Below are 124,740 nucleotides of genomic sequence, written 5' to 3'. Positions count from 1 at the left end.
TTGATGGATTTACCCGGGTGTCTTCCCCTCTGGCAGCAGCACCCCACTTCCTCTGAGATGCCTTATTCTGTGAGGCTATCCAGCAGCCTCCTGGCCACAGCGTGTCTTAGTTACTTTCCTTTTGTGATAAGACAGACACCTTGACTAAGGGGATTGACAAGGAAAGATGAATTGGGCTCGCAGTTGCAGAGGCTTGGGGTCCACGCTGGCGGAGGGGAGGCGTGGCAACAGGTGGCTGGAGTTCACATCTCTATCTACAAGCAGGAGGCAGAGAGCCCGCTGGGAATGGCACAAGCCTCTGGAAACCTCAAAGCCTGCACCCAGTGACACACCTCCAGCAAGACCACTTGTCTTAATCCTTCCCAGACATTTCTACTCCCTGGACCAGGCACTCAAACATGAGCCTGTGAAGGCCTTTCTCATCCGGCCACGGCACAGAGCCTTTCGTCTGTCAGTTTAGACCTGGCCTCTACTCCCCCAGCTCATTAAAACGTATCTTCACTCCTTATTTCTATTGCTGTTTCTAAGTCTTGCTTGGAGAGACACTCCTGTCCTCTGCCCCACCTCTTATTGATTGATTACGCCTGGTGGTTTTCATAGTTCCATTTCATTATAATGGAATCCCGCGGGGCACAGCTGAAGTGCCTGTGGAAGGTATGTCCATGCTAGAAGCTCACTGCTTGGATTCATATACATGAAGGTGCCCTCAGGAGCAGGCGTTTGCCAGCTGCTGAGACTCCACATTCCCTTGTGCCTACTGGCACTGGTGGCCAGACTGACCTCCGCTTGCCCTCTCGTCCTCGGCTGCCTCGGCTGAAGCCTCTGAGATGTACACACTGCACATGACTTGAGTGATCCATCTATGAAAATGCGCTATCCACAGGCACTGGGCGGGGAAAAACGCTGTTCTGAGCACTCAGGTTCCTGATGTTCGGTCCACAGGGAAGAGTTTCCAGGGGGTACAGAGTTATCCATCAATGTCTGCAGGAGATTGATTCCAGTACTTCCAGGATAGCAAAATACCCCAGGTTCTGCAGATGCTCATGTCCCTGTGTGAGTGGACTTGGCCCTAGAACCTCCGTGCGACATCTCTCCAGCACTCTGGCCTTGCTTTTGATGCTCAGTGTGAGAAGTCTTCATCCAATCCTAGAGCCTGAGGATTTTCTCTGGTTTTCCTAAAAGGCTTCTGGCCTCATTTCTCCTTTATGCCCACATTCCACTCTGAGCAGCCATGTGAGCTCCGAGCTCTGGACTTTAGACATCCCGTTGTTGGATGGCTTCTGCAGCTCCTGACTTCTTAGATACAGTGATTGGGAGTTTATGGTCATCTCTTTCCTCAGGCTTCACTGCCTCACTTCTGGCCTGTGGGTTTCCTCTCTGCTGACCTTGTTCTTTCAGTGTTCCCTCGGCTCCTGGGCACCCGGCCTGGTCTGTTTTGTTATCCTGGTTTGTTTCTTGCAAGCGCAGTGCTGAGTTCTGCCACTAGGAGGAGCTAGAGGCACGCCCCCGGGATGAGGGGGCTGTGGCTCCCAGGCGCTGCCTTTTCTGGGCTTCTGTGGTATGTGCCTGCATGTGTGGACGTTCAGTGTGTGTCATCCCATGTGGCTAGCCGAGGGCCACATCCACATCTGCTCCCATCTGGCCATATCTACCTCAGTTTGCCCTTTCCCATGTTTAAACCGGTCTGTGTTCCAGTCCCCCAGGGTCAGGTTGCAGGCTGTGTGGGCAGCACGACCTGATAAACACATGCTGTGAGCCACACATGCCAGCCACCATGTGACCGAATGCTCTCCGAACCAGGTTAAACAGCAAAAGCTCAGGAGAAATTCATAACCTTTATAACTAAAGCAACATGGCCAAAGTGCTATCATTCCAATATGTAATCGATATAAAATTTATGAGATATTTTACATTGTATCGTCATACTGAGCATTAAACCTGGTGACTCTTTCTGGGGCCTTGTGTGACACAACAGCCCTGGCCGACTTCACAAAGGAATTGGATGACAGACACATAACTAATGGCGGCACAAAGGTGTGGCTGCACAGTTACACAGAATACAGGACTTAGCACTGCCACGAGAGGACGCGAGAAGACAGGATCTGCAGGCATGGGGTGGCCCTGGGGAAAGAGGGGCTAGATGGCTGGGGTCTTGAGGGACGCCAACCAAGGTCATAGACTTTGCCCATGAGTACTGGTTATGCATAACCTCTTTTTCCCCTAAGTTGCTCTAGGATGGGGTTGTTCTAGCAGAAAAACAGAGTTGAAACCAGAACAAGCACTCATTCCAACTCTTAGGAGCAAATTCAGAGGGGAGGGGGGTTGCTGAAGGCTGGGGAATCCGTGTTTGCCGGCACAGAGCTGTTTGGGAAGATGTTCTGGAAGGCTGGTGATGGCTGCTTGACAGTATAGATGAACTCTTACTGACCTGCTCCTAAAATAGTCAAAATGATAAATGTGTTATGTGTACAGATGTTGACACACACAGGCACACTTCTTCCTACCTGATTGACCTCTAGCTGCAGGTGGCCATTTCTAGAGGACTCGAGGCACTGACAGGGAGGGAGTGGCCAACACGAGGCAATCCTGGTCCTCAGCAGCAGTGGCATCTGGTCTAGAAGCCCCTGGGGACATACCTTTAGTGGGTGCCTAGGGCCTGTAGGAGCCACACGTGTCCTGATCTGTCCCTACTAGGGCAGTACACTTTCACACACTACTAGAACCTGAGCAGAGGGGCCAGTGAGCGCCACCATCCCCGGCCAGGATGGAGCAACCTCTTCGGGAAGTCAAGTCAAACTGGATGGGGTCATTCTGGAGGATAAGAGGGTACCCTACAATGGTGGAGAGAGTCAGGGTGTGGGTAGGAGCTTCAGTTGACCCCAGTGGGGTGGGTCCTGCCACCAACAATCTGTGTCTATGAATCAGCTCATGTGTGCTGAGTTCAGTATTTGAAGCAAGTTGATCCCTGGGGGATCTGCTGAGGTAAGGGAACCTTTTCAGGGGAGATGGACTTCCCTTTCAATCATCTCACAGCAAAAATCTGTCACTCAGCCAGTGATGTCAGTGTTTGGAAACATTTCCCAGTGACATAAGGAACAGATGGGAACCCAGATCCTTGGTACCTGAGGCAGAGTTTGAGCCATTGCCACACGAGCAGGCCTAGGGCATCAGGAAATGGCTGGAGCCCTGCGGATCCCTTTGCCACTGGCCCTCCAAGCATCCCTCCTCACCCATGAGATCCCTTATTTAGTGTCACCTCAAGGGTACGCAAGGAAAGGTGGGTCCCGGCCTCAGACACTCTTCATCTCTTTCCCACATCAAACTCTTTCCTGTCAGCTGCCATCAGATATGATCGCAGGAGGACTGGGGGAGGATGGCTCAGTGGGTAAGCACTTGCTCTGCAAACATGAGGGACCCGAGTTCGATTCCCAGCAGGTAAAAAGGGGCATGGTGGTGCCCGCTTGTAGTCCCAGTGCTGGGGAGGCAGAGGCAGGAGGATGCCTCGGGCTGTCTGTCAGCTAGTCTAACCTTATTGGCTTTAGGTCACTGAGAGACCATCTCAGAGGACATAAATGGAGTTCGCAGGATGACACATGGATTTTTTTTTTTTTTTTTAAAGACAGGGGTGTAGAGCACAGTATCCACTGAGCATGATGACTGTCTGCTTCATCAGAGCAGCCATGACCACTTGCAAGCAACTGTCAGGATCAGGCTTGTTGATTACTGACCTTCCCCATAGGAGGAGGGGTGGGGGGTGACATTGGACCTCCCCTTTACCTCCCAGCCAGCTGTATGTGACTGCCCTCATTGTACACAGCCTCCTGGTCTCCAGAGGGGCCAGAATGCATGAAGAGTGACAGGATAACGGGAGAAAGGGGAAAGGGTCACCCATGCCAGGGGAGACTTTGTGGTGCTGTGGCTGCTTTGGGGTCACCCATGCTCTGTACGAAAGCCCAGCAAGCTCACTGGTACCCAAGTTAGACTTTGGTGGAACTGGACTCTAGTCACTGGTGCCTTGTCTGGGAGGGGAGGGTCAGACGTGTGTTTGTGTTCCCCCAGGGCAAGAGTGCATGAAACAGGGTGGTTCTGGTTTTTTTTGTTGTTGTTCGAGACAGGGTGTCTTAGGGTTTCTATTGCTGTGAAGAGACGTTGTGACCATGGCAACTCTTTTTTTTTCTTCCAAGAAAGGGTTTCTCTGTGTAACAGCCCTAGCTGTCCTGAAACTAGCTCTGTAGACCAGGCTGGCCTCAAACTCAGATCTACCTGCCTCTGACTCCCTAGTGCTGGGATCAAATGTGAATGCCACCTCCACCTGGCTGTGGCAATTTTTTTTTTTTTTTTTTTTTGGTTTTTCAAGACAGGGTTTCTTTGTGTAGTTTTGGTGCCTATTCTGGAGCTCACTCTGTAGACCAGGCTGGCCTCGAACTCAGAGATCGCCTGCCTTTGCCTCCCGAGTGCTGGGATTAAAGGCATTCACCACCACTGCCTGGTGGCAACTCTTATAAAGGAAACCATTTCATTGAGGTGGCAGCTTACAGTTTAGAGGTCCAGTCCATTATCATCATAGCAGAGAGCATGGCAGTGTATAGGCAGACATGTGTTGGCTACATCTTGATCAGAAGGCCACAGGAAGTGAACTCTGTCACACTGAACAAAGCTTGAGCAAAAGAGACCCCAAAGTCCACCCCCACAGTGACATACTTCCTCCAACAAGATCATATCTACTCTAACAAGGCCACACCTACTAATAGTGCCACTCCCTATGAGTTTATAGGGGCCAATTACATTCAAACTACCACCTAGGGTTTCTCTGTGTATCCCTGACTGTCCTGGAACTCACTTCTGTAGCCCAGACTGGCCTTGAACTCAGAGATCCACCTGCCTCTGCCTTCCAAGTGCTGGGATTAAAGGCGAGTACCACCCTCTATCGAAACAAGAGTTTCTCTATGTAGCCCAGGCTGGCCTCTTGCCTCAGTATCCTGGGTGCTGGAATTACAGGCAAGAGCTACCAGGCTTATTGTTTCTCTTTGTAGTTTTTTTTAAACCATCAGAAAATTTCCAGTAATATCATATTCTTCCCCTGAATCACTCCCATCTCTGGTATTCGGTCAGGGAGGGCCATGCAGAGCTTTCTCTCTCCCCTGAGGTTGACTTGCTGTCTCTCAGGAAGCCAGGGCACACTTGGGGGTTTGTGTGTGTAGATTAGAATCGACTGAGCCTCTGTCTTTCCCCTGCTTTACTCTTCAGAAACAGACAGTTCCTTATGGAAAGAAACATGTCTCTGTAAAGGGAGTCAGCTGGAGAGGAAGCCTCTGTTTATTTTACTTATTTTGTCTTGAGACAGAGACTCATGGAACCCAGGCTGGCCTTGAACTTGCTAAGCAATCAAGAAATGAGCCTTAGCATCTGATTCTCCATCTCCTGATTGCTGGGATTCCAGGCATGTGCCACCATGCCCTGTTTATGTGGTGTTAGGGATTGAACCCAGGGCTTTGTGTGTGCTAGGCAGACACTCTACCTACCAATACCCAGTTCATGAATTCTCTCTTCACCCCGTGATCTACTGTGCAATCCTTATGCATGAGGGTGTGTGCTCCCCCTCTCTCTTTCTCTGTCTCTCTCTCTTGTGTGTGTGTGTGTGTGTGTGTGTGTGTGTGTGTGTGTGTGAGAGAGAGAGAGAGAGAGAGAGAGAGAGAGAGAGAGATATTCTGGGTTTTGAACCCAGGGCTTCAGTACAGTGATAGGTACAAAGGTGTTGTCAATTTGACAGCCTAGAATTATCTGGGAGAAGGGCTTTTGGGCATGGCCCATGGGGGAGGGTATCTTGATTATGTTAATTGATGTGGGACGGTCCATCTTTTTGTTGTTGTTCTCATGACAGGGTTTCTCAGTGTAACCCTGGTTGTCCTGGAACTCACTCTGTAGACCAGGCTGGCTTCAAGCGCAGAGCTCCTCCTGCCTCTGCCTTGCAGTGCAGGGATTAAAGGCGTGCGCCGCCACCATGCCTGGCAGGAAGACCCACCTTTATTGTAGGCAGCGCTGCTCCCTTTGCTGGGGATCCTGGACTGCCTGGAGTGGAGAAAATGAGTTGAACAGCAGCAGCATTCATTGCTCTCTCTGACTGCAGGAGTAATCAGACCAGCTGCTCAAGCTTCTGACACCTCGGCTTCCAGGTGATGGACTGTGTGCCCTGAACTGTGAGCCAAAATAAACCCCTTCTCCCTCGGCTTCCAGGGTGATGGACTGTGTGCCCTGAACTGTGAGCCAAAATAAACCCTTTCTCCCTTACGTTGCTTTTCTCAGAGTATTTTATCACAACAGCAGAAAAGAAGCTAAGATACCAGGCAAGTGCTCTACAACCGAGCTGTGCCCCAATCTGCATAATATATATACCAAAATACGCCAGCTTTCACTATAAAACACAGGTTGAGAGCCAGGTGGTGGTGGTGGCAGTGGTGGTGGCGGCGGCGGCGGCAGCAGCAGCCATGGCGGCACACACCTTTAATCCCAGCACTAGGGAGGCAGAGGCAGGCGGATCTCTGCGAGTCTGAGACCAGCCTGTCTACACAGTGAGTTCTCTGTTACACAGAGAAGCCCTGTATCGAAAAACAAACAAACAAACAAACAAACAAAAAAACAGGTTGAAGTAAATTGGTAAGATAAAATGTATTGTGCATATACAAATTGCAAGAGCAAAAAAAAAAAAAAAAAAGACAAAAAATTGCAAGAGCTGCTGGAGTAATCTGGCTGCTCGGGAGGCAGATGTCCTCAAGGTCAGGGACTGCCTGGAAAACTTAGTGTCTCGTCGAATAAATGAATGAACACACAGAACACATCTAGAGTGTACTGTTAGCCTCAGACACAGCTGATGTCCATCCCAGGACAGCACTAGGGACCAAGATGGATACCACCAAAAGGAAAAAGCTGGGCTCATTAATGAACCGGCACAGTCCAGTTAAGTGCAGTTCTAGGAGGCCACAAGTTTGCAGCGACGTTCTGCACTGGGCCCCAGCAAAGCAGCCCAGCCCAGCATGGAGACACACAGCTTGGGTGCCAAGTCATTAACTCAAACTTTGAGATGAGCTGTTCAAAAAAAAAAAAAAAAAAAAAATCTACTAAACCCCAGGAGATTCCAGCCCACCCGAGTCAGTGGCTGTCTGTGCTTAACCTGTGAAGAAAGTTACTTCCCGAAGTAACTTTGTTTCGTAGCTGAGGCTAGCCTTGAACTCCTGATCCTTTTGCATCCACATCCCAGGTGCTGGGATTATAGGTGTGTGCCTCTACACTTAGCCTGATCACTATTAATTTCGGAGGAATTCCTTGTCCTCTTTGTCCTCAGGAGGTGTCTGGTGACCCTGACAAGCCGGAAGCTTGTCAGGTTAACTAGCTAGATCTTCCTTCATGATGTCACCTCATAGTGATTCTCCATCCATCCATCCCCTGCTCCAGGGCTGTAAATCCTCACTCTCTGGCTGCATGGAGAGCCAGTCTCTCCCCCACTACAAAGCTCCCTGCCTGGTCCCTGCACCTGCTGAGTTGCTGAGAAGTGAGTCTGCCTTGTTGAACTTTGACACCCCCCCACCCCACCTCATCATAACTTTTCCTTTCACACTGTGAAGAGGGAACGCCTGTATGTCGCTCGGTTTCTTTGTTCCCTGTGAGTCAACTCTCTGCTGGTTTTGAGGATGATCTGACTCTTCTCATGGTTTGTGTGGGAATGATGTACTTTGAGGCTTTCTAAACTCTAAGAGGAGATAGAAGCCACTTTTATGTGTTTTACTGTAGCTAGATCCTAATGAGCTCCCTCTGTGAGTTCGTCTCCTGAGGGGTCCTGGGCATTGGCAGTACGACACATCATTCGATAAGACCGAGGTAGAAAAGAGACGGTACAGAAACCTGGCCACCCAGGAGGGCTCATGGGTCTAGCTATGAAGATGGGGGAGGTTAGAAAACCCTATATTCTAATGCAAAGGCCAAAGAGGAACTTACTGAGTTCAGAGCATGAGGCTGTGCTGTGGAGAGGACTGACCAGTGTGAGTCATGGCCCTCAGTAAAGGCAAGCTAAGCAAGGATGCAGAGAACCTTAGTGACTACCAGCCAGCCTGGTCTATACAACACCAGACATACCCGTGTCCAGGGCCATGAGATATATACCAAGACAAAGTGTCTCACAATCCATCAAACCAAGCTGAAGGCACTTGAAGGGATTGAAATGTTACCCACGGCACCAGACCCACCCTTTCCAGCGCAGTGAAATGTATACCAAGACAGAGTGTGTCACAATCCATCAAACCAAGCTCAAGGCACTTGAAGGTCGGGACTGAAATGTTACAATGTGGTCTTTGTCCACAGTGAAATCAAACTAGGTATCAATAACCGGAAGACGTCAGGAAACCCTTCAAACAAAGAGGCCAAAGTAACCTAGTTTTAAATGATCCATGGATAAGACAGAGTCTCAAGGGAAATTTAAAAAGACAGTGAACTGAGGGAAAATGAAAATACAATGTATCTAATTTAGCCCTGGGGCACAGCTAAAGCGGCCTGGGAAGGAGATTTACAATGCTAATGCTAGGAGAAAGACAGGAAGACCAAGTCCCTTAACTTCAACCTCAATAAAAAGGGCCAAATAAACCCAAACAAATTGGAAGGGAGAAATAGAAAAGATGAAATTAAAAACAGTGCACAAAGTCAGTCAGCTCTTTGTCACAGGAGAGAACCAACTCCTAACAGTGGGAATGGAAGAGCGGGCGTCACCAGACTCTGTGGCAGCAAGGGTATAACCAAGGGACACTGCAAAGCATCCACACACATAACCCATAACCCTGACAACTTACGTGAGAGGGACCAACTGTTTTTTTTTTGTTTTTTTTTGGTTTTCCGAGACAGGGTTTCTCTGTGTAGCTTTGTGCCTTTCCTGGAACTCACTTGGTAGCCCAGGCTGGCCTGGAACTCACAGAGATCCGCCTGCCTCTGCCTCCGGAGTGCTGGGATTAAAGGCGTGCGCCACCACTGCCCGGCGGGACCAACTGTTTAAACAGCAAACACATCAACCACAAGATACTCATTCGAACAGCTCCACATACTACGAGGGAAATGGGACCAATGATAAAAATGCACTGTCAACAGGAACATGGCTCTTACCTCAAAGGGAAGAGGAGACAATTTGCTCTGGAGCTAAATGTGAATGGCCGAGGTCCAGGAACACAGACTCAGTTTACCCGAATACTATGCTCCGGCACTGTATCAGTTCCATGAGGTTTTTATAGTAACAGAATAAAGAAAGCCATAAATCAAGGCATGTTGAGAACACATTAGTGGGAACATCAGGTAGGCAGGTGGGTTTCTGCAAAGCGGGGAACCTCTGCCACAGCCTGGGATGTGTTGGAGGACACTCTCAGCTGTTGAGTGGATGGAAGGCAGGGGCTGTTTGTACGTTCCAAAAAGATTTACCTAACTTACAGGATGTTACCTCATACAGAAAGGTGGCCAATAAATGACTATGAAGGGCTAAGCTAGCCCAGGGTAATTTGGCTATGGACCAGCAACACTCCAGCTCCCCCAGATCACAGAGGTTCCAGTGAGTGAATCAGCCCTGTAGAACCGTCACATGAGTGTGACTTCCTCTGGGACTCTCAGTTCACAGTACCCCTCTATCCCCCCACCCCCAGCTGCCCATTCTTCAGGAGTTCCACTGAAAATTATTCCAGGCATTTGAAGAGGAATTGACACCAACTTATACCCCCTCTTGCAGAAAACCGAGGAAGCAGAAGTCCTTCTCAATTATTACACGAACTAGTTAGTATTGCTCTGAGACCAAGTCAGAGAGAGACAATAAAGAGGCAGCTGCAGATTAATATCACTTATTAATGCCCATGTAGAAATCCTTAACAAAATACTAACAAGTGGAATTCAGTACATATATATCACAAGAATGGACAATCACGATCAGCTGGAGTTTATTTTGGGACGCAAGAATGGTTCAGTTTTCAAAAACTGACAAGGCAATCCATCACTTTGAAAGCAGGGGTGCCACTAGGAAATTTCCTAGCCAAAGGTTCTATTTTGTGTTCGTGTGTGTATGGGCACCTGTGTGTATGTATAGGTGGAGGTCAGAGGTCAACCTCGGGTGTTATTTTTCAGGTTCTCTCTGCCTTGGTTTTTTGAGACAGGGTCTCCCACTGGCTGAGATTTTTGCCAAGCTGTCTAGGCTGAATGGAGGGAGGGAGCTCCAGGGATCTGCCTGTCTCTGTCTCCACATCACTGGAATTACACGTGTGCCACCAAGCCCACTTTTTATGTGAGTTCTGGGGCTTGACCTCAGCTCCCCATGTTTGTGTGGTTAAAAGGGAAAAAAATCACAGTCATAACAATCAACACAGTAAGAGTGTTTGACACAATATACCCAGTTACGATACAGGTGCCCTGAAAAAAAGCAGTCAAGAGAGACGTCCTTAATTTGATAAAGAACATCTGCAAATCAATCTATGTATAAAGACTGGATCCCCGCCATCACCACTGAGAGGGGAAACACGGCTCTCTCAGCCTTTGCTCACCGTGCTGGGAGGGCCTGTGTGAGAAAGTACAAGCAGGACATGGACATGGAAGGCACACGGGTCAGGGGAGAGGGTCATCTTGACTGCCAGCCTGACAGGGTTGCGAATCACCCAGGAAACAAACGCCGAATGAGTCTTTGAGGGCATTTCCCGGGAGGCTGGACTGAGCTGGGAAGAGTCACCCTGAGCGTGGGCAGCACCGTTTGGAGAGAGAGAGCTGAGCAGCAGCATCCACCTCTCTGCTTCCTGACTCTGGCTGCACTGTGACCAGCCACCTCAGGATCCCGCTGCCCTGCTTCCCTGACGTGACACCGAACCCTCAAACTGCGAGCCCAAGGAAACCCTTCCGTTGTGGGAATTGGTTCCATTCAGCCAATGGCTTTGGGGTACAAAGGGCGTGGCTTTTTGTCTGCTTGTGTGTGTGTGATCCCTTAAGAGGAGAGAGAATGGAGTCCTGTGTGCTCTCTTGGGTGGTTGGAGACCAGGTGGTTGGTTCCCTTCACCCCTGGGCAGAACGGAAGACAACGATGGCTGTTTATTTTGTTCTGTATCCATGAGTGTATTATCCTCATTTTATATCTCAGTACATTCTTGATATCCTTTGACAGACTCTCGTGGGTTCGCATGGCACCCCACCTTCTCTGAGTTGCTTTGCCAGGCTGTTTCATCACAGCAGTGAGACAATAACCAGCACAGCGGCATGCTCGCCTGCATTAGAGTCCCCAAGAATCTGCAAACCCTGTGAAACAAGAGAGCACAACCAAGGCAAACTCCACCCCTCCCAGCAAGTCAGCTCGGGGACGTCACAGGACACCAGACAAACGCACGCACGTCAGTCATGTTCCTAGCAACGAACATGTAGACAACTGCCTTAAAGGTATAATATATCTCATCAGTCGGGGAAAGTAAGTGTTTGAGTGTAAATGAACCAAGCAAGCCTCAAATACTGGAGACCAGAACTATGCACGAAAGAAACAAACATCTAAACAAATGCACACACATACCTTGTTCCTGGGTGGGGAGATCCGGTATTGCAAAGATGTCAGTTCATTCTAAATTGAAATGTACATTCAATTCAATTTCTATGAATGCACAGTGAAATTTAATCAGCACAGGTAAGACGATTCTGAAATATAGGAAGATTGCAATGGTCACATTGACTGTTACCTTGATAGGGTTTAGAATCACCCACGAGACAAGCCTCCGGGTTTGCCTGTGAGGGATCATATTGATTATATTCTTGAGGTGGGAAGACCCACCCTACAAGTGGGTGGTGCTATTCCCTGAGCAGGAGGCCTGGGCTGAGTGACTGCAAGAAAGTGAGCTGAGCAATAGCATCTGTCACTCTCTGCTCTCTGACTGCAGCTGCAGTGTGGCCAGCTGCCTCCTGTTTCTGTTGCTCCGATCTCCTCACTGTGTCATTAGAAAACTCACCATGGAATGGTCAGCACGAAACCTCCAGCTGCTTTTGTCAAAACATTTTGTCACAGAGACAACGGTAAAGAAGCTAAAATAGGGACCGGAGAGCTGGCTCGGAGGTTAAGAGCACTGGCAGCAATTCCGTAGGATCTGGGTTTGATGCCCAGCACCCACCTAGCAGCTCACAACCATCTCTAAGTCCAGTTCTGCCGGATCTAGCACCCTCTTCTGGCCTTCTCAGGTACTGCACTCATATAGTACATGTACATGCAGGCCAAGTTAGGGGCACCACTGCTGCGATGAAACACCGTGACCAAAAGCAATTTGGGGAGGAAAGGGTTTATTTGGCTTACATTTCTATATCACTGGAAGTCAGGACAGGAACTCAAACTAGGCAGGAACCTGAAGGCAGGAGCTGATGCAGGGGCCATGGAGGGACTGTTCCCTGGCTTGTTTCCCATTGCTTGGCTCAGCCTGCTTTCTTTCTTTTTTTTTTTAGATTTATTTATTTATTATGTATACAGCATGTATGACTGCAGGCCAGAAGAGGGCGCCAGATCTCATTACAGATGGTTGTGAGCCACCATGTGGTTGCTGGGAATTGAACTCAGGACCTCTGGAAGAGCAGTCAGTGCTCTTAACCTCTGAGCCATCTCTCCAGCCCTCTACTTGCTTTCTTATAGAAGCCAGGACCACCAGCCCAGGGATGGCACCACCCACAGTGGGCTGAGCCCTCCCACATCAATCACTAATTAAGAAAATGCCTTACAGGATTGCCTACAGCCTGGATCGTATAGAGGCGTTTTCTCCACTGAGGCTCCCTCCTCTCTGATTACTCTAGCTTGTGTCAAGTTGACATAAAACTAGCCAGGACACACCCATACACATAAAATAAAAACTTTTTTTAAAAAAGAGGGCAAAATAGAAAAAATATGTTTTTGAAAAAGTAACATGGGAGGAATTAGGCTGCCTAATTTAAAGAGCTACTGTACTGCTGTAATTAAATAACTAAGGCAGTGTGATACTGGTAGAAGGGTAGACAGATCAACAGAATAGAGCCCAAAGCCCAGAAAAGGACACCACAGGTAGGCTCCACTTGCTTCTGAGAAAGGTATAAAGGCAATTACTGGAGGAAGAGCTTGTCTCCCTCCATCCCCCAACACACACACTCTCTGTGTAGCCCTGGCTGTCCTAGAACTGTCTCTATAGATCAGGCAGGCCTCGAATTCTGAGATCTACTTGCCTCTACAGGGATTAAAGGTTGAAAGATAGCTTTTCTTCCTTCCTTCCTTCCTTCCTTCCTTCCTTCCTTCCTTCCTTCCTTCCTTCCTTCCTTCCTTCCTTCCTTCCTTCCTTTTTTTCTTTCTCTCTTTCTTTCTCTCTCTCTCTTTCTTTCTTTTTTTTTGTTTTTCAAGACAGGATTTCTCTGTGTATCCTTGGCTGTCCTAGAATTAACTGTGTAGACCAGGCTGGCCTCGAACTCCCAGAGATCCACCTGCCTCTGCTTCTGGAGTGCTGGTATTAAAGGCGTGCGCTGCTGCCGCTGCTGCCGCTGCTGCTGCTGCTGCTGCTGCTGCCGCCGCCGCCGCCGCCGCCGCCGCCGCCGCCGCCGCCGCCGCCGCCGCCGCCGCCGCCGCCACCACCACCTGGCCAAGGGCCAAGATAGCTTTTCAAAGAAAGATGCCGGATGACTTGACATCAGACACATGCTGGACCTCGATGTCTATGCACAAACTGACTCCAAAGGATCATAGATTAAAATCTAAAACCATGAAACTCTTAGGAAAAAGACAGAGAAATTCTCAGCATTAAAGGGTAGGCAGACAGTGTTCAAACTTGACAAAAAAAGTAAGCTTGGTGAAAGAAAACCTGATGAAATTGTACTTCATCAAAAATAATCTGCTACTTGAAAAAGACTGCTTAGAAGATCAAAGGAAGGCTGGGACCACCAGCCAGGAAGAAAGGGCCTTGCCCAGCAGTGTATGTGATACCCTGGGTTCCATCCCTGTCCCGTTAGCTTCCTACTGCTGAGATAAAACCTGTGATAACACAGGCAATCTGGGGAGGAAAGGGTTTATGTGGCTTACACTTCCAGGTCACACTCCATCACTGAAGGCAGGATCCTGGAGGCAGGAGCTGAAGGAGAAGCTGTGGAGGAGTGCTGTTTACTGGCTTGTTCCCCATGGCTTGCTCAGCCTGCTTTATTATATAACCCAGGCCCATCTGCCCAGGGGTGGCTCCGCCCACAGTGAGCTGGGCCCTCCTGCATCAGTCATTAATCAAGAAAATGCCCTACAGCCTTGCCCACAGGCCAATCTAATGGATTTTTTTTCTCAATTGAGGGTTCTTCTTCCCAAATGATCCTAGTTTGTGTCAAAGTGACAAAAAAACTGGCCAGCGCAGTCCCCAGCGCCACACAGGACCACACACTGCATCACACACACTCACTCATTTATTTCGAGGTTGGAAGGCAGCTCCAGCCTGCAGAGGTTAAGTGGGACTAAGAACTTTAAAGCTTAACAGCAAAGCAAGGGGAGGGCCCAGTGGAGAAGTGCTTGCCACAGAAGCACAAAGGCCCGAGTTCGATCCCCAGAACACAGAGAAGTTGGGTGTGGAGGCTTGTACTTATAATCCCAGCACCGAGGAGGCAGAGACAGACAGGTCCTCGGGGCTCTCTCTCTAACCTGCTGGCCGGCCTACCTGGAAAGTGCTAGGCCAATGAAAGACACTGTCTCAAAAAACAAGGTGAACAGGCTCCTGAGAAATGACTCCAAGGATCGGTGCATGTCTTAGGTACTATTCCATTGCTGTGTTAAAACACCAGGAACAAGGCAACTTACAAGAAAGCATTTAATTGTGCGCATAGTTTCAGAGGGCGAGAGTCCATGGCTATCATGGCAGGGAGCACGGCAACACGCAGGCAGGATGGCGCTGGGGCAGTAGCTGAGTATATCTTGATCCATGAGGTAGAGAGAGCTAACTGGAAATGGTGTAGGGTTTTTCTGAAACCTCAAAGCCCACCCCCAGTGACATACCTTCTCCAACCTGATCCACTCATCCTAATTATTCTCAAGCTGTTTCACCAAGTATTCAAATAGATGAGTCTTTGGGGGGCATCCCCATTCAAACCATTGAAGTGTACATGTGCATGGGCATACCCCCTGTCCCCACCCTCAAGAAGAAGGAGGAGGAGGAGGAGGAGGAGGAGGAGGAGGAGGAGGAGGAGGAGAAGAAGAAGAAGAAGAAGAAGAAGAAGAAGAAGAAGAAGGAAATCAACTTAACAGAAAGCTCATACTTTTTCCTGGGCATTGATTGCTTCCAGAGAAATCAATTCATAGACATATAAACACCTGCTGGTTAATTACTCACAATTACCCAAACCATGGACCAGTCCAGGTACCTGTTTACTAGTAACCCACTAGTAACCCGGTACACAAACTGGTCAGTCCACACTGTGTACCTGTGCTTGGCAGCGAGGAGGGACACACTTTTGATAAGGCTATGATGGTTAATCTCATTTGTCAACTTGGTGAGATTTAGAGTCTTCAGAGAATAAACCACCCGACAGACGCGTGAGGGATTATCTTGATTAGCTTAATTGGGGTGGGGAAACTCATTCTAAATGAGGGTGCCACCATTTCCTGGGGGCTGGGGTCTCAGACAACATACGAAGGTGAGAGTAGGCTGAGCACCATCATCCTCTTTCTGCTTCTTGGCTGTGGCTGCAAGGTGACCAGCTGCCTTGTGTTCCTGTCACCATCCCTTTGCTGTCATGACAGGCCGCACCCTCAAACTGAGAACTGAAACGTGACCCCTCCTTAAATCGATTTTGTCAAGCATTTTGTCCCAGCAAAAAGAAAAAAGTGACTGCGACAGATTGGATAGCCTTGGCTAACCCCTGGGGTGCGGTGGAGTGGGGTGAGAAGGATACTGAGTGCAGAAGGCTAGACCAAATATTCCCCTGAGTCCCTGGGCATCCTGGAAGCCTGGCAAACCCCAAGGATTCCCAGGAGGCAATGGAGGTGTGTAGAGTTGCACTGGTTCTGGAAATCTTGACTTCTCCCCCAAACTTAGTGTTTGGAGATCTTCCCCCTCCCTGAAGTGTTAATGCTTTTTGGCCTTGGGAGCAAGGAGGCTATCTCAGCCTTCTGTGGTTCCAGGTTGACTAGACTTTGGGCAGAGGAAATCCCACCTCTCATAGAGGAGGATTCAAGGGTTGCCATGTCCTCCTCAAAGGCCCTCTGACTTGAGCCCTGTCTTAGTTAGGCCTTCTCTTGATGTGAAGAGGCACCATGACCACAGCACCTCTTACAAAGGAAGGCATTAAATTGGGGCTGGCTTACAGTTCAGAGGTTTAGTCCATCGTCATCATGGTGGGAAGCATGGTGGCATGCAGGGACACATGGTGCTGAAGGGGTAGCTGAGAGTTCTACATCTGGATCCGCAGGCAGCAGGAAGAGGAAGTGAGCCATTAGGTCTGGCTTGAGCCTCTTAAACTCCAAAGCCCGCCGGGCGGTGGCGGCGCATGCCTTTAATCCCAGCACTCGGGAGGCAGAGGCAGGCGGATCTCTGTGAGTTTGAGGCCAGCCTAGGCTACCAAGTGAGTTCCAGGAAAGGCGCAAAGCTACACAGAGAAACCCTGCCTCAAAAAACCAAAAAAAAAAAAAAACCCAAAACTTCAAAGCCCACCCCTCCAGTGACACACTTCCTCCAATAAGGCCACACCTACTCCAACAAGGCCACACCTCCAACAATGCCACTCCCTATGAGTCTCTGGGGCCATGTTCATGCTATCCCGAGCCCTTATCCCTCCACAGAAGCAGCTGGTCTAGAGCCCTGTGGCCTGGGGTGGGGGGCAGTGGGAAGGGTGAGGTGGCTGGAGATCAAGGTGAGCTAATCCCTCTGGGTTCTGTTTCTTTTCTTTTCTTTTTTAAATTATTTTTTGTTTTTTTTTTTTCTTTTTTCTTTTTTTTCTTCGAGACAGGGTTTCTCTGTGTAGCTTTGCGCCTTTCCTGGGACTCACTTGGTAGTCCAGGCTGGCCTCGAACTCACAGAGATCCACCTGGCTCTGCCTCCCAAGTGCTGGGATTAAAGGCCACCGCCCAGCTGGCATCCTCTTTTTAAATCATTATTGTTACATATACAATCAAAAGGAATAAACATGCAAATTCAAACTGCTGGGTCTGTTTAGTGTTGCCTGGATGTCTGTTTCTTAGTATTGGATAACCCAGGGGCTCATCCCATCTTCCTCTCCCAGCAGTTGTTAATCGCTTGTGGCTCTTCATTTAGGGGTGGGCCCTGTGAGCTTCCCCCATCCACACTATGATGTACATGGATGTTAGTATTTCAGGTCCTGTTTAAGCCGCCATCCTCAGGGTCCTGTTTGTCTGTCCTCTTTATCTGTCCCCCGGGGAACTTGCCATCTTCCCACAGTGCCCGTAGCTATGGAAGCACATCCTCCTTGTTCTGCAGGCATCCCACAGTCCCCTCCCCCTCTCTCCGGCCTTTTATCCGTTCTTAACAGTTGGATGTGTTTTTCCTGAGGACACATGCACAGAGAGCGGCCGCTCACTTCTTATCTGGGAAGATGCTTTTGTGGATGCATCCTGGCATGTGAGGACGCTCACCCAATGACTGATGTCCTTCTAAGTCGAGGGAGGTTAGGACACAGCCACGTCCTGAGGGAATCCAACTTTGCAATGACAGAGATTAACGGAACACTGCCACATGGGGGGGGGGACACACGGACGGACGGGGACGGGGGGGGGGGGGGGGGGGGACGACGACGACGACGACGACGACGACAACGACGGACCTCCAGAAAACGTCCAGGAGCCTCTTCGGAGCTAAAAGATGCTGCATGGATCCTCTCAGTGAAACCTCCAGAGGGAGCAGGCCCTGTAGACCCCGGCCCCCTGGCCCTGAACTTCACAAGCCTCTGAGCAGTGAGAATTCTTTTCTGCTGATGTGAGCCCCCTTGGCATGTGGTCATCTATTAGCACAGTATAGGGCACAAAGCAGGGAGATGAATGCTCCACAGTTTGAGGAGGTTCAAGCCCAGCCCCGTCAGGCTCTTTGTAGAGCACGTGGCCTGTTTTTTTTAGTCACTCTCTGTCCTGAAAACAGGGCTTGCCTGGCTCACAGGGATGAGCAGCACAGTGTGAGTCAGAGGGGAGCCGAGGATGCTCAGGCCCTGTAAACTTCCTGGTGCGGATAGTAGCTTGTGTATGGGCAGCAGGTGGGTGATACACACACTATCCTGTCTGGCTTCTCCCCAGCCGGCACACTCTGCTCAGAACTCTGTCTCCCCTACAAGCAGCAGCCTCCTCAGACGGAGCTGTCTGTCTTTCTGTCTGTCTGGAGTACTTCCTTCCTCCTTAGCGCTGCAGGGCTGGACATCGGCTGGTGACAGGGGTCCCTGAACACTAACCTGTGGCAGCAGCCAGCTCCACAAACTGGTCAGCAGTCAGCTGCTGCTCAACACATCCCCCTTCTGCAGGCTCCCGGGCACATCTGGCACATTTTGGATTTTTGTTGTTAAGTCATCTTAAAGGAGAAAAGCAAACAAACCCAAACAGGAAGCCTTGGATTCTCATGACCACAGATCCTCACCAGACACTGCACAAGGCTTTATGCTCAGCCTCCCTGTTGGCCTCTGCTGTCTCCGCTCCGAACCCGACCCCCTGTTCCTGAAGGAAGTCCAAACCGCCTTTATTGTCACCTGCTGGTTGCCCGGTCTATAAAACGGATGAATGCTGGACACCTTTCGTCCCTTAGCTTCCCTGCTGTCGGCTGGGAGCAAGGCCAGAGGGGTGATGTGTGCACACATTCTCATGAGCGTCCATACATGTGCACCCATGGACATGTTCAATACATACCTACAGGAAGAGTCTCTTCTGCCCAGAGAGATTTGTACTGTGATTTTTGTCTCTTGTGTGAGTGTGTGGGTGAGCGATCTCAAATGTGTTCGTTCATTCATTCATTCATTCATTCAGCCGATGTTTATTGAGCGCCTAAGAAGTCTTTTTTTTTTTTTTTTTTTTTTTTGGTTTGGTTGTTTTTGTTTTTCAAGACAGGGTTTCTTTGTGTAACCGCCCTGGCTCTCCTGGAACTCTCTGTAGACCAGGCTGGCCTTGAACTCACAGAGATCCGCCTGCCTCTGCCTCCCGAGTGCTGGGATTAAAGGCATGGGCCACCACCACCCTGCTAGTGCCTAGGAAATCTTACTCATCAAAATCAGCCCTGCAGTGTTCAGGGTCCTAGGAAGTTTGTTTATTTATTTTAGGACACAGTTTCTCTACGTAGATCTGGCTGTCCTGGAACTCATGCTGTAGACCAGGCTAGCCTCAAACTCAGAGATCCATCTGCCTCTGCCTTCTGAGTGCTGGGAGTAAAGTTGTTTGTTTCTCGGTTTCCTGGGAAGTTGTTTTTGCAGGGCACCTGCCTACATGAGCAATTTGGGCCCCCCACAATCAGGATATCACACTGTGATGAGAGCCCCACATCCTGTGAGTCCAGGAGAGGATGTGTGGGGCAATTGGCATCTGTGCAGCCAGCTGTGGGGGCCCAGGCCTGGAGCTCCTGGCTGACTCAGGTGCGGTCACAGAACAGCTCCAAAGACAGAGGCAGGAAGGAGCCCAGGTAAGACCCTTGCCCAGGGACCTGGCCAACTTGGTGTATCTTTTAGGCATGGCAACGAGACCAAGTACATCCAGGGTGTAGCCCAAGCTGCCCCCACACAGCGTTCATGGGTGGATCCAGTTCCAGGGGAGCAGCAGCAACAGTGAGTGGACCAATCAGTGTTGTTGGTAGTGGGAGATCTTCAGAAGGGCTGGGATGGACAGCTTGGGCAGAAAAATCCCTGGCCTCAGCCCTGGGACAGGAGTTGGCTGGTCACTTTAGAGTGTAAGGAAGGACAATAAAACCTGGAAAGGGAGAGGAGCCCAGTGAGGTGGGATGGGGCTGGGTCAAAGGTCAGGAAACGTCAGACAACAGGTATCGGAGCAGAGTTCAGTCGGAACATCCTCTGGTGGTGATGACTGCGTCCATTGCCCTAGGATGCACTTGTTTATCCAGCCCAGGAGATGGTGTGAGGAGATCCAGGCTAGGACCTTATGATGGGGGTGTCCTGGGTTATTCATGTGACATTGAGTTCCAGTTCCAGGAGGCAGAGGTTGAGGCTTGGGAGAGGGACAGAGAGATGGGGAAGAGAGAAGGGGGGCAGGGGGGGGGGATGGAGGCAGAAGCAGCCCAGGAGAGCCACCCAGAAAAGGCTGAGGTGGAATTGTCATCTGGAACCTTGATGGATGAAACTGAGTCTGGAACTGTGGGGGAGCACTTTCTGGGGGGTGGGGAGGATGGGGGGCTGCAGCTGCAGGGAGGGAGACAAGCCGAGGTGGGAAGGTGAGGGGAACAGTCCCGCTGCCCTTGGCTAGGTGCTCACTGCCCCTACACAGCATGTGGGGGTGGCAAACCACAGACAGGGTTCCTCCCGACTCCCAGGCAGGAAGCCAGAGATCTGGCTGGTCTGGGCTAGCAGGCTCTTTAGGGATAGGACCATCCCCATCCTCCCCTGGGGAGAAGAACGAGCAGGTCTCTGGGTCCCTTTTGCCAGGGCACTAGCCTCAGGCATTGGGCTCCACACCCATGGCCTCTTAGTGCCATGTTCAGGACACCACAGCATCCCAGATCACCGATTATGAAAATACATAATAACGGTGGGGTTCAGAGCATATAAAATAAAAAGAGCATCTGTGGCCGATAAAGATGGTCCCAAGAGAAAAATGGGAAAAGGTTTCATTTCACAGAACAGGAAAGCTGTATGGCCAGTGGGCGAATCAAAAGCTTTCCAACTAAAAAATAAAAATTACAAGAGGCACTGATGGACAGGTGGTGGTACCAGGCGCAGGCAGCACTCAGAAGGCAGAGGCAGGTGGATCTCTGTGAGTTCGAAGCCAGCCTGGTCTATGGAATGAGTTTCAGGGCAGCCAGGGCTATTACACAGAGAAACCCTGTCTTGAAAAAAACAAACAACAGCAACAACAACAAAAAAAAAAGGCACTGACCTCATGGGATAGCCACAATATGCAAATCAAGGGGGAGGGGCATTCTCCTTCATAAGGCATGATGGGAAGCCAGAGCACATGACCAAAGACTATGGGGGAAGGGTGGCCAGGGCCCCGCACCCAATGAACTGGAGACTAATTTATCTGAGAGGTGACTGGGCAGCTTGGAAAGAGCTCTGTTGCTGCCTAGAGTGTGGTGACGTCGGGAGCGTAGTCAGCGTAAGTGTGACAGCTGGGTGGTTTGGGAGCGCTAGTGTGAGCAGTAAACTGCTGAAGCGACACTGGCGGGTTAGAAGTCACTCCCAGGCCTCCTGGGTGGCCCCAACTAAGTCTCCGGTCTCCGGTCCTCCTGTGGATGGGGGAGTATTCATGTTGGTAGCTCTGCTCCCCAGGCTAGGTGAGTGGCTCTGAGGTCTCAGGGGACTCCTAAGTCCTAATGCCCCTCCAAGTACAGAAGCCAGGTGGTCCTGTGTCCAGGCTGGTGCTGGGGTCCCCCAGCCTTCTGCATTCTCCCCACTACGGCAGAGTCTCAGCCAGTCCAGAGCCCAGGCGCTTGTTCAGATGGGGGCCCCCTTCCCCTGTTCCGTCCATTTCCAGCTGCTGACACCAGGTGTCACTGAGGATGACCAGAAATGAGGGCTCAGGAGTCTCCTAGTGCAGGAATCCCAGGACTCAGAACTCAGGATCCCAGGGTAGGGGGCGGGGTAGGGTAGGATCGGGGGTGGGAGGGGGTGGGGGGGTACTTGATGTCGAGATGGGAAGGTTAGATCATCATTGGAGGATCTTTTTCCAGCCAGTGTGGCAGGTGACTGTCCTGTCCTGTGGGTGACAGAGGGCAGAGTCTCAACAACACTAGGGCACCTCTGAAGTTTGGCTGTATTCTGACAGCAGGTTAAGGTGACAAACCAAACTGGAAACAGGTGTAGACGTGAATGCTGTGCCGAGCAGGTCAAATGGGACAGAAGCAGCTGGTGTAGTGGAAATTTAAGGGTTAGCCTGGGCTACATAGAAAGTTTGAGGTAAGCAAAACACACACATACACATACACACACACACACACACATACACACACACAAAGAGACAGAGAGAGAGAGAGACAGACACACAGAGACAGAGACAGAGTCAGAGAGACAGAGACAGAGAGTCACTGCCACCAAATGAATTATCCAAAGATGAGAAGCAACATTCTAGAATTCACCCAGAGGGATTGGTACTCTAAAGAAAGCCAATCCAAGATGGAAAGAGCCCAACAGCAGATCACCTCCTCACATAGTAGCCTTTCCAAGGGGTCCTCTGTCCCTCCAGGGGAGCAGCGCCAGCCCCATGGAGATGGCCTGCACCTTCTCTGTGCTTTTTATAAACTGAGAATTCAGAGGCCAGCCTGGTCTACAGAGTGAGTTCCAGGACAGCCAGGGCTACGCAAAGAAACCCTGTCTCAAAAAACCAAACCAAACCAAAAAAGAATTAAAACATTAAGAGTAAATCGAGAATTCAGAGTCCAGGTGCATGAGAAGACAAGGGTAAGCAGGGTGTTGTGACATGAGGGGGATGGGTTCCCTGGGCAGTTACCACGACATCTGGAATGTACCCACTGCCTGTCCTCCAAAAATGAAGGACAGGACATCTCTTCTTTGGGAAAAGAGTCCCTTGGATACACCGAGGATTCGAGTAGTAGATCCCAATGCCCTGCAATTGTGCAGCAGCAGCAGCAGCAGCAGCAGCAGCAGCAGCAGCAGCAGCAGCAGCTGTCATGGTCCTGGTGGTCAGGAGGGCATCTTTCTCCCTCATCACCTCTTATGCCCGACTCATTCCTCAGCTCCGGTACACACCCCTGCTGCCTCCCCTCTGTTCATAAACACTGGCCATGCGCACGTCCCCAAGTGTCTCCCGCTTTGTTCATAAACACAGGACACGTGCACGCCCCTGCACTCGGGCACCATTCTGATGTTTAATGTGGAATTTACACGGACCCTTGGGTCACATTACTGTTCAACCATTTGAAGACACATCCCAGGGAACAAAAGGGTCCTTGGAAGCCCGAGTGCCAAACCCAAAGAAAAAGTACAGACCCGTTTCTGTATAAGAATATATTATTTAAAAGACAGTTTAAAAATAAAAATTCTGTACAGCATCATGAATTCCTGTTTTTGTATCAGTGAACAAAACAGTTCTTAGAAAACGTGGTCTGTGGCAGGTCATCGGGGGTCGTCTGGGCGTGACCGTCCTTGCGTGGAGGATCCTGTGAAGTCCCCCAGCCCTGTCTGCTCAGAGGCCACAGCTCAGCTGCTTTAACCAGTACAGTCTGCTGGAAAAAGAGGAAGACGGATTGTTGTCTCTGTGGGGACTGGAGATGGCACAGCCACAGGACCACGTGGGAAGTGAGATGGTAACAGAATGCACGTGATGAGAAAGCGGAAAGACCTGGAGTGGTGGAGCCAGCTCTGATCTTGCAGAGGACGCAGGTTCGAATCCCAGGATCCACAACCACCTGTAACTCCAGCTCCAACTGTGTATCCAGTGCCCTTTTTCTGTTCTCTATGGTACCTGCACTCATGTGCATATACATGCATACATACATACATACATACATACACACACACACACACTCACACACATATATGTAATTAAAATTTTTTTAAAAATCTTTTTTTTTTTTTTTTTTTTTTTTTTTTTTTTTTTTTTTTTTAAAGCAGATGTAGGGCTAGAGAGGTAATTCAGTGGTTAGGAACACTGGCTGCTCTTCCAGAGGATCCAGGTTCAATTCCCAGTATCCAGACGGTGGTTCACAACTGTCTATGACTTTAGTTATGATGCCCTCTCCTGGCCTCCACAGGCACCAGACATTCAAGTGGTGCACAGATACACAAGCAGGCAAACACACACACACAGCCAAAGGGGGTGCTAACTGGGGAATAACAGGGGACCAAGCCTGACAGGACAGGTGGATGTGGGGAAGGGCAGGAATGGATGAGAAGCGATAATGACATATATGTATGAAGACACCAGGGTGGTGAAAACCCTTCCTTGTATACTAATCTAAAAATTTAATAAACTATAAAAGAATGAGGTGGGGGCGGGGGAGATGGCTTACTAGTTAAGAACACTGGCTGCTCTTGCAGAGGACATGAGCTCAGTTTCCAGTACCCACATGGAGGCTCACAACCATCTGGAACTCCAATTCCAGAGGGTCTGATGCCCTCTTCTGGCCTCTGTGGACTCTAGCACACATGTGCTGCACCTACTCATGCAGGCAAACACGCAAACACACACACACGCACGCACGCACGCACACACGCATGCACGCAAATAAAATAAATCTAAAAAAAAAATGAGGTTGTCAGCCACACAACACATGCAGCCCGAATTAGACAATGTCAATGCCACTTTCCTCTCAAGACCATGACCTGGCTTCAAGGTTCACTGGCTGCCTCAGTATGGAACAGCAGTTCGCACAACTGCTCAAGTCCCAGTCATGTCACCGTGACCTTGGGCTTACAGACAAGAGGCCTGGGGGTTCCCAGAGGTGGGGACACGTGGCCATCACTTGCAAAGGTTTTACCAAAGGCATGTCTTGGGCTGAAGTCTTCTATGTTTCCCCTTCAAACTCAGCTTCTCCAGCTCCATGCATAACCTTCAGCAAACATGACACTCAACAGCCATGTGCTCAGTTAGAGTTCAGCATGCACCGTATCATGCACGGTAGCATGCACTGTGTGTGGCATTGGCTGGCTGAGTGGCTGTGCTGTGTGAGCCAGAGTCAGGGGACCTGCTCGTCGTGGTGGTGACGAGGGTAAATGCTCTTTAAAAGCTTCTAGTACTCCAGATGCACTTCACAGAATATTTCATCTCATGAGTGGCACACATTTTAATAATTAATCCTTTCTACAACCAATGTGTGAACCTTTCCAAATCAGAGCTCAGATTGTAATTGGGATATGCAGGATTCAAGCTGCACTTTTCGGAAAGCTGGCTGCATGCTGTGGTTTTGACTCTGCTCTCATTCTGTAAGTGCGGCAGGCAAATGATGGTTTGCAAGTGTCCCTGGACTGTTCGGGTGCTGATGTTCAGTCCCCACTGTGAGGTTAAAGGTGAGAACACCTGACTGTGGTGTTTGGGACAGGCTGTGGAGCAATTAGGATAGACAAAGGTGGACATCCCATGACTGAGTTTCTGGTGCTTTATGAGAAGAGGGTAGGGCCGGGCGGTGGTGGCGGTGCACGCCTTTAATCCTAGCACTTGGGAGGCAGAGTCAGGTGGATCTCTGAGTTCGAGGCCAGCCTGATCTACAGAGCGAGATCCAGGACAGGCACCAAAACTACAAAGAAACCCTGTCTCAAAAAAAAAAAAAAAAAAATGAGGGTAGGGGACCAAACACACACACACACACACACACACACACACACACACACGCACGCACGCACGCACGCACGCACGCACGCACGCACGCACGCACGCACGCACTTTGCCCTCCCCACATACAGTACTCCAGAGTCCGCCCACTTACTGTACACATTGAGATATCAGTTTGGAGGAGAGTGGCCTTCACTCTTTTTCGTATCTCTGTTCTTCTCTGTGGTGTTTTCGGGGCCCCCAGTTGTCAAGCTGTCTGTCTTCTTCTGTAACTAAAGAGAGCAAAGACCAAAGTCAGTCCTGGAGGTAGCAGGCCAGCTCAAGCAGCCTCTTGTCTCAGGGGGCGTCGGCTGCCTGAAGACACTCAGACACTCTCCAATGCAAAAGATGGCTGCCCACACATACATGTGCTTTCCAGATTTTCCAGATACAGCCTGGGTGCTTGTGACCTGCTTACAACCCACGACATCATCCTGGTCAGCAATGTCTGGACAAGCCGGCCATGGCCCATAGTCCCAGGCCTGGGGGTCGAGTTCCTGTTTCAGGCTCAGTGCTAGCACATCTTTTTCACGCCTCCTTCTCTAGGGCCAGGATGGCATCCTGGAGAGACCTGGCATTCCCATTCGGCAGTGGAATGTTGGACTGAAGACTCAGGTCCTCCAGAGCGATGGCTAATGGGATGGCCAGGGTGGCAGAGGCCTTTGCAGCCTTCCCATTGGAGTGTGGACTGGGAATGCCCTTCGGTGTGTACAGGTTCACCCTTAGCCTTTTAGATTTTCAGAGCCAGCATCTTGTGACTTCCTGGCAGGGGACTCAGGATTGCTGGTCTGTGCTTTCAGTCAACTTATATGCTTTTGCCATATATTTGTGACTGTGACATGTATACTGGGGGGTGTGCATTGGAAGATGTGGCTGAGGGAGATGTGACCAGTACCAGGCCACATCTGGGAAAGAAGGCAGAAAAGATGGATACAGGCCCCTCTATTACCGGGAAGCTTGGATGGATGGGTACTGAGCAGGAAATGAGAGCATGGCGGGCATCTTGGGTGGTGAGGTCACAGTGGCCAAGGAGAGGTCTGGAGTGTATAAGGAGTAGGAAAGCTTTTCTGGGTGCATGGGTGTCCTGGGAGGAGCAGGGGGTATTGTGGGTAGAGAAAGACTGCACCCGGCAGCCACATCAAGCAGGAGACATGGACTGAGTTCTTAGTGTCAGCGCTTCTGGAAGAAGAGATGTTCACACGGGCTCCAACAACAACAACAACAACAACAACAACAAAAATGCTGAATTGCTCATAGGAATCTGTGCCAAGAGTAGAGAGGCTCCTACTCTCCCCTGAGATCCTGCATCCCCAGGGTCCTAGAACCTCTCCATCCCCTGGACCACAGGAGTAGCTGAGCTGCCCTGTGTGCTCTGAGTCTGAAAGCATGGACCTGGGCGCTTGCTTTGTTCTTATGTCTTTTTCAATGAGGCCATCACTGAACAGGCATCCAGGCCTGGAGGAGGACAGGGGCCAGGGAGGTGCTAAGAGACACTGTAGAGGCTGTGATGCACAGTGGTTTGTTCTCCAGGCTCACACAGCTGTGTGCTGGCTCTCATCGGCCAGCACAGGAAAGCACTGCCCTTCTCTGGGAAGAGACTGCTTTTCGAGAGCATAGCATCTAGACCCCTTGTCTCACTGAGCTTGGCTCTGGTGCCCGCCCTTTGTACAGCCTGGCTGCAAGTCCCCGATTCGCCTGCCTGTGTCCTCTGCACTGCCTTTACCTCCTTCATGGCGTCGTCCATCTGCTTCAGCTCCTCATAGTGTTCTCGAGACTCCCAGAGTGGCCGTAGCATGGTCTCCTCGACAATGGGGAAGAGCTGGGGAGGGGAGGGTCCAAGGTCAGCCCGCCATTGTTAAGCTGCAGAGAACACTGGAGGACAGCTTGGGGTACCTGGGAGCCCCAGGGGTCTCACTTCCCAGTGGCCCCAAATCAAGGCCTTCAGAGAAACCCAAGGTGATGGGGTGTGAATCTCCTGGCCAGTTCCAAGTCCTGGAGACCCTGGCACAGACCCAACGGACCCACCCATCTCCCATTTCTGTCTCTGGCACAGATTCTCCCTCCTATAATTTCTCAGAGGACCCCAGAAAGCCTACTAACTCCTCTTGCCCCCCACTCCTTCCAGCAAGACAAGGGGTAGGTATGGCCTCAGAGGATCTTATGTAGGGGGACGGACCTGACAAAATTCCTGGTGGTGGTCATGGGAATGAAAAGGAGGTGGGTGGCTCTGAGACACCCGGAGAATGATGGGCAGGAGGTGGGGTGAGACAAATGGGTTGGCGAGAGATAAGTGTGTGTTTGGGACCCCGGGGGCTGGAAGTGGTGGCTTTAGGCAGGATGTGTGGGCAGCTCTGGGGCTTGGGAGGTGGAGGCACAGAGGTGGGTTCCCCAGCCCCAGGCACCAATTCCAGGTGCTCCTTTAAGGTGAGGCCTGGAAGGACAGGAGAGCCAACGGCTGGTACAGCTGGCCGGGTCTTAAGGCTGGCAGAGATGGGCAAAGTGGGCTCCAAGAGCCTGACGGTAGTCACACATGGAGCTCTTTGAAGAGCACCGGAGGGGGTGTCACTGGACACAGCAGGAGGAGCGGCTGCCAGGCAACCGTCACCGTGACAGCAGAGGATGAAGCTGTAGAGGGTTCATGTGTGCGCTCCTGCATACACAGTGCATACTCCCGAAATGTGCACACACACACACACGCACGCACGCACGCACGCACGCACGCACGCACGCACGCACGTGTGCCCCCGTGTGTCGACGGCTGCCGTACCACCGGTGGGACCGCTCACCTTGGTCACTGTTTCAAACATTGGGATCAGGACAAACTTGATGAAGCCAATCTGGGCCGTCGCTTTGGTCACTTTGTCTCTGTCCATGAACGGGGCCACAGGAAGGCCTTCCGATTTCTCGCGGTCGCTCTGCAGGGAACAGAGGGACGGTGACATGAAAGGCACAAAGGGCCCATGGACTCGGGCACACAGAGCAGCCCTGTTCTGAGGGGAAGGGCAGGACACGCCGCCCAGCTGTGATCCTCACGGTCACACAAAAGCAGTACAATGGCGAGGACACAGAGAGCCCGCGGTGCATGGGCTGGCTACACACAAGCCAAGGCGAGGTGAGCGGGTCGGAGCCATAGGGACCAGGTCTAGAGACAGACGGTTTACAAGGCTCCACTCGACAGCTCCTTGTCTGCATCATTTCATGCCTGGATCTCCCTGTAGCTATCCCATGAAGACCATCTTGCTTGCATTCACCCCTCCACAGGGGTCCTCCCTCCCCTCAGGTCTTGCTTCTTGACTCAGAGCCACATTTCTTGAGTCTGCTTCTAAAAGTGGCTCTGTGAGTGGCAATGGGTGGCAGCTTAATCACCCCTGTCCCCCCTTTCTTTCCTGGTGGCCGTGGTCTCACATCTATATTACAGCCTATGTTGTTTCTGCTGTATGTCTACACAGACAGTGATGTGGAGGCTGCTGGGGTGTGGGATGGATATGCCAATCACCCCGGTCGGCTCTTTCCGATGCAGCCCCGCCCACAGAGTGGGAAGGAGCACTCACAGTTCAGTGTCTCTTACCTGCATGAAATATTCTTCCAGTAAACAATCCACCCATGGTTCGGCCACCTCCATGGGACGGACTTCGTTGGAGATATCACAGCATTTTATGAGAATCATCTTCAGCTGAAAGAGACGCGGCATTGAGGGCCGTTGATGGCAGACCCCACACACCCACCGCTGCTGTGGATTGACTGGATTCGCCATCATAGGTGGGAAAAAAGGAGGGGATGGGGGTGGGGAGGGGTGCTGGCCATCGATGACCATGGAGTTTTCCACCTGGAAGGGCACTCTGCTACAGCACTTGGCACTGGGACCCTTGCAGTCTGGGTTTCCCAGTTTCCCTGAGGAAGGATGGGGTCCCATCGCACCCACAGAGCATCAGATCACAAGCTTTTAGAACATCAACTGTAAACCATCAAGTTAAAAATTGAGTGCGTGCGCAGGCTCTCCCATGCTGAAACTGTCTGACTCTGCAGCTCAGGCCGGCCTTTAGAACTCAAGGCTGGCCTTGAACTCCTATTCTTCCTGCCTCCCAGCTGCCTGGGTTACAGGTTATGTGTCACCATGCCTGGTTCTCAAAACAATGTCGTCGCAGGGCCAAGATAAGAAGATGCAAATTCAAGGTCTGCCTAGGCGACACTGAGTTCATGGCCCGCCTGGACAACTCAACGAGACTCTGGTCTCAAACTTCCAAGTGGAAACAGGGGTGGGGACATGGCTGAGCTACAGTACAGTATTTGCCTATCGCACACCAAGTCCACCGCCTTGACACGTAAAATAATTCTACAACTGTGGGAAATATAAGACGAAGATATAGAAAGAACATCTTTAAGAGGCAATGGTTAAGAAGGGTATTGGAAAGAGAGCCCAAGGGGGACCCCTGAGTGGTGGTGAAATGGTGTCAACAGAACAGTGGGGATGGGGGGAGGTCAGCCCAGCACTGCTTGCCTAGGGGCGTGTCCCTCAGGCAGAACCCTGATTATGGAACTGGAAGATTGCACAAACTCGTGCAAAAGGGCTTCAGCTCTGCTGTTTCCAAACACAGAGCTTTCCTGTGCTAGTCCGTCTCGGTGCCGGGGCGTCATGTGCTGCAGACAGCCATCCCGCGATGAACCGAGCATGTGACTGCAGGGTCCTGCATAGGTCCACTGCCTCCAGCCTCCACGCCACCCCAGAGCCCATGTCCCTTGAAGCACTGTCACGCGCCCGCTGCATCCTCTTGGGTGTGGTCTCCCAGGACTGTGTACTTCCTCCCAGGCAGGAGGCTAGCCACTCCCCCGGAGTCCAGCAGGGCTGGGGCAGGACAGTCAAAGGATTCTGCCCAAGTGTTTCTCCTGAGCTAGCTAGACCATCACCTCCGCCTGCTGTGGGAGCTGGTGCCTGGAGCTCTGGCCTTGGGCCAGGCACAAGCATCATTCAATACCGTGACCTTTCTGGATAAAAGTGGGGGCCACTGTCCAGGGTCTGAGGGTGAGCAGGCAGAAACGTCCATCTGAGGCACACAACCTTAAGCCATGGCCTGCCTGCTTTGCTGACTTTTCCATGTAGGAGAGGGAACATGGCCTGGCTACGCACAGGCCTTATGTCTGCATAGCGGGGCGGACCGACCCTTTCACTCTGGCTGGACCTTGAAGGACCTGTGGATATTTGCTGCACAGCCCCATTTCTAGTTCCTGGGCAGCGATCCTTCTTTGCTGCTCTGTATTGGAACTGGCTCCAGCCCAGAGGCAGTTACAAGCTTGGTCTGGATGGCCTCATGGGGGAACTGCCCCAGACTAGACACTGTGGCCTCGGTAGTGGCTGGGTCAGGCATGTGGATATGTCTTCGGGCTGCGTTCTGGGTACTTCTACTTCCTTGGCCCAGGAGCCCCACCTCCACCCCCCCTCCCCTCAGAGGCTTGGACTATGGACTTGTTCTCCCAGTCCTCTCAGTCCCTCCCCCAGCCTTTGGGGGCCCTGCAGTGATGCAAGTGCAGTCAGCCCGATCCTGTCCCAGGGAGAAGTGGAGCCCTGGGTGGCGGTTCCTCCCACACCTCCTGATCAGTGGGCAGAGACCAAGGTAGGCAAATCTGCCTGCGGTCTGGCTTATTGTCCTATCTACCCACCTTCACACTGGGCAGACCCTTTGAACTCCAGCCTGTCACGCAGCCCGGAAGCTAGCTTTCCTCATATCACAGAGGGAAATAAGGCATGCAGGGGACAGCCTGCTTGCTCCCCTCAGCCTCTTCTGATCGTCCTTGGCTTCATGCTTTTGGTCTTTCCCCAGACCTTAGCAGATCTTGCCATGGATGCCATGTGGCTGTACAGGAGCCCCCTTGTATCCCTGCTTTTGTGTTTTATGCTTTTAGTTACCTCAAAAAAACATTCAGTAGAAAGTTCCAGAAATAAATAGCCCATCAGTTTTAACCTCCATGCTGCTCTGCGCAACACAGAAAGATCTCCCGACATCTTCGTCCTACCCAGGATGGGAGTCTTCTTGCTGACTCTGGTCCATTTTGGACACATTGTCTACCCATTATCTACGGTGTGGTCCTCTTGTTATTCTGCCTTATTTTGGTGTTGGGCTCTTAAGGACCTAATTTGTAAGTTAAACTTTGTTGCAGAGATGTGTGTGTGTGTGTGTGTGTGTGTGTGTGTGTGTGTGTGTGTGAAGAGGAAAGTATACACAAGGTTTGTCCCCGCCCCCCCATGGCTTCAGGCACTCACTGGGATCTTGAGAGGTGTCCCCTAGGGACAAGGAGACAACTGTGCCTCTCTTCATTCCTTAGAAAGGGGGTGCTCCCCAGGCAGGGGGATCGGGATCTGTCCCTGGTCTATGGGCAGACTTCTGGAACCTAGTGCCTGTGGTGTGACGCCTTGCACAGCCTTGGTGCAGTGGGAAGGGGCTTGGACCTGCCTAGGCTCAGTGTGCTGGGCTCTGCTGACTCCCCATGGGAGACCTCAATTTGGGGGATGTGGGGATGCGGGGTAGCTTGGGAAAGAGGGCTGGGGGTGGGTGGGAGGAGGGAGAAGGGGGGATCTGTGAATAGTATGTGGAGTGAGTAGAAAATTTCTTAATAAAGAAAGATGAAAGAAAAAAAAAAAAAGAAAGGGAGTGCTCTTGGAGGCCCTGACTTGGGGAAGACACATCCTCCCACTGTTCGGGTGTTAGCTACAAGGGCCCTTCTTTCTCTGCACCTGTCTGCTCACTGGGAGTCAATCTTTTGTAGTAATGACCTCCTGAAGGCTCAGCGTTATGGGATGGGAAGCCACAAATTCAGCCCAACCTAAGAAAGGCATCCTCATTTACTGTCTGTCAGCTCCTCTGGAGGAGGCAAAGCGATGTTATTGGTTTTAAAGACTTATTTTTTTTTTTTATGTGAATGAGTGTTTTTGCTGCATGTATGCATATGTACTATGTGTGTGCAGTGCCTGCAGAGGCCAGAAGAGGGCATCGGATCCCCTGGATCTGGATTACAGGGTTACAGAATGAACCCAGGTCCTCTGCAACAGTTGTAAGACCTCTTAACTGCTGAGCCATTTTTCTAGCCTGGTATGTTTTAAAGAGACAAACAACTTTAAAAGAGACTATGGTGCATGTCTTGAAAGTAAGACACAGAACAATTAACTTAATCTCTTAATGCTGGGATGCTAACTGTTAATTATTTTGCTAATGCATCTTGCTCATTTTGAAATTAATTAATTTTTGAGATAGAGTCTCACACTATAGTCCAGGCTGGCTTGGAATTCATTATATGTAACCCAGGTGGCTCTGAAGTCGCTGCAATCTTTCTGCCTCAGCCTCTCTAGTGTTGGGATTACAGGGATGACCCAGCATGCTGGGTTTGCATTTTGCTTTTTAGAACACCATGCACACTTAGGCCACCTCCTTAAGGGAGAAGGTTGTCCTTGACCCATGGAGTACTCTTCAGGAGGCAGCCTTGTCCACTGCTGGCCCAGGAGGAATTGTGACACTGAAATCCAGTCACCCCAGTACTCCATGGCCAGGTGAGACACCCGGGTTCCTGGTTCTCCCAACAGCTATGGCTCAGCTTTCCAAAGACCCAACAGACACAACCTACCAGGGTCAGGTGCTCCTCATTACTATAGTCAAAGTTCTCCATTTTTTCTTTGAAAGAATCCATAATTTCAGCGTGCCTTGCCATGTCGGTGGCCAAGATCAATGTGATCATCCCCTGAATGGGAAGAGGACACAGTGTCACCATATACCAGGACCTCAGCGGGTGCTCCTCACACAGTGCTCTGAGCTCCTATGTGACCATCACTCACATGTGTGCTCTGTCTGTCTCTGTGCCATGTCCACAGCTGCAGATCACAGGCTGACAGGGTAACAGATGGGCCATCCCACTGACTCAGAAAACCAGGCAGATTTTAGCCAAGGCTCGAAGTCTCCTAGACTTAGTCATCTAGGTCTGTAATTAGCTCTGTGCAGAGCTTACTGACAGGTATTAATAATGGAGTTTCCAAGACAATTTTCCCTCTGTCTCATACAGAGTATCTAAGTCGGAACAGACTTGGTAACATTCCCACTATCAAGTTTATCAATGGGGATCCAGTGGGTTTGTAAATTATAGCTATGCTATGGTTTGAACATGGCTGATGCCCTCCTAAACTCAGGTTGAAATCTGGTCCCTAGAGTGACTGTGCTAAGAAGTGGGATCTTTAAGGAACGCTTGGGTTCTACCCTCAGGAAACAATTCATATTCTCCCCCACCCACCCAGCACTGGGTTAAATCCACAGGGAGTGAATTCCCACTCTTGCCCTTTGACCTTCTGCCCGAATCCTTCACCAGAAACTGAGCAGATGTAGATGCCAAACTCTTACTCTCCAGCCTCCAGAACTATGAGTGAAGATAAACCTCTCTCTTCGCTTTTAAAATTACCCAGTCTGTGGTATTTTATGATAGCAGCTGAAACTAGACTAAGGCAGTTACCTAAATACTGCTTTAGGAAAAGTAGCATAATCCAAAACTATAATCACACACCCATTCTTTGATTTCTTTTTCTGCCCATCTAGCTTTCCATGCATCTACTGTATTCTACTTGTCTAAATGTCTACCCATCCTTCCATCCATCATCCACTCACCATCTAACCATTTGCCATCCACCACCCATTCTTTCTTCCATCCTTCATCCAACCATCTGCTACCCACTCCCAACTCATCCATCTGCGCTCAACCTACCCATCCATCTTTTCATTCGCTATCCAACTGTCTGCCACCCACCCACCTACCCACCCACCCACCCACCTACCTACCCACCAATCCACCCATTTTGCACCCACCCACCATCTATTATCCACCCGCCCATCATCCATCCATCCCACAAAACATTTACATGACATCTCTCTACTGGGTGTAGAGCTTCACTTTCCCAAGAAAATAAGACCTCCAGCCTCAAATGCCAAAGTCAAAGAATCAATATGGAGAATCTCAAATGTCTATTTCTTTTGTGTAGTGTGTGTGTGGGGGGGCGACACATCACCTTGCATTTTGAATTATGAACATTTTTTTCCTGTAAAGACTGTTATTAACAGAACATTCTGTTATCCCTCAACATCTTCAATGGCAAATTGTTTTGTACGTGTGAGTGTGGGTGCACACATGCCATAATTAGTACATGTGGCGGTAGGGGGACGACCTTGGTTGTTGGTCCTTGCTTTCCACCCTGCGTTAGGCAGGGTCTCCTGGTGTTTATGGTCAGTGTACACCAGGCTCACTGGCCTGTGAACATCAGGTCATTCTGCCTCCCATTTCCCCCATAGGTGTGCACTGGACTGATAGACACCAGTACCACTGCGTCTAGCTTTGATGTGGGTTCTGGGGATTTGAACTTAGGCTGTCTGGCTTGTGCTTCACCATTTATTCTCCGAGAAAATATTTTAAAAACTTGGACGAATGATTTTTGTTTCCAGAAAAAGACTTACTTTAAAACTCTAACGTTTGGAGTAGGACAAGCCTTGTTGTCCCCATGGTGGCCAGCATGAAGAAGATCCTATCGGCGGGGAGTCATTGTCTACACTTCCAGTTAGATGACCGTCTTTCTCTTTGGGAATGCTGCTTGATGTACCTTGCTGGAGACGGCCACACACTAAGGGACGCTCCATCAGGCACTCTGGGCAGTCACTGGGGGGCGCTGGGCCTGTGTGGCCATCTCTCTTCCTAGCATGCCCTTTACCCACTGTAGAGAAGGGTGGCTGGAGTTTGTCATAACAGACTATGGCACACACTTGGGGGCGGAGCTGCAAACATGGGAGAGAGGGTGGAAGCCTACAGATAGAGAGGGCTGCACCATGGATCAGCGATTCAGTATCAACTGTCGTCATGCACTACACACAGGTAGCTTTGAACTTCTCAGACAAACAAGGAAATAATGGTCTATGAGGTGGCTGGTCTTTGAAATGCCATGCTTCTAAGTTCTCCAGGAAGGAGGCAGGTAAGCCTTTCCCCCACATTCACTTAGCTGTGTGGGGAAAGAGGCCAGCTGAGACTCGAAGGGCACAGTCCCCAAGGGATGACAACACATGGCCCTCAGAGAGCCCGGGGATGCTCCTTATGTGCGCAGCCTGAGTGGCCTGGCTGAGTGCTGCTGGCTATGGGGATATATAATCCCTTGTAGTTCTGGGGTCTGGAGGCCAAGATGAAGGTACCAGCATGTGCTTGTTTCCCCCAAGGCTTGGGAGAAGGCTCCTTCCTGCTCCTCATAGGTTCTGGGGGCCAGAAACCCCTTGACTCTGTCCATACCAATATCTGCCTCTACCGTCCTACGGCCTTGTACTGTCTTCATGTCTCTCCTCTGTCCCTCATAAGGACATCTGTCATTGGTTTAGGACCCAATCCACAGAAGCACCTGGAGATCTTACTTAAGTAGGTATGCCAAGACTCCTTTTTTCCAAATAAGGTCTCCTTCACAGCTGCGGGTCAGCTACCCACTGAACCACTTCAGACAGGAGTCACTCTGGGTCCTTCCATCCCTTGTAAGGACAGGACCTTTTGCATGGGGAGGGCAATGGTTTTTTTTTTTTTTCTTTCTTTCTGAGACAGGGTTTCTCTGTGTAGTTTTGGTGCCTGTCCTGAATCTCGTTCTGTAGACCAGGCTGGGCTTGAATTCACAGAGATCTTCCTGGCTCTGCCTCCTGAGTGCTGGGATTAAAGGCGTGTGCCACCACTGCCCAGCCTGGAAGGGCAATGTTTTAAGTGACTAGAAGTGTTTGTCTCAGGGCAGGAGTGACAAGATGGAATAATCAGTTAGGGCCGGTCATGATGGAGATGAATGACCAGGTCCTACTTGGTGGGTGACAGTAGCTGAAGCTACATGGTAGATATCAGCTTACCAGGCTGCATGTAACAGAGGTGCCTGTCCAAGCCCCCTACTGCCTTGGGCCAATGACTTCCCTTTCTTTCCTCAGTTTCTTCCCTGACCCCAGGGACACAGGAATCATCTCAAAGGGAGCCATGAGGGTTGTATTCATGGCAGTGACATGCGGGCGACATCAGGTGTCTACGGCAAAGGCCCATCTCCTTGGGGACCACTTTGGGTCCTGGAGGAAGCAGATAAAGTGGGCTGGTTCCAGGGTCCCTGGTGGGTACTGCTGTAGCCAAGAGCCTCCGAAGCGTGGGGCTCTGCTCGGACCCTATGAAGCTCTGGCCCCACACACCTGCCTGATCTGCCTGAAGCCCTCAGGTGGCACGTTGGAGAAGATGTTGCATTCGGGCCTCGCCAGGATCTGGAAGGCAATGGCGCAGTGGTGATTCTCCAGTGGCGAGATGTCGTTGTAGCGCACAGCCAGTTCTGTGCGGGCGTTGATCTGGTACCTAAGATGTGTGGAGAGAGAGGGAAGTTCAGGCACCCCGCCACTGGCATTTGTACGCCATGGTGTACATGGTTCCTGCAGAAGTTGGAAGTGCCTAAGGCCTAATGACCAGATGCCATTTGCTCACACCAGAAACTCGCTTCACTTGAACCCAAGACTCTCATGCTCCTATAACTAGATATCCCTGGCCTTCAAGTCTAACCCGTGACCTCAGCTCTCTCTCCAGGGTGATGCCTTGAAGGCATTGAGGTTCCAGAAACTGTCATATTTTCAGTATATGCAAAGACAAGATTTCAGGAAAGGGAAAACAGGTTTCTCACCCCCCCATGTATGTATAAATACGCATATTTTAACACATATATTAACAGGATCTCATCTATAGCCCAAGGTGGCCTGGAACCTGGGATCTTTTTGCCTCACTCAGCCTCTAAGAGCTGGGGTTACAGGAAGAGCCCTACTGTGCCATTCTAAGGGCTGAATTTTGAGGTTAATGCTAAAATTAACTCTTTGCCAGTCTGTTGTTGGCAGCTGTGGTGATCAATAAATGTGCAGAAAGGTAATAAATGAGTTATTGGGCATGCCTCTGAGGAGTACTCATGGCCCCACTTGGCATCTATTCTGTCCTGAGGAGTAGACATGGCTAGACCTGGACTCATTTTGTACTGACAAATGGATGCATGGCCCCAAGGACATCTGATGTCCCTGCACAAAGGTGCATTAGAAAAAAACCTATGTGTCACTGAATGCAAGCCCACACCGTGACGAGGGACTTTGTCAATACCATGGGTAGCATTCTACCTAATGGAGACAGGAGGTGCTTAGTGGCCCAGCCCTGCAGTCCCCCAGCCCCACCCCCACTCATTCTAGCCCTGACCCTCTGCCTGTGCCTTTGGAAGTAGCCTGGAGAGGGAGCACCCTGGCAGAGAATAGTATGAAGTCCCACTGTCCCCCGCCTCGGGGAGGGGGCAGGCTGGTGCTGCCATGTGCCTTTAGAGCCTGGGGCTGACACAAAGGGATTGTGGCTGCCTGTATGGTTTGGTAACCTTGGAGGTACCCTCCCAGGGGAGGCCCAGGGCTCTGGATCAAGTCCAAAGCCGAGAACTGCATCCTGCAGGGTTAGGGGTCTAGGCGGGCAGCTCCATCTGAGAGCGATTGAAGGGTGAGCTGAGTTCCCCTGGGAGCAGGGGCACTTTTCAAAGAAGAAACGAGAAAGAAACCCCACACGTACGTGTTGTTGTACCCTGGGTGGTCCAGGTCATGGCAGATGGCTGCGGTCATCAGGACCAAGATGTCCATCTGGGAAAACTTCTCCTGGATTAGGTGAGAGTCAGGTGTCTGTCCTCCTCATGGGAGGGCAGGAGGGGTGGGTGGGGACAGACCGGGCTGCAGTGACAGGGGAGGACACAGTCCCTGCAGGGGTCGTAGGCCCCCTGGGCTGGGGGAGTGGAGGGCGCAGCCAGTCAGCAGGGTTAGGGAGGGAGGGTGGGGGCTGGCAGGACCCACCTGGAGGCCACAGAGCCAGACCATGCTGTACATCATCTGCGTCACACAGAAGCAGTGCCGGAAGTTGTGGAAAGGGTTGTTCCTGTAGTTGTCGTGCACGCAGAGCTGTGGGGGAGGGGAGGGTTAGCTCACGCCCCCTGCTCCCATAAGGCTCCCAGAGCTTTGCATGTTCAAGGCCAAGGCCTCGGGTGTTCCCAAGTTCACCATCACAGAACCATGTGGCCGGGGAGCCCTGCAATGTCCCACCACTGTACAACCTGGGGGCAGGGACTCAAGTATCCCCCAGGTGTCTGCTGAGCCACACTGGGATAGAAAGCTGGGAGTGGGGCAGGGATCATTCCACCAGGGGCTCTAGGTTCCCAGGCAATGGGACAATTAACAGGCTTTCAGTTCTTGATTCACAATAACGTTCTATCTCTTAGAAAAAGATCTGCTACTAAGCACCCAGGCCTACCCCCATACGCATACAGCCACCCACACCATACACAACCCTGATGCACACACTCTCACAAACTCCCAGAGACACGCTCTCACATCCACATGGCCACAGAGACACACACTCTGACAACCACACACATTCTCACATGCACACTCCCAGACACACACACACACACACACACACACACACACATTTATACACTCATAGACATAACCACACACACTCATATCATCTCCTTACCCACACCCCCAGACACACATGACACCCCCCAACTCCACACACCCCTGCTTTAGTGAGCTGCCTTGTGGGTCTCTCCCTGATGGTTATACCAGTTCCTCACGGCTCTGAGGGCATGGGAGGACAGATGGGACAAAGGACCTCACAGACCTCCCCTGGTACAGACACCCACTCTGCAGAAGCCCACTGCCACTAGGAAATGCAGGGTAGGCCATTCCAGCGTGAGGGGGGGGAAGAAGTGACAGGTCCAGATGTGGGCTCCGTCACTTACCAGCCACCTGCGGAGTGTGATGGGGTTGATGTTGAAGTCCCTGACCAGGCCGAGGTCATGGTACATATGCTCTAAGCAGCTCAGCATCTGTGGGAACGGGGTCAGGGGTCAGAGGTCAGGGGTCAAGGGGAGCAGGCAGGCCAGGTGACCCTCTTTCTCATGCATTGTCCTGAACAGTGCCACCAAGGTGACCGGGGAAGGGCAGAACAGGTCAATTGTAGGATCACCCAGATGGTGCTGGGGTCTGTGACAACCTGTATGCCTCCTGAGAGTGACGTAACAAGGTCAGAAAAGCTCATGGGCATTCCAGTCATGATAACAACCCTGTGTAGGGAGATAGGACTTCAAGGGGTGACACCAAAATGACCATAACCAGAGTAGAGTGTTAAGTGTTCAGAGGACGTTCATCCACCATGCATGTGGGCAGGGCTGTCTGTCACTGAGGGCCACCTCTTGCTTGCTCAAGGCTAGAGATGGGAAGGGCTTTGGTGAGCTGGAGTCCGCTCCTCTTGTTGGGACTGAAGATGCCTTCTAACGTCTTGATCTGGAGGGTGGACCTCTTGTCCGGACAAATCTGATTTCCAGGGATTCGGTCGTCTTTGGACACTTGGTGTAGGGTGAGACAGATGTGGTGTTTAATTCTGCTGTCACCTTTTTTCAGGTCTCTGCAAACATCTCCCAGAGTTTTGACACTAACTAAGCCCGTGAGGAATAGATGAGGAATCTGTAACTAAGCCTGGCTAGAGAGGCTCTGCTTCCGAGAGAAGCAGGTCTCACGGAGACAGCAGATCTGCAATACAGAGGAATGGGACAGTCCTGTGGACACATGGCATGACCCCAACAGAGAGCGCCTCCCCTAGGCCACACATCAGTGCCTGCCTGGTCCTGGGCACCAGTGTCCTGGTACCTGCACAGGGCAACGGTGGTCAGTGCTGCAGCCTGGCCTGTTTCCCTTGCATTTGAGCACCAGGGGGCAAATCCATGTGAGGGACTGAATTGTGTCCCATCAACATAGAATGTCGAGGCTCCGCTGTAACACCCCCACCAGCATGACCATACTGGGGACGGGGCTTTTACAGAGGCAACCAAGATAAATGTGGTCATCAGCAGGGGCACAACTCAATTTGAGCATGACACTACTGTAGGGACAGATCAGGACACAGACACACAGAGATGACTGAGAGAAGATGCTAAGGGGACAGTGCAGGAATGACCAACCCAAGACACCTTGACCTTGACCTGCCGGCTCCAGGACAATGAGACAATAACACACTGCTGTGGATGAAGCCGCCCAGACTCTGGTGTTTGACAGGGCCGACTGACAAAGGAAGTGTGTGCAGGCCACCAAGCTCCATCCCTTTTGTTATGCGGTATGTATGGGCTGGGAATGCTGCAGTTAAGGCGAAGTTTTGTGACTACAATATGCCAATTCTGTTGGGAGCAGAGAATTCTACAGTTATCGCAAAGAGTTAATTTGGGAAACAGAAAAGAGTCTCTCCCCCAGACCTAGGGGAACTCAGGCGGTCACAGAGCGTCCCGAGAGCATGCTGGCCATGCACTCATCTTCCTTGAGAAGCCAATGGCTTTGAAGATGATGGCCCTAGAGGGCGTTTCCTGCAGAGTGACAGGTGTTCTGGCCCTGGCTCCGTGGGTGCTGGCAGTCGCCATCCCTCCAGAGCTACCAGCCTTCCCACCTCCTGAATGCCAGCCCTCAGGCCCCTTGGGCCATAGCTCCAAACCATTGTTTTGGCTCCAGAGGCCCAGACAGTGTTCTGAGCAACCCCGGAGAGATGAAACATTTGCTGTAAAATCACAGTTGAGAGACGCAGAGATCTGCCAGACACAACCATCTGCTGCCACTTCTGTGATGGACATGGTGGCTTCGGAGCAGTCGTGATGGTCTGTCTGTTCCCTTGACAGTCCTCAACCCCAGCTGAGTACGTGCGTGAGTAAGCGGTGGCTCCTGGAGACGGTGATGAACACTGATCAAGAGGGGAGGACTTCCAAGGCGACAGCGGGTGGTCCTTCAGTGTGGCAGAGCCGCCACCTTACTGTCTGCAGCCTCAGGATGAATCCCCAAGGGACCAGAGGCACCGGAACAACGTGAGATCACATCCTGGATTAAGTTTGAGGAGAGCACTGGGTAGAGCTGTGGGTGGATGTGGCATTGCCCCCATTGGAAAAGAGAGGCGAGCCACCCACAGGGCCCTGATGCTCCTTGCCATCTCAGGCCTGGGTGGCTGCCCAGGTCCTCAGTGTATGTTCAGTTACGCATCTTTGCCATCCACAACACTTGAATTTTCCAGAGGCCAAGGCTCTTGATTTTGGACATTTCTGGCTTACCACCTGAAGGCAGCGAGGAGCCTCCCAAAGCATCCTGCTAGTCTCTCTGGCCAAAGCTATGGGGAGTGGAAGACGTCACATGGCTGGGTCCAGCTGTAAGAGCCACTCACTTTGCCCACTTGCCAGTCAGAGAGCAGCTGTGACCATGGTCTGTGATGGGTGATGCTTCTATTACGGATGCATGAATTCTTCAGCCTTGGGGACAACCTTCACCTGCCACCACAGGCAGCATTGTGCTCGGAGGCTCCATGGAGCAGGTAGCAGTGGCAGAAAAAACCTCAAGAACTGGTTTCTTTCTTTCTTTCTTTTTTTTTTTTTTTTTGGTTTTTCGAGACAGAGTTTCTCTGCGTAGCTTTGCGCCTTTCCTGGAACTCACTTGGTAGTCCAGGCTGGCCTCGAACTCACAGAGATCCGCCTGGCTCTGCCTCCCGAGTGCTGGGATTAAAGGCGTGCGCCACCACTGCCCGGCAAGAACTGGTTTCTATGCAGCTGCTCTCACTAGAGACTTTGGCTGGTTAAAGTCAGTGACTGGGCATTGAGACCATCCCAGAAGCAGGGCTGGCCACCCCCTGGTGGGAGGATCCACGTTCTGAGCCACCTCTTGTCCCTTTCTTTGTCAGGGTCTCGCTCTGCCCAGGCCCAAGAGGTAATCACACGGACATGTCTCTTCAAAGCCTTGTCTGTTTCTGGTATCTGTGCTCAGGGGACTGTGACCCCACACGGACCTGGGAGGGCTGCACATCTAAGGCACTGCCTGAACGTTTGATTTCTGCGTGCCAGCCCCGCCCCTCAGAGCTGGAGCGTGGAGCCCTCGTCAGCTGTACCTCTGGTGGTTTGTTGATGGGCTGCTCTTCCAGGTGAGCTGGGCTGGGGCCTGCCTTCCTGTTGTGTTGTTTTTGTTTGAGTGTGTATGTGCTGGGAAGTTGTATGTGTGTGTGTGTGTGAGGGTGTGTGCACGAGGATGGGCGTGCATGAGTGTGGAAGCCAGAGGTTGATCTAGTATCTTTCTTCCTTCCTTTATTTTTTTTTTGGGGGGGGGGCGCGCGTGTGTGTGTGTTGAGACAGGGTGTCTCTATGTAACAACCCTGGCTGACCCGGAACTCACTCCGTAGACCAGGCTGGTCTTGAACTCAGAGATTTGCCTGCCTCTGTCTCCCAAGTGCTGGGACTAAAGGCGAGCGCCACCACCTAGCAATGTGGTGTCTTTCTTGATTGCTATCCACCTTATAACTGAGGCAGGATCTATCTCTTGAATACAGAGCTCACTAATTAGACTGACTAGTCTATCTAACTAGCCTGCTCCGGGCATCTCTGCCTCCCTTGTGCTGAGATCACAGGCAGTTGCCACACCCACCAGATGTTTACACTGGTGCTGTAGATCCGAACCCCAGTCCTCACTGTGTACAGCAAGCTCCTTTAGCTACTGAGCATCTCCCAGCCTGGTCTCTGCTTTCCTGGCCAAAATTCCTCAAAGGACTTCTTAGGCTGGGAAGGGACATGCTGGAAGAAGTTTATTTGGGAAATGTGGGGACCCTCTCGTCTAAAGGCACAAAATCCCATTTGCTACATCTGGCCTTGTTAAAGGGAACAGGGAACATTTTTTTTTTTGTCTATATCCACAAGCCTATGCTTTGGAAAAGCTAGGAAGAGTCCTCTCAGGTTTTGGTGAGTTCTCCATGAGGAGGAGACTTATTCTTTCTCCATGTTGATAATTCTTAGCGAATGAGAAATTTTGAAGGGATATCTTCCTGTCAAAAGAGACTCCCATCTCTGCAAATCTTACATAGCCACTATCTTGTGTCCAGCTGCCTGGGGGCCTCTACTGGCCGCTCTTCTCAGCAGGATACTCCTTAGGAGGCCCCTCTCTGCCGGAAGTAGCTCTTCCAAGCAGCGGCTCCGCCTCCGCACAGCTCCATCTCCCCATGCCTCCTACAGATACAGGGTGAACCCAGCCTGGGGCCCGGGTTCAGATGGTGGCCACAGGGGCACTTGGTGTCATCAGAAGGCCAAGGGTTGCTTTTTTATTTTTTATTTTTTAGCTCAGGTAAAGCCCCTTTGCCTTGGGCTCTGTCTCTTGTGTCCCTTTGAGCACATTGCGTGTCATTTTGATTTAAATGTTGGGGTTTTATTTCAGGGGTGCTTAACTTAAAAAAAAAAAAAAGAGACAGGAAAAAAAAATACACAGGAAGACTAGCCCGGACACGGTCCCCATTCAGGATTTACAGTCCTGAGCAGCTGTCCCCAGTGACTGGAGAACCCGGAGGTCCCTCACCTACCTCGTTGGGTTCCCAAAGCCAGACATCGAAGGTGGGCTTCCGCAGGGCTTCGATGGTCTCTGGGGAGAGCAGGTACTGGAAAGGATGGGAGCGGTGTGTTAGCCAGACGGTCGGACTTCTGTGAGTGAGAGCGGCTGTGGCCGAGGCCTGCGTGAACACTCTCTCCATTCTCCAGTCCTCCTCACAGACACTATACAGACTCAGGGCTGCCTTTCTCTGGAAACTGTCAAAGGAACTCTCATCTGTAGTGGCCTGGGCTACTAGGGACTCCCAGCACCAGGGACTCCTAGGAACATTTGAGTGACAGAAATGTTCCCTCTGTTTATCATGACGGTAATTTCATGACTACACGTGTCAAAGCTCACAGTGTTCAGAGTCTAAGACAGCTCCGCAGCTGTCAACCAGACCTCAACAGTCAAAGCTATATAAAGTGAAGAGAAGGGAAATAAACCACTGGACATAGGTTCAAATCCCTGATGAGAAGCTCTGCTGGGTTTGTCTTGTGAGGAACCACCCCTGGAAAGTTAAGCCACACGCTGGCTGAGGAAGGCCTCAAGCCGAGGTTGGGTCCACTGGGCACCGAGGTTTAGGGTGAACTGTCAGAATCAAGGCCGATATTCTAGACTGCCATTCGGGTTAGCCTTCTTCATTTTTTAAGAAGGGACTGTTGTGAAGGCTGGCTCAGTTTTCCCAGGTCTGGGTTGTGTAATCCCTGGACAGGATCGCAAAAGATGTTGAACATATTTTCCCATGTGGAAAGAGGTTCATCTCCTGGATGATACTCAGTGCAAGGCTTGGACCGATGTGGAGCAAATCATTGCCTAGTGGGCACCAGGGAGCTAGGAGGGCTTCCAGGAGAACCTGTGGGTGGTTGGCCTAACCTTAACGCAGAAGAGCGAGCCAGGGTTTAAGCAGAGGCCATCGCTGAGAAGGTGGCGCTCTTTGTAGGCATCTGAAACAACTTAACTCCGGGTCATAGCTACTTGACTCAGGGCTTGGCTGCTTTTAAAACACAGAAAACTTTTGTGCAAAGCTTTCCATAAAAACTCTGTGCTCTTCAGGGACAGGGGAGCCAGCGATGCCGATTATTAAGAACCTTGTTAAAGTCCCTTGGTGGAATGTTTGTACACAGATGTCTTTTACAGTCGGTTGCGGGCCCGGGAGGGAGCCAGAAGGGCTATTACCTCCCCCGCTCTGGAATGGCTTCTCTAAACAAATGTCCAAGAGAAAAATATCCTGCCTGACAACTTTCCACCCTTCCTGCGCCCGTGACAGGAATAGAGAGGGGCTGTTATCACTGCGCAGAGTGAGGGGCCAGCCTGGGCTCCCATGTCCTGGGTCTGGGGGGGGGGGGACGACATAGAGCTAGAATTGTCCCTGGACCAGAAACCCGTCTCACCTTGGGATAAGTGGGGACATCGCGTCGAGGTGTCAACTTCTTGTTATCCAGAAAACTGTATTTACAGGGACAGTTGGTCCTGGAGGGCAGAGGAAGAATTTAGTTACGGCCGTGGGCTCTGGCTGGGAGGCGCCCCGTGTACTGTTCAGGGCAACAGAGCAAAGGGAACACCCAGCCCCGGCCCCAGGACCCTTAGCCTCAGCCCGGGACCCGCATGGCCCTAGCCCCGGAATGCAGGGACCCACCCCACTGGATTTGTCAAAGGAGTATCCGTCACGGAGGCTGTGAGATGTTTGGCTCTCAGCCTACAAACAGGGGACACCTTGAAAGCCAGGTGATAATGCAGCCAGCGTTCTAATAAATTAATTAGTTTATTAATTATAAATGTATTTATTGTTAATTTACAATTAATAAACTTATAACTTAGAAATAAATTATAAACTTATAATTTATTAGTTTATTATGTAAAAGATTTTTACAAAATCTTTTTAAATGGCACAAGTAAACTATTTTTTTTCCTTTGCTTTCTTTCCTTTTTGTTTTTTTTTTTTTGAAGATAGGATCTCACATAGCCCAGGCTGGCCTCAAACTTGCTATGTAACCAAGGATGACCTTGAAATTCTGAGCCCCCTGCATGCTAGGATTAAAGAGGTGCCTTTGCATCCCTCGTTTATGTGGCACTGGAGACGGAAGCCAGGGCTTCATGCGTATCAGGCAAGCGATCTACCAATTGAGCCTCATCCTACACACAGCGGACATTCTTGTTCTCAAAGATTCAGCTGGGTGTGGTGGAACACACCTGTGATGTCAGCGCCCAGGTGTTGGGGCTGAAAGCTGACTCTTGCGTTTGCAGCCAGCCTGGGCTATAGATGGAGATCCTGACTCAAAACAAAGAAAACCCGACAAACACAGGAGAAAACCAAAAAGAAACCCTCAAGTCCTCACTCATCCACTTTCTCCCTAAGCCCCACACCCTGGAAGCCACTCTGAGAACAGTTTGGGGTGTCCTTTCAGAAGGTTTGGAGGTCCAGAAAGACACGGCTAGACACCTGAGCTTTCCAATGGTACTTGGTGTTGGGTTAAGAAAAAGGGTGGGATTGTGGGAATGTATGGTTACAATTTAATCCTTTTCATAACATCACAAATGAAAAAGATCACAAGACAGTCTTTTTGAGTTTTTTTTTCCTTCTTAAAAAACGAGTTGAACATACCCGGGAGTCTTCTGTGAGCCTGGGATGTTTCCAAGCCCAGAATCATAAATCTATTCCTTTTGAAACACAGCCTTTGGTTGTCTCCCTCCCAGAAACTATCAGGTTGTTGTGATGGTCACTGTACCAAACATAGATTTAATGCATTCATAACAGAAGGAACCAATCAATAGTCCAGTGAAGCCACTCCACCCCGTCCTGTTCATACATCACCCTCTCCAATTTCAGATCAGCCTAGCTCTTGGCTGTGTAGGGTACATTGTTTCCATCAGCCTCATTTGTATAAATATTTGCATGGGCTGTTCTGTCTGTCTGTCTCTGTCTCTGTCTCTCTCTCTCTGTGTGTGTGTGTGTGTGTGTGTGTGTGTGTGTGTGTGTGTGTGTGTGTGTGTGTGTTCCCTCCTGCCCTGCCCCTCCTGCTGCCGCCCCCTCTCCCCAGCCTGGACCATATGGAAGCCCTCACCAGGCATGATGCTGACTGCTGGAATTTGGCCCCCTTCCTTGAGGGACAACCAGGTTGCCGGGTGCTTGCTGACCCGGCCTCGGCCAGCCACTTCTCACTCTGGGCCCCATTGCCACAGGAGCCAGCATCCTCCAGCTGGCCGAACAACTGGCATAGGGCCTCTTCTTTTTGTTCTGTTTGCAGCTTATTTTTGCCTCATTTCCTGGGCTTCCCATCCTCCCCTCCCCTGGGGCTCAGTTCATGATCAAGGCCGTTTGTTTGGGACAAAGGCAGAGATGACAGACCCCAAGTCTCAGTCACCATCGCGTGCTTCTGCATTACCCCACCCTGGCATTATTTCCTACTTATTCCCTCCTTGCATGGTGCTGTGCCAGAGACCACGGTAACCACATTCCGCAGTAGGACTGACTTCTGCCCTGAGTGTGACCTGGACATTGGAATTCTTTCCTTTCAGGTTAACAGAGGAACGGGGGGGGGGGGGTGTCTAAGGAGAAGACATTCTGCCCAGGGTGCTGGCAGGCTGTGTGTGTGCCCCCGATGCCCCCAGGTCGGTTCTGTGGATTCAGACCTATCAGGGTGTGTTCACAAGCAGACTCATGTCTAATGTCGGTCTGTTCTTCAGGCTCATGGGTGCAGAGCTAGCTGCCCCCTGCTGCCTAAGAAAGGCAAGAATGTGGCACTTGCACCCCTCAAGGGTACCTGTCTTCACGGGGGAGGGGCTTGGTTTCTGGGTGTGACAGCCTCATGGGGGAGGGCTTGATTTCTGGGTGTGCATCTGTACTTAACATGGACTCCTTCCATCAACAACACAGAAGGGCAGCACGCACACCACTCTCTCCATTCTGCATCCCGAACACTAAAGCCCTGGGTTCGGTAGAAAGCGGCTGCAGGTGCCTGAGCCAGTACCAGGCATGACTAGACCGCAGCCCAGTGCTCCGCATCTGTCTGCTCACATGGAGACGAAGCCCGAGCATTTCACCCACTTGTGGAGACTGAAGCATCCCACTGACGTCTCTCCCTCACAAGGACTGCCTCCAGCACTGTCGGCAGAGAACGCCACCTCTGCAAGCCCACTGGGGCGCTGGAGGGCTCTGGCTTACGTCTCTGTGAGCTCCCAGCTGTGGGGTACAGAGGTACGTGTGTCACTGAGCTAAGCGAAAGACCCACTACAGGCAGGCTGACAGCGCTGCTGATGAGGGCTGGCACAGAGGCCACTTGCCCCTACCTGGTCCCGGGAGCCATGCCTTTTAGGGTGATAACAGGCTGAGTGAGGCCTTATGTCAGAGGCTGTCCAGCCTCAGCTTTCTATCTGTCCCCATCTGACCCCGGGGTTCTTCTTAGAGGCCACACATAAGGGACTCTCTTGACCCCTGAAGAGCTACTTTCACAAGGACAGTGGGGGCAAACTGCTCCCTCAGTTTCCCAGAGCTGCAAAATTCTTTGCCCTGCCTTCACCCAAATCCAACGGAACTCGAGATCCCTAGCTCTACACCAGCTGGCCAGTCCATGTGACATTGAATGTGACATGGTCCCCATAGGACGCCATGATCTACCTCTCTTCCCTGTGCTGTGCCCTCCCTGAGACAACCAGGCTGGCCACCATGGTGGGACTTCATGGGAACCACCAGCTTTCCCTGTACCTCCTACCTGCAGGCAAGAGCTACACCCTGCCCTCGGCAGGAAGCCTGGCTTTGTTGAAGTCAGGCAGTGGTCTCCAGCAGAGGTTGGAATCTAAGACAACTGAGGTCATTTGTTCAGGGCTGGTCCTTGCTCAGGAGGTTGCCCTATAGCCGTGCACTCCGGCTTTAGTGGACAGTCCTGCTGACCAATCATCCAGGAGAATGTCTGCTTGGATTATTGGTCACTGGCCTCTGAGGGTATCACCTCTGACGGGCTGTGTGATCCAAGTTCATGATAATGGGAACACTCACTGTGCTACTCTGCCCAAGGGGGCTCCCTGTGAGAACTGGGAGACCTGGAGATGAAAAGTGGGTACTTGTTCCCTATAAACTTTTGTCTCCTTACTGGTATCTTTAAAAATAGCTAATAGCTGGGTATGGTAGCATATGATTTTAATCCCAGCATTCGGGAGCTCCAAGACAATCAGAGCTAAACAAATAAATAACAACAACAACAAAAACAAACCCAAAAGAAAATAACAAAAAACAGACATCAACTTCCTTCAAGTATCCCCACACAGCTCTGGAGGAGAGTTATCTCCCTCTCATGTGCGGACATTTTCCAGCTGCACCTGCCACACCTCCCCCCACTTTGTGTGTGTGTGTGTGTGTGTGTGTGTGTGTGTGTGTGTGTGTGTGTGTGTGTGTTTTGTTTTTTTGGTTTTTCAAGACAGGGTTTCTCTATGTAGTTTTGCGCCTTTCCTGGAACTCACTCTGTAGACCAGGCTGGCCTCGAACTCACAGAGCTCCGCCTGGCTCTGCCTCCTGAGTGCTGGGATTAAAGGCATGCGCCACCACTGCCCCACCACAAAACCCCTTTTTAAGAAAACACAGGGGGCTGGAAAGATGGCTTAGCAGTTATGAGCACCTACTGCTCTTGCAGAGGACCTGGGTTCTATTCCCAGCACCCACGTGGCAACTCACAACTGCCTGTAACTCTAGTTCCAGAGGATCTGACACCTTCTTTTGGTCACCATGGGCACCAGACATGCAAATGGTGCCCAGACACGCGCATGCAGGCAAACACCCATACACGTAAAATAAATCTTAAAAAACAAGACAAAACACTTAAAGAAAATGAATCGAGTAGCGTTGATACAACAGGCTTCCTCCAGCTTGTGTCAACCGTGTTGGAAGCAGAGCAGCCCAGTCACACTAGCTTTTCTGTCTGGGGAAACAAAGCCAAACCCCGTCCCACGGTTTCCACACGGAGCCCTCCCGAGGCCCGGCCGCTGCAGGCTCCGGGCACAGACTCACCTGCTGTTTCTGGCTGCCAGCTCCTCCCGCATCTTTTTAATGTCACTCTTGCATTTTTCAATCTCCACCACTTTAAGTCCTTCCACTGGCGACAAAGAGACACAGAGAGGGTCACTAGAAGCAATCGCAGCGATCTAGTGAGGCTGGTAAGTGAGGATCCCAGTCGCGGCAGAGGCTTCCACACCTTCCCATGCTGCTGATGTGTGCGGTGCCCTCACCTCCCCACCAGTCAAGAAACCAACAGGCAACATCAAGGAGGAGCGGGGGGAGACTCAGTCACAGTCTCCGGGGGCCCCAGCTAACTGGAGAGTGTGTCTGCCAACTAGCTACTAGCTTAAGACGTTCCCTTGGAAATGCTGCCGGAAGCTGGCTTCTTAAGGAAGAAAAGAAATGATGCCTATTACTTTACGACTACATGTCAGCTTTTGGCCAAAGGACAGGGCCCATAGTATTAGTATATTCCCTTTGTTACTGAGCTGGGCTTCAAATAGCTACTAAAACCACAGCACGACCCTTTCTAAAGGAAAAACAGCGATTCAGGGAGTTGGCGGGTTCCTAACAATGCCTCCCACCCAAGAAGAGGAGCTGAAGCTAGGGTGCACATGTGCAGGCAGCCTGGTATGACCCAGGCTCTTTCTGGGCTTTCCAGAACTTTCCAAGGTAGTAAGTAGTCAACCTGGGATAGGGCTCCGTAGGGACACTGCCTCTTCTGCACAAAGGAACACAGTCAGCTCTGGTCCCGCCCGGTGGCTTGCTTCTGGGCCAGAGAAACGTCTGCCCCTCCCATACAAGGCTGGTAGGAGGCTGGGCAGACCAAAATGAAGGCCTCAGGTGTCAGTGGCTGGGTTCAGGGTGGTGGGAGCCTGGGGGCAAGTCCAGGCAGCAGCCGTGGGGGTGGCGAGGCACGAAGAGGCCAGGCATGTTTGTTCACACACTGTTACCTCTCCTTTGGAGTGAGGTTCTTCACACTTTTTTGTAACACTGGTAACCCAAAGAAGTTGTTGAAAGCCATGGGGCATTCTTCTGAGGACAGGTGCCAGGCACCCCTGGGGTTCCCTAGCGATGAGTTCAATGTGGCCGCTGCGGCCTTTTTGTAGACCTCCTGGTTGCATTCTGCAGGCTGAAGGCGTGCTTCTAGAACATGGACGGAACACGTGGTAAATCAACAACCACAGAAAGGTGCAGCTCAATCAACTGATACACGGAAGGCAGAACATGGTGGGAAGCAAACAGATCCAAGGAGAGATGCTCCATAGTTCCACTTGCCATGTGGGTTTGAGACAAAGCTGTCCTGTGTAATAGACTAGATCAAAGTGCCATCCTCTTGTTTTGGTGTGTACATAGTTGGGATTTTAGGTGTGACCTACACTGGATACTCTACAGTTTATTGCAGGTCCCATTCCAATGCCTCCATCAGCACATCATGGAGAAGGAAGCCTATCCCCGGGGGTGAGGCTCCTTACTAAGGGGCCTTCACAGACAATGGCCGGAGGCTGCTGGACTCATGGCCTGACCCAGGTTTCATCCATTAGGGCCCCCTTGTCCTCTCTCAAGCTTGACATACAGGTAGGCACAAACACCCCGAGCTAAAGTAGAGGTCCCCCTGAACCATTTAACCATGCAGGGCCCTGGAGACACAATCAACATGGACCTTCTGACATGCTGGCATGCAGAGTTAACTTGCTTTGAAACCTTGGGAAGTGCATGTGGACTTCAGCAGGGATTTCTAAAAACATTATGTGTATGCATGTTTTGCCTGCACGGGTGTCTATGCACCACCTAAGTGCAGTGCCTGAGCAGGCCAGAAGAGGACGCTGGATCCCCCTGGAACTGGAGTTAAAGATAGTTATGAGCTGCCATATGGGTGGGTGCTGAAAATTGAACCCAGGTCCTCTGGAATTATAGCTAGTGTTCTTATCCACTGAGCCATCTCTCCAGCTCCGACTTCAGAAGGGGTTTCTGTGGGCTTCTGTACCTCGTTGTCTCCCACTGAAAAGATTGAAGAATGACTTCCTAAGAGAAGGTGGCCCCGTGGAAAAGGGCCAGAGCAGCAGCGAAGGCAGTTTTCACCTCCTTCCACATTAAGAACCCACAGAATCTGGGGGCGTGGAGGGGGGGCATGCTCTCTTCTGGCTGCAAAACTAAGGCTCCCCACTCAAAGGTAGGGAGCAGAGAGCTCCTTTTCAATGCTTTTTTCCTGGGGCTGCTCTGAAGGTTTGCCTCGGGCACACTTCCTGAGTGACAGGTTCGGTTCCGTTCAGTATGGAAATTCTGGATTGTTTGCATGCCTTGTATCCAACTCTGCCCCTGGGGGTCAGCTCTGGCTGTGGCCCACACTGGTGTTTAGGTCTTGGTTCAGGTCCAGGGCATGGGTACAAAGGGTGGACGGAGCAGGGCCGCCCTGTACCACCCCCTAACCCCCAGCACACCAGGAAGGAAGTGGATAGCTCCGGTGAGGACAGGAGGTGAGGGCCCCCGCTGTTCCATGGTTATGAAATCACCTTTGACCCGCCAGTAATCCCAGACTCCTTAAAGGGTAAACATTGACACAGAAAGGGAGAAAAGCACTGGAAGTCACGGAGCAGAAACGTGTATTTGGTTTCAGGTCGAAGAGCAAGCAGGAAATTCCACTCACGACAAGGTCAGCACAGAGTGGGGTTTACAGGTGGCCACACTAGCTGGAGGTTCCTTACCCTGGGACACAGATAACAGCTAATGACAGCCAGATGAAGCTGCATGTGCACACACGCCCACGAGTGTGTCTGCCCATGTTTTTATGCACATGTTTGTGCAGGGTTGTGTGTCCATATGGAGCAGGGACTGGAGCTGTGTTCCTGGCAACCTTCTCAGCCAGGCACACAGGGTCAGGACCATCTGGGCTGGACAATTCCCCGGTGTCCTGTTCAGGACGGAGGTCACCCTGTCTCCCCTGTTTGCATCTTCAGAATGAGGCACTAAGTAGCTGTATCTGAGTTTCTCTGAAACTCCAAGTCCCTGGGGATCAGCATGGGTGACATTTCTGGCTTCTGGAGACTAGGAAGTGGTCGACTAGGAGGGCCAGGAACGGATGAGCCCAGAGCCAGCTGGGTTTGAATGGCAGAGAGCCTGGGCATACAAGGCCACTCCTGGAGGTACAAGAAGACTCGGGGAGGCCAGGAAGTGAGACCTACAGTTAGGGACCTGGGACAAAAGAAGCATCAGAAGAGGAGGATGGCACTAGATGAGTGGAGGATGGGGAGGCACCTGCTGTGTGTGGCAGTCATAAGCCAAATGGTGACTGTGGCTTTATGTATCTGTTGGTGTGGATGGTGCCCTGGCAGCAAACTCCTTCCATATGTCTCGAGAGTCCAATACTCTGCACATCTTGGCAGGAGACTAAGCTAGTCTCCCATGACAATGGCGGGAACAATGAATGCTCACGGTAGTAGCCTGAAGTGTGTCTTGCGGAGGAGCACATGTCCGCATCCTAAACCCTGGATCCTGTGAAGGCTGCTTGATTTAGACGAAAGATCCCTGGCAGACGTTAGAGTACTCGAGATGGGACTATCCTTGATTCAAATAGAGGTGTCTTTACAAGAAATGGACAGGGTACTCTGAGATATGGCAGTCGGAAGGAGGGGACCACACGAAGACAGAGGCAGGCTGCAGCCATGGAGCAGTCCCAGCCAGGGAGCGGGAAGGGTGGCTGGTAACTACTAGAGTCAGCCTAGAACTGACTCGTCCTCAGAACCCAGGGGAGCCAGCCCTGCTCACACTTTCTAGGCCAGGGCGTCCAGCTTCCAGAAGGCACTGCCGTGGAGCTTTGATGAGGTGGCCACGGGAATACGCACTCTCCTACTCCTTCAGGGAGGCTTTGGACCAGCTCCACACAGGCTTTGAACCTGGTGCCAGCGGCGGCAATGGCAGTGGGAGAGTGGGGATCCAAATGAGAGAGACGCCAGCGGGGTGACAGAGAGACCAGTAGTTCCAAGGGATGGTGACGGTGGGGGGCAGTGTCATGAGGCGTCACACCCTCCAGGGGAGTGGTGGGCTCCCCAAGGCCTCCAGAAAAAAAAATAACCCTCTTCTGTTTAGAGCAGCCACAGTGGCAAGAAGAAGCTCCAGGGAGCTGCCCCACCCCCACCTCACAGGAGGAAGACACCTCCCTCAGGGAAGGTGGCAAGGACTCCAGACCTGGTTTGTTTTGTTGTCTCATTTGCTGAATGAACTGGGGTGGTCACTAACTGCTCTGTGGCTCCTCATCATCCGAGGCAAGACAAGATCATCCTGAGGACTGAAAGACCAGTTGACTTGGGAAAAGCCACCGCACTTTGAGAAGGGCACACGAGACGATGGGAACATGTTTCGGCTTATTCCAGGGAGCCAGGTCTTGCGTGATAAATTTTTTTTTCTTGAAAAATGAGAAGCAATTAAAAAAAAAAAAAAAAAGAAAAAAAAAAAAAGACATCCACTCAATCTTCCGAGCAGAATCTGCCACGCATTCTTCTTTGTGGATGCTTGTCTCTTAATGGCTTCCTGTTTGGATTTTGTTTGCCCAGCCCAAGTTAATAAATGAGGTGCCCATGTATTGCCAGGCTGAGCCTGACAGTGACGGAGAACTTGGCTGTGGAGCTGAGAGGGTGGAATGTGGGATCTGCAGGCCTGTGGAATGTAAGCATCGATCCTTTCATGGATTCCCTCCTTCACTGCAGATAAGATGACTCGAGGCTGTTTCCCTCCCCAAATCTGGCTTTTTGGAAACCGAATGGAGACTGGACCCGACTCTCACATACAGGCTGGGTTTCTGCTTTCCTTTAGCAGTGGCTAAAACCTGAGATCCAGACGTCATCTATGTCACAGATTCCAAACTCTGCAGAAGCAAGCTGCACAGAGGCGTGAAGAGAGGATTGCCCCTCATGCAGAGGCACGGAGCTGGAGCCCTGGCAGAGGCACGGAGCTGGAGCCCTGGCAGAGGCACGGAGCTGGAGCCCTGGCAGAGGCACGGAGCTGGAGCCCTGGCAGAGGCACGGAGCTGGAGCCCTGGCAGAGGTACGGAGCTGGAGCCCTGGCAGAGGCACGGAGCTGGAGCCCTGGCAGAGGTTCTGCTGGGCCAGACGGAGGCCATTTGGGTTTTTCCTTTGCGTTCCGTGCACAGACACAGCTTTGTACAAGCTGCACTTCTTGGAAACGTGTGCTTAGATCTGTCCTTGTCCGGTCTTTGTCAAAATCAAAGCGGCACACAGAGAAAGGACGCGTCTGCCCTCGGCACTAACCTGCTCGCTGTTCTAAGCGGCTAATTCTGATGAAGGTTAAAAGGCCTAAGTGGAAAAAAGGAAGAAAAAAAAAAAAAAAACAACTCCACTCACGTTCCACCCGTTTCTCCAGCACGGCCAGGTGATTTGCAACTTCTGCTTTCAACTCGTTGATCTTAAACGCCCTGGGGGGAAAACGTGGGGAGAAAAGATAAAAAAACATGACCCAGACCAGCAAACATGGATGGGTCCCTGCCTGAGGTGAGGTCTCTAAGGGGGCGGGAGAGGGGACCAAGACAGCAGGAGGTGCTTATAAAGAAGAATACTGTCCCTGAGTATTCTTGATTCTGGTATCTTTACGACTCTGTACTGGGTTCTCTGTACAGACTGAAGGTGGGTTGACCCAAGCATGCACCCTGCCCTGCCCAGCACAGACAGGTATGGGGTACTGCCATGCTTCCTGGTGGTTCAAAAGTGGCCTAAGATACCATACAGAAATCACTTTGAGAAACTGACATTCTGACATGGAATTAGTAGGGTGTTGGTGAATGAAAAGGAAGCCCCCACCCACCCACACAGCATCTCAGTGGGAAACACTCGTTTGTAAAAGGGTGTTGTGCAGGTGACCCCAAGTCTTGGAAGAACGGAGTTGGGGGGTGGATTCATCACCCCCAAAACTCATCACCGACAAGAGTCACTGGGCATGGTTTTGGGGAGAAGATGAAGGTTGGCTAGACTGTGCCCGGCGAGGCTAGCTACAGAAGTTAGAGGGCTGGCTATGGCCAGGCCCAGCTCCCACCAGCCTGGAAAGTGTGTACACCGAGGATACGGTACCTGGAGAACTGCTCTGCCACCTGGGCCAGCACACCCTGGATGAGTTCTTCTCTTTCTACAAACCAAAGAAGAGAGAGCGATGCAGTACAGGCTGGGAGGGAGGACGCGGAGGCAGGCAGGTCACACCATCCCTGTGCGAGCTGCGGGTGCCGCCGTGAAGGATGCTTGCTTGGCCTCTCAGTCACGGCGAGCAGGCCCTCCCTGGAGTTTCTCCTCTTCTCTGCTGCCTGCTCTTACTGGTCCCTTGTCAGTGGCCCAGGGGCTCTAAATATGGAATGCTTTCTCTTAGTGCTCATTTTATGGGGACAATCACTATGACACAGTGGGGTCAATGCACTGCTGGAGTGAACACAAAGTGTTCTCAGGATGGGCCCTGCAGAGAGGAAGCAGGCTGGGTGGAGCAGACCTGGTCTCCTGCTGCCTGCCCTGTAAAACTGGGTTGGGTGTCTGGTTTTACAAGGTCCAGGTCCCAAGCTGATCATAACTTGCCTCCTTCCTATTTCCTGACCAGCCCAATGCTGAGTCTCATGGGAAGATGGCCATGCCACTGTCCTCTGTGCTCTTGGGAAGGGGAGACCTTCTCGGTCGCACTTAATCATTCATTCATGACCCCAAACTCAGAGACCCTACAAAGGAATTCATAGACTCTTCTACACTGGCCTGGTGCTTAACTCACCCCAGCAACTAAAACAAAGCAAACCAAACCAAGAGAGCCAAGAACATACTTCAGTGATTTAGTCCGGCGATGGAACTCAAAAGCTAAACATGTCCCTATGTTTCCATCCTGTGCCCGCTTTCTGGTCAATGATCAGGAACACACACAAAAGATGTGCACCACAGCATCATTTAACAGGGTGAGAATCAGCACAGCCTGTCCATATGTGGTGCTTAGCATTCCCATGGAGGTCTGAGGACAGTATTCAGGAGTCAGGCCTTTCATTCCATTGTGTGGATTTGGGGGACCAAACTCAGGTCACCAGGCTTGGCAGCAAGTACCCTTAACTGCTGAGCCATCTTGTGGGCCTCAGGATTTGTTAAATTAAATATGACGAATCTGTATTGTAGACTCACATTCTACTATTGATAATAATTTCAGCTCAGCACACCTTTAAATTCCAGCATGTGGGAGGGTAGGGCGGGAGTTAGAGGACCAGGTGGGCGAGAAGAACAAGTTCAAAGTCAGAGTTAAGAATCATTTAAAAATGTTCATGTCTGGGAGGCAGAGGCAGGAGGATGACCAGCAAATACATGATAAGCCAACCAGAGTTACGTAGCAAGATCCTAACTTTAAAACCAAAACCAAAACAAAACAAAAACCAAGCAGAAAAGTTAACATCTGTTGTTAGCTGTAAAAAGTGATTTTTGAGAGGCTGAAGAAATCTTTCGGAGGTTAAGAACACTGGCTGCTCCTGCAGAGGACCAGGGTTTGACTCCCAGCACCCACATGGAACCTCACAGCCAACCCTCTATGACTGCAGCCCCAGGGTACCCAATGCCCCTTCTGACCTCTATGGGTATCAGGTGTGCACACGGCACACAGCCATATGTTCAAGTCGAACATGAGTACTCATAAAAGAAATAAATCTAAAAGGCTTTTTCTAAAGGGTGTTTCAAAAAGTAACTTAGAATGATCCCATTTTTCAAACATGTTGGGAGGAAATATTTGGGAACACCAACAGCAGTTATCTTTTGCTTCTAAGATTACATTTTCCTGTTTTTGCTTCCTCAGAAAAATCTTCATTTTCTACCATGAACATATATTTTTTAAAGATTTATTTATTATGTATACAGTGTTCTGTCTGCCTGTATGTGAGGGTACCAGGTCTCACTATGGATGGTTATAAGCCACCATGTGGTTGCTGGGAATTGAACTCAGGACCTAAGGGAGAGCAGCCGGTGCTCTTAACCAGTGAGCCATTGTTCCAGCCCCTCACTCCACCCCATGAACATATTTTAATTTTGTAATGAGAAAAAAAAAGTTGTCCCCCCCCCCCATATCTTGGTCACTTGTACTCAGCCCAAGAAACAGAGCATTGCTGGTATCCCAGAAGTCTCCTTGGCCTCCCTTCACCCCTTTCCCTCCACAGGCCACCTGAGCTCTAAGCAGATGCCAGCTCACAGGCTTCCAGCTTCACAGGAATGCAGGTGTGCTGGGTGTGCCCTCCAGTGTCTACTCCTGCCAGTCTACAGATAAGAGTGGGTCACAGCGGTGCCTGTACCACGGACCTGTGATGCCAGGACACACCGTTACCAGGCTAATGCCACTAAAAACTTCAGAAGAAGCAATGTGGTTCATCACTGGTGTTGAGTACCATTTCAAGCAGCGTGTGGCTAGCTGGCACCGTACTGGCACAGGCAGATGGCACACAGGTCACTTAAGGAAGTTCTGCAGTTGGGACTGGGCGGTGCAGCCCACTGTGGGAGCCCCGGAAGACGTGTTCAAGTTCGGACACAGCATTCCATCTCTCTGCTTCTTCAACAACGGGCTGCTTTAACAGTCCTTCCTATGGATGTTCAACGCGGCAGGGACAGTAGCCTGGTCCAGTCCACTTCAGGCGTCTCTGCTCCTTCTTCTCTATCTTTCGGTGGGATTTTGCTACTTAGCTTAGGCTGGCCTCTAACTTGGGTTATCTTTATGCTTCAAGCTTCCCACATGCCTACCCCCTTCCTTCCTTTTTTCCCTTTCCTTTCCTCCCTCTTTCCTAAAATATACTTGCTAGTGTTTATTCACTGTACACAATGAAAAGAAAAAAAACAATAGAAAAGAATGAATTTGAATCAATCTCTTAAATCCTTCATGCTTTACTACCTGTAGGAAACCCTTCTGGTGTCATGTGACTCACTGTAAGGTCCCTGGGAGTGTGGCTGTTCACACAGGCAAGTTCAGTCACCCCAACCCAGCTTCCGGTTGTCTGCTTCCCATCCACTCAGGTGTCAGTCCAGATGTCTGCCTTAACCCACTTCCTCCTGGTGACCACCTCCCTACGGACAGCTCGACCCAGCCTACCTGACTCACGCTCCCGTCCCCACACCCTGCACACTGTGCCGACCTGTGCCACAGTAACCATTTCACCATCGCCGTGACCTTACAGAACTCGTGTCTGCTAGCCTTAACTCACCAGTTAAAACTGCCCCCCGTCCCCGGAACCTCACGGGGTAATTCTCGGGACACAATAAAGGCATTAACCTGCAGGTCATCTTCTGTCTTTGTCCTTGTGTTCCTGGCCTCTCCGTGTGGCCTGCAGGCCACCTGTCTATCCCCAGACCTATAAGTAATGACATCTTTATTTCAAGCTTGTGTCTCCTAATCACTCAAAGGGTGCACTCTACCTAAGACCCTGAATGATAACACTTTCCGGTAAGTGGGTGGAGCTAACCCGTGGCTGCCTGGCTTCACGTCCTGGAAGAGGAAAAGTCACTTTTCATGGTACATCTTAGAAGACCAATTCAATGTGTCAGTCACAGACGAGTCACAGTTGAGTGGCTTGTGGGTCTAAGGACCGAGGCCTGCACCTCCCTGGGAAGAGATATGGCCCCCACTGGGGGGGCCTCAGGGAGCTTTCAGCTTGGGGCAGAAAGTGTGGTCTTAGATTACTTATTGTGAAACCTTTAGAAAATGTAACAGTTTGGATTAACTCAAGTTGCTGATCTCTAAGTATTCATATCAATTCAGAAGTCATCAAACAATCAGTATTGCGTGTATGTATATGTGAGTGCACATGTGTGAGCGTGAGTATATGTGTGTGTATGAGTGTGTGAGTATATGTGTATGTATGTATGTGTGTTGAGTGTGTGAGAGCGTGTATATGAGTGTATGTGTGTGAATGCATGTATGTGTGTACAAGTGTATGTGTGAGTGTGTGCATATGTGTGTGAGAGAATGTGTGTGAATGAATGCATGTGTGTATGAGTGTGTGTGTGTTTGTGTGGATACATGTGTGAGTGTATGTGTGTGTGAGAATGTGTGTGAGTGTGTGTGTGTATGAGTGTGTGTGTATATGTGTGTTAGTGTGTGTGCGCATCCACATGAATGCCACACTACACCTGTGTAGATTAGAGGACAACTGGTAGGAGTTAGTTCTTGCCTTCTATGACGTGGGTCCTGGGATTCAAACTCAGGTGGCTGGCTGGCAACAAGTACTCTTACCTGCTGAGCCATCTCCCTGACCCACTCTTCACATTTCTAATCAATTCCCGAGCAAAAGAGGAAGTTTCAAGAAAAACAAATAAATAAAAAGATGTTGAATTTCATGAAAATGGAAACACCACACTTCAAAGTTCTGCTGTGGGACACGGGCACAGTAAGGCCGAGAAAGGAATGGAACCCTGCACACTGTGAGAGGGAAAACCCAGGACCCCACTGTGAGAACTCACAAAAAAGCAAAGCCACAGCCGAAGGAAGGGAGGGACAGGCAAGAGCGGGAAACAAAAGCAAAGAGAGGAGAAAGCAGTGGGGTAGAAAGCAAACCACACAGAAAAATTCATAAAAGACCGAGCTCTTCAAAAAGGCCAACAAACCGACAGACTTCCAGCAAGATTGACAAGTAAGTAAAGAAGTCAGTAAATAAATGAAGACAGGTTACCAGCGACAGAGGCTACTGCCACCAGGGACGAAAGAGCTATCACCCAGCCCCTACAGACACCAGGGATGAGAGCCATCACCCAGCCCCTACAGACATGGGGCCCACGAGGCGCCTGAATGACTCCCACCTACAGATCTGACAACTTTGAGAAAGTAGACCAATTCCCACAAAAACGAAACCACAACTCATCCTGGATGAAGTCATTTGGACAGCTTATAACTATAAAGTAAAGTAGGTTTAAAATTTAACCTCACCCCCAAGAAATCTCCAGTCCAGCATGGTTTCCCTGCAGAATTCAATCAAGTAGTTTTAAAATTCACACAGTTCTAAATATCTCTTCCTGAAAACAGAAGAGGAAGGAACACTTCTCTGTCATTTTATAAAGAGTCTGATACCAAATCCACAAAGACAACAGCAACAGAGACCACCATAGCCTATGCCCTTCATGAATACAGACACAAACTCAGTAAGAAAAAAAATTAAAAATACACCCAGCAATATAGAAAAGAGAACAATATATTATGGTCAAATCAGATTTCTCCAGGGATGTAAGTTTGGTCCAATGTTTAAAAACCAATCAATAAATGTAATCTACATACACTGGAAGCATATAGAAGAAAAATCCCATGATCCTGTCAATGAAGTCACAGAAACAATCTGACAAAAATCAACACACATTGAAGATGAAATTCTCATAAAAACAGAAACAGGGAGGAACAGCTTTAAGTTGATTTCTTTAAAAAAGCATTAACAGGGGCTGGAGAGATGGCTCAGCAGTTAAGAGCACTGGCTGTTCTTCCAAAAGATGTGGGTTTGATTCCCATATGGTGGCTCACAGCCATCTGTAACTTTAGTTAATGCCCTCTTCTGGCCTTGGTGGGTACTGCATACATATGGTGCATATATGTGCATGCAGCTACAACACCCTTACACACAAAATGAAAAGCAATTATAAAAGCATTCACAAAACTCTTCAGCTACAGGTGTGACAAGGCAGGACAGACTTCTCATTGACACAATGCTGTAAGTTCAAGCTACTGTAATAAGGCAAGAATAAGAAATAAAAGGACACAGATCAGAAAGGAAGAGATAAATCAGCAGCCCTGCTTATGGAAAGACTGTCTATACAGAATAGTCCAAGGAATCTACAAATAAACACCCCTCCTAGAGCTAACAAGTGAATTAAAAAGGCAAAAGAAACACATACAATATTAATAATATATAATAACCATATTAAAAATGCAATACCATTGATAGTCACTCAGAAAAGCCCCACGACTCGGATATAAACCTAACAAAAACATATGCAGAATTTGTATGCTCAAAGCTCCAACATGTTACTGAAAAAAGTATATAAAGAAATAATAAGTAACTCATGCAGGTGACTTAATGAATTGGGCACAGTGATGATGCCAGTTCACCCTAAACTGGTATACAGGATTAAGGACATTCCTGTCCAATCTCTCCTTTTTTTTTTTTTTTTGGTTTATTGAGACAGAGTTTCTCTGTGGACCAGGCTGGCCTTGAACTCACAGAGATCTGCCTGGCTCTGCCTCCCAAGTGCTAGGATTAAAGGCATGCCACAGTCTCTTTTGTAGACATAGACAAGATTATTCCACAGGCAAAACCTAATGCAGATCGAATGGCCCATGCCTCTACAGCGTAACACACAGGGGCCAAACCTGTAGAGTGCCGGGGAGTCAGAGAGTCCCTAGCTGTGATGCCCAAACACACAGGGGGAGATCGCTAAGCCACTTGTCAAAATGAATCATTGCTGTAAGGAAGACAGTGTTAGGGGCTGACGAGGCAGCCTGAAGCCACACTCCAGGCAGCCGTATGCTCAGGTAGTTGGCTAACACAAAACAGATTCCACGCTTTGGAGTGTGTGTGCGTGTTTTAAGAGAGAGAAAGAACATGGAGTTGGGTGGGTGGACGGGGACCTGGAAGGAGCTGGTGTAGGGGAAAGAATAAGATCAAGATATATTTTATGAGAAGTTTAAAAAAAATAAAAAATAAGCCGGGCGGTGGTGGCGCACGCCTTTAATCCCAGCACTCGGGAGGCAGAAGCAGGCGGATCTCTGTGAGTTCGAAGCCAGCCTGGACTACCAAGTGAGTCCCAGGAAAGGTGCAAAACTACACAGAGAAACCCTGTCTCGAAAAATCAAAAAAAAAAAAAAAATAAAAAATAAAAATAAAAAATAATGAATGTAAGTATAAACAAATCATGCCCCACCCCCAAAAAGAGAAGAGACAAGCTGCAGCTCAGGAGGGGATGTTTGCTAACGGCGTACCTGACAGTGATTGGAATATAGTGTGTGTGAAAGGCTGTCAAAACTCGGCAGCAGAAAACAGGCAAGAGATGACACATGACTGTGTGCAGATGAGTGTGAGCGTGGGAACTCTTGGGCATCCACGGTCACTAGGAAACGCAAATCAAAATGCTTATCCTAAGATCAAAAAGACTGACCATGCCCAGGGCTGGGGAGGACTAGCCCTGGGTCCCTTGTGCCCATGGAGATGGACAGTAGCTGACCTTCCAGGCACGAGGAGCAAAGTCCACGTTCCCATCATCACCTGTGTGCCAATGACTGGAAATGGTCTCAGCCTGGAAACAAGCCAGGCACCCTCAAGCGTGAATGGACAGACTAACTGTGTCACCCAGCGACAGGGAGCCCAATGCAGCCATAAAAAGAACTACTTCTGCAGGAACAACCTGGATGGACCAAGAGTTCTGGTGCTGAGCGGAGCAGTTAATCCCCCAAATTACGCGTAGGATTGCATTTATTCAATGTTCCAAGTGACAACGTTAGAAATCTGATGATCTCAGATTAGTGATGGATGGGGGTCAAGGAGGGGTAAGTTGAGAAGGGAAGGTGATTACCACAGGGCAGCAGGTAGGAGGGGGGAGGACGGGTGGTGTGCACCTGAGCGGGCCAGAGTCCACAGCTGGCTGGGTCACTGGGCTGCGGTGACAGAAGCTGCCTCTCCATTTGTTCTCATGAGTGTCTGGATCCGAACTGACCTCCCAGCCAGCTCAGAACGGAACAGGAAAAACAAGGAAGGGCGGGAGAGACGGCTCAGAGAGAAAGCACGCAGTGGTCGGGGATTTGGTTCCCAGCACCACACGGCAGCTCACTACAGTAACACCAGTTCCGGGGGGATCTGAGGCCCTCTTCTGGCCTTTCTTGGGCAGAAGGCACACGTGTGGCACATAGATATTCATGCAGGCAACAGTCATACACATAAAATAAAAATAAGTAACTCTGAAAAGAGTTTAAGGAAGAGCTGTTCTTTGGATTTGAAGGATGTCGTCCCTTAAGTCTCACAGCATTTTTTTTTTATGCTTGAATTTGATTCTCAGGAGAAGCAGGACTCGGTGCTCGGGCAGATACTGGTATTCTGGTCTATGTTAAGGCTAACTAAGCCCATGTATAACCCATGCCAGCTTCTCCATGTTTTTTTGTTTGTTTGTTTGTTTTTGTTTTTCGAGACAAGGTTTCTCTGTGTAGCTTTGGTTATCCTTGAACTCACTTTGTAGACCAGGCTGGCCTTGAACTCAGAGATCCACCTGCCTCTGCCTCCTGAGTGCTGGGATTAAAGGCGTGCGCCACCATGCCCTACTGTCTCCGTGGTTCTTGGAAATGCCTCAGAAACAGAGAGGCACACCCCGCTGGGGCCACGGCCAGGATGTGGCATTCACTCTGTACATACAACTCGGCACAAAGAACTCCCTGGGACATTTATCCAGAGTGCAAAGAATGAATAATTTTCCAAGAAAAAAAAAAAAAGAGGAAAAAAATCCCATGTAGCACAGCTAGCCACCCACATGCCTGTAAACACAGCCCTGGTCTGGAAGCAGTGTCTGTTATCACAGGGATCTCTGCACCGGCACTGGCTTTTCCCCAGTGGGCTGCAGAACTGGGAAGCAAGCAGGGAACACGGGCAGAATCCCCAGGGGAGGGTGTGGCCTGTGGCAAAAGCCGCTGCTTTCGCTCCTGTCCCTGCTGCTGCTTTACCGTCCCAGGGTCACCAAGGCTGGCTGAAAGGCGCTGAGGTTTGCCCCAGCATCTCTCGTGGCTTGGACTGCTCGGGTGGGTCACAATCTTCGGGACAATGGGATGCTTAGGTAACCCCCCCATCAGCCTGGGCAGCCCGGGTCTGCCTGCCAAGTCTTCAAGGTGCTCTTTTCCATCGTAATTACAGGTGCCGCTCAACTGCACAGATTAAGGGTGTTCACTGCGACATTTGCACACATCACGGTCGGGTCACACCCGCTCATCCCCTCGTCCCCTCCACCCACCCCTTCTGTTTCCTCTGGTAATCCTTTCTTTTACAGCCCTGTCATCTTTTGAAAAGATTTTTGGTTCCCATGGGAGAAAAACCATACATTATTTCTCTTTATTCCCCTAGGGAGCCTAAAACCGCTGGATTTGGGGGCAAGTTGCCAAGTGTTCGTCATTCCCAACCTGGTGACAAAACCATACCTTGTCAGCAAAATTCACTACTACAGATGACACCTATCACCATTTCCTGGGCTGCACGGCGCATAGTGACTTGAAGAAGTTTAAGCACACACAAGCGGTTTGTTTTCGAAAATGTCTTGGTATCTCTGAGAAAAGTCAGCAGTAGTCAAGAATGCTCATAAGTCATAGCTTTAGGCAACTGTCATCTCTTTGGGGTCCCTCTGGACCTCAAGGTTCTAAGCAAAGGAGAGCGTCTGACCCATGCAGACGGGTCCTGCAGGACAGCAAGCTGACATTCCCAGGCCCTTTGTTTTCTAGGGAAACTCCAGGAGCTGAGAAGCTATGCAGAATATTCACTGGCCCTGTGAGTGTAGGAGAGCTGGTGGGAGCACTCCAGGGAGGACTCCCAGCTACTGACTGCAATAAAGGTAGAGGACTCCCAGTTATTGATGACAGCAAAGGCAGATGCCTGGTATATTCCAAAGAGCAGCATCCTCCAGGCTTAGGAGGCTTGCGTGCGGTCTCTGCGCACCAGGTGGCTTCTTGCTCGTTGAAGCCTTAGCTCCTGTAGGCTGCTGTGTCTATAGCCTCCCCAAGGCAAGCAGCCACGGTAAACGCTGGCGGGAGCTGGAGACCTCACACACAGCACAGGAGAGCCGAGTTTCATTTTAGGATGATCTGAGAGGGCCAGGAGGGGCCCAGCTTCAAGGATGCTAGGACAACACAGCACTGTCACACCACTGATTTGGAGCAGAGAAACCCCAGGTCCTGTGTGCTCAGCTAGAACAGGGGGCCGGGATAAAGCAAACCTCTGTCAGTTCTGGAGGAGGCTACTGGGGTGTCAGCTCGAGGTTCCTGGACAGAATTCGGCCGAGAGGACATAGGTGCAAGTGGGATGGGTGCCCTGTCCTGTGGGGTTTCCCCAACCAACAGACCATGGCAGAGTCGGAAGGCTGACTCCAAGTTGGGTTCCAGGGAACGTTCAAGGAACCAGTCCCTGCCCTGCCCACTTCTTCCAGGAATTGTTTATGTTTCAGGCAATTCCTGACCCTGCCCAGGACTCCTGTCATTCAGTGGCAGAAGGACACAAGCATTTGGTTAAAGGGACAGACAGCAAAGTCCGTCATTCTGTTGCAAGGAGCAATTGCACACTACATGTTGTCCGGGGCCAGCAGGCTGGAGACTCGAAGTTCTTTGTATACTGAGCTGAAGAGACAACAGCTCTGTCCATTTTTCTGTGCCCCTAATGCCTGAGCTGGTTTGGACATAACTCCTCTTCCCTGTCCCAGGCTCCTGCACGGAGGTGGAGGGCCTGAGGTGCCAGTATGGGCACCTACACTTAGCTCTCTCACCTTGCAGAAACAGCATTCAGAGCTGCAGGGGGGCTAAGTCTGCTGACATACACCTGTAATCCTTACAACTGGAGAGGCTGAGGCAGGAGGATGGGAGAACAGGAGGCCAGCCTGGACCTAGTGAGAGCCTTTCCAAAAACAGAAAACGAAGAACACAGCGCCAAGCCTCACCGGGCGGCCAGCAATGGCTCACACCTCCACTGGGCTTGCCACAACTCTATTCAGACCGTGCAGCGAGCCATGGGCTACGGTCTCAACCTGAGGCAGCAGGCGGGGTTCCGAGCATTCGCCCAGCGGCTCACGGTCCACAGAAACTCCCCAAAGCTCTGAACAACCGAAACCAAAACTAAGAAAAACCTAAACAACAATGAAAACAACGTCTACCCCCTTTGGGTAGTGGCATCATCTTTATCACCGCCACCGACGCTGTCATCACCACATTAGGGAAAAAAATAAGCCCCATTCCTTAGACTCCAAGAGGCAACCCTCCCAGAGGCCCTGAAGACAGGACGGTGCGGCCATTCCTCTCTCGGCGCGACACCCACAACAGAGAGAGCCAGAGCACTGCCTGACCAATGCTCCGACACTCCGCCCTTGCCCCAGGAACCAAGAGGGTCAGACTCACCTCCTGTCCGACTGTTGCTCTCTTCCAGCCCCCCGCAGGTGCCCTCCAACCAAGTCTGCCTTCAAAACAGCATGCGGGGATGGTCGAAGGCAGGAAGGGTCACTGGGTGCTCATTGTTTATGGGCACCATAAAACTGACATTCAGAAGGAGGGGGAGGCGGGGAAGACACACTTCCTTTATGACCCAGGAGGACAATAAAGTTATATGATTAACAGTGACCTTGCCTGGCGCTTCTTAAAGTCACAAGTTCTCTGGGTTGCCCTGCTGGGAAATCACACTCTCTCAACCTGAAGGGTCAGCAGAGGGCATTTCGGGAATAAGTAAGCCAAAGGCGCCAAGGACTCTGATGTCCTCGAGCCAAACTGCTGTGTCTGGCATCTGTCTTGGTGGTTGGGATCCACGGGCATGGGGTGTGCATAGAGCGTTGTCCTTGGGGTGTGCATAGAGCGTTGTCCTTGGGGTGGGGGTGGGGGGTCTGTCATGCTCTGCACCGTCTGCCTGATTTCAGGTGCACAGCACACTTTCTTCCCCTGCTCCCCTTCCTTAGGAACCTGTGCAGAAGCGTACACAGCGTCAGCATTCGGAACTGCCGATGCTGAAGCCAGAGCCACCAGGCTGCTTGCAGCAGGTACCGAGGAATGAGCATCGATACCCGTGGATATCAGATGATGCTGAAGAGCCAGGGAAAGGCAGAGAAGGGGTCCCAACTGTGCAGCTGTGCTCTACGTGGTTCCAACTACAGGACACTCTAGAAAAGGGGAAACCGGGGGCTGGAGAAACGGCTCAGCAGCTAAGAGCACTGGCTGCTCTTCCAGAGGATCCGGGTTCAAGTCCCAGCACCCACATGGGAGCTCACAGCTGTCTGTAACTCCAGTTTCAGGGGATCCGACACTCTCACACAGACAAATATGCAATAAAATAAATAAATAAAATATTTTAAAAAAAAGAAAAGGAAAAACCATGGAGACAGGAAAGAAGGTTGTGGGAGGGAGCAGGGAGCAGTGGAAACAGATCTCCCCACTTCCCTTGTGCTCACCCCCAAACCCCCACCATCCCCCACCCCCCGCCCCCACAACACCCTGCTGGCCAGGCTGGCTTTGAAACTCAAACGCTCATCTCAATGATCCTCCACCCTCAGCTTCCTGAGTAGCTGGGACTACAGGGCCATCCCACTTCTGGAAGCCTAGGCGGTTAAAGGTATTCCTTATGAGGCTGCGCTGGGGGACACACGGCATCGTGTGTTTACAGAGACCAGAGAATGTGCAAAGCCAAGAGTGGCCCCGTAGTGAACTGTGGACTCTAGTGAGTATGACGTGTCCATCACCGAGTGTGGAGGGAGGGAGTGGGTAGGAACTCTGTGCTTTTCCTTCAACTTTGCTATCCATCTGAAAATATCAAGTCTGTTCGTTTAAAGTAAGTTGAAGGTGGAAACCTCACGGCTTAGAGCTGCGGCTAAAGGCGATGCTGAAGGAACGGGGCCAGGAATGAAACAGAACGTAGACATCTGTCCAGCCAACACGAACAGCAGCAGAAAAGGGAAAAAAACCACAAAACCCGAGATCAGCAAAAAGCAAGCACCCTCAAGGCCAAGCCTGTATAACTTGATGGTACGACTACTCCATGGTATGGTTAATGGGAAGGTTTTTATTATAAACATGAGGGAGAGAACTGTTGGAGGCATCTGGAAGAGTCCAGAGCAGGGACAGAAAGCAATAGACTGAATATGGCCGGCAGAAGGGGGGGGGGCGCTGAGATAGAGATAGTGAAGGCAAAAGAGATGACCAGAGAGAGTGTAGAGCTGAAATAATGGGGTTCTAGGAGAACTGAGTCACTGGCAGGAGGGAGGTCCACGAACTGGAGGAGTTTAGGGTAGGAGGCAGGGTGAGAAGAACTGAGAGGTGCCAGGACTCTGAAATGTGTAACAGGTACTTGCAATATTGAAGGAGCCTGGAGCCAGCGTGCACTTTGGTGGGCTAACAGGACCACAGACAGCCATTTGTCCCTTCTGCCGATGATAAGGGAACTGGCTCCTTAGGTAGAGGGAAGAGCTTCACGAGTTCCTAAGGAATGCTGGCTTTTATCTAGCTGCCAAAATATGGGGAAATGGAGTTTTCTTTGGACCTGACAAAGTCAACCCTAGCCTCATCAATAGATGCATTCAATGGGTGTTCAAGAACAGCATGGCCTACAAAAGCCAGTTCCAGGCCAACTGGGGCTACAGTGAGACCCGCAGACAGCCAGATGGCCAGGCACCCAGTCAGTCAGCAAAGTAATATATATCCCAGGATATATATTTAAAAGTTATTTTATTATTTTGTATGCATGGGTGCTTTACCTACATGTATATCTATGCACCCAATGCATGCAGTACCTCCAGAAGCCAGAAGAGGACACCAGATCCCCTGGGGCTGGAGTTACAGGTGGTTGAGAGCCGCCAGGTGGATGCTGGGAATTGTACTCAGGTCATCTGGAAGGGTAGCCAGTAGTTTTAACCACTGAGTTGTCTCTCCAGCCCCAACAAGACAGATATTAAGAGGCCAAAATGATTGGAATGCAGGGCCTAAAACTGTATCTCCCAACACATGACCTGTCTCCATGGCAAATCCTAGACTTTTATTACAGAACCATTACTGAAGAATCAAGCAGTGTTCACAAGATATTGCCAACATGCATATGTTCTGATTGGGTGTGCAACCAATTAGAAATATCATTTATAGTAAAACTTGGGAACAAAAAATATTTAGGAATAAATGTGTGTGTGTGTGTGTGTGTGTGTGTGTGTGTGTGTGTGTGTGTGTGTTTTAAAAGATATGCAGAATGCCTATCTTGGAAAAACTTGGTGAGATGGCCCAAGGGGTGGGGCTGTCTTATGTTCATGGTTGGGAAGCCTCAATATGGTAAAGATGCCAGTGTCCCCCAAAATCTACCAATATGCTGAGAGCCTTCCTAATCAATGCCATAGATCCTCTCTTACATTTTTTTTTTTTTGAAATTGACAATGGAGAAAATATTTCAGTCACCTAAATCAACCCGAAAGGAGACATGTATGAGAGACACTCTGCCTGGTGTCAAGAACCCATACCATGTAGCTATCTTGGTACTGATGCCAATGCTAAGAACCAGGGTGGCAGATTGGAAAAGAAAGCTTGGGAAAGGAGCAGATGTGAGGTTATGCTTCAGAAGTGAGCCGTATCGAGAGAGAGACAGAGAGAGAGAGAGAGAGAGAGAGAGAGAGAGAGAGAGAGAGAGAGAGAGAGAGAGAGAGAGACAGACTCATGACCATGGGGGAGAGGCAAGATCTGACAGTCTCAGGGTAGAAGAGAAATGGGGGGGGCAGGACACAGATGAGGCTAAATGATGGGGCTGAGGGAGAAGAAAGAGACTTCCTTTCAGAGCCTGAGATGAGCTGCATTGGGAGAGACAGCTGTCAATCATAGCCTGGTAGAGGGCCTGAAACAACGAAAATTCTTTACTTCTGCAGGTTTTCAGTCAGTGGCAGGAAGTTCCCTAGCTTGTCATGTAGCCAGGCCTAGTCACCATTGCCAAAGGCCAGGGGCAGGCACTGGGCAGGACAGTCAACTTACCTTACAATCTCAAGGGAAGAGAGCCTGGGCTTGTTTTCCCCACTAATAGCAGAGTGCTCTGAACCATTGCCAGCAGGAGCTTGCCAGGTCTTTCTCACAAGGGATGGGGGTGACGCCATACCTGAGTGTCTTAAAGCAACAGGTCCGTGACCTAACTGATGGTCAGAGCCGACAGACGGACAGAGCAAGCACAGAGCCGAGTCTAGAAGGAGAAGTGTGCCGAGTGGAAGTCTGTCTGCACAAAGGTGCCAATGGGTCCAGAGCAAGAACAGTCTCTCAGCAGCAAGTCTGGCGGCTGTCACAGCCCAGGGGCACTTAGGAAGCAGGAGGGACGGTGGGTCCTACGTAAACTGATTCGAAATGGATCACAGCTTAAAGCAAAAGCTGAGCGTTCCCCTTCTGAAAACGCATCCTGAGAGCAGACGAAGGACATACCAAACATGAAAGAAAGTGTGTCACTTCCGACGTCATCCAGTTCACCGCCTCTGCTCCTTCGATGACCTCATTAAGAACATGAAAAAGGAGGTGGTGGCGGCCGCAGATGCGTGTGTGTGTGTGTGTGCATGCGTGTGTGCGTGTGTGTGTGTGTGTGCATGCGTGTGTGCGTGTGTGTGTGCGTGTGTGTGTGTGTGCGTGCGTGTGTGTGTGTGTGTGTGTGTGTGTGTGTGTGTGTGTGTAAAACACAAGCCAGGATCTGGGAAAACCAGTTAAGTGTGGCACATAAAAACCACCCAGATTACAGTTTCCAACAGCAAGTCATAATAGAGCCACAGCACACGCCAGTTTAGAAGGGGTCAAAATGCTTAGAACACGCTTCACCAAATAAGATATCCAGATGGCCAGTAAGAATATAAAACACCTATGCTGCCAAATAGCCTGGGAAGTTACAAATGGAGACGGTACTGAGATGCGATGGATCTCATACCTACTTCAGGGTTTCACAGTCTGAGACCCACAGACCAGGGCTGGGTGTCTGTGAAAGGAGTTGGCTGATCATGGGTGCCGCTGTGACCATGCACAACAGCGCTGCATCTGCCTACAGCGGTCACTTCCTCATGCACTCACTGCCCTTCTTTGCCTCAGTTTCCCCTCCCTCAAAGGACTTCCTGAGATCACGTCAAATAACGCTGGGGGAGCGTAGCTCCATCTCCAGGCACATGGGAGGCTAACCCGTTCATGAAGCACACTCTTGCTCCCAGGCTGTACCCAGGATGCAATGTCAGGATGCAAGTCCACAGTGAGACCTTCACAGCGGTCATAGTGGCTGAGCCCCACATTAGAAGTGACCTCCATGTCCACCCACAGGGCCTTGGACAGCAAGCATGCCCAGCAGCACAGAGTGGCCAAAGGCCTGTGAATTGGAAACTGTGACACTGAGCCAGAGTGTCCACACATCAAGATGGTCGGCACATAGTGGGACTCTGTACTGGTGGCACCAGGGAGCTGGCAATGCAGTCTGGTGACACAGGCAGAGAGAATGCATCCTTATGGGTGGGCTTGGAGGCAGCACCCAGGAAGTTTTCAAGATTGATGGAAATACCTGTCTTGACTGCGGGATGGCTATCCATCTAGCCTTTATCTAATTCCTCACACGGTAGGTACCCTTTGAAGCTGGGCATTCAGGTTAGATCTGGCTGAGTGCTGTGTTCTGCTGGACCTCAGGAAGGTCTTGGTACAGAGGGCAGTTGAACCATGCCCGCCCCAAAGCCCTGAGCAGTGTTCAGATGCCAGTGATGTTCTCAACCAAAGGAGATGCTGCTGTCAGCACACATTCTGGAGGCCTCTGCCCTGTTGCTTGCCACCCACGTCTCTGGCAGGGGCACGCTGCTGCCCTAGCTGGCTAGACTGCCCCGAGGAGAAGTGTGAGCATGCAATTCCGGGAACAGTTATTTTGCATTTTATACACTGCACCCTGTTTGTTTTTAAAAATAATGCAGGCAAGGATGACGAAGGCTCCGCTTCTGGAGCTTAAAAGCCTTAATGCTTTGGGCTGAAACCGCACTAAATATAGAAAATATTATTAAGAAGCATTATTATTGCTCACAAACAGCACATCTGCGCTCAAATTCTGAGCAGTAGCTTGGCTTCCGAGCAAAATCAGAGCCCACACAACGTGTGTCTGTTTGGCCCTGAGGGAGCATCCCTGTGCCATTAAAATCCTGCAGCTTTGTTGAGACAAGGCTTTTGCCCATTGGACAATGCCCTCGGGGTTACTTAAAATGATAGCTACCATTTATTGAGCGTTGCTAAGTGGCAGGCCCCCGCTAAGCATTTTGCATAAATTACATCATTTACCCTCTGAAGAACCCTGCTGAGGTGTCTATTTTAATTCGTATTCTGCACAGGAAATGGAAGCCCACGGGGCAACTAGAGAGTTTTCCTAAGGCCACTTCAGCCAGCTGGCAGATGAATGCAGCTTCGGATGGCCCTTTATTCTTGGATTCCTATTTTCAAGCCCAAAGCTCTAAGTCTGGGCTCCACAAAAGTGATCCACAGATCACTTAGGGAGGTTACCCAGCAAGTCCTCCAAGGGAAGCGGGGTGGTGGTGGCGGGCACTGAGGCATATTCATGAGGAAGTGACCACTGTGAACAGGTGAAGATCAGTGCCCTGGGGTCCCTTTGGGCAAGTTCACTGGTGACAGCAGAAGACTGTCCCCTGTGAGACAGCTATCTGGAGTGGTGGTTCTTCCAGCACTCCTGGTCTTCACTGAACAGGGGAAGTCCTCAGGGAGGAGGGACACAGGGTTGGAGAAGGGTGCCCCTGGTGGGTTTGAGAACCACCCACTGAGATCCGGGGACTTGAAGGATAGGCCAGCCTGTTGCACTCACGGGATCTCCGATGCTCTGCAGTGAACCCTCAGTACTGTTCTCAGACCCTTCCTCTCAGGGTTGTTAGACGTCTGAAAAGACCAAGACCGGTTTACTCACTGCATCTCCAAACAGTTCAATGCAGCAACCATACACAAAATATGCATGAAAATTCAGAACAGTATCGCTCACAATAGATACAACCCTCAGGTATGTCCCCCGATGAGTGGGCTCAAAATGTAGACCAGTCCACAAAAGGCCACGTCACTCATCCCTAAAAGGAATGGAAGCAGCTTCATGCCACATGCGTGGACCCCATGCTTACTGCAAGACATGCCCCCAAATGCCACAGTGGCGTATTTGAAACACTGGGAATAGGCAAATCTTTACATGGAATGCCGACTAGAGGCTGCCAGGGCCTGGGAAGGGAGGGGTGTGAAAATGGAGATTCTGGGCCCACAGGTGTGGGGCGTCTATCTGGGGCGATGGAAACATTTGGCGATAAACAAGTGGCAATGGATGCACAATGAAATACATGCAGACAAAACGGCTCCACTGCACGCTGAATTGTGGATGAAATAGCATGCAAATTATGCCTCGAGCAAACAGAAAAGCCGAATGCAAATTCCCGAGGGATCTCCCTCATCCTCTGTCTTCTAAGACAGGTAGGTAACGCACACTGAGCTGGCAGGATTGCTTCCTTTGGTCCACATGGGCCTGGCAGAATGCTTGCTTGGTCTGGCAGTGCCTGGGGTTCCACGGATGCTCCGCGGACACTCCAGAAACCTACTCAGCGGTTCTTTCTGGGGCTCTGAGGCCTCTGTGAGTCCACTCAGACACTAAGCACACAGTGTATGGGAGCAGGTGCAGGGTGAAGTTTCCCTCCCACGGACACCAGTAGCACATGTGGCAAGGCACACATGGACACACATCTCCCTGGGTCTCCAGCCAAGGCCCCCGTCCACTTTCCACAAAGAAGGGGGCAGGTATGGGCCTGTGGACAGGCTGCCTGTCCCCAGTGGGAATTCTGAGCACTATCTACCGCTGGTTACCTGTCACCTGTGCTCTGCCCTCTGTCCTCTGGAGACAGCGGTGGCAATAAAGCTGCTGTAAACAAGGTCCTGGACTCTATCTTGGAGGCAGGGCATTCCAACGACACCCAGTGGAGCTGGCGGCATGTGCCGAGATAAAGGACTCCATGGGTCCTGCCTCAACCAGCTGGACACCAGGCTGGCAGAGTGGGACTACACAGGCCCGTCCTGGGCTCCAGGGGAATGCTGAGAAACAGAGGAGGCCATGAAGAACCCACAAGCACTCTGCAGGGCCATTTCTGGTTCAGAAATTGAAGGTACCATCCCCAGGTTCAGTGTGACTCGATGGCCAACAGCTGCTGGATCTTGAGAAAGCCACGGGCACACGGCTCTTCCAGGGGACACAAGGCCACCGCAGGACCCATCAGCTTGGGAAAGTCAGACACATTTTGCTTTGCATCTGGCTCTGGACAAGAAGTGAAGCAAGACTTTGGCCCCGCATGACTACTGTGCGGTGGGTGTGGCGGCCACAGCGCTGGCCTTCACCTGAGGGCAGCTCAGACTAGCGGGGGACTGCTTTTCATGGGACCACAGAGTGGCCCTTTCTCTACGGGTCTGAGGTCTCAGGACTGACATGAGGCTACTATTCCGACATGCATGTCTCTCTCAGGCAGGCATGCTGTAACGGGCTGTCAACGGCAAGAGTAAATATATATATATATTGCCATTTAGAAACATCTGAGTCTGAGCTGCTTAATAAAATAAAATTGACTGACAATGGACGGTCTTTCAAAAGAATGGTCACCATCACCATAAAACAGACAAGAGAGCCTGTGCCACAGCTTCTGCTGAAGCTAGTAACTTTATTTCCCTCATAAAAGGAGAAGCCATCTAGAAGCAGGTCTGTGCTCTGGGGCTAGGCGAAAGGATTTCCTCCCTTTCTCTCTTCTTCCTGCCTTCCTTTCTTATTTTTCAGAAGGTCTGTGTGGCCCAGCCTCGTCTTGAAATCTCATGCCCAGGCCATCTCCTTTCCAGCATCCTGAGCAGCTGGGTAAACACCAACTTTCATGTTCACAGAGGTTGCCACATCTGCAGGGAAGCCAGCCTGGCTTCCCGGGCTCAACCCAGCAGGGGCTGTTTATGGCTCTAAAGAAATCTCTGCGGCTCCTGTGGTCAAGACTGGCCCGTCCTTTCTTCTGAAGTCATGGTAGCTCTTGAGGACGCTCCTCTCTGGGCTGTCTCCTGGGTATTTAAGTACTGAACAGCAGAACTTGGCGTCTTTTTGCAAGGCACAATCCTGCAGGTCCGGGGGGGGGGGGGGGGGGGGGGCATTCTCTGACACTTGGCGGGAAGGCCCCCTAGGAAGGGCAGGTAGGGGCCATGCTGCTGCAGGCCAGAGCCTGAACCAGAATTCCACTTCCTATCCTGAGTTCACACTGTGGTGAGTGTGGCTTGTGTGTTGAGGGGCAAATGGAGCTGCTGACAGGCCACAGCCCCAAGGCTGTCTGGCTGGATGAACTACTGGCCCTGGGCAAAGGCTGGGTCCAGGGTGGAGGTGTGGTAGGAGTCGGTGGAGTAGAAGAATCAAGAATGCCTGAGAACCAGCTCCGAGGGTCTGCTGAGCCCCTTTTCTGCCCTTAGGCTTCAGCTGTCTCCGGGACACCAGCTTTGCCCTCAAAGAGAACGTGGGATGTGGGTACATTGGGAAAGAATGGGTACCTATCACCCAGTGTCTGTCAGTGTGACCAGGAACATGACTGAGGAGAGGACACCAACCCACGAGGGAGGTGCTGATGCCTCTGGGGGGAGGGGACGGACAGTGCCTTTAGAGCCAGTACCTTCTTCCTGCAGAGTTCACACGGCACTCCCAGGCAGGTCTGGGGGGCAGAGCAGAACCAAACGTGGCCCCGATTTCCCCTGGTTGCTTCTGTCCAGGAGCAGAGTCCTGTCCTTTGTGTTGAGCAGAAGTTTAGGCTCGGCCCTGCAGTTGGATCCTTGCTGCTGGCCACCCCCCACCCTGTTGGCATTCTCGGGGAAGCCACACTCCTAGGCTGCTCACTCACTAAGAGTGCTCACACTCATGGCGTACAGCAGGCGTTTTCTGGTTCTGTCTTCTCCCCCTGGCCCGTTGGGAGCATGCCTCTTTCTCGCTGTGCGTTCACTCTGACATCACGAAGCTGCGGTGTACAGACAGGCCTCGGTCCTCTGCAGCACTGTCTATTTCTCAAAGTCCTTGGCCACTCTCACGACCCCAGATGTGGGAACTGCTTCAGCAGCATTGGCCCAGATGCTCACATGTGCGTCTATCCCGACCCTCCACAAACCCTCCAGGGAGCTCGGTTCTTATATCCCAGGGATTCCGCTTACACTCAGCTCTGACTTTTGTTAATGAGTCAGAACCTAACTCCCACCAGTCCTGGTTTGGCTCCAAAGTTACACAAACATTCCATTTTCTGAGTAAGTATCAGGACTGGCTTTTCTAGCACAAAAACCATTTATATTATTACAAACTAGAAGATCCTGAAAACTGATATTAAAAAAAAAATTTTTTTGTAGTGGTAGGAATTCAACCCAGGATCTCATGCATGCTGTCCACTAAACTACAACCTCTTACACACGCAAATCCATTTCTATAGCGCTAAAAGGAAATAATGATAAAGTTACCAAACAATATTCAAAAGGCTTTCACCAGCAACTACGACCCTGAGAGACACTCCAGATAACCCAGCAAGTGCAGAAATTCTGCATGAAAGAGACCACAAACATGTTAGTAACATGTTAATTCTTCCCCAATTATTCAGCGTATTTAATAAGATTCTGAGTAGCTTTTTTTTTTTTGTCAGCAATTGACAGATTTACCCCAAAAACTATTTCACAGTATAAACTCAGTGTCAATTTTGGAAAAGACAAAAGAAAAAAAGAGGGCTATGCCCATCTGTTCGCAAGACCTGCCAACAGCCCACAGTCACTGGCCTACGCTCACGGTCAGGACAGATGTGTGTGCTGGTGGACCAGGAGGCTGGGTCCATGTAAAGACACACATGTGTAGCTGGCTGGATTTGCACAAAGGGACCACGGTGACTGCACAGAGCCATCTTCTCATTAATGGTGCTGGAGCAAAGAAATCCCCATACGGAGAAAAACAAGCCTCAACTCCCTACTTGGCAGACTAGACTAAGCATCCCACTGCCTCGGGAAAGAAGGAAGTACCGTGCGGTGTAGTGGAAGAGTCACGAGGACACAGTGCCCCCACGACCCCTCTCCTAACCCCCCAGTTAACAGCTGATCATGAGAAAGACACCAGACAGAGTCAGGCGAGCTGGCTCCTACTTGTAATCCTAGCACTTGGGAAGCTGAGGCTGGAGGATTGCCACGAGTTTGAGGCCAGCCTGATGCTCTGTAATGAGTTCCAGGCTAGCCTGGGCTATAGAGACTCTGCCTCAAACAAACAAAAATAAAGAAAGAAATAAGTAAATAAACACACACACACACACACACACACACACACACACACACAGAGAGAGAGAGAGAGAGAGAGAGAGAGAGAGAGAGAGAGAGAGAGAGAGAGAGAGAGAGATCAGTTAGGGGTTACTAAACAGATGATTCACAGCCCTGCCATAGAAGTCTGAGAACTGGGAGACCCCAGTCCTCAATGCAGTGTGAGACAGTGGTTAGATCCTGGCACAGCTAAAGGACACCAGGGGAAACCATGCTGAAATCCATGCAGAGAATGGGGTTTAGTTAGTAATATAAAAGTAAAATATTTTTCTGCTCAGAGGAGGCCCGATTCATTTCTTATAATAAAAATATTTATGCTACAAGACGTTAGAATCACATCTACTGTCCAGAGAACTGTATGACAGTTTATATGAGGAATGCCTCAAACACAAAATGTGCTAAAAACAACTGGTGCCCCCGTGACGTCACACCACAGACAAGAACGAGACTCCGACACACTGTCACACATACCACTCGCTCTCTGTGGGCATTTCAAAATTCATCCTGTAGCACCAGTCTCCCCAAGACCTAAACTTCACAAAAGCAAGCCGACTTCAACTCCATCTCATGCATACACAAAGACCAACTCCAAATCTACCCCATGGGCTTGGATGCAGCTTGGTGGCAGGATGCTCGCCTAGCATGCACAAGGCCTGGGTTTCATACTCCGCTGCAGAAAAACAACAAAAACCAAGAAACCAAGCAAACAAAAACAAATTCCTATGGAACTAAATACACACTAAAACTATAAAACTTCTAGAAAAAAAGCATATGAGCAAACTTCCCAGCCAGGAGGTAAAATCAGGGGCAGGGGGAAAAGCTAGATCCTGGTTCAATTCCCAGAACCCGCATAGTGGCTCACACTGTCTGTAACCCCAGTTCCAGGGGACTGATGCCCTCTTCTGGCTTCTGAGGGCACTGCATGCATGTGGTACACATACATGCACGCAGGCAAGACACCCACCCATACACATTCACATTTAAAAAATAAAAATAAATAAAAATCTAAAAAAAAAAAGACTTTTTCAAAATTTAAAGCTTTTATGTGGTACAACCCTGTGCACTTCAGCACTAGGGAAGTGAGGAAAACAAGTCTCTGAGTTCAAGGCCATGTGGACGACATAGTGAGACCCTGACTCAAAAGACCAAGATCCAGCAACGTGGTTCAGTTGTGGGATGCTTGCTTAGCCTGTATGAGTCCCTGGGTTTCACTCTCAGTGCCAAAAGTAACAACAAATCAAACAAACCAAACAAGCCCATCTGATCCTTGAAATTCACCAATCAGGAGATGAAAGGGATGCTTTGGACAAAGGAAGCATTTAGCGTATTTCTTTTTTTTTTTTTTCTTCTTTTCATTTAGTGTATTTCTGACAAAGGGTGTGTGTGTGATGGTGTGCGAACTGTCAAGCTGACAGAATCTAGGATCACCTGGGAGACGGGTCTCTTGATTACATAAACAGAGGCGGAAAGACACATTTTAACTGTGGGCAGGACCATTCCCTGGGCAGGAGATTCTGCACCCTGGAGAAACGGAGCCTGGCACTGGCAAGCATGCATCCATCACCCCCTCTGTTCCCAGCCGTGGATAGGATGTGACCAGCTACTTCAAGCTCCCGCTGCCTTGACATCCCCGCCATGACGGACTGTGTAACCTTGAACTGTGAGCTGAAAGAAACCCTTTCTCCTGCAATCGCTTTTGTCAGAGTGGCTTATCGGGGCAACAGGAATGGATGCTAAGTGTGAATCTTCATTACATCGCATCAAAAAAGCTTCACAGCTCCGTAAGCGCAGGAGCAGCAACTAAGAGTTACCCAAGAACTGACCAGAGAGGAGTCGTAAGAGGAATATAAAACAGACACCTTGCCAGGCGGTGGTGGCGCATGCCTTTAATCCCAGCACTCGGGAGGCAGAGGCAGGCGGATCTCTGTGAGTTCGAGGCCAGCCTGGTCTACAGAGTGAGTTCCAGGAAAGGCGCAAAGCTACACAGGGAAACCCTGTCTCGAAAAACAAAACAAAACAAACAAACAAAAAAAAAAAAAAAAAAAAAAAAAAACAGACACCTCAAAGACACTCATGGTCAGTACTCGTTAGGGAATCCGTAAACTAAAACCACGGCACACTCCACTTCCACAGCCGTCGGAACGAGTGTATGGGGTACAAAATGCTGACAGTACAGAGTGATGAGAAGGGAGCCCGCGCAAGTAGGAACTGGAAGTCCAAGATGGCACAGCCACGTCAGAAAAGGGAAGCGGCAGGTTTTGAGGGAGTTAAACTTGGACTTCACCTCATGACCCCACGGTCTCACTCAAGCCCCACCCCCTCCTCTTTCACTCACAGCAGCTTGATTCATAAAAAAATGACCCAAATGTCCATTCAGAAATGAATGAAGATCATTGAGTGCGGTCGCCTGTTAGCAACCAACAGGCCCGATGGTCAGTGCTCATGACACCAGTGGGTCTTGGGAGCATTGGGCTGAGTCACCCCCTGGGCCATTTCTTCCTGTGTGAAACTCTGGAAGGGGGCTGGGGAGAGGGCTTGCTGTGAAGCCTGAGGACCCGAGTCCCATTCCCAGAACCCACACAAAGAGCTGGGCGTGACGGCACATGCAGGCAATCCAGGGCTGGAGAGGCAGGGACAGGAGGGTCCCTGGGCTTCACTGGCCAGCCAGCCTAGCCTAGTCAGTAAGACCCAGGAGAATGGCAGACCTGTCTCAAGAAACAAGATGGAGCCGGGTGTTGGTGGCGCACGCCTTTAATCCCAGCACTCAGGAGGCAGAGGCAGGTGGATCTCTGTGAGTTCGAGGCCAGCCTGGTCTATAGAGCAAGATCCAGGACAGGCACCAAAACAACACAGAGAAACCCTGTCTTGAAAAAACCAAAACCAAAACCAAACCAAACAAACAAACAAAAAAAAAAACCAAAAAACAACAAAAAAAAACAAGATGGACGCTCCTGAGGAAGGACATGACAGGAGATTGATGTCTGGTTTCTCTAGGTATGCACATAACCACGAATAAAAAAGACTTGCATCCCATCCCCTAACACCTCATCCAAACTCTGGGAAACACATCTATTGGATGGTCTCCAAAAGTAAGCCAGCTGTTGGCGGAGCCAAAGCAACATGAGAGGATGTTCACGGGAACCTCAATGTCATTGATGCTGACTGCAGTGTGCAGTCTTCAAAACACATCCAGGTGCACGCTTAAATGGGAGCGCTTTATTACGCCGAAATCCCACACAAATGGAAGTGGTTTTAAAAAATCCAAAAGGAAACAGGATTTTTACAAAATCCCATGCCTGGCTAAAGCACCTTGGGAAACCTGGTGGGCCGGAGGCCTGACCTGGCAGCTCACAGGAACGGAAGCGGGAGTGGGCCTGGGAACTGAGGTAGACCGAGGTGGAAGGACACCCAGTATCTATCATGGTCTCTGGGTCAGGGTGGGAATCTCAGAATGGGGGGAACCTGGACAAGAACATGAAGTTTCAGATTCTGCAGTGGGAGCAGTCTGCAGATTCTAACACCTTAACCAACATGCATTCCATCACAGGGAAAGGCTGGGACCTTCTCTCTCTCTCTCTCTCTCTCTCTCTCTCTCTCTCTCTCTCTCTCTCTCTCTCTCTCTCTCTCTCTCTCTCTCTCTCTCTCATTACTTAAAATGTGGTAACAGGGCCTTACCAGAGAGTTGCTTGACGGCCACGGGTCTCACCTTGTAGGGAGTTCTGCAAGAGAAGAGAAGGGCCGCAGTGAGTGGCTGCTGCCAGGAATAAGCCATCGTTGAGGCGCATAACAATTCAGCTTGGTGATTTGTTTTCTATTTCTGCTGTGGTGCTGGAGATGGAACATTCTAAGCTCAGGCTTGACCACTGGATTACGCCCCAACATTCCTTCCCCCCAAACTGGCTGTTCTGACTTCTCTCAGATGCATCTAATTTTAAAACTTATATTGCAGCCGGGCAGTGACGGTGGCACACGCCTTTAATCCCAGCATCCGGGAGGCAGAGGCAGGCAGATCTCTGTGAGTTCAAAGCCAGCCTGGTCTACAGAGCAAGATCCAGGACAGCCAGGGCTACACAGAGAAACCCTGTCGAAAAAAAAAAAAACAACCCATATTGTTAAAAAAGCTCCTTTATAATGTTCACATTTGATTAATGAAGCAAACTTCTGTCATTGATATGAACCAAAGATACAGTATCAAGTGAGACCAAAGGACTCTGATATTCCTTGCCTAAACCTATCCCAAATCAGTGCAAACTGGCTCCCTCTCGTTTCTGCTGGAGCTCACAGGACTATACTGGAACCACTGACCCCCGTCAGAAACATATCCCATTATTCAGCAGCCTGTTTGAAGCTGTGCAGAGGACCCTGGCTATCCGGAAGGCAGGGAAAGGCTCTCCACTGATGTAAGGACCTCTAGCTTGGGCAGGAACAGGCTTCTGAGGCCAGTGGAAACCGGGCGAAGGTGGGCAAGGTCCAGTGCTAAGAGCCAACCTCAGGAGAAATTGGTTGATTGGTTGGTTTTTCTTTAACCCAGCAGTTTAGCGGAAGTTAGAACTTGCTAGCAAGAGTGCCAGAAGGCGAGAGACAGCCCTCAGAGGTGCTGCTAGCTGGCTGTGTGCTGGCAACACAGGTCAAAGTTAGGATGTCATGAGTCAAGATGAGTCATCGGAGTCCAGGGACCCTCAGACCTGCTGTTCTGAGAGCCCACTGTGGTAGGAGCTGGCAGTGAACAAGGCCAAAATGCTCCTGTTGTGGGCAATGATGTCCCATGTTCAAGTGTGGGTTTCTGAAGGGACAGGTGTTCTGTGACAGAAATAGTTACATTGTCTGTCTTTAGGATGGGCGACCATTCGTTATCCACAGTGTTTGGGTGTGAACGTAACCTACAAGCAAATGCCGCTGGCCAGAGATGAGGAGGGCCCGGCCAGAGATGAGGAGGGCCCGGCCAGAGAGTGCAAGACACTCAGACCTCAGGCAGAGCTTCCTGGCTCCATTCCACAGCTTCTCGCTTAGCCTTGCCTCCTGGGTCTCAGATCCTCTCAGCTCAGTTCTGTAGAGCTAGTGACGTATCTTCTGGGACTGAATAAACTCTTGGCTCCATCTGAAGTGAGTTACCGTTTCCTCACTCCCTTCCTCGATGCTGTTAATATAATGTAAATGACATAACCCCTTCCCCCTCTGGAGCTGATAAATGGCCTTGGACTTCCATGGCCTGTCTGTTCTGCAGTCTAACTGACTGGGTACTGGCCTTCTTTTATGACGCTTGGGCAAGGCAGCAGACTGGCGCCAGCTGGCCATCCAGAGGGCCTGTGTGCGGAGCGGAGGGATGGCTGTACAGCCCTCCTTGCTGGGGCCTGGTTGCTTTACCCAGCAGAAAGCTGCATGTCTCACAACTTGGCTAAAATCGGAAACCGAAGATGTGTTTGTGTTATGTCAGAAATGTGCGGTGTCAGTTCTGGGTCCCCTCCTCTCTCCATATGCTGTACCATATGCCCCCGTCTCCTCACACCAGCTAAGCATCTGTTCCCCTTCCCCGGCAAGAGAGTAAGGGCAGGGTTCGAGAGGCAGCGCCGGGAGCTGGACACTGCCAGACCTAGAACATTCCTTGGTCAGAGAAAGGAGCCAGATGGGAAAAGGGCCCTCTGAGGGCAAACCTGCAGCTCCATTTGGACAGATTCCAACACGTCTGTTCTCACTTATTGGCCCTGAGGAACAGGCCACTCACTCATCATGTCTTGCCAGCTCCAAATGAGAGCGGAAGCCGATTGGCCTTCCATCTTGCCACTGTGATTTGGGGTTTAAGACAGGTGCAGAAAAAACAGCAAGAAAGGATGAGCGGTGAGAAACGGAGACAGCCACCCATTTGACCAGGATGGAAGTGGCTGGTTAGAAACCTCTGAGACTTGGGGAGTCATGGAAAATCCATCCTATGAACAGGACACAGGAAGGCTCCAAATGTGTGGATGAGACCTGGCATCTTCAGCCCAATCCCTCCCACCAGTGGGAGGCTGAGACAAGAGGAGGGGACCATGTACAAGCTGAACAGCTGCATGGTCTTCAGAGGTGGGGAAAGTTAAGACATAGACACAGACAACACATGTGGCCACCTGGAGTGGCGGGGAGGGGTGGACTGTGCTTGTGGGGCAGTTGGGGGGGGTCACACAGACCAGAGAGTCTATCCTGTACCCTCTGAGATCAGAGGACAGAACGTTCTGGCACAAGCCCACACCTAGGTCCAGAACAGTTTCAGCAGTTCCCCTCGGCAGGTGCGTCTCACCCCAGGCTACACTCTAGAACCCTTGCAGAGCTTTACAAAGATCTGGATCAATCATTCATAGAGGAGCCTGTGAGTCAACCAGGTCCCTTTAAAAGAGGTTGCTAAAGCCAAGTATGGTGCACATACCTTTAATCCCAGCACTAGGGAGGCAGAGGCAGGCAGACCTCTGTGATTTCGAGGCCAGCCTGGTCTACATAGAGTTCCAGGACAGGCATCAAAACTACACAGAGAAACCCTATCTCAAAAAACAAGCAAGCAAGCAAGCAAATGAAAAGATGTTTAGTTTTAATGCACAGCAAGGGCTGGAAGCCACTGTTCAGCTGACCTGATCTCTACTGAGTCACCAGTGTGGGCGAGTGGACGCATGTCTTCAGGACAGACGGCAATGTCAAAGCACAAACAGGCATGCCTCTAGGTCAGGCACCCCCATGGAGACCAGGATGTCAGACCACACATGTCATGATGCACAGGGCGCCTTCAGCAACCACTCGAGACCCTGACAATCCCTTCCCAGCACACAGGCTCAGGTCAAGAGTCCGTTCTGGTGAAGGAGTGGGAAGAATCAAGGGGGAGACGGAAGCGCAGGAGAATGTGGAGGCCCCGGAGACAGCACACTTACACCTCGGCAAGTGTTGTCCACCACATCTATGCCTGCTACTTCCCCATCTCCATCCATCCATCCACACAGGCACCACCCGGATACCTAACCCACAGCGTGTGGCCACCACCAGACCGAGGTCATTTAGGTCTAAGCCCACAAATGTATTGTTCACATCCCTGCCTCACCCAGCCTTCTACATACCTCGCTCCATCTTCCACATCCACACCCCTGTAACCCCAACACAGCACCAGACACCTGTCCAACCTCATGCATCTGCATCCCTCTCTGCATCTAAGAAGTGGTTTCCAGCATCGCACAATGCAATGTTTGTTCTGGACATTTGGGTGCACATGTGCGTGAGAGAGAGAGAGAGAGAGAGAGAGAGAGAGAGAGAGAGAGAGAGAGAGAGAGGTAGAAGTCGGAAGGCAACTTTGTGGAGTTGCTTTCATCCTCACACAGGTTCTGGGTTTGAACTCATGTCATTAGGCTTTGACTTAAACGCCTCACCAGCTGGATCACCCCACCAACCCCAGAAGATGCATTTTAACTTCTGTTTGGTTGAATCGCCCCATATGACATGGAGACTACTAGGGACCTTCTAGGCCACCTGGGAAAGTGGCATCACTGACTCAAAGGATCTGTCCCAGGTCCTCCCTGAGGGTACAGATAACTGGCTCAGCTATCCTACTCATTTCAAAGGTAGCCACTGGCCACCCTTGACCTTCTGTGCCTCAGCCTCCTTCCTCCTATGCACGGAATGTTCCAGCAAGGGCTTAAGTGGGGAGACAGGGTCCCCAGGAAGCCCTAGTTCTCCCAGAAGGATCCCTCAGGCTGGAGCTATGCTCCTAGCCTAATTCCCGTTCTTCAGCTTTCCTGTCTGCACACGGCCTCCTCATGGGGCCCCTCTGGAGAACGGAGCATGGTTTCCCAAGAAGGAAGGAGCGAACCAAGCCTCCTCCTCCTCCTCCTGCTTCCCATCTGCCTCTTCCCCTCTCCGCTGAAACTTCACACTTTTCAGCAGTAGTAAACAAAACCAAACTGCAAACTCCCTGGCACATGGCACGGAAGCATACGACACCCCAGGGAGAGATGCTTACCGCTCTGAGTTCGCAGGCATGGTGGGATCGATGGAGACCATGGCATCATCCGTGGTCAGGAGGGAGATGGTGGTGTTCCTGCAAAACACTCATGTCAGTGCTGCCCCTCTATACACTTGCATATGGGCCTCACGTGGCAGAGCCCAGAGGAGCCAGGCCGTGAGAACTGGGGACCACGTGTCCTTGGCTAAGGGCGGGCAAGGGCGGCAGTCTGTTCCCCCACCCTCCCTTAGCAAATCAAGTGGAAAGGGTAAGTGTATTCATAGAGCCTGCCACGTTTGAAATAATTTAAAGTGGGAATTGGAGCAAGGCTAATTTATTGAGTTGGGAGATTAAGGAAGCTGCGGTGTCCCCAAAAACTAACATCGGTCTGAGACAGGAATCATTGTTTGCTTATCTCGCTGCTCTGGACCCCGGGAGAGAGTCCCCTGAGCTGGTCCCAATTCTTTTCCACAAGTGGACTTACGTGGTCAAAACCAATTTCCTCCCCAGCTTCTCATCTTTGGAGCTTCTGATGAGCTGTGATCTTCAACTCATGTAAATGTAAATTCTTATTCTTATTGTATTTTTATTTGTGTGTCTAAGGATAAGTGCATGCTTGTGTGGGTGCATGAGGTCAGAGGTCAACCTCTATGGCATTCCTCGGGTGCCATCCACCTTGAACTTTGAGACAGGGTCTCTCTCTTACTGGGACTAGGGCTTGCTGTCTAGTGAACTCCCCAGATCCACCGACCCCGCCTCCTTAGGACTGGGATTACAAGTGTGTGCCACCACACCTGGCTTTTTATGTGAGTGTTTGGGATTGAATCGAACTCAGGTCCTCACACTTGTACAGCAAGGACTTGACCCATGGAGCCAGCTCCCCGGGGGCCTGTGAATCCTTCAGATCAGCACAGTTAGAAATGAGGCTCCAATCTCACAGTGTTGTCAAGGTAGATGTGTACACTGCCTATGTTTTATAGTTCTTAATACATGCCTCCTAAAGCTGTCGGTCTGGTGGCTGCTTTCACTCCACTGGGTCATCTGCTGTCGCCTCTAAATTGTCACCTTTATCACATCGGTCCTTTTCCTCGCTGGCTTGCGAAAAGCTTTTATCAGCTTTCCATCCCTTCCACCTCCATTGACCCTGACCCCAACTTTAAAGTGATCTGCACCCAACGCCACACCCAATCAACCTTTCTTTTCTCTTATTTACTTCTTTCGTGGTCTCTGAGACAGGGTCTCACTGTGTAGTGAGGGCTGACCTTTAACTCACAATCCTCCTGCCTCAGCCTCCCAAATACTGGCATCACAGGCACATACCACCATGCCTGGCCTTTGGTCACCCTTTCTAATGGGAAATTAGGTGTTAAGATGAGCCAAGTATGCCTTAACCAAAATGCTCAGGACCAGAAGTATATGGGATTTTTTTCCCCAGATCTTAGGCTACCTGAAGATATGGGATGAGATATTACGGGAACGGACCCATGCCTAAAAACGTAATACATGTCTTTCACGGAGTGCTTTGATTGACATGTCACACTAAGTCGAGTAAGGCATTCTCCACTTTTGGTGTCGGGTCAGCGCTAAAACTGTTTCAGATTTTGGAGCACTTGGGGTTTGGGAACTATCGAGGCTCAGCCTGTAATTAGACAATTCCCGAGCTAGTACGAACTGGATTTAGGAAAGACACTGTGGGGGGAGTCTGAGGATTCTGTAGGACAGGCAACTGCTTTTAACTCATCTCTCGAAGCCAGTCACGTGTCGAGTGCTGCTGAGGACAGCATCCCGAGAGCAAAGGCGCTTACATGAGTTATTTGAGGCCGTGGAAGGAAAATCCCACCTCTCACGAGGGGGCTGTGCTGCGTTCAACCCAGCAGCTGGATGCTGCTGCTGGGGAGGTGGGACCGGGCTTCCCTCGGGGTTTGTCTCAGTGGTTTCAGGGAAATCACCGTAGACGCCTGGGGGACTCCTCTGCACTGACCCCTACTTGCCGCCTCACCGTTCTCCGGTCCATTTCGAAGATAACACAGTTCTCATCACAGGGCACACGGGGGACACTCACCGAGGCAGGCCGGTGGCGATACAGAACAGGTCCATGATGTCGCTGGAGTTGCAGTACTTGCTGAAAACCACCTGCAGGACACAGAAGGCAGGCTTGGGAGTCGGCTCAGTGAGGAATGTGCCTCGTAAGTAAGCATCAGGACCCGAGTTCAGTCCCTTGCACACATGTACATAGCCAATGTTGTCACATGCTTCAGATGCCAACACCAGGATGGCAGAGACAGGAGGATCCCTAAGGCTCACTGGTTATCCAGCTTAACCCATGAGGTGAGCGCCAGGCCAGTGAGAGACACTACCTCAAAAAACAAGATTTGCATGGCTACTGAGGAGTATCATCTAAGGCTGACCTCTGGTTTCCCCCACACACGTTCACACATGAGCATCTACAAATGCATGAACACACATGTGCAAAAAAATGCATTTACACAAAAAAGCACAAATCACCCAGGTAGTGAGGTAGCAGAGCGGCATTTGGTTTCCATGGAGATGCTGGGTTTCATGTACTACTTCCTTGCTGTTTGGAACCGATGTTTACTTTTCAAAACTGTGGGCTCTAGGATGTCACATGGGCATCTTTTCATTTGATCAGTGTATATGGAATGTGGGAAAGCTTCATTCCTCTGTGAGGCAAAAATAAATCACTCTCCTGCTTCTCCACGCCTGCAGTGACCATGGCTGTGTGGGGCACAAAACTGAGGCTGGAGTTTCAGGGTCTCACAGCATGGCTCATCTTCAGTCACCTCACAGAGCTGTGATGGGAAAAACAAATTTAAGTTCGTTGATTTAAAAAAGAAAAAAATGGCCTTTTAGTCTTTGGGGGGATGAGGATTGGGGGCTGAATGACCAGGTCACAGGGGGCTCCAAGGACAAGAAAACAGCTGTGCACCACTGGTGTCACAGAAAAATACAAACTGCATGTGCTGTGACTCTGCAGGCCACCCAGCATCCAGCCCTGGCCCCGTGGGACAGAGAGATCTTGTCTCGCGTGGGCATGGTCAGTACCAGAGCCCTGGCGTGAGTGGGTCTCAGCTCTTCTTCACTGGTAATCACCCTCCCATCGTGGCCAATAACTCCAACTTTATCATAGCTTTCTTTCTGCCCTCCTTCTCTCCATCCCTTCCTCTCCTCTCCTGGGGTTCGAACCTAGGGCCTTGCCTGTCGGAGGAGAGTGGTTTTACCACTGAGCTACAGCCCTAGCCCCTTTGTGAGACCATGTTGCACTGTGTGGCGCAGAATTGAAATCCCGGGTCTCCAGCTCTGGACTGCTGGAGTCGCAGGCACCCCTAACCCACTTCCACTCAATAGACGCTTCCCTTGGATGCGTCTCCCAGCCTCACCGCAGTAAATGCCCTTCGGTACTCTGCCCTGAATGTGGGGGAGGACCAGGGCTGATAAGAAGGCTGTTACTTTTTGATGCCCTGGCACAGTCCTTCTTAGCTAAGTTCCTTCTTGCTCTACTTAGAAACGGTGAAATGCAGCAAACAGATGACTCTCTCCCATGCACTTGGCCTTCCCGTGACTTAGGCCATTTCCTGCATGCCGCCCCCGGCCAGCAACGATACAAAAACTCCATTTGTTCACGCCTCGCCGATTCCACCCTTTGTATCAGTATCAGGGGTGACGGTTGTTAGCTGTGACCCGCATCATCCATCGGCGCTGTCCCCATGTCTCAGCTCCCTCCTGAGGACGCCCTTCCAGCTCATCTCTGGTCACACCCTGATTCTTGCAGCAGCTTCCTCCCTGGCTCAGTTCCTATCTATGGCACACCCCTGCATGGTGCCACTTCTTTGCAGAGTCCCTGTTAGTTCCTGTCACCCACAGGAGAAATCCCACTCTTTGCTGGGCAGGTAAGGTCCTAGGGCTTGTCCCCTCCCAGCCTGTGTCCTGGTCTCATGGACACCCCTCTCCTAGCCCCCCTGCTCTCTCTTCATCCTGCTATTGACACACACACACAGTAGCAGCATCCTCGGTCCCTGCTGTCAGCAGAATGCATGCACCCTTACCCAGTACCTTGTTTCTACCATGACCACTTCTGGTATGGGCCTCTGAGCCATGCTTGATACTGCAAATTTTCCGGCACAGCCAACCTGGGGTCCCAAGTCAGCCTGGGGTTCTAGCCATTTACCCATCAAGGCAGAGGGGGGTCTTTCTCACAGCTCACTCTGCCCGTTCAGTTTGGTTTTTGAGGTCTCACACTCGTTATGAGCTGGAAGTGGGAGGAGGGAGGCATGAAGGCTCTTCCTTTGATAGATCTATTGGGAGACTTCTGAAAAGGGCCGGAGGGAGGGTAAGAGGGTTTTCAAAGTGTGCCTGCAGTCAGAGACGCAATGGTCCCTGGGTCATCTCAGGAACACCACGCAGAGGATCCGGGTGGGGCAGGAGGACTTTGCTTTTCCTGGGTTCAGAGGGGTTCCTGAGAGTGGGGAAGGCTACAAGATGTGGGATATCGTGCTATCGGCCAGCTGTCCCTCCAGCTCCCCATCTCCTCTGCATCAACACGGAGGGTACCATGTGTTTGGGGGGGGCTGCTCCAGTCCCCCCAGAGCCCACAGAGCTGATCCTAAAGTTGCATCCTCTCTGTAGCCAAGAGCCACCGATGCTAGGCCTCTAAGGGCCCATGTGGTGCCCAGCAGGGGCTCTCTGCCCTCCTAGTTCCTGCTTCTGTACGTCCCTGACTTCTTTTGTTCTTATTTCACGCTTGTTTAGTTGTGTATACACATGCATGCCATGGTCGCAAGTCAAGCCCCTTTACCTGATGAGCCATTTGTGCCTCCATTTTAAGTTCTGTAGAATGGGCCCACAAAGGCAGCAGTTGTCACCCAGTGATGGCTTAGCCCCCTGAGGGACACTCCTTGAGGTTCCACTGTCAAAGTTTTGTGATTCTGAAGAAGTTCAGAGGCCACAGTGAAGGACCGCACCAAACTACAGACCCAAGAGTTGAGTCCAGACAGGCCTCCATGCCCTCCTCCACAGGCTGGGGCCGCTGATCAGGATGCCCAGGACTCCTGTTCACTGAGAAACAGCATGGCGAGGCTACCGAGCACGCCCATCAGTATTCGCCGCCGCCGAGGACAGCGTGAGCCCTAAGGATGTTTCACTCGCATGCTCCGAGTCCACCAAGAAGCCCTTTCATTTCTTCTTAAGCCTTTTAACAAACAGGCAGGGTTTTTGCTTTTTTTTTTTTAACTGAAATGAACCATTTTAAAATAATATCTGGTTTTTCCTGCCATCTCCGCCTCCTCCCCAGATTCAGGAAGTTGTATTAAATAGTTTTTCCTTTCCATGGCAACAGGGTTATCTGCAGAGGTCCTGCCAGAGCAGTGGGCGATGCTCAAAGAGCCGGGGCTACCATTATGGGGGTCAAAGCTTTGAATTTCCTCTGGGGGTGGGGAGTAGCCTGCTTCTTGGGGTCACAGCCGTCCCAGGGAAAAGAAACACTGTGGTTTCTGGCAGATCAAGAGGCTTGCACTGTCCTGGCGTTTTTGAGAAGAGGGGTGTTCACCCAGATTTATAAGGACTGTTGATGAAATGTGAATGCTTGCGCTTTCAAAGATAGGACAGCAAAAAACCCAAGGCTTTTCAAATCTGAAGGGAAAGGTCTCAAGCAGAGATAGTGGCCTATACCTGTAAATCCAGCGTTTGAGAGGCTGAGGCATGAGGATCATGAATTTGAGACCAACCTGGGCTACACAGTAAGTCTGAGGCTTGCCTGGGCTATGTGAGACCTGGCCTCAAAAGGAAAAAAAAAGGAAAGGTAGATGTTTTATTAATTTATTGATACTCATAGGAGATCTGCATTTCCCTGGATGGAGATGGAAGAGGGGGGGTTGTGTGGTGGGAGGAGGTGGGGGAGAGGGGCTGAAAGGGAAGGATGAGGGGGCTGCAACCAGGATGTAAAAGAAATAGATGAATAATAATAGTAATAATAATAATTTTTTTTTAAAAAAAAAGGAAGGGTAAGCCTTCCAGCCAATCAAAATGAAGACCCAGTGGCACCTGTGCGGACAGCTGAGCCAGAGCTAGGACGGTACCTTTGTTATGGGGTCGGGAACCACCTCCTGACTGCCTTTCTGACAAATGGCCTAGGGAGGCTGTACAGAAACTTGAAATGGGTAGAAAAGATTCCTTGGGGTGCCTCCAGCAGAAAGCACTTGTGAACCCATATTCCTCTACTCTGTGGCTATGTAAGCCTTTTTGAGGTCTCTTTTGAACTGGCTGCAGCATTAATTGAGCAAAAACCTTTTGACACAGTGTCATCTCATGAGAAGGAGAGTCAGGGTTCTTCGTTGCTAATTAGTCTCCAGCAGAGCCAATGCCAGGAAAGTCTAAGTGGGAAGCGGCAAGAAGCTAGTGGACAGGGTCTGGGATGGCTGGAGTCAGGAAACACCCAGCTAGGACCAACTGTCACTGGCTGCCCTGTGTGGCCGTGAGACCCTCAGGCAGCCTCATCGGGAAGGGCACAGGGCTGTCTGTCTACATGGCGAATAATGTTGGAGATCCTTTGTCCATTACCCAGGAACAGACAGTACAAGAAAGAAGTTGAAATTTCAGCAAGATGCCAAGGCAGGCAGATTCACAGGATTTTACTCTGCCATCCATCGTTCAGAGGCAGATCGGGCTGGGGCTCATAAGCAAGCATGGAACATCGCCCCCAAGTCTTTCATGTGGCTTGATTGGCAGCACTGTGGTATTAAAACACTGACCAGAGGAACACATGAGAAGGGAGAATGCTTCTCTTCCCTGGGCATTGGTCCTTCTCTTTCTCAGCTGAGACCTGTGAATGTCACAGAGCAGCTTCGCCTGGGAGCCCGTCCCCCATCCTGTCTCCATACCGCCCACAGAAAAGAATACCGACACTTGCCAAGAGTCGGGCGGAAGCCAAGCACAACCCAAAGAAACAGAGGCACTCAGACACAGTGTGAGCTCCCATGGGCCCAGCCAGGGTTGAGGTTTCATCTCAGGCTACCCGACCATGAGGGTACACCCTGGCAACGATTGACCCTGGTTACTTAGTCTATATTCAAATCAGCCCCGCTTCGGACCTTGATATAGACACAGGGCTGGATCTAGGGACTGAATCTTCCGTCTTTCTCTGCACTAGAGTCTCTTATCCCCTTTAAGCAAGACTGTAGCCACAGGAGCCTCAGCTTACCATTCTGTAAATGGGCCAATAACACCAGAGCACCACTGGCCTCTCCGGGGGGTAGTGAGCAACAGCAGAGGAAACCATAGGAAAGGAACTACCAAAGCATGGCTGGCCGAACACCAAGTTGAGTATCATACCGTGTTGGTCACCCATGAGACTCACGGCCCTATCAAGATGTTGACTCAAGTCTTCAGGGGGCTCTGAGTTACCAAATGCGACCAGAGCATCTTCCAGCCACAAGTGTGCAGCACCAGCTGTATTTCAGTGAGACTACAGTGCGCACCCTGAAGGATTTCCAGGACTGGGGTAAAAATAAAAAGGGATGCAGCTCCTTCCTCTGTGCCCACAGCTTCCTGGGGTGCGGGGGAAGCGGGAGAGCTGCCCTTGACCTGGCAAACTATCATTCAAACATAGAAAAAGTTGCCTATGGTGGAGCACCCGTGGCTTTGAATAGATGTTCTGGCCCAGCTCTGCGATTCTAGGGCTAGATGGTCTCTGTCAGGAGTGTGGGAACACAAGGTTGGGGGCAGGGCGGGGAGCAGGACTCTGGCTAATTGGCAATCGATGGCTCCTGTCGGCTTGGTTGGGTAGAGATTTTCTGATAAACATCCTGCTGTACCCCTTCTTCCCAAAACTTCGAGGAGTAAGATTTAGGGTGTCACCGTAGCCAGCCTGAAAGCTCCAAGGCACAGAGTTCCTCCAACAAGCACTCTCCAGACATGCTCCCTAGAGCCCAAGACAGGTGGCCTTGGCACCCACTGACCCTGTCCCATCATCACTCGATGAAGCTGAGCCAGGGTCCCCATCACCTCACCCAAGTTTCCCTAAGAGAGCTGGAGCTTGTAGCGAGAGATGGTGAATTCGGCGGGAGCACAGGACCACCAGAGGGATGCACCAGGCTTGGTACACAGAGGGCTGTGGGGTGCTGTGGGGGGAAAGGGGCTGGAGACAGGAGGGTTAGAGGCTTCTGATGGGGTGTCCTCACAACTGCCATACGCCCACGCAAGGTCTCCACAGAGCTCAGCCCTCCCTGAAAGGACAAAGGACGGCTGCTGTTTGGTACCTGCAAGCATGGTAGTTGGTACCCCAGAAGGGACAAGTCAGGAGACTGAGGATCAGTGAGAGGGGCCTCACCAGGCCCAAGTGGCTTCTGGGCCAGAGAAAGGGCAAGGTGACTTCTGAAGCTGGAAAGGCTCTGTCTAAAGTGTCACAATGATTGGGGTTTCCCTGTTCCCTGAACGTCCCACTCTGAGGTGAAGGAAGGAGGTAAGAGGGGTCTCTCAGGTTCTTGGTCCAAATCCCACATTGCGCTGTCTGTACAAGTCAGGAGAGCATTTTAGAGCGCCAAGCCCGATCCCCAGAGGACCAGCTGCCCCATGGGGCCTGGAGGAGCAATGCTGATCCTGGCTGCATGTGGTGATGGTACCTGCCTATCTTCTAAAAAACCAAAGCACAGAATGAAAGGGCTTCCCGGTACCCAGGAAGGGCATCTCATTAGGGCCTCCCGCCCCATTAACTTAACGCAGTGTGAATTTCAGTACAAAGCAGGGCTTGGAGGGGTATGGAGGAGGAAGAGGAGGAGGAGGCGAGAGAGTGGTGAGCGCTGGGAGGTTCTGGAGTGGTTTGTGTTCTGAGTGGGAAATAGGACCGATGCCAGGCAGCCACAGCAGCTGCCTGGTGTGGGTGCTGGGCAGTGGCTGCCCTCCCCCAGCACAGTGGGGGCCTGGACTGGAGGGTTCTTTCAGCCGCCATGGGAAGAAGTAGCTTATGCTGGTGTCTATACCCCATTCAGGGCTGGGCTGTCTTCTAACTTGGCCTCTGAGGTCATGAGTGACCCTGTCCCTGCCGCTCACCTCTGTGGTACTGCAGAGATCTGGAGATGCAACGTTAAGCCTGAAGATTCGTTTGGAGGCTGGAAGGGGCTGATCCAGTGAGGTTACTATTACCATCCCGCAGCTAAGCAGCATGCCACATCAAGGGGACTGGTGGACTCAACAGGCCCGGGTTCCAAGGATCGGAGGTCAGGCTCCGACTCTGACCCTCCCAGCCCTCACCTCACTGGAAATGCTTCCAGACCCCACTCTCAACCCTCGCCTGTGTCCTGGTCCAAAGCACCTATGATCAGATTCAGTGCTCTGCCCATGGTGGTCAGGCTGGAGGTAAAGCCTTGTTCTAGGGTGTGTGCCAGGGAGGAGCTGGCTGGCAGTACGTGTGTGTTGTACCATTTTGACCTGGCTCAGTTTGGCTTTCTGGAGCATGCATGTAAAGATACATACATCATCTTCCATACACACTAAAAATTCACATATGTGAAAACATCTTTTAAAAAGTTTTATGAAGCGCTGATTTTAATTCCCTGCCCCACCCTCAATTTTTGAAACAGAGTTTTGCTATGTAAGCTCTAGTTGGCCCGGAAATCACTATGCAGCCCGAACCGGCCCTTTTAACCTGACTGTCTGACCAGTAAGTGCTGGACAGAGATCTGCCCTAAGCCAGACTTCTGGAACCCAGCCTGGCTTCCAAGGAGGGCAGCTCACATGCAGCTGTTTGGGTCACTGATGAAAAGAGGGCCACACAAGTGTATGAGGAAGCTTAGTATGGTGTCCTTGGATTTGGGTTCCAGACACAAAGTGACTTCTCATGGTCTCTGTCCCATTTACCCTCGATATTCAGGTTCTATTCATTCAAATAATGGCTGGCAATGGCAGGCATGGTTGTTCCCTCTTCCTGGCAATTAGGAGCCCATACAGAAGAGTCAGAATCCCATAGAGAGGGGACCGGGGCCCAGCGGCCAGCCTCTGGCCCTGCACACTTCTGCTGGTGGTTCCGCTGTGAACTCCCCACACTGAGGAAGCGCCAAACCGCTCGCTCATCTTCCAGTCTGTCTGAAGCGCTTTCCTGCAGCCTCTGTGCACAGTTCTTGCTGGGGTTGTGAGATGCTCCTTTGAAATGTGTCAGGTCCAAAGGAAACGCCAATTCCCCACACCCCGAAAGGCAGTCCAAATATCCAGCAATGAACTCCACCCATATAGGAGGACTGCCGGTGGTTCGATAAAAGCCAGCCTTCCTCAGGAACTTGTGAAACGGGTTCCCATTGACCAAAAGGAGTCATTTCCCTTACCTCCAGCACAAGGGATTTATGGCTCTCCGATTGATATATACCTGTGGTGCCTATCAGCATATCAAGGTCCTGGCTAGCTTCCAGGTAGCTCCCTCAGTCCATACTCACTTGTTATACATTTCAGAGCCCCCCCCCCCAGTCTCCTGGCCCTTCCCTCCCCGCAGCTCCCCACCCTTCTTATGACCCAGTTACTCTCACATTGGAGGCTCTAGCTGGTCTCGCTCTTCTTTCTCTATTCCCTCTTCCCTCGCTATTCTCCCTTCTCTCACGGGTAACCCCGGCTATGTCCAGTCTGCTGGCCATGTTCAGTCTACTTCTTTCTCTCTGTGCTCTGGACTCTTCCAGATTTCCATGGCTGTTCTCTCTCTCTCTCAATAAAAACATCCCCCTTAACCACACCATGGGGCAGTCATGTCGTCAGTGTATACAGACTGGCCTTAAGCCAGTGGCCATCAGAAACTGTGGGTGTCTAACACAGGCCCCGTGTGGTTCTACAGTAACAGAATTCTCCCAGGCCTCGGCAAACACGATAATCAAACAGCCATTGAGGTTTGGGTTGAGTTGATAGGCTGGGAAACACACCAAACCAAACTTAGTCTTAGCGGCATCCCAGCAAGCACCCCCCAGGGAGATACAATGCCTGGGAACTTCCTCTGTGCTCCAGCTCGACTGCATCAAGACACACCATCCCGCAAGGCTGGGAACCGGGATGGCCCACGTTACCTTTCAAAACCATTTAAAAGAAAATCCATGTTGGGAAAAAAAATCCCTCGGAGGAGCGGGCGGCTGTAAAACACACAGTTTTCTGTGTCTCGCAGCTACCGTTACCCTGATGGTAGAATTTTTTAGTCAACTGCCTTAGCAACAATTTTCACTGAGTCTCTTTGAACTCCGAGTAACAAATCTCCAGTAAGAGCTCCCTCCTAGGAATTCTATAGCCTTGGCCTGCCCTCCCCAACAGTTGCTCAGCTACTGTTGACTAGGAGAGGCCCAGAGTGTAGGGAACCCCCTCCCCATCCCCCGCAGGTGGATCCTTCAGCCGCCCCCAGACTCCTGTATCTCCTCCTATTGACCATCTGAAGAATCTTTGTTTACTCTCTAAACATGATGATGGCGTCCAGGAAGTGATGTCAAGCTAGTCCCGGGAACCTCCCAGCTGAGATGAGGAGCAATGGGGTCAGAAGTCAGCTCTACTGACTCCAAGGAACCAAAGCAAATACTGATGATAATCAAACTGGTAACAATGAAAAGTAAAAGGCGGTCCCCATGTGGGAACAACCCCAGTGCTTTCTGGGGCGACTGTCAGCACACAACCTGTGCTATAGAACACTAGTCTCCAAGAATGTCACGGCGGCGTTAGCTCCTTGAAATCAGGGCAACTGTAGTCACCAGGAACCCTGCAGACCTGGCCTATTAAGACTCTCTTGTAGAAATGAGGGAGAGGGAATGTCCTTAGACTCAGAGATCAGCCTGCCCTTCCCGCCCCAGGCCAGCTCTATAGAGATGGAAAGTGAACAGAGGTGGGGACTCCATCATGGCAGTTATGGGGAAGTTGTCAGATCCACGCTGGGTGAGACTTTCAGTTATGTGGCTGCCTTGGGGGGCGGGGTCACCCACACGCCTAAAGTAACACCCACCCACGCTATGTGAATAAGAGTCACAGGCTGGGCTTGGAAGGAATCAGTCCTTCCCCTGTCATGGGTGCCTGTCTTAGGGGGAGCAGACATTTGTCTAGGACTTGGATGGGAATGGGTGGGGTGAGGGCGGCAAGCTGTGGGTGTGGTTTAGGACAGGGAACCCCTGATGTGATGGGACATTATCATGACTGGGAACAGAACCCGCTTGGGAGATGATGTGTAGAACAAAATAGGTCCGGGAATGATGAAGGCCTGAATCCAGTAGCTGAATCACGCCACCCTCGGCGCCTAGGATGTGTGACTATGGGTGGTGTATGTAAGACATCGTGCTGGGAAATGGTTCAGGGAATCTCGATCTCACTGTGCTCTCTACAGTCTCCAACAAAGCCACCATCATCCTCCAGAATGGGGACGACACTAGGGATGGGTTCTGGGGTGGTGTGGAAGACACTAGCTAAGGAATGGGTCTCCACACAGCCAGAGGAGAGCAGTCTGGTGAGGCTTACGCCCTTTGACTTGGAATTCCATTTCGGGGGGTGGGGTGGGGAGGGGGTTGCTCTAGGGAAGTAACAGCAACCAAGAGCTTTGACCACATTCAGTGGCCCCTGTGGATTAGCTCATTCAATTGTCACAGCAAACTGGGTCACCTCCTGGGTTCATGCCCACCCTATGGCTGCTCACAGCAGCCCACCAGCAGTTTCACAGCTGGGGAAGCTCCTCTTGTGTAGTGTACCGGGAAAACATGGGATGCCACCCTGGGTCTCATGAACAATGAGACGGTTACAGTTGAGCGCATCCCCAGACAGAGCACTACGGATGCGCCGACACAGTGCCTCTGGAGACCATTTAATGCAACCGTGGGAACGCTGCTGAGAGGGAGCTGTGAGGAGAAAAAAAATGATCAGGCACGACTGTGGGTGAGAAAGATAGGCGCGCGCGCGCGCGCGCGCGCGCGTACACACACACACACACACACACACACACACACACACAAGTGCGCACACACAGGCATGCACGCATGTGCACATACACACACACTTGCATGAGAGCCCAGCCAATGAGGCCAGGGGGTGTCAAGAGCGGCTCCTTGGGTGGTAGGCTAATGGATTCTTTTCCTTTCTTCCTGATGTGACACTGCATTGTCCCAATCTTCTCCAATGAATATGTGGGGGCTTTTATAACCTAAGAAAAAGTTTCCTCTCTAGTCTTTGATAAAGGACCAGGTGCAAGCAAGAGGCGCCACACGTATAAAAGTCTCAAGAGAGGAGAAAAGGTCTTCTCCGTTTTGATTGGGAAAGAAAACTCTTTGGCACAAAGGCAAGAACAAAAGAAAATTAAACAGTTAACCAGAGGACAGAAGTTGGAATTTAAATAGCATATGGCTGGGCATGGGGGCCGTATGAGCAGGAGGGACCCAGAGAAAATCAGAAGGGAAGAGGAGCCTCACAGAGTCTCTGCGGTTGAAGGCATGAAATCCGGAGCAGGAATGCCAGTTCCTCCTGGAGGGCAAGCAGAGCTGAGCGATTTTACAGAGACCACAGGCCTCGAGAGAGCCACGCGCCTAATGACCCCAAGAGTGTGCAGACCAAAGGGAAAGAGAAGATGGCCCTAATGGTCACGCTGAGTTCAGAGAGGGAACCCTGTAGATCCATGCCCTGGTGCTCACTAGGAAGGTATCCACACATGTTCAATGTGCCAGAGACCTGAGTGTCCCAGGTGAGACTCCTGGCAAGTCACAGGCCATGGTGCCCAGGCGTTCAGGTGGCTCCTGGCTCGAAGAGCTAAGCAGCCAGGGTCCTTTTCCTACAGCTTTATGGGGCTTTATTGAGAGTGGCCATGATACTCTGAGGCAAGGTGGGTCTGAGGCTGACACAAACCTGCAGCTGTCACCTGGGCCCCCAATTCCAAACGCAAGGGCCACACGCGACCTTCTTGGTTGCCATTAATACTGTACCGAGCGCTATAAATGCGGTTTGTAAAATACATGATATTACAGACACAGTGCCTGCTGGCCTATATCTGCTTTAAATATTAGGGTGGTGTACAAATCTGTGAGAAGAAAACAGGTCAGTTGTGAAGACTGTGCAGATTTTTGCCTTACACTCCCCAGCCATTAGGGCTGAGAAGATTGGGGGTCTGGCTGCAAGGGTAGTCTGTTAGGAGAGACTTCTGGGACCGAGTGCATGTGGCTGGCTGTGCCCCACCTCAGAAGGCCCAGGGGTGGCCACACCTTTGCTCTTCTGCCTATCTATCTCTACAACTCCCAGGTGCTGGGGTTGTGCACTGGTCCAGGTACATGTATGGCAGAGAAGCACGTACAGGGAGATTGGGAACGTGAATTCCGGTTGCTTTGACCAGCACAGAGGTCTTAGCTCTTTGGAGACTCTGATTTTCCACGTGAAAAGTGAAGACAGTCCCATCTTGGCTACGGGCAGGCTGTGAGAATTCACCCTGGCAAGTGAGAGCTTTTCATATCAACTGCTTGGCTGAGTGGCAATCATGACTACAGGATGGGTCATTTGAACCCAGGGGGTCTTATCACCTCAAAGACCATTTCACAAGCAAGAGACACCATGGACATGCAGCCTCAGCATGCCAGCCAGCATTTCTGGGAGTTTCCATCCGTGTGGGACAAACGGAGGCCAGCTCCAGAATTCTGTCAACAAGGCTGGGTTTGCTCTAAGTGGCCCACTGACCTCTACTGACAAGTCATTGTGTCTTAGTGTCATAAGGACAGCAGGTACTGGGGAGCAGAAGGGCTCCTTAGGAAGAACCACCATGCAGAATGAGTAACATCCCAACTGTGGCAGGTGAGCAACCAGTGTGAGCTCCCTCCAGGGGGGCTGAGGTCCCCTCCAGTTCAGCAAGCAGTTTCCAGCTAAAGAGGGCCTTCCCACAGGCCTGGAGCAGCTCCTCTGAGCAGCCAGCCCCTAGGCACATGCACAGGTCCTGGGAACCCCCAACCCCCAACTTTCAGTGAGGACCGCTAGGGCACATCTTGTGTCACATGGTTTTATGCAGTATCAGCATCTCTGCCACTGCCATTATCAACAGGTATTATTAATGGGACAGAGCTAATCCTCAGGCCAGAGACAGAGCAAGTGGACCCTAGGAGTCTGGTGTCATCATCAGCCCCACAGATACAGGCATGGAATGATGGCCTAGGTACTGGTCCTGATGCAAATATCAACTCAAATGGCTCAGAACTCAGGATGCCAGATCATGGGCTGTGACTGAAGCCGGTTTAGCTGCTCTTCACAGGGAAGGGGGGGGGTGTCTCTCAGATTTGTGCTGTGTTGCCCCCCTATGATGGATGAACAGTTCAGGTCTGCCTGGCTCCCAACTGCTGGTATCCAATGCTGCATCCTCGGAGTGAGTATTGATTTTAGCTCCTTCCTCCAAGGAGAATAAACCAATTCATGGTCCTTTTACTTTGTCCATCATAGACTGATTCATTTACTAAAGCTTTTCCAGCTATTAAGCTTTTACATAAGCCTCTGTGGGCTTGTCAGGCTCTGCCCATCCCCAAAGCTGCCAGAGCCCTTCAGGCTGGCTGCTGGCTGAGTGAAAACCAGCTGGGCCACTTTCCCGAACAGCCAACTCCACAACAGGGGCATCGCCTTCACATTTTTGGAGGGGTTAAAAGGTGGTGGTGGTGGGTTCTACTGCCTTTTCAGTGCCTCAGAAACAAGTGTTTAATATGAAAATATTTAATATGGAAAAGAGACTGGGACCAAAACACATAATGACATGTTCACCTAAGAAAACACTGCAAGCTGTCTATGTATTATTGTCTGTCTATCCATCTGCCCACCCACTATCTGTCTTAACACCTATCTCTCCATAATCTACTCATCCATCATCCATCTACCAACCCACATATCACCTATCCATCTATCCATTATCTATCCTAATGCCTACCTCTTTGTCCATCACCTATCTTATCTACCTCTCCATCCATCCATGTATCCATTCATCTACCCCTATTATCCATTCTATCTACCCACTCACTATCTATACTAATACCTATATCTCCATCCATCACCCATCTTATTATCTACCTCTCATCCACCCACTTAGCCATCACCCAGCCATCCAGTATATCATCTATCTAGTCAGCCATCCATCATCTAGCCTAACATTACCTATCTATTCACCTACCCATCAGCCACCTTACATCTATCCATCCATCCATCCATCCATCCATCCATCCATCCATCCATCCACCTACCCACCACCCATCCACATCTGAATTTCACCCCCAATTAATATTTTACATGTAAATTTGAGCACACCGCTCATTCTGATCTGTCTCTTGCTTTGGAGTGCTTAGCCATGACGTCACATCCAAGATGGTTACAGCTCACCAGCAGGCAATCATGCTGTTTTGTTTGCTAAAATAAAATCTGTATTAGTCCTCATTTCCCTTTCTAATGCAGGAGATGTTTTTCTGGTCATTGCATTTGAAAAAGAGTATGAAATAATAACAGAAATAACATTTATTACTGTGTTCCAGACCTATTACTAAATTATCTTTAAGAAGGGTGGGGGGACCTTGGCTCTAGGTGCATGATCACACACGTGCTGGAGTGAACGGACCCCACTCCCATCCCTCAGGGTTCCCAGCACCTGCCCTATGGCTCCATCACTGCTCAGCCTGCTCCCCACCGGCCTGGCTTCCAAGCTCACAGTCAACATTAGTTTCACCCATGTTTCATGGTATATTTCTAAATATAAAGGCTGCCTCTTAAGACAGACCCAGTGTGATGAGTGCACAGAAGAAAATTCCTAACAGTCCCCCTGGTCAGGTCCCAGTGCGGAAAGAGATGGATTGTGGGTGGGGCGGCCGGCGTCTTCTCTTCTCACCATTTACTAACACACATGCTACTTCTGATCCCTAAAGTACCCCTCCAGGCTGGATACTCCAATTTTTCAGACTCTAAGGCTCAGAAAGTTAAGTTACTTCCCCAGCGCCACACAGCAAGGGCTTAGGGAAAGAAATGAAGGGCAATCTACAAGACCGAGTGATGTCCCGCAGAAATGTCATCCAGTGACTCCTGCAATGACAGCCATAAGCAAGCCCACGGTGCACTGTGGGAGCAACGAGGTCCAGAGGTGCCTAGATCAGGAGCTGATGTTCTGCACATACAAAGAGTAGCGGCCCCATCCTGTCCCAGGAACCCCCATCCCCGGAGAGGTCCGGAAATGAAAGATCCAGCAAGGCCACTGTGTGAGCCAGCTTTCCCTTCCTGGAGCAAAGGCCCAGGACAGCCAGCTTACAAAGGGGACATGTGCTTTGACTCAGGGTTTAGAGGTTCTAGTCTGCAGCTGGCCAGCAATGAGGCGGCATGCTCTCAGGACAGACAGGCTCGTCACTGCTCTCTCCTTGTGGCTACCACACGAAGGGAAGAAAGACGGGGCTACTAGGTTCCCAACATCTCCTTTGAGAGCACACATACCCAATGGCCTAAGTACCCCCCCATTAGACTACACCTCCTAATGACCCCTCCAGCTCTCGAGGATATCCCAGGCTGGGGACCAAGCCTCCAACACATGGGCCTTTGAAGACTCGTATCCAAACCACAAGGCTCACTAACCCAGCTGATGGAAGACGTAGTTCTGAGGTGGCATCCCAAGACTTTCTGATGCCAACTCCACCTGCTTCCAAGTTCTTCCCTGAGCCTAGGATATTGGACTCCCACCTGGCCCAGAGGGAATACTTCACCCTAGAAAGACCCAACTACACTGCAAAAGGAGCATAGTATCAGGGTTCCTGGTCCCAAGCCCTCAGCATCGGACAACGGGTGGATTCTTGGGGGCTTGAATCTGCGCGGCTACAACGGGAACCCTCGGAGTCACTGGAAGTGGTGGGAGCCAAGAAGAGGTCGGTGTTCATAACCACATGCCCAAAGCCTGAGCCACATTCTCATCTGCACTGATGTCCTCCTAATCCCGGCATCCAACAACGTTCCCTCCATGACCAAGTCTCTGCAGATGTAGTTCTGAAATGAGGCAGTCCTGGATTACTTAGGGGTTATCCCAAGAGTCCTTATACAGAGAGGCAGACAGAGACTGACATGAAAAGATGTTATGAAGCAGGCATTTGAACACTCTGGCTTTGAAGATGGGAGGCATGAGGCTATTGCAGAGGGATACTGGTAGCTTCCATGAGCTGGTGAGGTAGGAAAGGCTTTTGCAGGGATTTCAGAGGCAGCACAGTCCTGGTGATACCTTGGCTCAGGTCCAGGGAGATTGAGAATTTCTGTCGTGTTAAAGCCAGGGGATCATGACCAGGACCACGTGGATTAACTTCAAGTCCCGACTCTAAGGAGGCCGGAATCCTTTCTGCAGGTGGCAAAGTTCTGAGGATAAGACAGGCGTGCACCAAAGACCAGAGCCAATGAGAGGGCTACACAGGGAGCCGGCAGAGGCTCAGGGGCCAGTGCGGGCCACTCCCCGTGAGGGCTGCTATGAGCCTGGTGGGAACAGCGTGAGAGAGAGGAGGTAGAAGAGCCTGGCATCTATGGGAATCCCTCCTTGGGCAGCAGGGCAAGGGCACTCCGACCCCTTGAACCTCCTCTAGCTCCCTAGGTTGCCCGACCGCTGGCAGACTCTATGATCTGTGTCCTTGCTTGTGTCCATGCCGGTGTCGGGCTCCTGGGCTTGGGTTTGTCTGTGGTGCGCGATACACTCATCTTTCCTGTCAAAGCTCTGGGTCGCTTTGCTTTTTTTTTTTTTTTTAACACCTCTCGTCTGAAGCCGATGTCACAGCTATAAATAATAGATCATAGGAGTTAAGTGGAGAGAGAGAGAAAAGAGACCAAAAGACTTTTTTTAAAAAGGCTGTGCAGAGCTCAGGGCATAGGATGGGTTTGCGGAGGGACATTTCTGGGACTCCTCTGATAACAATCTGGTGGCCTTCTCCCTCCAGGGGTCCCCTATAATCCTGGCTTCAAGATAGCACCCAAGAACGGAGCTGTAAGAAGATGAGAAAGTGAGAAAGGCTGAGGATGGAAAACAGAAGGTCTGACAAGGGGAGACACTCCCCTGTGTAGTCCTCCTCCAACAGACACTCAACAGAGAGCTTTGAGACCTCGGAACACGCTGTGGCTTTGAAGTGTTGGTCACCTGCTGAAAGCTTGTCCCCAGCTGACGAAGGCATCAGGAGGTAGCAGAACCTTCAGCAGATGGGGCCTCACTGGTGGAAGGTCATTGGCGGGGGGGGGGGGGTATGCCCTTGATGGGGACACCGGGACTCCAGCTTCTTCTCTGTCTGTCCTCTGCTTCCTGCCCTCCAGGAGGTGAGCAGCTCTGCCCCACCCTACCACATGCTCCCAACCATCATGCCCCGTCTCTGCATAGGCTCAAAGTGATGGGGCTCAGTGATCACCACGGCAACCTCCAGAAACTTCCCTCCTTAGAAGCTGCTCTGAGGCATTCTGTCACTTGATAAGAGGCTGGGGATGATGGGAAGCAATGGATTCTGTCATTCCCAGCTCCAGTGGGAATGATCTAGAAGAGAGATTCCATCAGAGCCGCAGTGGGAAGGGCTGTTAACTCAATGAGCCCAGAGCGGAGGCAGACAGTCTTTATGATCCCCTTGGGGTTGAGAAAAGGCCAAGCAGCATGGAAGATGGTCCAGAAGGGGGACCGGGAGGATTCAGGGAGGTGGTGCCCTGAGGCTCTGAAGAAGGCTGCTGTGTGGCTGGTATGGGACACTTGCTGGGAGCTGAGGGCTTAAGACCTCAAACCAGAAACTCCCATGAGCAGAGGTCCCAAGACATATCTGAGAAGCAGACGGAGCTTTCCTTCCAGTGAGGGGCTGGTGATGGCTATGAGTAGAGTGGGTCCCTCCCATGCCACCCTTCGCCCATATAGCTGGCGTTACTATGTATTGCTTTCAGAATAATTTAAAAACCCCTTGAAGTACTCTACCCATCTGTCCAGCTAAGGACAGTGTCCACACTGGTCCTTCTTTTCCCATCCCACCTGTTGGTTAAAACGGCATTGCTGCTCCTCGTGGCTGCCCGTGGCGGCCATGCCGACAGAGAAGAGTGCTAGAGGAGAGTCACGAGCCATGGTTATCACTTAGAGCTTTATTGGGAAGAGGGAGAGAGAGAGAGAGAGAGAGAGAGAGAGAGAGAGAGAGAGAGAGAGAGAGAGAGAGAAGGAGCGGAAAGGAAAGAGAGGGACGCACAGAGGGCCCACCCGCTTTTTAGGCTGGGACACTGTCGCAGGCTGATGACGTAATTAAGGTCAGAATCCTTACACCACCCACCAGGAGCTATGACATCTGTCCCTTTTGACACCAGAGGATGGTCCCCCTTCACTACAGATTTGGTATCTGAATAGATAGACCCATAGGCTAGTGTGTATCTGGGGGTGGGGGCTCCCCAGAACTTTCTTGGCCTGTCTAAGCTACAAAACATTCTAGGTATCTGCATGTTCCTTATCGGGCCCTCCCTGAGCCAAGAGGGTAGAGAGACCAAGTCTACACAGGGAGAGGTCCTGGGTAGGAAGGCATAGGTCCCAATATGGGGAGAAACAGACATGGGCAGCCTGAGCCACAGGACAGCAGGGAAGCCATCACAGATGGGGGGCGAGGGGTGGCTTGGAGACACCATGAACCTCTCAGGCCACAATGACCCTGGTGATCTTTCCTTCCTCTTTGTCACTTATGACTCCAGCCTCCGGAAGATGGAAAGGTAAGTGCTGGTTTCTATTTCTCTAAGTAGACACTGGGGACTGAACTGTGTCCCCCAAAAACCCTGGCACTCCCAACACTTTAGATCAACGACCCAGAGACAAGGACTTCCCACAGGTGATGGAATTAAAACTGTCATGGTACCCTTCTACGAGACAAGCAGGACACAGATACACACATAGAGAAGGATGTCTATGTAAGGACACAGGGACGTACTGCTTACAATCCAAGGAAAGAGGCCGCAGGAGGAACCAGGCCCGAGATACTATGACCTTGGACCTTCCATCTCCAGGACTCAGTTTCTCTGCTGAAGCCCCCTGTTGGGGACGCGCAGACATGGCGATGCACTCTAATAAGAGACTCTGGAGGCTGAAGGCAATCTAGGTCAATCCTCGTGCTTCCTGGAACCTGGTTTACAGTCCTGCTGGCCCAGTACTGCATGCTCCCCTCCACAGTCCGTGAGTTGGGAGAGTTCTGGGGAAACCAGTCTGTGGTCCCTCCCCCCCACCATATGGGGAGTGGTTAGAAACCCTGTGTACCTTGTGCTGCCACTGGGGTCCTGGTGGAAAAACGGCACCCCATGACAGGAGTGGTCAGCACCCTTGTGGGGTCTCCCCTCCTCCCTCTCACTCTCTCCCCACTTTGGAAGGACATGGCCTAGACCTCAGAGCCTGAGGATCCTGTGGAAACTATCTGTACTTCTCTTGGGCCATGGGCACACCCTGGACTGGGGACTCCTTTCCTTGAGATCCGCACTGCCTACCCTCAATAGAAAGAGGAGCCCATGCGGTGTCTGGCGGCTCATGGCGGTTGGAGAATTCTCACTACTCACCAAGGGCATGGCTTTCTCAAAGGTGAGCTGAATCAACCCAGCAGACATCCCTGGGTGTGCCTGGTGCCCGACTCTGGCAGCTGGAGGTTTGGAGGCGAGTGAGAACCACATCCAAGGGTGGGGTGACCTGGCCAGTATGGCACCTGGTGACTGGACATAGGGTGTGCCTATGTCCACCCACAGGGCTGCCTAGGGAAGGGCCCTAGGGTCATGGCTGGAGGAAGCAGCCAGGAGGGGGGACCCTGGGGTGGAGCAGAGGTGAGGTGTAGCCTGAGTGAACGGAACTGGGAAGGGCCTGGCAGGGAAAGCCAGCTGCTGGGTTGGGCCTCACTTGGGCAATTGGCCCATGCACACTCAGGGCTCGCTGCTGTGGCTCAGTTCACCTTACACTTGTCCAGGGAGGGTTTCTACTCAGCGGTGCACTGTCCCCTGCAGGTATGGCCCTCGGCCCAACCGAGGCCAGGGTCACTGACATGTCCACCCACATCACATGGGCTATGAAGAGCCCAAAGATGTCCCTGAGGGACATAATCTAGCTCATGCCTAGAGCTTACATCACTCAGTTGGAGCCATGGATCCACAGTGTTTGCTTCCAGAAGCGAAGTCTGACACTCAGAGAGGAAGTGTGTATATGTACTACTGTGTGTGTTACACGTACATGAGTGTGTGATTTTTATGTGGATGTATGTAGTGTGAGTCTGTACATATGTGTGCAAATGTGTCTATGTATGTGTGTGTACGTAATGTGTGATTTGTGTGAGGTATCAGTTTGTATGAGGTATTAAGACGAGGTCTGTATTTATGTCATATGTGGCATACATAATTTATGGGACATGTGTATTGGGTAGTGTATGAGTGTGTATGCACAATGTGTGGTGGGAAGGTATATATGGTATATGTTCATGGTATGTGGCATATATATATGATATATGAAAAAGGAGTATTTATGTGATGTGTGTGGCATACATGTATGTGGTGGTGCCCGTATGAGGTATGAAGATGTAATATGTGTTTATGTGATGTGTGGCTTGTGTGGTGTGTCATGTGTGAGAGCACTTATCCAGCGAGGGGCTGGGGTTCCCATGCTGTGACTGTCACCTGTACAGAGCTTCTGCCCTCCATGTCTACCTGCTCCCACGTGCCTGTGCTGCCCCCCCCCCTGCTGTGGTGGTCTGAATGAGAAACATCCCCGAAGGCTCATATATGTGAACACTTGGTCCTTGATGGGTGGTGCTGTTTAGGAAGGTTATGGAACCATTAGGGGGCGGAGCCTTGCTGGAGGAAGTGTGTCACCAGGGTGGGCTTTGAGGTTTTTGTGGCTTGGCCCCATTTCCTGTCTCTTTCTGTTTCCTGTGTGTGGATGAAATGTGCTGTCTCTGCTCCTGACCACCACGCCGGCCTCACAACTTCCCCAGCTTGACAAACTGTGACCCCTCTGAAACAGTGAGCTAAGACAAGCCCTCTTCTCCTCTAAGCGGCTGTGTTCTGTCACAGCAGTCAATAAGGAACCGATCCACCTGCGCTGCCTCTCGGGGCCCCTCCCTGCACCCGAGTCCCCGAACTACTCCATTGGCCCTGGCCATGATGGTACAGACATCACCTCTCACACTGGCTTCATGGGGCTCAGCCTAGACATGGGGCCCAGAGGGGAACTTGTCCCATAGACTCTGTGGTGGTTTCAATAAGATAGTCATGCACAGTCTTGGGTGTTGGAACACTTGGTCCCCAGGTAGTGGAGCTGCGTGGGGAGACTTAGGGGGTATGACTTTGCTGGAGGAGTTACGTCAACGGCGTGACTTTTAAAGTTTAGGGCCCTACACGACTCCGAGTTTGTGTCTCTCCTTTGTGATCGCTCAGCGTCTGGTTCCTGCCACCATGTCTGCTGCTTGCCTCTACGCCTCACCTCCATAATGGACTCTCAGCTCCCTGGAACTGTAAGTCAAATAAACCCTGCTTTGTATAAGTTGCCTTGGTCATGGTGTTTTATCACAGCAACAGAAAGGTAATTAATACAGACTCCCGGTGGCAGCGTGGTCACTGGCTGGATCCACAGTCACCGGCACTAAGCTGCGGCTTTCCTGTCAGTTAGCAGCAGTGATGCCCTCGGCTCTCACAGCAGTCTAAGATATGTCCAAGCACACACAATCGCTGATGTTGAGCCTTTAATCACAGCTTAAGCTTAACGGAGCCCTGCAAGACCCGCACGACACCGCTCCAGGCAGCGGGCTGGAACTGCGTCCTGAAACCCAGCCTTCCGGGCCATGGCTCATTAGGAATGTGAGTTCCAGGTGGAAAGACTGAAGCTCCCCAGGCAGTAATGCCAAGGGCCACCTTTCTGGCTGGGTGTGAGGCTAGAGAAGTTTGAAAAGACTCTGTGGAGAAAGACGTCATGGGAGACAGCTTGAGGGACTGGTTACCATCAATGATCTCTTTATTAAATAAATAAATAAGTAAAATCAGCTATATGCAACTGGCTGCCTGACTGCAAACAGGCCCAGGTGGCTACACCCGGACACTTGTTCTGGTGACTTCTAGACTGTCAGCTCAAATCACCTTGGAGGAGCGAGTAGCCTGTCCACGTGCCAGAGTCCTGGGCGACACAGACCTTCCAACCTCCCCCACTCCACAGGTGGGCTCTTGCTTTCCCAAACCTTCCACACAGGCCCTTTCATGGCCAGGCTGGCTTGGCCTTTGGAGTCGTCACTCAGCCGGGCAACGCTTTCAGTCTGCCACACAAAGGAACGAAACCGAAACCCACAGCCAGGGAGCCAAGGTGTGTTTTGTTCCACCCGAGCCTATGGCCGAGCTGTCCTCCCCTCAAGCAGAGTAAGAGACCCTTATGGCCACCCAGCCACCAATGGAGTAGAGCAGAGGGGACTGTGGCTAAGCCAGGACAGGCATTACTGAACCAAAAGCCCCTGGCAGAGCAGCATTGAAAGATCCTTCATTCCCCAGAGCGAATCTGGACACGTGGTCTGTTGTGGGAGCAAAAGGGATACCAGGGCCACTCACCAACCCAGAGTGAGATGACAGACAGGGGTTGCTCTCAACCAGGCATGGAGACTGGATCTCCTTAAATGTATGGCACGGATAAACAAATAATAAACAAGTAAAAATAGGGACACTTAGATACACCTTCCGAGGGCCAGCCATGAGAACAAGCAAGCACGTCTAATGTCCCCAAAGCACGGACAGACGGTTCCCTTTTCTTCTGTTCCCCCACCGATGGAGATTCTAAGACACCGAGAGGGCAAAATGTGTCCAGCAAAGCCGCACAGCAAAAAAGGTAAAGGAACATCTCTGTCTGTGCTCTCAACTGTGACGTCAGAGTGCCAGGGGATGGGCCGTGTGTCGTCAGAGCCACATCTACCCTCCCATCCAACGCACTGCAGGGCCTTCTCCATATGTAAGTCCCAGGCTGACCCTGTGTGTACTAGGAAGCAAATGTGGGTCTAACAAGAGGCTGGAGACCACCAGGTAGGGCCCCTGACTGTCTGCTCCAATGGGAGACACTGGCACACTGTGGTCTATCTATGTGGTGGACACTACTTAGCCCTAAAGAGGAAGGTAGTCTTGACACCCACCATAGCCCGGCAGGACACTGTGCCAAGTGAAAGAAGCCAAGAAAAGGACACATACTGCAAGATTCACCTGGATGAGATCCCAACTGTGGCTAAATTCATGGAGACTGGATGTCAGAAGAGGGAACCTAAGCCAGGAGAAGGTGGAGAGTCCGTGTTTAACGGAGACCACCAAGCTTCCTTTCTGCTAGAGAAAGTGCTAGTAGAGAATGGACGTGCTGGCTACTCGGCACGTGAGCTATCTTAGAGTTGCTGAGCTGTGCATTTAACCATGTTACATATAGTTTATCACAATTTTAAAAATTAGATAGCCAGTCTAAAGGGCAAAAAAAAAAAAAATAGCAACAGGAAGTTTCTGTTTGGGACAAATGTTCCCAGTGTGTGACTGGAGAAGAGGTGTAGAGGTGTGCAGGGTGAGAGGGAGGGGCTACATGCTACTGCACACTCCCTGTGCCCTGTGCCTCCAATGTGAGCACCAGCTGCCTGCACTCAGGGTAATCTACAAGGCAGGAGGCACGATGCTGTGGGCTATCAGAAGTCATAGTCACATCTCAGGCCCTAGTATCAGTCAGGTCACAGACTGTGTTTTCTGTGGATGGAATTACCAGGCTGCAGCTGGACTCCTGGGAAGCTGGAGTCCTGTGCTCAGGGCAGGCCTTGAAATGAGGCAATACAAAAGCAGTCCGTCCAGACAAGGACCCTGCAAGGAGGTGCTTCCCTGGTGACTCAGTCAGTCTTCCTTATCAAAGACGCGTCTCCCCCCCCCACACACTTCATCGATCAGGGGTGTGGCTTGCTAGGTTACTGGTAGTCTGGTGACTGAATGGGAGGGGGCTTTTTCCATGAAACGAGAGGCCATGGGGCATGCCTGCCACTCAGGTAGTAAAGCCGTATGAGCAGAGTCCAGCTGGGATGCCCTGAGGCGCTCCCATTGTTGGCACTGAGACGGTGCCCACATCATCTCTCATTTGCATGTCAGTTCCACGGAACTGCCTGGACTCCATGCTCTCCCTGTGCCCTTGCTGGACTCCCCCAATGACGAGAGCTGTGTTCTATACATTTCTGCGGCCAGACGGGCCCTCACTCCCAATGCACTCTGGTGAGGTCTCCAGCCCCTTGGCTCCGAGCATGAGTTAGTCCCAATAGGTGTAGTAGCTCCTGTAAGTCAGAGATGGTCCTGTCTTCCTGTTCACGGCTGCTTTGGGTCAGACTGAGTGGATGTGGGAGAATTATAAAGATGAGTAGCAAGGTGGCACCGGCCACAGCTTCTTCTGGGACCACAAAGCTGTCAGGTCTGGGGTGTGAAAGGTATTGAGGAACGAGGCCACCCTGGCCTAAGGAGCAGCTGGACACCACTGAGTTTCCCAGGTGCCCAGCTGCCCCATGAGTCGCCAGCCTCTGCAGAGTCCCTCTGTGGGAATGCCACCACCTCCCCACTTCTCCGGAGAAGGAAGTGACTTTCACATCTTGCCTGGTGAGTGACTGTCAACCTGACACAACCAAGGGTCACCTGGGAAGAGGGAGTCTCAAGGGACAGCCAGATCATACTGGCCTGCAGCCGTGTCTATGGGGAGTGGTCCTGATTGTTGATTGACGCGGGAGGAGGGTCCAGCCCACCGTGGGCAGTGACGCCGGGGCAGATGGGCCTGGCTTGTATAGGGAAGTGGCAGAGCGGTGTGTGACGGTGCATGCCTTTAATCCCGGCTCTCTCAGAAGGCAGAAGAGCATGAGGCAGGGGAGGTGAACCAGTAAGCTGCATTTCTCCCTAGTTTTCTGCTTCAGTTCCTGCTATGACGGACCTCCCTCAGTGACGGACTGGGACCCAAAGCAGAAACCAAATGAACCCTTTCCTCCCCAGGCTGCTTTGGGTCATGGTGCTCATCACAGCAACAGCAACCAAGCCAGGCCACCATCTTCCAGGCAGCAAGGGCAGAATCAAACACTGCAAGGGACCAGGGACACCGTTCTGCGTCCTCCAAGAGCAGAGCTGTCTCTGTGTCTGGGGGCGGTACCAATGTTTCCAAAGGACTGCAGGCCATCAGCAGTCACTTCGAGACAGTGTCAAGCTGGGATCAAGCCTACAGCATCCCTTCCAGGTCAAGGGTCACTGGGAATGGCTGGTTTAAGAGGAACCTCAGCTCAAAGCTGGGCACAGGAGGAGGGGCCGGGGCCTACTCCCTGATTCCTCAGCGACCCCCTAAGGTCCTCTTAGGATACTCCCACTGTGGTGTCCTATCAGGCCCTTAACAGTGGCTTGCTTATTTTGAAAGAAACTGAAAGTTGGGGTGATCTTGCTTATCTTCACAACAAGCTCTGATCCTGGCAGAGACCCAGAAGCTATCTCAGGCCATTGGCCAGGATGGACACAGAGTTGGCATTCAAATGGCCCCTGCTCCCCATTCCTTCCTCCCTAGCTCCACACTGGGCCCCTGGAGGATGAGGACTCCCCTTTCTTCTAGCTCACTGCACTCAGGGAGCCAGGCCCATATTTATTTAAAGAGTCTAAGTTATAAACGTATCATGGGAAGACAAATGGATTGTTCTGGAACTGCTGAAGGCAGCCAAGGGGAGCCGCTGAACCTGCTCTGAGGAGGGAGAGGGCAGCGGAGCCAGAACCCACAGGACGGAACCAGATCGTCTGGCCATAAGAAGCATGTGGCTATGAGTGGGAGGAGGCCCCACAGAGGCAGTATAGCCACTGTGTGTCTGGATGGGCAGGCCCAACTGTTCCAAAGTGAAAGGGCAAGACAGACTATTCTAGGGCAGGACAAGGCCATTGAACCAGAGGACACTGTAGGAGGCGCCATGCTCATCACAGGACAAGGCTGAGGCAGGAGCATTCTTCAAACAGTAGAAGGTGGAACCATTGAAGAGATGGAGGAACAGGCTAGGAAAGAAGACGGAGTTCTTGAGGGCCTTGGGCAGCTGTAAAAGGCACAGGCAGGGCAAAGGATGCCAGAGAAGCAGAGAGAAGGGAGCCACAGTCCCAGTGAGCAACCGAGCAGGGCATGCAGGGCTGAGGACCCTCAGTGCAGAGGGCTAGACCGGAGAGGACATCCTCAAAGTGGAGACAGCAGGTCAGAGTCTGCCAGGTCCACAAAGGCACAATAGGACCAGGCTGGGTGGAGCCCAGGAGTGTGGTGAGAAGTCCCAAGCAGGCCTGGGTACCTTGAGCTCTGGATTCCAACAGAATCAAGGCCGGGCAGCCACATCCACAGAGACAAACCATTTCAAACAGGGACACTGACCAGCTAGCTTCCTCATGCTGCTGTGCCCCGTGGCTTTTCCCATTTAGAACAGAAACAGCTCAGCAAAACTCAAGTGCCTGTTTCCATAGTAAGACCTGGGTTCCAGCTGTGGAGATGGGCTGGGACAAAGCCACAGGCAGTTTAGATGAGTGGCTGAGGGGAGGCGCTTACTAGACCAGGGCCAGGCTCCAACAAAGGCTCCCAGGCTTCCCCCTTACCCAGCTACTGGCTTTTCAATCAACCCAAGGCTGGTTGGCTGGAGGCCTGGAAGGCTTTTTATGCTTTCCTTACAAGTCTGCAAACCCAGGCAGGGCTGAGCTACCAGGCAGGGACCCTCTGGCTCCCCAATATGAATGTCTCATGCTGGTCATCCCTAAGTGGGTAAGCTCAGAGCTCTCCTCCCCCATAGATAAGATAAAGGACCAAGGACTAAGGTCTGGGGGCACGACTCACCCCCCCCCCGCTGCCTCCAGTGAATAAGCCATGAAAGGACATAGGAAGGTCCTCAGAGTAAAGATGGAGGGGACTGAGTTCCTAGAGAGCAGATCCATCTCCCAACTCCCTGCTTCTTTAATGGCCTACTTGAGGACCTCCTGGTCCCCATATGCGCATCCTGGCAAGTTGAGGAACCACGGGGCAAGAATATAGAGACGTGGCTGGACAGGCAACACTGCCCCTTGGCCATTGGGAAAATTCTAACCCAGTCTGTCCTAAAGGCTTCCAGGTCTGCAGGATGGGAGCCTTCCCTACCATCACAGAGGAAGGAAGCCAATCCACAGACCCCACCATGGCCCTCTGTCACATCTCAGCCAGCGGGAAATAACTTAGGGTACCTACCATTGGTGAGTTTCCCATCCCCAGACCAGAAGGGCTGTGATTGCTCACACAGGCTGACGACATGCCTCGGCATCATCTCGGTCATGCTGGCCCCTAGCCTCTAGCATCCAGCTTTAGTGTGTGGCTCACTGGCTACCTGATCGACCTCATCTGTCTAAGCCTCACAACAGCAAGCCCATTCTTATCCCCACCGAAGAGCTGAGCAAACAGACACACGTTGAGGCAACTAACCAAAGCAGAGATGGGAAGTGGAGGTCCTGAAGAGTGGGACCCTGGGGACACGTGGGGTCCTACCAGGGGCCCTACAGGTTTTCCATAGGGTTTGGGAGGACAAGCCCCCCTGAGCCCTCTGATCTTCTACATGAAATGTCCCAGAGATAGAAGCCAGGATCCCCCAGATTCTCACTGCCATTCCCATTAGAGAAAGCCGGGTATTGTGTGCACTTGGAATTGTGTGCACTTGGAATTGTGTGCACTTGGAATTGTGTGCACTTGGAATTGTGTGCACTTGGAATTGTGTGCACTTGGAATTGTCTCTGTGCACAAAAGGCAGCACCGAGCAGGGGCCAAACTGCTTCTCCAGTGCCTTCGACTCCCACCCTGGTAAGAACAAGAGGTTCTTTTCCCTAATACCAGCCAACGCCAGTGTTAGCAATGCGGTCCCCTCCCATGTCGGCCTGAAGCTGAGATGGCCAGGAGTTGGTAGCAAGAGGGATAAAGGGCTGAGATAACACAGGAGTCATGGGCAAGCCCCTCACCAAGAGTGATGACTGCCGTGGCAGAAATCGACAAATGCCTTATCTCATCCCCAGGGCCCAAGCCTTTTCCTGGGAAGTAATAGTGGTTTGTTCCTTGACCTCCCATGAAGAGGAGATGAAATGGATAAATGCAAACCAGAAATGACTGCATGCCGGGAACTTTCAGATATGCCCAGTGCCTGGGAAGAGGAAATACTCCGGGCTAGTGTACAGGTCTCAGCCGGGTGGATGGGCGCAGGGCTTCAGGGCGTGGAGCCCGAGATGTGAACACACACACCAGGAAACCCGAAGGCCTGGTTCTCACCAGGCTAAAGGTTCACCTCAGCACCTGGTGCTAATGACAGGGTGCCCAGGATCAGTGATGGGCTGACCGCATCAGCAGGGTGGAGGCCCCCTTGCCCCACCAGCCTCTGCCCCGTGGTGTGAATGCAAGGATGTTTATGAGTAGGCAGAGACAGAGAGAATAATGCCTCTTGTGTTCTGCGATGTTCCAGGCACTGTTTATATCTCTCATTTACTTCTCATTACAGTCTATAAAGCAGATCTGGTGATCCCTTCACAGACGAGGATGCCAGCCAGAGAACTCAACATCAGGTCTGCCTCCACCCAAAGCCATGACCTTCTAGCCTAGCGCAGGTGCCTGCCTCCACCCACCCTAGGGTTGGCTTGTGGGTGACCTTTCTAGAGGTCACTCAACTTCAGGTATGTCCACTGGGAAAGCCCAGCTTACCCACAGTGACAGACCAGCCTGCCAGACCCAGAACTTACTTGGGCCCTCCTAACCCTTTCTTCTACTTTCCACTGGTTGCCAAGCTGCTCTTTGAGGACCTGTGGGGAGATTTGAGGAAGAACCTGCCACCGCTGGCCAGGTGACACCTCATCTTTCCTCTTTAAAGGGATAAAAGAAGGCCAGCAATGTAGCTTAATAACAGTGTCTGCCTGGCATGCATAAAGCCCAGGGTTCCATCCCTTGCACCAAAATCTAAAGAAACAACAACAAAATCCTCATTTGGTGGGGTAGAGAGAAAAAAAATGCATGTGTACAGATATGTGCTTTGTATACACATTGTATACACATGCATGCACACATTTGGCTGTGTGGAGTTTATGCCTGCATGTGCCCATGTGCACGTGTTTGTGTGCTCAAATGGGCTGTAGCAGGAAGGCACCCAGTAGAGCCCTTCCTTCCTCAGGGAGGAAGAGGAGGGTCGTTACATCTCAGGAGCTGTGCTCCAGCAGTCAGGAACTGGGATCTCGCTGGTCCTGCATCTGAACCTGCACCTGCCCATCCTGCTCAAGAGGCTGACCACTGACGCTTGCTTCCCAGCCCATCCCAAGTCACTCCGCCTATTCAAAGGGGCCACCTAGGAGAGGGATGGTACTTCCCATTTTTCCAGCATCAGGCTGAGGGCGGAGGGTAGGTTTCTCTTACTGATGAAGCCAACCAGCCAAGAGGACACACCTGAGAACAGAGGCCCCATCCATCAGGCATCCCTCCTTGCCTTCCTTGGCCGGGTCTACAGCAAGCTGCCCGGCTTCCCTGAGATGTCCAGCTGAGGTCCAGGAGTAATTTCCTCACAATGGGCTTTTCCACAAGCACTTTAGGGGGAGCTAATGAGACACCCCCCCCCCCCCGTGCGCCCTCCACCCCCGAGCTTAGCTATTGTCCCTTTATCAGTATCAACAGAAGTCAAGGGCGCTCTGTGCCCAAAGAAGGGTCTTTAGAAGGGGAGGGGCCACGGACAAAAGGGGTCCGTGGCGAAGCCCTCTCCTTCGTGGCTCAAGTTGGTTGGGAGGGCAGTGGACAGCAGAGCCGAAAGCGGATCTCTCAGTCCCTGCGAGGCCACAGGACGCAGCGGCAGGACCCCCCCCGACCCCCCCCCCCCGCGCCGCGACTGTCGCCATCCACCTGGGACCTGCCCCGCGGGTCTGCACCGGCCGGCCGCCGAGCCTCCCGGGGGCCCTGCGCGCACGGCGGGCCGCCAGGATCAGTTCCGTCCGTGGGCTCGGAGCCTGCAGTGGGGACACCTGCGCTTACGAGGGCTCACGGAGGCCGCAGGGGAGGGGCGGGGTACCTTCTGGATGCGTCCATCGATGTCCAGGTAGATGGCCTTGGGCCGGTAGCTGGAGGAGCCGGCCCCCATCGCGCCCGCAGCTGCACTTGGACTTTTTTCACCTTACTTTCTCTCCGCGGCCACCGCGCCGGGAGGGCGGGGGCGGGGGGAGGGGCGGGGGAGGGGCGGGGGCGGCCAGCCAACCAGAGCCGGCAGCTCGCGGCCTCCGCACGCCCCTCCTCCCACGGCGCCGGCCCGCCCCGCCCTTCCCGCCCCTCCCTCCCCTCCCTCCCCTCCCGTCCCTTCTTCAACCCCTCCCCTTTGTCCATCCTCCTCCTTTCTCACCAGGGCTCCTCCCTCCCGCCTCTCCCCCTCCTCACTCACTCGGTCTCCTTTCCCCTCTCCCATTCCCTTTCTCCGCCTCCCCTTCTCATCCCGGCCTCCTCCCTCCCAGCCTTTCCCCCATTATTCCTGTTTCCCCGGCTCTCCGCTCTCTCCCCCCCCTCTCCGCCCCTCCTGCTCCTCTGCCACCTTCCTCTACCTCTCTTTCTCACCCCTTTCTTTCTTCCCCTGCCTCCTCCCTCCCTCCTTTCCCTCCCTCCTCTCCCCTTCCCTCTTCCTCATCCTAGTCTCACCCTTCCTCACCTAGGTTCTCCTCCCACTTACTCACCATCCCTTCTCACTCCCCCACCTCCCTCTGCCCTCCCCCGCTTTCATCTCTGCCCCTCCCCTTTCCTCCTCTCCTCCCTCCTCGCTCATTCCGGTCACTTTCTTCCCTTCTTCTCCCGCTTCAGTCACTCTCCCACCTCCTGTCCCTGCCCGAGCATCCTGTCTCCCTCTCCTCACCCCTGCTCTCCCCTCCCTTCCCTTCCCCTCCCCTCTCCTCCCCTGTCTTCTCCTGCTCCTCCCCTCTCCTTCATCTCCTTCCCCACGGGAAGGCAAGCCCCGTCTTCCCTTGGATTCCTGTCCCCGTGACAGCCTGTTTCTAAGTGTCCTCTTCGTACATGTCCACGTTACCCTTTAGCTTAACCAGAGATCACCCCTACACACATGGTCACTCAGTCCCCAACAGTCCCTGGGCTGAGAGCTGTGACCGGGGACCCACAGTGCTGGGAAACCAGCCTCCCCGCCCTGCGGTAACGGCCACCCTCACTTAATTGGAATCGGAAGTGGGGAAAGTTCCTTCCCCCAGCTGGCTGTGCATTCCTGGAAGGGCCGGGAAGGCCGCTTCCCTGGCACCTGGAGTTGAAGGTGGAGCCTAAATTCTCCCCTTTAAGCTGAGGGAAGATTGCCCAGTCCACTATCTGTTGGATGCAGCACTTCCCTTACACACACACACACACACACACACACACACACACACACACACACACACACAGAGTTTTGCTATTTTCCATGGGGGTTGAGGGCCCGTGGTAAGCCGGAGAGGAGAGAATTCCAGGTCTCCTTAGCCTCTGGACACAATTCTCTGGGGCTTTCCCTGTGGGAACAGCTGGGGAACAGCTGGGGGAGCAGCTCTGGGTTTGTTTCTCTTGGAAGCCCCCGTCAAACCGCTGGAGAAGGCCCCTTATTGTTTGTCTTAAGTGGATTTCCAGCCACACTGTCCATCTGCTGGTGTCTGGGTTGCGCTGGCTGAGAACGCCTGGGGCTCCCTGTCCTAGGGGCCTGAGAGGAGCCGGTCTAATCAACTCGGCAGATCGATGGCCCTTTCTGGTCTCTACCTGGTGGACAGCCATTGGCCTTGCCCAGTCCTCCAGACCAGGGATGAAGTCGGGGACTTCCCAAAACAGCATGCACTAAAGCCACAGTTACCCTCACCCTCCCTCGGCTGTTACCACTGGGAGAACCCCAGGAGCAGTGACCCATAGCCCAGAGGGTGGAGGAGGCTCAGAATGCCTGCTGTGCAGACTCTGGTGACCACCGGGAGGAGAAGGAAGTGACCACCTTCCACCCTCAGACAGTCCAGCCCCCACATCACTTCAATAGTTCTAATCCACCCAGGCTGTCTGGCAGCCCATGCCCGCTCCCCCTGGTACAATGAAGAACCCCTACACAAAGCTTGGCACCTTGAGAACGACTTGAAAGTGACGAGTCTGAAGGCGGTGGTGGCACGCAGGGCTTTAAAGTGGGGTCCGACACCACTGGGCGGTGACAGCTGGTCGCCTGATTGGCAGTGGAGATCTTGTGACCTCAGAAAAATCAAGCCTGTGTTTGTTGCCAAATGAGCCAACACTGTCTGAACTGATGGGCTGCCTGCTGTTAGGGCCGTGGCATGCTCCCGTGCAGCCTGGCATGCCGAACGCGCCATGTGGCAGATGGCTTCCGTGTTCCTCAGACCTTGCTGTCAGCTGGCCTCGTCTCCTGGCACGGGTTCCTTCAAGACCAGGTGTTTGTCCCCAGTGACCTGCAGCTTGGAGGGTGTGGCTCTGCGTGTCTGCTCCTGTGGGTGCTGGGCACCAGGCAGGCTGGCTCTTCCAAGGCTTGGCTGGCTCTGTGGTGAGAATAACAATCACACCTAATCTTATTTTGCATTGGGCAGCTTTCCTCTCAGGAGACACACCAGACCTCTGAACAGACACTTATTCACTGAGGCAGCAACTGTGACCCAGAGGGGAACACTTGCCCCCCTCCCCTGTTCCCTTTGGAGCTACCGGCCTGTCCTTCAACAACAACTTCGGCTGTATTCAGAACTGTTCCAGGTGCTGGGGGTACAAGGTATGGGAGTGAGTAAAATTACCCAAAGCTCTGGATGGGAAGGGCTGGCACTTTTGAGGGTGAGACTAGACGAGGTTGACGAATAAATACGAACGTGGAGTATTGAGTAATATCTAGTGCCAAGGAGAAAAATCATTCGGGGACAGGGATAAAATGTGGGACATGGGAGCTGGGCTTCAAGGTTCACTTCATGAGCTGGTGATCCGAGTGATGGACCTTCCAGCCAACAGTGCCTCCCTCCAAGGTCTTGCTCAGGAGGCCGGGAGAGCTAGAATGGAGGGCACAGGCGTGGTTCCAGACAGGTTCAAGAGGCAGCCCCGGTGAGTTACACGTGACTTCAGGTTGCTGTGTGTCTATCTGATGCAGCCTTATGGGAAGTTGTACAGAGGCGGGAGGTGTCTGGCTGAGTGTTTACCAGGGCTACCCTGGCTGTTGAATGGATAGTAAAGGCTGTCAAGCAGGGTCACCAAGTGGAAGGTCAGGTGGGGGGCAGTGACGTCATCTTCACAAAGCATGATGGCCATTGGGACCATAGTAAGGGTGCAGGGCCAGTAGAAGATTATGTATATTATATATGATAAGCTCACATAGTATATAATTGAGATATATGCGTGCATACATACACCTCAACATATGATGTGCCTGATAATTGGGAGTATTTTAAGTTAAACATGCCTGTCATTTACCTAACATACACAGTGTAGCATTGACATTTTCCCCTTAGGATATTGGGGCATTGTGCTTACAAATTTCTGCCTAGTTTTGAGAGGGGGTGGTGGCAGAGACTGAGACTGACTCATACAGCCTGTCATCAGCACGGGGAAAGATCTGAAGGGCAGTTTCTCTGGAATGCATGTGACTTTGTCACCGTAGTAAGGAAAATGTTAAAGTTGAACTATCATCTAAGTTCAGGACCATTGCTACCTACGACAGGTGTTGGCTCAAGTGATTGGCAGCGAGCTGGAGACCCAGGAGGGCCAATGTTGGTGCCTGTGTCTGAAGGTTGAGAGCCCAGAGACCTGCTGGCTGGCGTGCATCTCAAGTTCAAGGGCAGAACAATGCCTGGCTTAAGCAGGCAGAAAGAACAAACTCTGTCTGTCCCCAACTCTCTGTTTTATTAAGTCACTTAATGGGTCAGATGAAGCCCACCAGCAGGGAGGTGGACAGCCATCAAATGTAACCTTACCCAGAAGCCCCCTGTAAGACATCCAGGATGTAAGACATCGTGCCCCATTAGACTGACCCACAGAATTGACCCTCCTGGGGTAGGAAATTATTTGCATTCATGTCCAACGTCTCCATGCCAACTGTCTTCATGGGTGGGCATTATTTCTCCTTTCTGCCATCCATTCTTTGTTTTGCCTGTACCAGAGCTCAGGCCTAGGCATCTCTTGGTTAAGGTAAGTGCTGGCCTCTTTTCACCATCCACAGCAGCCTGGGGGCTCCTAGTGTCCTGGCATACAGCCCATGTAAGTGCCTCAGAATCAAAACAAAACCAGAAGAAACCATCAGCCCCTGCCAGGGGGCCTGGGGATCCTGGGCCAGGTGGAGGCCATGACCTGCCCACCTCCCTCTTGGGTTGGCCTTAGATCTTTTGGAAAGTCGGTAACTGTCTTAGTTAGGGTTAATGTTGTTGTGAGGAAACACCATGACCAAGGGCAGCATGGGAAGGAAAGGGCTTATTTTGTTTACACTTCCATATCACAGACCATCATCAAAGGAAGGGCAGGAACTGAAGCAGGACAGGAACCTGGAGGCAGGAGCTGATGCAGAGGCCATGGAGGAGTGCTGCTTACTGGCTTGCTCTTCATGGCTTGCTCAGCCTGCTTCCTTATAGAACCCAGGACCACCAGCCCAGGGGTGGCACCACCCACAATGGACTGGGCCCTCCCCCATCAGTCACTGATTAAGAAAATGCCTCCCAGGCTTGCCTACAGCCCAGTCTTATGAAGGCATCTTCCCAATCAAGGTTCCCACCTCTCAGATGACTCTAGCTTGTGTCAACTTAAAGTAAAAACTATCAGGACAGTGACTGAGCTCAGTCAAAAGTGGTGTTAAATAGAGCGACCTTCTCGGGTATGTGGGATCCTGGATGCATGTCAACTTCGAGGAAGGTTGTAGGGAAGGGGAGCCTGGGAGTCAGGGTGGAGCTGACCTCCTTCCCAAACCCCTGCAGAAGTTGTAGTTTCTTCTGGTGGCTTCTGATGTCCTTTAGCAGAGTTCACTCTGTCACTGTCAAGGTGACCCATTAGACTTTTTTCATATTAAGGCTTCAGTGCTGAAGAGGGAGGAGCCAAGACAGGGGTGGGGGAGGAGTCATCCGGCCTCTGTTGTCTTGCTTATACCAGCTCCCTGTCTTCAGCAAGAAGCAAAGCCACAGTGAGGCAAGACAGCGGGCTTCACAGCAACAGCACCCTTCTCTGAAGTTGGGGGACTGGGCAGGAAGGCTTGAGCATTTGGGGAAAATCTACAGGGCTTCCCCAGTGTGGGTAAGCCACCTGCATTTTCTCAAGGCTAGTGGCTCCCAATGGGGGGGAGGGGAGGGAGGGAGGGAGAGAGAGAGAGAGAGAGAGAGAGAGAGAGAGAGAGAGAGAGAGAGAGAGAGAGAGAGAGAGATCCAGGCCAATAAAAAACTTTCGAATCAATAAGGCAGACAGTGCCCAAAGTATGATACTCAAGATTGTCATTTGCTGTCTATATATACGCCTGTACACACATCTGCATGCACACAGAGGGCACTAGAGAAGGGTACGCTCTTTGACCTGATTTGCCCTAAACAGTGATGCAGTGTGGAAAGACCTGTATAAACCTTGGGCTTGATTTACACCCTCAGTGACCGCTCTTTATGGCCTCCATCACCACAAATCATGGCCAACCATAAACACTTCAAATAAGACCAAGTCCTTCCCAGGCCAGAAGATGGACCTGCCTCAGTTGCTCCCTGTGGGTCTTGTCTATGCAACTAGTCCCCTGGTGCCGGGCACTTGGATTCCGTCGCTATGGTGATGCGCTTGTGTGAGTGTGTATGCCCTGTGCTACTTCTGCCATCTGGCTTTCTTCCTCTTCCTCCTCCTCCTCTCTCTCCCTCTCTTTCTCCATCTCGGTCTTGGGTGCTGCCCAAGCTGACCTTAAATCTCAGTTGTCCCCTGTCCGTGATGGGATTATAGGTCTGGCTCCTGTTGTTATTCCTAAAATTGGTCTTGAAAATGAGATTTGTGGGGGCTGGAGAGATGACTCAGAGGTTAAAAGCACTGACTGCTCTTCCAGAGGTCCTGAGTTCAATTCCCAGCAACCATATGGTGGCTCATAACCATCTATAATGAGATCTGGTGCCCTCTTCTGGCCTGCAGGCATACATGCAGACAGAACACTGTATACATAATAAATAAATTTTAAAAAAAGAAAAAGAAAAAGAAGTTTGAAAACCAGGTGTTGTGGTCTTTAATCTCGGAGCTCAGGAGTCAGAGGCAGGCAGATCTCAGAGTGTGAGGCCAGCCTGGTCTACAGAGCAAGTTCCAGGGCAGCCAGGGCTACACAGAGAAACCCTGTCTTGAAAAACGAAAATAAACAAACAAATGCCAAAAATTTAAAACAAGAAAGAAAATGAGATTTGTAAGCGAATGTGTATTTTTTACACTTTGTATGTGTGCAAGAGCATATGTGAATGTGTATGCGGCATATGTATATGTTCATGTACACTCATGTATATGGAGGTGTGTGTGAGTGTGGTAGCCAGAGATCCACATCACATGTTCCTAGTTGTCTCCACCTTATTGTCTAAGACAGGTCTCATACTGAACCGGGAGCTCACCGATGGAGCTGGGCCAACAGGCCAACGAGCCCCACGGATCCTCCTCTCTCTCTCTCTCTTTCTCCCTAGTGGTGGAACTACAGCCCACAGCACCATGCCTGGCTTTGATGCCGGGTATCAAACTCAGGAATTCATGCTTTGATGGCAGGCATTTACCAACTGGACTGTGCCCACAGCTCTGCTATTTATACTTTCCTGTGTGTTGGATGAAGACACGCTTAATTTTTAAAAAAAATTTTTTTTTTTACCAAATTACCCTCTGAAATGATTAAATTTATCATCACCCTATGAGCATATAATATCAGGTCCCTTTTGACACACTTTCAGCAAAATTAAATGCACTCAGTGCCCCCTTTCTACCCTACCTGGGAAAGACAGAGACTGGCCTTGTGTTTCTGGACCTCTT

At 51.3% G+C, this 124,740-nt stretch overlaps 1 protein-coding gene across 3 annotated transcripts; it reads right to left on the bottom strand.

Moving 5' to 3' along the window:
• Positions 1 to 22,961: 22,961 nt before the first annotated feature.
• Positions 22,962 to 118,044, bottom strand: Pde9a (phosphodiesterase 9A). Of its 3 annotated transcripts, none has more exons than XM_028885059.2 (19): positions 117,830 to 118,044; positions 87,892 to 87,962; positions 85,848 to 85,925; positions 81,551 to 81,594; positions 55,930 to 55,984; positions 55,210 to 55,280; positions 49,865 to 49,949; positions 45,258 to 45,336; positions 43,859 to 43,933; positions 39,240 to 39,326; positions 38,293 to 38,397; positions 38,018 to 38,100; positions 36,634 to 36,790; positions 33,038 to 33,151; positions 28,995 to 29,099; positions 28,213 to 28,341; positions 27,150 to 27,245; positions 25,542 to 25,659; positions 22,962 to 23,342 (listed from the first exon to the last, which is right to left on the bottom strand). In XM_028885059.2, the coding sequence occupies exons 1-18, from the start codon at positions 117,896 to 117,898 to the stop codon at positions 25,558 to 25,560; spliced, it is 1,605 nt and encodes a 534-aa protein (XP_028740892.1). In that variant the 5' UTR covers positions 117,899 to 118,044; the 3' UTR covers positions 22,962 to 23,342; positions 25,542 to 25,557. The 3 variants fall into 3 exon arrangements, with proteins under 3 accessions (XP_028740892.1, XP_028740893.1, XP_037056149.1); XM_028885060.2 differs by having other exon boundaries at positions 22,962 to 23,339; XM_037200254.1 differs by lacking the exons at positions 81,551 to 81,594; positions 85,848 to 85,925; positions 87,892 to 87,962; positions 117,830 to 118,044 and adding an exon at positions 66,953 to 67,100.
• Positions 118,045 to 124,740: the final 6,696 nt, after the last annotated feature.

This window comes from Peromyscus leucopus, chromosome 16_21 (genome assembly GCF_004664715.2).
Source record: "Peromyscus leucopus breed LL Stock chromosome 16_21, UCI_PerLeu_2.1, whole genome shotgun sequence".
NCBI lineage: Eukaryota > Metazoa > Chordata > Mammalia > Rodentia > Cricetidae > Peromyscus > Peromyscus leucopus.
The sequence above is the reverse complement of the archived record's forward strand: the minus strand, read 5'-3'. Positions and strand labels throughout refer to the sequence as shown.

Coding starts and splice junctions, on each gene's coding strand:
- Pde9a (XM_028885059.2), bottom strand. CDS start 117,898: ATGGGGGCCGGCTCCTCCAGCTACCGGCCCAAGGCCATCTACCTGGAC. Junction 55,985..81,550: donor GGCCGTCAAGCAACTCTCTG/GTAAGGCCCTGT, acceptor TTTGGTTTGTAG/AAAGAGAAGAACTCATCCAG. Junction 38,101..38,292: donor TCTGGCTCTGTGGCCTCCAG/GTGGGTCCTGCC, acceptor CACCTAATCCAG/GAGAAGTTTTCCCAGATGGA.